Below are 133,826 nucleotides of genomic sequence, written 5' to 3'. Positions count from 1 at the left end.
AAAAAAAAAAAAAAAAAAAAAAAAAAAAAAAAAAAAAAAAAAAAAAAAAAAAAAAAAAAAAAAAAAAAAGGAAAAAAACTCAATATAAAACAAAACAAAGAGAGCAAAGAAAGTATAATTAGATGAGATATTAGGGAGAAAATCTTCCCTGTGAGAGTGGTGAGGCCCTGGCACAGGTTTTCCAGAGAAGCTGTGGCTGCCCCATCCCTGAAAGTGTCTGGGAGCTTGGAGTGGGCTTGGAGCAGCCTAGGATAATGGAAGGTGTCCCTGTCTGTGGCAGGAGGTGGAACTGGATGATCTTTCAGGTCCCTTCCAACCCAAACCACTTTGTGATTCTATGACTTTTGTATAGTACATATTCAAGAACCCTACTGGTAATCCCATGTACCAGTGTGCATTATTCTGGTAAACAGCATTACAGGAATATTCCACTTTCCAATAGCATTTTAAATGAAAAATTAACTTGAATAGCATTTCATTTTATCCTGAAGATACCACTCTGGAAAAAAAGAAACAGTAAACCCTAAATGCAAATGAATAAATGTGAGTACTTAACTATTTTTACTGATATAGTAATATTTTTGATCAGGAAGAATAGAAAACATGATCTGAGGGGATCCAATTCTGCCTCCTCTTTAGTCACTGAGGGAAATACATTTGCTGTGTACCTCCTCAAACAGGTAGAGGCCATAAACAAAGAAAATGTTGGGGTTTAGAGCAGAGCTGGATGTTGTGGAAAAAACCTGCTGAGGGCTAATGCTCATCAGTGTCTGCAGGTGGGGTACAGGAATATAGTGAGAGAGGCTGTGGGCACCTGCTGAAGTTTTCTGTGACTGAAAATCATTTTTTATCACCAAAGAGCTCATGGGGGAGGAAGATGGCTTTGGAGCAGAGAAAAGGGCCTGGCAGAGTGGGGGGGTGTGAGGTTGATACACTTTATGCATGGGAGAAATATTGAGAAATAAATAACAGGGAGTTAAGATAAAATAATGCCATAAAAACCTGGAAATTGGAAACAAGGAGTTTATGTTTTTCCATGAACTTTTGCATTTTTCATGCATATTTTCCCCCTAAGCCCTCGCAAGCACTCTCAAAAATCTGCCAAGACAGAAGAAAATGAAACCAACCCCATTTTCTCACCTCACACGCCTGTGAGGGGTATTTTTTTTGTCCCTTCTGGTTTTCCTCCAGGCTTTCCTAATGACTTCTTTTTCTCATTCATCATGTACGCCCTTCTGCTGCCTCTTGTTCCTTTCTGCCCTCGCTGCCTGCACACCTTCCACCACACAGAGGTTGCCAGAGTGACGACAAAAGAAGTCATTCATTTAAATAACACAAAAAAAACTTGTGCTAAATATTCCCAAACAGTGCTCGGCAGATGATCGTTCTCCTCCACAGTCTCTTTGTAAGGATGTACCAAGCGAAAATGATTCCAAACAGGCTGTAAATGCAAACCGTGTTTGAAAACCAGCAAAGTCGAGGCAGCCTGACAACGTATAGTTCGGAGCTCCTCTGGTTATAAGACCCCGTGGATCAATTTTTGGAATCCCTGGTCCCATTATAAATTCCACAAACAATATTCTGCTCCTGGATGTTAACATGCTGAGTGCAGCAAGGAATCAGTTTACACAGGTCCCTGTGGAGAGGGCAGTGATATTACAAGCATCTGTTGTACTTTGAGAAGCTTTACGCTGCCTTTTCTTTTAGGGGGTTATTACTGTGAGCAGCCACTGCACGCGAAAAAGCCAAAAGCCACTGGAAATAAAGCAGGACAAATTAAAAGGAAGGTGCACAGTGCCTAGAAATTCCCTGAAAATCTCTGCCCCTACGCAGAAACTTTCCTCAGAAAAGCCCCAAAGCTACAAGGGAAATTCTGCATATTCTGTAGATGGTGTTACTCAGCCTTTGAGCTACAGCTTTTTATTTCTCTGTAGGCACTAGAGGAACTCAAGCCTTTGGCTTCTCTGTGGTAGGATCTTCACAAACACAGAACAGAAGGAAACTAGATCCCAAAAAACCTATAATCTAAAAAACATGCAGAAATCAAGCAGCAAGGCTTGAGTTAGTTTATCTTACTAGAAGGTCTTCCAGAGAGCACAGGCCAAGTACCATCTTCTGCCTCATCCTACCAAAAATCTCCAATTAATATAATTATTGTCAAACAACTTATGAAAAGCTTTTTGGCCTAAAGGAAAGCCTATCTGTGTGCCATATCTTAATATTCCTTATCTTGTATGTGTGCCTGCCTTTAAGTATATGATCTCAGTTTATTTATTTTTTTTTTTTTTTAGGGTTGATTCTAGCAATAAAGATAGCTGGAGTTCCCAGGAAAGATAGCTGGAGTTTGCAATAAAAGATAGCTGGAGTTGCCAGGGATAGCAGATAACAACAAATAGCTTTCCTGGTAGTTGAATAATACATCTGATGAAGATCTCTGCACAGAAGACAAAGGATTTTGCAAATCTGCTTACTGAGACTAGAGGTAGTTTTAGAACCCCTTACACAGTGTCTTTGAAAGCTGTAAGTTAGATAAATTCCTCTGGTACCCAGGAATAAAGGCCAGAACAGAAATCAAGACTTCAAAATTGTGCAAATAAACCTTTCACTTGGCACTAATGTCTCTAAGCTAATCAAGCACTGTACGGTGAATTTCAATTAGTTTTTTCATTCAAGATTTGCCTTGTAGGCTTTGATATTTTTCCTTGTGTTACTTTACATGCGATCTATCCTTGCCAAAGAGGGAGGGGAACTTTTGTGCCTGGTGTATAGTTGTACATTTCCCTGTAAACCCATCAATCAGTACCTATTGTGTCTGCTGCTAATTGGGTATTACTGCTAAATATGCACATTAAAGCCTCCACTTGGGAAAGTCATTAAATGCGAGATGGCCAAAAATCTCCAGATCTGCAGCTGCTACTGCCCACGAGCTTCATCAATGGGAGACAATCAATACATTGGATATCTTGCCATCTCGAGGTGCTGAAGGGCCGGTGCTGCATGTGCTTCCACAGAGAGCAGCTCAAACCTTTACAGCAGTAATTGGTAGCTCATCACTTGAAAGCTCAGGTCAAAATCAATGGCTCTGCCAGCTTTCGAGGAATTGCTGCTCCCGACGCTGTAAATTACCATCGGTCACCTTGAGAAAAGCACTGAGAGCTGAAGAACAGACCAAAAGCCCACTTAAGTAGTTCATCATCAATTATGTTTAGACAGAGCTCCCTGTGCTGAGTTCACCCATCTTTCAAGTAATTTAAATAACTATGAACAGCAAAGGGTCTGTAATTATTTAAAGCTGAAGTGCACCCATCCCTCACACACTACACAGGTTCTTGTGAGACACTGGGTTTGTCCCATTCATTTATGCTAACACTTTGTCTCTCATTAATGCTTTAAAAGGACCACACTTCATGTCTCTGAATCTCCTTTTCCATATTTGAGATGAAATGCGATTTGCTGAGGACTCTGTAGCTTGTGGGAGAGGGCACAGAGGGCTGGAAAAGAGCATTTGGCAAGTGAAGAGGGTGCCATCATTTCCCTACTTACCACTTCCATTTAGCTATGTTATTTTTTGGCAAGACATGGGCAGAGTTGAAATGACTTGTCCCACTATGTAAAACATTAATCTCCTGTTCACATATTGCTGTTCTAGGGATATTTGTTGTGCAGAGTAATCTCTAAAAACAGCCAAGTGAGTATTGTGAAAAGCAGCATTATTCTGAAGCCTATTTAGGAAAAGCAAATGTCTTTGCTGGAACTCAGTGTTCATAGGGATCAAAAGCTGGCTGTTGGTGATGTTGCAAATGCCTCGGGCAGGTGTGGAGGTTGTACAAAGGTGTTGCTTGAAGTGTTGTTACAAACAGAGTGATTCTTAAACACTGGAGACAGTCGATTGCCCTCATGTCAAGTGAGGCCCAGTTACACCAACCAGTGCTAATAACACCATCCTCAGCTGGCATAAAGTTTTCAGTGAACACTAGGATATAGCTGTGTCTAACAAGCACTGAGACAGATCCTCACCTTGCAAAGTGCTCAGCGGGACACATTTATAACCCAAGGAACCTGTGGGCTAAACAGGCCAGGTGATGATAATCATCAACTGGATGATTATTATTACATGGGTTTACTCCGGAGGTGAAGTGTCAGTTTGAACTCAAAGCAAAAAAAGGAGGGGAACTTTGAAGAAATAAGCCTGAAGGGATTAGGAGACAGGGCTTGAGGAACTGCCAGGTAGCACAAAAAGAGAGAAAGCTAAGCAAGAGCTGTGGGCTGCTGCTTTTTGTCTGGAGAAGGTTGTATGGAGACCTCACAGCACCTTCCAGGATCTGAAGGGGCTACAATGAAGCTGGAGAGGGACTGTTCATCAGGAACTATCATGACTGGACAAGGGAGAATGGCTTCAAACTGACAGAGGATAGGTTTAGATTGGATATTGGGAAGAAATTCTTCCCTGTGAGGGTGGGGAGGCCCTGGCACAGGTTGCACAGAGAAGCTGTGGCTGCCCCATCCCTGGAAGTGTCCAAGGCCAGGTTGGACAGGACTTGGAGCAACCTGGGCTAGTGGAAGGTGTCCCTGCCCATGGCAGGGGGTGGGACTGGATAGGCTTTAAGGTCCCTCTCAACCCAAACCAGTCTGGGGTTCTGATTCTGTGATTCTTTTCCTGTTTCTGCAGGCACTGCTTGGCTCTTTCACAGAGGGGCTGCAGAAGACAGAAATAGTGGGACTGCTGTAATGCTGCTGAAGTTTTAACCCCACACTGGTGTAACAACCTCTGGAAAGGTGTCCCACTGTGTCACCCTGACTGTCCACATTTCATTTTAGCATGGACAGGTGGCCTCAGCATTGCCAGGTAGAAAGTATCACCCAAATTAAACAGCTTTCACTGGATGGCCAGAATTGAAGAGCCTTCCCTGGCACCTCGCAGGACTGAGCTCAATTTTGTTTTATACCAGATGAAAATAGAAGTCAAGGAGCTCTTGGCTTCCAGAGTAATCAAATAAAATAGACTACACACAACTCACGCTACAATGGGCCAGGGAAAACAAGTGTCAATCAGCTGTTGAGGTAGTACAGGAGGAAGCAATCTCCAGAACGGAATTAGGAAGCTAATGCCTGCATTTCCAGGAATGGAAATAAAAGGTCTTGAACTTCCAGGTAAGCCCTAGAATTCAACTGGATGTCCATGTTCTAACTACATTCACCATAACACCTTACAGTGCCAATACAAAATAAAGAAGGAATAACAACATCTGCACTGCAACTTCCATCTCAAGATCCAAACCCCACCATCTAGAATCCTCCAATTCTAATAGCTTTTCATGCCTCGAAAGTGCAGTTTGTTTCATGTCATCACTACTTCAGAATCAAAATTTATACCTTAACTGACGATCCTTTTCGTTTGGCTCATATGGCATTATCAAATCAGGTTTGGTGGGGTTCGAAACACAGCGTTTTGAGACAGATTTTTTTTGCCTTCAGTAAAACTGCTCCTGTGCAAGATTCACCACCAGGTGAATGTAAAGTGGGCTGCTAACAACCAACAGCACGCAGAGCATCGGTGTGGCTGGGAATGTTGCACAGAGCCCTCGATACGAATTAAAAACCTCCGCACGATCCTGTCCGTGTCGGGGGGCAGAGCAGCAAGCTGGAAATCCGGCATCTGACATGCACTAAGAGTCAGTACTCTGGGTTTTTTTTTCTGGGAGCGTGTGCATGAACTGTAATCACAGCCGCGGTGCTTGGAGAAGAGCAAAACATCATCTGCAGCTCCCGGCGCTGCAGCTCATTGAATTCCCTCTCACGCACGTGCCTGCACATCCCCCAGCCTGACAAAGCAGAGTTAACACTGGGTGTTTATTAAACAAAAAGATAAGGACAGTTGAGCTGATCTCAGTGTTTAAATACACTGTAACATTTCAATGCCTATAAATGTTGTAAAACAAAGCTGACAAAACTTAACAGCGCTGAGTTTGAGCTATTTACACTGAGGCTAAAAAAGGCTCAGCTGGTATTTCCTGAATGCAAGGCCACTGGCACTGTGGCTTTGGGGGAGGAAAAACAACTTGCAGGAGAGGGAAGGAAGCATCGTTGCAAGACAAGAATATATGGGAGACTCTAGTGGGAAAAAAATAATTTAAATTAAACTATTATTATCTATCTAGTTCATAAATATGTAACCCCAGATCCTTCTGCCTTAATTTTCTTCCCCTTTTTGGCTCTTGCATTTTCAGCTTTCCAGTGTGTAATCAGGCCCCAATGAAATCCAGAGCCTACCTTAAACTCGGGAATTTCCCTCTCAAGTATCTCATTTAAACCAGGTCTGCCCCTGACTTCAAACAGATTCAGTCAAACCAGTGCAAAAAGCTGTCTGCCTCTAGTTCTGGGAAGGTGCTTTTGGATTCGCCAGCACTTTCCTGTGGCTGGATTCTTTCATTCTTTCTTTCAGTGGCAGAATAAAATAATACAAAAGTTGTGAAGAGAATCTTTGCTACTTTCCTATCTCGAGAGATTCCCTGCTTTGAGGGTTACAAGCTCTGCCCTGCAGTTGATACATGGTGAAGGCCAATATTGCAGAGCATATATTTATCCTTGTGCTTCCCATAAACTGAGCACAGATATTTTATCTCAACCCTTTCAAATTAGGGGACTTACCCATTTCCTTTCAGGAGACAGGGAGATTACTAAAGGCAACGAATTGCCCAGTAAAGTTCCGACCGTGGTTGGACTCGATGATCTCAAAGGTCCTTTCCAACCTAAACAATTCTGTGATTTGAAATGAGGATTTTTTTTTCTTTCCTTTTTTAAAGATGAAGTGAGAGGGGTATGACTACAGATGGAAGGTGAAAGCAACTTTCCTGCTCTGGTGGTGACAGGGAGATAAAGCTTAAGAAGTTTTTTGGAGAGGAAGAAGCATATTAGAATAGATAAATATTTCTTCACAAAAAAACCCCAAACAATTGCAATCCAAAACTTCACTGTGCTTTGATGCAGAGATCAAAACCAATCCTGCCATTTAGAAAATGACAGAAAGGTGCCCATGCAGGCAGGGAGCACTGGGGCCTTGGCCTTTGAGTGGATTTCTTCATGTTCATGTAAGTGATGGCATGTTACTAGTGGAACTAGGTGAAATGAATCAATGGACTAAGGGACAAAGTATTCCAAGTTTCATCTCTGGCCTGAGCTTCTTTGCACATTTCTTCATCAAAATGCTTGGTAAAAGCATCAAAGAATGTGATTTTCTTCGTCTCTGCAGTTTCTGTTTAAATCTTGCTGGTTTCAAAAGAATTAGCACAGGATAAAAACCAAACTGTTTTGAAACTTCCATCATTCTATGCTCTGGGTCTTGACTGAAGAATTGCATAAAATATTCTTTTTTCTTATATATTTTGTACTGTTCATTTAGAATCAAGACAGGAACTTCTTTCTGTAGTTTTTGTGAAAATTCCTCCCAACATAACATGTTGATTTACTTTTTATTTTTAACAGAGCAACACAGCTCAACACTGGTGAAAATTATGTTTTGAACCCATTTCTGTTTCTCCTTGTGGTTTCTCAAAGGCTAACCTTAGCCCAGAAATGCCACATTTGCTGCATTTATGATGATTCATCTGCCCATCTGGGGGAGCCTAACAGCGCTGAATAGAAAGCTCTTTTGGCTGGTAAATCAATTTATTGTTTCCATGCACAACAGTCACTTGCCTCACCTCCAGAAGTCAAGTCAGATGTGGCATCTGACAGCTTTGCCTCCGGGGCTGTGTCAGCAATCAGTACAACATCAACTGGATAATTAAAACACACCTAATACAATCTCTTTTGGCACCAATCCAGCTCTGGGTGGCTGTGATCTGTACCAGAGGAATGACAACCATCGGCTGCTGGAGCCACCTCAGCAGTGAGGTCAAAGGAAATGCAGGTCCCTTGCACCATGTTAGACTGGTAACAGTCTGGGTTCTGGAGATGAGATTGCCACTCTGCTCCTTTCTGTGCATCACAGCCAGGAACAGCAACACAGAGCTTTTATCAACAACAAGCTGTTAAACCTTCTTGCAAGCCTAATTGAATCATCCAAAGCATCCCTGAAAATGACTGCACAGTTATATCAAATAGCCTCAGACAATCCCAAATATTTGGCAACTTGCAAAGCTGGGTTACTTCCTACCTACTCTGAGGATGTAATTTTTAGATACAGATTCCTTTTGAACTCAGCGTTTCCTAAGGGCACCTTAAATTACAACTCTACAATGACTGCAAAGCTTAACTGTCATGTTTGCACAATATATCTGGTTTTCTGTGAAATAAACACACATTCTACCATTATTTCTTAAAATAACAGTGCTGGAGTATATTGTAGAGATCCTCACAGTCTCTGCACACACAACTAATCCCAGTGACTTTGATTGCAGGGAAGTTTTTTAATTTAGCCAAGGTCAGGGGGCACAGTGATAAAGCCATGAATATGTCTTGCTGGACATGAGTTAAGCACCTCAGTCTGAGCTTGTTTTGTAGCCTGTCTTGCCTTAAGCCCAGCTATACATGATGGAACAACTGGATGCAATGCCAGTGACTACCCTTCTCCTGTGCTCTGGGAATGATGTCCCTGAGCTGAGCTGGACCATTGCACCTCCTGAAGTGAAGCCAGGCAAAGCTCTTCTCCTGTTTTCAGTGCCAGCTCTTCCCCCACTCCCACAGCTGTGCTGATTCTGCACAAGTAGCTTTATATCCTCCTTGTCTCTCAGAAAAGCCAACAAGGTGGCCCATCAATCATAGAATTTTTAGGGTTGGAAAAGACCTTTAAGATGATCCAGCTGTTCCCTCAGCACTGCCAAGCCCACCACTAAAACCATGTCTCCAAGTGCCACATCCACAAGGCTTTGAAATCCCTCCAGTGATGGGGACTTAACCACTTCCTTGGGCTTAACCACCCTTTCTGTGAAGAAATTCTGCCTACAATGCTCAGCTTTTCCTCATCATTAAGGTTTTGCTCAGCATAGCAAGAGTCTCATTGTCAAAAAGGTTCACAGAGTTAATGTCATAGGTTTTAGAGACAAGCAATCAAGTTAACACCTGTGAGAGGAGCAGTGTCACCAGAGGAAACAGAAATACCTGACCTGTGGCTTTAAGGTGATGGGCTAAATATGAAATGAATTGTAATTGCAGGGCAGCCAATCCAAAGTCACCGTAGAGAATCAGGAACCTCTGGAAGCATCTGACAACTGAATGGCACCAAGACAACACAAAGAAGAATCTGACTGACTGAGGAGAGACCTCCAACACAAGCACAAGCTGCGGAAGGTCAGGTTTGGGGAAGCTCCTCCAAAAACCCTCCCTGCCTTGCACAAGGCCTGAGGCAGAGCATCTATATGTGGTAACCCTCGCCCAAATTTGTAGGAGGGTCAGCTGACCCCTCTGTAGAAATGCATCTGTCACCGAGCTCCAGCAGGCCTGCAGCAGCCCATGCCTCAGGCTGCTGGATCCTGGAATGGGGGATAGAGAACACAGCAACAGCTCCAGGCACACCTGGCCCTAGAGAGGTGATGTGTGGGGTGGAAGCAAGACAGCTATTGCAAGAGCCATTTGCTCCGGTTCATTAAAAGGCCTTTCCACGTGCCAGTTCTCCACATCTCAGAAGGTGGCCCTGCTGTGATGGATCTGTTGTGCAGCCTGGACTCTGCCTGTCTGTGCTGGTGTTTCTTCCTCTCACCAGAGTCTTTCAAAAAAAGCAGTTAGTTCTCTAAGCTGCTCAGTCTTCTCACCTTCAGCACGAAATGAGAGATCACAGGATGTTCTTCTGAAGCTCCAGGCAGCAGCTCTCGCCCAGCTCTTCACCAGACCGTGCGTGGCCGAGTACACCCCATGACCATGGCCTGAGGGAATCAAAGGTGGTTGTGTTCTTCATCCCTACCAGCCCACAAATGAAGACATAAGCTTGACTAGAGGCTGATTTGCTTGTATGTTGTTGCTGTTCTCTCAGAGGGACCTTGGGAAGCAAGAACACAAAAGGTGTTTCACACACAGCGCTGGTTCTGCTCTCAGGTGCTGCGTTGCTTTCAGATGCATTATTTGGAGCAATGGTGCAATCCAGTGGCCACTTCGGATAGTAACACAGAGATACTGCACAAACTCATCCACTGCAAACCCAGGAAGCACCTGAAAGGAGCTGCAATACCCCTGAGCTTGCAGAGCAGCAGTGATATCTACAAGATTATTGTGGTGTCTTTCTTTGTAGAGTCAACAAGCTTGGTCAGAAATGCAACAGCAGCAGGATTAATAAGGGGAAAGAGGAATCCCAGCAGAAAGAGCAAACAACAAAGCCATTCTGAGTCAATCCTGTGTCTCACTTAAACATGCATCTTAAAGCTTGGCCACTGGCACACTGCTGAGGGAGCACCTCCTTACCTGAAGCCAGTGGTCTGCTTTTGCCACACTGTCCCAGTGAAGTAGCTGGCAGGGTTACTGTACAGCAGAAGAAATAATGACACTATAGCTATCTGTACTAGAAAAGACAGAGGGATAATCAGACTGTGTACCAAGAGAAGAGAAGGAGGACTATAGGTCTGATTTAAAGAATCCTCTTGGAAAAAAACAAACAAGTAAAAAAAAAAAAAAACCACACCCCACACATATAAATCTCTGAACTCTGCTAAACAAGAGGAAAATATATGACAGTTTCAAGAATAAGGAGAAAAACAACCTTATCTTCCTATGTATGGGACTGTTTAGCAGTGACTTGGGGCTATATTTGAACACTCCTACGACCTGAACCAAGACTGACACATCCGCTGCGAGCATTGGAAACGAAGAACTGAATTGCAGCATTACCAAGAACCCTCACCCACACACAGCATTTAAGAAACAACTTTTGGAAGATGCAAAAGGTGAAATATCGAATTTGTTCTTCACTGTGAACAAGTCTTTAGGTGATACTTGCTGACAGAAAGTTGGATTTGCCGAAGTCTGCAGAGTAACCACGTGCACGGTCCTTTGAGACTGCACATGCAAAAAGGAGGAATCCACGTGTGGCTTCTTTCTCTGCTCAGTGTGGCACAAGTTTTACTCTTCTCCTTCATCACTTGGCAATTCCAGACTGACAGGACCAGATCCTGAGCTGTGCAGATGCTGCAGTCTCCGCTTGCAGAAGGCTCCCTCATGCTCCATGGACGAGCTTAGTGGAACTATCTGGATGGATCCAGATATTGTGGATGCATCTATAGCACCTTCCAGGGCTCGACCCATGCAAGACCACTTGCAAAACACCAAAGCTGTTTGTCAGTAATCAGCAATTACTTGTTTATAGGAGGCTGAAGAAAAGGAGGCACTAGTACTGCCATGGATATGTTTGGCTGCTGACAGAGTAAAAAATCAAATGGCACCTTGGGCCTCGGCACCCAAATCCCATTTTGTGCAGCAACAGAGTCCTTGGTGTTTAGTCCAAGTAGGGGAGAAATCAATCTGGAAAATGACTAATGTCTTGAGCTTGTTTTTCTCGGCACCATTCCTCATGTCCCGGAGAGTGCAGCTGATCCCCTTCCCCCTGGCTGTGCACAGCAGCAGCCGGGGAGCTGCAGGAATGTTTGTGCAACAAAGCCCTTTCTTCCTCCTCTCAGTAAACATGCCCTGGGAATCTGGAGTTTTCTTCAGAAAGTTTTTATCCACTTGAGCCCTGCCTGGTTTGCTAGTGGTGCCATGTACTCGGCTGCCACCACTCCTCACTTTGGGAGTGGATGACACAAAAAGCCGTTAAAAATAAATTTAAAAGCCAACTTTGCCAAAGATCGAGAACACTTGTATGGCAGATCAGGGTTTAAATTGAACCAGTGAAACTTAAAATGTTTTCCACCCTTACCCTGAGAAATTCCCCCCCCCACAAACTTTAAATTTCTCCACTCAGGAGCTGTGTACAACCTTTTTCTTCAGAATAATTCCTGCTCACCCTCCTCCCCCAGGGAGGCTTGAACAAGATTTAAGAATAGAGTCATTACGAAGCTGCTGGCAAAGATGTGGGGTGAGATATTAGAATTATAGAATCACAGACCAGCCTGGGTTGGAAGGGATCTTGAAGATCATCTCATTTCACCCCCTGTCATGGGCAGGGACACCTCCCACTAGCCAAGCCCCGTCCAACCTGGCCTTGGACACTCCCAGGGATGGGGCAGCCACAGCTTCTCTGGGCAACCTGTGCCAGGGCCTCCCCACCCTCATAGGGAAGAATCCTTTATTCTAATATCGAATCTAAACTGCATTTGAAGTCAGTTAAGTTTTGCCTCAAATGATTTGCATCTTTTGTCTGCTCTGGCACCCTCATCCCATTCTGCTTCCAATTTTTAGGTGCAGCATTTCCATTTCTACTTTTCCTTCTCTATCTTATCATGTAAAGGGATAGCCTGTGGACACCCCAAGGGTTGCCAGCTTTCTCCAGCTTCCTGTAGTGTGTTGCCATCCCAGATGATTCCATACCCACAAGGTTTAAGAATGAAGTGGTTTAATAATTCCCAGCCAAGGGAGCATTTCTGACAGAGAGATTTTACTGTAGAGAACTGGAGAGCACAAATACCATATCTGTATTTTAACGTATGCCTGAGGGTATGATCCAAAAGCTCACAAACTAGCAACCTTTACATCTTTATCTGGGAAAAAAAACCAGTTTGAGTGATCATGAAGAATAGAATATTATGAGCTCAATTTTCCACAAAACTACTGTAAGTGGGAAGATAAATTTTCCTCATTGGAAATCAATCTTAATGCCTTCCAGTTTTTTTGATTGGGAGAGATGAATGAAGCATGAAGCAGAGATATTTGATCCTGGGGGATTACTGACTATATTCAGGCCAGAACATGAGAAATTGTAGAGGAAACTATTTAGAGTAATGGGCAAGAGAAAGCTCAAAGCTTGTAGGAAGAAAGTAACATGCACTGGAGGGGGAAAAAAAAAGCCATGGAAGTGCTCATATCTCACAAAGTATTAAAAAGGTAACATCAGCTAAAGAAAGAGAGCTTAGTGACACTGCAAATGTAACAGTGAAGATCACAATTGGGAGGAAAGACAAAGACATGTAGATAGATAGGGAATGGATGATAAATAAGAATTAATTAGCACGTATAAATTAGGGATGCAGTTAAACTAAAAGAATATGATGGCACCACAATTAAACACAGAAATGTTAGGGGTGCATTGCTAATTTACAATTCCCCAATCCACAGCCTCCTCTCCTCACTGTGGACGCTTTATCAAGAAACCTTTAAGCAACAGACAATCCACTAAATAACTTGAAGTGAAGAAAGACAGGTAAGAACATTATCCCCACATTCTGAAGAGGTATAGAGCTATTAAGTGACTTAAATCTATGCAAAAAGCCCATGGAGGACACGGAATTAAGGCATCTCAGCCTCTGAGTCCCAGCCCAGCAATCTGATCCCGACTAATCTGCATTGTTAAGACAACAGTGCTCTAAGAATTCTCTTCAAATCCTGGTTTCCAAACCCAGAGTTCAGAGGGTGAGGATTTAGAAAGCTAAAACTGCCTAAGAGTATTTGCTTTTGCAAGGGAGAAAAATATTTCGTCCTAAAATAATTAGGAAATAAACATATTCTGGAAAAGTTCGCAATCTTTAGGCAAAAATGCTGATGCAGACCCTCAGAAATACAAGCTTAGCCTGCGGTACCTCGTTTCACAAAGACAGCTAACTCACAGTAAACTTCTGGCAGGTTTACTAGCCCAGCAGTTCCATGGCTGTTCACACCCCCAGCTTTCCCTTCCCTCTCTCCTGTGGCTTTGGCAGAGCACCCTGGCAGCTCCTCTCCCAGGCAGGCAATCCTGCTGCCAGGCAGGAGAGCTGGCAGCTCCTAATCCAAGGATGCAACACAAGACCCGGGGTGGGGGGGGGCACCATTTGTGGAAGAATAGGCTGTGCTCATTATTTAATTACCAGTCAACTTACCTGACTGGAGAACATTGAAACGCCAGAGTAATTATGACATTGAGACTCAGTCAGAGCCAGCTCCTTTCTGCTGATCACCCCAAGAGGTGCCTTCTGAGGGTGCTACAGAGAAGCAGCAGCTTTAAGAGAGGCAGGAGATTGCAGGGAGATGACTCATTAACCTAATTGATGAAGCCAATCAAGTTCAACCCCTGGTTTTGATAGAGCAACTAGGCCAACACACAGCATCTGGGGGAGTTCATGTCTGCTTTTCTGCAGTGTCCTGGGACCACACAAAACATTTGAACACTTTCAGGGATTTCTCTCACTAGCTCGGGGAGTTCACTCATTCGGTGTAATCTCCACCCCCCAGAGATCCCTCACCTATCAGTAACATCAGAGAACAGCCCTGAGGTCCTCCAGGCCATATGGAGTGACCACCCTGGATGCCTCCAGCTGCACTTCTCCAGTGGGCTGGAAGCTGAGCCAGTGCAGCCTGAGGAACAGCCTTTAAGGCAAACGGCCTCAAGCAGTTCTGGGTTGGATTTTAGGGGACACAGTGGCCCAGCTGCTTTCCTGGCACCCATCACCCTGCACCCAGCTCGAGGTGCTGGTCAGCTCCTCCAGTCCCACGCACCACCTCCTCCCTTCTCACAGAAAGAAGAGACTGGCACCTCTCAAAGCACTGAGCACAGCAAGCTGCTGCTGCTACCATACCACATGAAGAGAAAGGGATGTTAAAAGGCTCTCTGACACAAAATACATTTATTCTCCTGTAAAAAGTGTATTTTTTTCCTTTAGGGAAAGCTGCAAGGAAGACTTCAGCTGCAAACCAAGCATTTTGTTCTCTTGGAGAGCACAGTAGCACTGATTTATGCATTATTAAAATGGCTACGTATGTTCTTTGCAGCACTGCTGGCTCAACTGGTATCTGGGTTTCTGCTCCCTGCCTCCAGATTTTGGTGCTTTTCTCAAAGTTCTGGCATGACAGTCACACCTCTGTAGACTAGAGTTCAAAAGTAACACTAAAGGCTTTCTGATATCATCATTTCCAAGATGTTCTTTGAGCATATTATCCTAATAAAGGGGCAATCCATACATGTCCAGCAGAACTGTAGAGAGATCAGTTATTTTCACACTCTCTCATGTCAGTATGGTGGCCCTAGAAGGTGGCCCATAGCTCTTCTGTCATCACAGCTCAGTTGTTCAGGTGTTTGTTTTAGTCAAAAGCCCCATCCAAACTCGCATGCCAGGAGATAACTGAATACTGGAAAAGTAATTTTTCCCCATTTCTCTGACACAAAAGGCCTCTATTTGGGCAGCATTATTTGCAGCCAATTATTCTGCTGTTTCCAGCAGTGCTCCAGGGAGCTGTAGCACTTCTCCACAGGACTCAGCAGCTGTTCATTAGGTTAGTCTCCCAGTTCCCCTTGCTTGCTTAATGCTCACCCTGCAGTGCCAGATGACAGGAGCTGTAAGTGCTATCTGTTGCTCTGTGTTATCCTCAGTAGGGCTTTGGAACCTGTCCCAGCCAGGGAAAGAGCAGAGAGCTTTTGATCCTCGGATTAGGATACAAAATGCCACAATTTACCACAACAAAGGAAAGGTGGAGAGGAGTAACTGGCACACTGCATTTGGAAGCTCAAAGGCATCACTTCATAAACACATTTTGGCAAGAACCTGCACTATTCTCTGTGCTACACATCTTGCTTTTGTAATGACTCCCTGGTTTGTCCCTAAAACCACCATATCCCTGACCTGCCTGCATTGGGATTACCAGTAGGAGCATCACAAATTCGGGTAGTCTTTCTCATCTGTGCAACATTTCAAGTCAAGGAACACTCCTCAGAGGAGGATTTTGACTGTGCAAGGTGGGAGAAGTCAGTTCATTGCCAGCACACTCTTCTACCAGAGGGGAGGGCACTTACCATGCAAAAGCTCGGGTGGGAAGGATCCCAGTAGTCCTTTCTCCCTTGAAACTCTGCTTAAATATTCCCCAATTATTAAATAAGCTTATGACTATTAATAAATTTGTAGTTCCTTAAAGGAAAAAGGTGTTTAGAGGCCTTGATCCACTAGATTTTTTTTTATATTTTCCTGTAGAGGTTTGAATCTTATCTTTGGATATTCCTCAGAACACGGCTGTGGATATCCTTTTGCTCCAAGTTAAGTAATAATTCAGAGGGATAGTTTGGTGTCTGCTTCCTAAACCACTTCATCGATTGGACCCCAAAGATCCTCCCAGACACCAGAGCTGCTCCCACTGAGGGCATGTTCTGCTGCCAGTCGGTGTTAAGCCCCTCTCTCCTCCCTGATTCTGCCCCACATCGCGTGTTCCCTGGCTGAGGTTTGAGACTGTTGGGACGCAGAAGCCATTATTTATCAATTCTTTTTCTCTGCCTAAGAGAAACTTTAAAGTATGACTTGAGGATTTTCCAGGATTTCTACTTCACCTCAGTATCCTGTGTATCGACCCTCTGACACAGATCTTAGGAGGACGAGGGTTGCAAGGTTCACACTCCCCAAGTATCTACCCGTAAAAGACAGCGTGGGCATTATGGCATTTCTTTAAGAACATAAATATACAATTAGGATTTCCCCAGAGAGGCCACATTTTCGTTTATTAAGGAAACAAGCAGGTCGAATTGTCATGGAATCTCTCCGTACAACGGGTGCTCCAGGAGTTGACAGCGCAGATTTCTTGGAAGTGTCACATTCCAAGCAAATTCACACACAATTAAAAGCCAGTTGCCAGACAACTCTCTCACAGACACCAAGTACTGGCTGTGAAACAGAACATGAGACACGAGGCGTGGCGTGACATCAGGAAGCACATTTCTGTTTATTTGCCTTTCTCCGAGAACCCTCATTCACCATTAGGCAAACGAGTGCATACAAGATGTACAAGAAAACGATTAAAAGAGACTTCTTTATCGCTGTATTCTGTGGTATAAAGGCCCACAGCCTCTGGGGTTGGTTTGGTTGGTTTTCTTTTTTTTAAAGGATACGTTTTTACCCTGGCTGAGGTGTTACAGAGAACAACAACCTGTCGTCTGCAGGAAATCTCTTTAGAAAATTAAAAGTGAGCACAGCTATTTGCTGGGCTGTTCTACTGAACAAACACTGCCGGCTGCACCGAGAGCTTTTTACCAGACACTTGTCAGCTTGTGAACCCCCAAGTTCATAAAGACAGTAGGAAATCCGACTGCAGAGTGACAGGGAGAAGTGGCTGGAGTTTCTCCCCCCTCGCAGCAGATTCCTGCCTGCTGCAAACTTGTTTTTCTTTACTTCAGCAGAGCTGTGGTGACCTACAGCAGAGGTTCTGCCCTGGAATAAACAGCTGGCCCACAGTCTGGCTCCTTGTGTTAGTAACTTCCATATATAATACTAAAACCCAAGGTTTGTCTCCCAGTCTCCTTCACATGATGCTCTGCCTGTTCACGTCCACGTTGTACGCTGAGGAATTGGCACAGCCCCGGCCAAAATCAATAAAAATGCCTTCGGAATCCGAGTCGATCGACTCCAAAATCTGATCCACTATGTTCTCGGGGCTGGAAGAGGGAACTGGAATCAAGGAAGGGTCTCTGTCCAGTTCAAAAGACCTGTGTGGGTCGTCCACGGGGTGGAAGAGTCCTTTCTGCTGCTCGGCTGCGCTGAGCTTGCCGGAGCACTGCACCGACCCGGTGCTGGGCCTCTCCTGCTCTCCCGACACGGAGCTCTTCGTGGTCGTCACGGAGCTCTTGGAGCCGTTGTCCATGATGGTGGTGAGGTTGGAGTAGCCCTGGAGCTCGAGGCAGGAGGTCATTTCGGACACGGAGTGCCTGCGGATGCCGGTCCCGTTGGAGGCCATGCCCTCCGTCTCGTACTCGGCCACGGGCGTCAGCAGAGGGTTGTTGTAGCTCTTGGACCTCACCACGGGGTTCTTGGCCAGGATATCACCAGACTTGGAGCGCCTGAAGAACCTCTTCTCTGTGAACACAGAAGCACCCAGAGTCATACCCACAAACTCTATTTTTATGGCACTAATAACTACGAGTGTTCAAAATTCACGGGCCCTCTCCTGAATGACATAAACTTTTATCAAAGAACATGTTTCACTGGTTTTGTAGGTCCACAGCCTTCAGATTTACTGCTTTTCTTAATCATACCGAAGACCCCAAACCTATATTAGGAAATAACAGCTGCAATTCACTTATATTTATACAACTTCGGCAGCTGGAGCAAAACAGTAAATATTGTGGGAGAGGTGATATAAAATTGTAAATATTTTCTTTATACAAGAGCAGAAAGTGTAGCTGTGCTCTTGTTCAGGCTATCATCACTCATTTCTAGCAGGTGAACTTTTAAGTTTTCCACCTACCCTGGAAAAATCAAGTCTCTTTAAATTAGGGGATTAAGGCAGGCAGTCTTTCTATTAACTCTGTTAAAATTAGATTCAAAGCATCATTCATGGACCATATGTGGGGAGAGCACCAGGAGTGTTTGGAAATGGTAACTGGAGGGCAGTGCCCACAGGAACCTATTTTTGGGGAACAAACTTGCACTCGAGCCACTGATTGCCCAAACGCAGCTGTTAAGCAAGTGGGATTTTTCCAAAAAATAGGCAGCAGGTGGCAGCACGGGAGCACAGAGCATTTTCTCCAGCAGAGGTTTAAGGCTGGAGTGCTCTAAAAATTACCACCATGCAAACTGTTTGCTCAGACTCACTGGTGCTAACAAAAGAGAAAGTGATGTGAATAATAGGTCTCACTTTGGAAGCTTTCTTCCTGCTCCTCTCATTTTGCCATCCCATGAAAGGGGCATGGCTGGAGCAAGGGATCAAAACACCCTCTGGAAGTCAGCCACAGGCACTGAAAATAAATTGTCTGCTTTAAATCAGGATGCTGGTATATGTTCCCTGCAAACCATGCAATTTCCTTTACAAGTGCCAGTCACTCAAAATTATACTTATATACTTATATGTAATTATGTGCTTACCTGGTCATATGCTGTACTACTAAAAAAGCCAGTTTCTGTACTTAAATTGTATTTGGCAGTTGTGCCTGTGACAGCAGACAGTGAAATCAACTGAGCCAAGTTCACTTTTGGACTTTCTCTTTGTTAGGAGTTTGACCTGGCAAACAGAGGTTTCCTGGGGCTGCCTTGCTGGCTTTTGGTCACAACATGTCAAGTGTTACCAAAGCAGCTGGACAGAAGTGGATGCATCAGTTTAAAAGCAGCAGAGACTTGAGCACTCAGCTTCCCTGGGTCCAGGCTCAGTGATTACAGTCAGACCTGTTCAGGGGTTCTGCTACAGCTCCAACCCCCAGACCACAGCAAGAGGCCCACCAGAACCTTCCTGTCTTCTGCAGTCATGTAATACAACATTTATTTTCTAACAATTCATTTCACTGGTGCTTAATTCTCTTTGGGTGAATTTTTTCTGTCCTGACATACAAAAGCTTGTATTCAGAAAACTGTCAGTTTGGTGCTCCATTTAAATGCTTGTGGCATTTTAATGGCAAGCATTGAATACAAAGTGGTAATTCTGAACCATTTTCCATAAATAACTGGCCTCTATTTATTCACCTAAAACTGATTTGTTTCTTAAATGCCTACTGCAACACAACCACTCTTCCTTCAGCTTCAAGGGAAAATCAACTTCCTTACTGACCATTTCTGACAAGCAAACAGATTAAATTGACTGCACAGAAAACACACAATTGAACTGATTTTCCCCTCTGTTTGCTCTATTCAAGCAGGCCATCACAGTATTTACATTAAAATACTCAGGTACTACCACATTTCCTTTTTCATTTACACTGGTTGTATCCCCCTTGCATTTTCAACAGACTGAACTGCTATGGGGGATATTCAAAAGGCCTTAACCTGGCCAAATCTTGCCTTTCACAGAAGTCACAGGATGCTTCAGAGCTCAAAGTATCACAGAAAATAAGCTGCAGGGGACTCAAGAAGGTACTACCTCACCCTCTGCCACCAGGCTGGGCCACGTTTACCCCCCCTGCTCCTTATGGATGTTGATGTACGTGACATGTATAAAGTGCCTCACAGCAAAGACTTAACAGCCTCCAGAGGCAGTTCATGTGACATTAGAGATTTTTTCCTTCCATGTAACCTGAATTTCACCTGCAATGCGTGGCTCACTCTATTTTTCTTACCTCCACTGGGATGGAGAACACCTCATTACCTTCTACTCTGCAGAAAGCTTTTACATGTTTAAAGGCTTATGCATTAGTCTGCTCTAAGACAAATTCCTGCTCTCTTCCCTAATTTTAACAGCCTTGTAGGATCTTTGTGTGCCAATGAACTCTAATGAACTACCGAGCACTTCAGAAGTGGCTTCTTGCTTCTTCCTCTCCCTGTCCATAAAACACCCTGTGTTAAAGCTGACTTGTTAAAAGGCAGAATGGCAGTGCTAAACACACTCTAGACTAATTTTTACTGATTTTTATTACTGAGCACTGTTATGATGATCTGTTTTCATCTTCTGCCAGTGGCAAGTTTCACTGTGACTCTGCACACTGCGAAGAGCAGGGGCGTAGAAAAGGAGCCTGACTGCCTCATGTGAGTACTGCAAGTTGTCTCTTGTGAGGATCCTGGCATTGTACAGAGCAAGGTTTTGTGCTGTGCCAGATGGAGCCCATATTCTTACCCAGGATGCAGGAAGAGTGGGTGAAGGGTCCGTCACTGGAGTACAGACCGTAGGTGCCCAAGTAAGGAGACACGACCTTCTGGATCAGGGATTCCAGCTTCAAGTAATCTTCAGTCACACCTTTGGACTCGTGGACCCCCTGAAAAAGAGAAAATACCCAAAATGAGCCCCCCCCCAAGCTTTCCTGGCTCACCAGGGCAAGCACTTTCACAGAGCCATGGCAAAGGTGCACTGTGATGCGATCCGGGTTTGTTCCTGCGGCTGAGTCCTCTCGCTGTAAAGCCAAGAGATATGAGTCAGGCCAGAGCTACTTCCAGGGCATTTAAATCCAGGAACGTGCATCCTTCTTAGTGCAAGGGCACTCTGGGAGGACGGAAAGTCTGGTCCACTGAAGAGGAATTAGAAACATCCCTGGACTTTTTGCTCTTGGAGTCTTACAGTGAACTCCTGAACGACAGCGCCTGGTACCACAGGGTGTCACTGCCAGCTCAGCCATACCAGCAGCATTAAGGCCAAGGTGAAACGAGACTCTCAGAAGTATTTCTTCCAGGGTATTTTCAACAATAAATATTTACAGTGAAGGAGCTTGTTCTCTTTCCTCACCCCTTCCCTGGCACTTGCCATTATTATTCAGGCAAAAGTCACATTATAATTAGCATGGCAAGTGTCACCTACAGGGAAAATCTTTGGCCTTTAGCTGTTAACTCTGCACTTTCACTCACAAGCAGGCTTGTAAGGCTGCAGAAAAGCCCTGCAGAGTTGTATTCTCCCCTTGACTTACAGCTGCAGTGTGTGTGCTCCTGCACTGTCTGAGCAGAGCCCTCCATGGTCACGTGCAGGATTCCTCCTGCAACACGGAGCAAATTCACATTTTAGTGTGTTGCTATGTGGCCATATGCTTGACACATCATGGTGCAGAATTTAAGATCCTAAATGTCATGCTCAGCAAGAGCTCTGCTCGAATTTTGCGGAATCCCAGATTTCATAACGTGCCCCTGAATTATTGTAAGAAGAAACACATTGGGATGGAAGCCTCCAGAGAGTAATATGCAGATCAAGTGAGTAAAATTGCAACACTTCCTTCAGCATGTGAAAGGATCCTGACGTTCAGGATGTATTCACGGCTCAGTATGACTCATTAACCAGAGTCTGGGGTGACTATCAGAAGTGTTTGTGAATGGCTGACTTCACCCCTCGGCTGCTCGCCACTTCAGTAAAGTTTATGAATGGAAAATGAATAATGGCCAGCAGAGAATTTGAATTTGGAGAGAACTGGAATTTGGGCAGAATTTGAATACCATGTAGGTCACAGATTCACCTTATCCCCACCACTGCTGTCCTACAGCTGCTGTGCCTGGAGAGCCCATGGGCTCCTTGCTCATGAGAAACACCCTCTTCTCTCAAAATCCTGACTCCAAAATCAACTGAATCAGCTTCTTCTTTAGTCTTGCCCTCAACTTTCACCCCGGCTCTCCCCATAGCAGTGCTAATACCCATTCCCTTTTCACTTCACCCCCTTTTAGTTTACACTTCTGCAGTGAAGAGGCCACAGAATAAATACCAGCTTTACAGTGTAAACCCACCCAGTACTGACACAGCCTGACTTTCTCCTCAGCTCTGCATCCATGGGATGCTTTTAAAAACATACTGAAAAGTCCCAAAATAACAGCTGGTGCCTGCTGGAGCCGTGCTGACTTCTCTTCAGCTCTGCACCTTGACACAAATGTGCTGTATCCACCTGCAACATCCTTCCTGCACTGGCCATTGTTCCAGGCTTTCCTGCAGTTGCCTTAAATCATTTAATTGCTGAGGAGCTTCTGGGAGAGCAGGAGCGTAACACGCTCCTGAATTTGTAAAAGAGTGCTTTTCCTGCATTTCTTTCTGCTGTGCTATTCAATGACCAACATCCCCTGGGACTCTATTTAGCCACATACAAGTACATCCTAAAGTTCAGCAGGGACTATTTCAACTTTCCAAACCTGAGCTCTCCACATGATCTGAAGGACACCATCACTTATTTATGAACCAGCCCAGCCCAAGTAGAAAGTTTAGGTTTGGAAAGCTGAAATAGTCCTTGCTGGCACCATATGGGGCCAGGGAGCTCCATAGGGAAGGATGGACAACCCTTAAAGCAGATCAGCGTTAGGAAGTCACGGAAAGCTGCTGTTTCGCTTTATCTGCCAGCCCTGAGGGTGCATTTAAACCCTTATCTCTCCACCACGGGTTTCTACCCCATCCACTGGGCCACAGGCTTGCGTGACACCAAATTCAGTAGGAAGTCACTTCTGGTGGAAGTTTAGGATAGAGGAAAGCATGGTTATAATACTTTATATATAAGAATATAAATATTTCATATATCTGTATGTAAAGATAGATACATCTAAACATTTATACACCTATCTACATCAATATCTATATATATTTAAAGTTATATGAAGTCCTTTTTAGACCCTTCACCAAACTTGTAAGTGATTATGCTTATAAAGGCAAAATTAGCTTCAGAGTTAAGCCAGCTTGGGATAGCTATTCCTGCCAAAATAGTTTATGAAAAACTGATGACAGGACTTAAAAGTCACCAATACAATAATAAATAAAAAGTTTTTTGCTGTTATTTTGGCAGCTCATGGTTCTTCTTTGTATTTACTTGATGCCGTGCTGGTTTGTCACAACGGACCAACAAAGCAAAAGTCATATCTAGCAGGCTGGCTGCTCAGCTTGCAGGAAGCTCTACCACAGTTTGGAGGAAAAAAAGAAAATTCAGAGCATTATCAGTAAAACAGTGACTCTCCCCTTATCTTTAATGCAATATTTGCTCTGCAGACATGCAAAAACTTGCTTTAAAAGATAACTGTGACCTTTCATGAACCCAATTTCATTTTAGCAGGAGAGTTTCATGCTTCTCTGCGAGTGTGAGATGTATCTATTAAATTCCTTTCAAAGGCCTTGCCTGACCTATTTATTTCTCAGTTGAGGGCCAAAATAGCTCAATACCAAATATTTGCAAGTACCTTTGTACTTTCAGAAGAGTGGAGCTGCTGGATCAAATCCTCATCTCAGTCACACTGTTTTGAAATGCAACAAGTCACATCATTATCTCTGGAAGGATGACAATGTTATATTATGACAAGAGCCTGCCCTGCTCTCAGGGCATGGAAAATGAGGATTTGAGTCCTGAATACCATTGCAAATGGAGAAGGTCTATCAAGAACAAAGGCATGTATTTCTGCATGTAACACAGTGTCCATGTCCCAAACTTCCTTAACCTGTAATTAAATCATTTAGGAACAAAAAAATTATATATAGTAATTCAAAAGCATTAAAAGGGCCCTATGCATGATTATTTTTGATGTGTAAATACATAAGTACTCCCCAAAGGGCCATATATCATTAAGACTACAGGTTATTGATGTATCTTCTTTATGAAGATGCTGCCCCACCTGCTGAACTGCTAGAACAAAACTTCTCTTGTGCTTGGGAACAAAACCCCATGAGTCAAACCCATAAGTCATTCGAGGAGAATGGACGCTCTGAACTGCTCAGGTTTCTGTCTCTGTTAGTTCTGTACATTACCCACAAACTCCTACTGTGCTTTTAAAGGGCACAAGGGCCTCTTGCAAAAGCAGAGAGGAAAGAATAAACAGATCTGTTCAGAAGAATAGCTGGGGGGTTTTGCAACCCCACATGAGGTCACAGTCTCCTTTCTCCATGTGTAGAATCAGAGAAATGGTTGGGTTGAAAGGGACCTTAAAGATCATCCAGTTCCCTGCCCTGCCACGGGCAGGGACAACTTCCACTAGCTCAGGTTGCTCCAAGCCATGTCCAACCTGGCCTTGGGCAGTTCCAGGGATCCAGGGGCAGCCACAGCTTCTTTGGGAAACCTGAGCCAGGGCCTCACCACCCTCACAGGGAACAATTTCTTCCTAAAATAGGACTTCTCTACAGAATGTCTCATGTAAGGCAAGAGATTAGAAACCAACCTCTGCTGGCTGTTCTCCTTGCTACCTGGCTGCTTTTCCTTGATGCCTGGCTCATGTAACTCCAGTTCTGTGTCTGAGCTGGATCTCCACCTGGCCATCACTCCCTCATGCCTGATTCCTTATGGTTTAACCCTCTGCTTTGTCCCCTTCACATCTGCTGTTTCAAAACTAACCACATTCATCCTGAGCTCCTCTTTCAGGCCCTGGGCAAGTACCCTGTCATCTGCTGATCTCCTCTGCCACATGAGCCTCTCTGCATTCATCTCCACTGCAGCTGCTTCAGCTCTGGCTGGACAACTGCACATTGTCCAGGTAACTCCTCACTCATCTGTGTCTGAAAACAATCACTGAGAACTGTTAAACACAAAACTGCTTTTAACTGACCAGCAGTAACTCAGTGTTTTGCTGAGTGCTTATAAAAGGTCACAGGTCCTCTGTGGTTTCCAGTTCTGACTAAAAGCACCCACCACCAGTAACATCTAGAAATGGTGGTACTGCTCAGCTGCTCTTCACTTCCCTCTTCAGCACAGAATATTACAAGACCATTTACCTAATAAATCAGACATTAAAAAGCATCACCAGTGTCTAAGTGTGCCCTAAAAACTGAATACAATGGAGGAACTACTTAATGCCCACCTGCAGCTCGTGGATGTTTCGAAGTGTACACTGGCCATGGATTAAATGATGTAGCACTCAGCTTGAGCTTTAACACCTCAGCTGAGCAGCACCTGTACAGCAACAAGTACTGGTGCAGAAGGCTACTGGGGGAGGCACAGCATGTCTTGGTCCTTGATGTAGGAGCAGCTTTACCACAGGGACACCAGGCAGGAACAGCCACGAGCCAATGCCTGGGTTACCGACCTCTGGACTCGCGGAAGAAAGGAGAAAAGGGCAGACTTCTGGATTATTTAATGATCATTTCAGCAATGATCACTTCTGGTAACCTGGCTGACCGGAAGGGCAAAGCCCTCTGCCCATGTGTACAGCTCAGCTCATGGCCAAATAACACCCCCTGACCCTTAGTCTGTGCGGCACCTGAGTGTGGGTCCACCCTTGGTGGTTGGACTCACCCTGCAGGAATCCTGACCTGGCGCTGTGTGACAGGAAACACATTGCCAGAAGCATTTACAGGGTCAGGCCCCAAAGCAAAGTGAGGTCCTGGCCTCATGTACTGCCCTGCCTTAACCACACAGGAAAAGAGCTAAAGAAATGTTACTGCTTTCTGCTTGAAAGCAGCAGATTCCTCGGAGAGAAGGAAAACGCATCAAGAATGACATTTCTTTCTGTAACTGACTGAAACAGATCAATATGACTGAAAGAAACACTCATGCAGTGGTGATAATCTGACACATACGGGATAATAATAGTTGCCCAGCCACTCCCAGGGAAAACTGAACTTAGAAGTCACAAGACACACTGCAAGGCAGACACGGAGTAATATCTGGAGTGAAAACACACGTTATTCAGCCAACACTGCTGGAGAATTGATAAGGGTGTGCAGGCTGCAGTGCACACTCTGCTGACCACAGAAACAGCGAGAGCTGCTGCTTGGTTGTGTCAAAGAGACAAGCCTTGCTTGTAAGAGCTTTGGAAAGCAGCGCTCTTAGAGGCCGTGACTGCTTGTTAACCCACTTCGGTGCAAGTAAAACCTTTCACTGCATCACATCTGGAACCTGAGCAACACAGACCAGCCTCACCTCAGGGCAGGCAAGAAATCAGCACGGGCATAAATGGGGCCCCAGTCCTTGCCACTTGCACCACTGGTGGCACAGCATAAGCCCCCAGTTATGCTTTGGGTCACATTCTGGACTGAGATCTGCAGCCCTCCCTCTTTCTTTGAACAGACACACGCACGCACTTAAAGGCTAATCATCCAACTTTTACTGATCTTGCAATGCTCTCAGACAAACCTACGGCAGCAAAGTTATGTTTTGGTTTACCTGGTTCAGAAGAGGCTTCAGGAGTCCTCCCCAGGTGTGTACAATTGCTGTTTTCTCTACAGCACTGTGGCACTTTTATTGACTAAGCCCACACAGCCTCATTTTCAGTGGACATGCACAGCACTCTACTGAAAAACTCAAAGACCTTGCTCTTATACCCCCTGGGCTTCAACACAAATCAGAAGGCCCAAGCAGAAGCAGGTATCAGGCTCCTTCACCTCCAGCTGCCCACCGTGTTCCCTGGAAGTCAGCCCTGCAGAGCAAACCCCCCAGTACTGCACAAATGGAATCACTTTTGCAGAGCAGCATCTCCATTTACATATGGAGTAAACTCATGGAGGTATCAGATATGATAATGGATTCTTCTCAGCCTTTGCAACCTTGGCACCAAGGGCAACACAGTGCACAGAATCAGCCTTGCAGTGTCAGACCAGAAGGTAACTAAATTCAACATTTCCTTGCTAACAGTGGTAGCAGGACAGATGCACAAGCAGAGAAAGGAAATAAGTCATGCTCAGTGCAGGCTTTCTTGCAGAGTCTGTTGATGCTTCTGGCAAACAGGGATGTAAAAACTTGCCACACGGGACTTTGTGGCAGCCCTTAAGCATAAACAATCTGTGCTAGGAATTATTTAACCATCAAGATGAAGATGGTCAATAATTGATAGAGTAACTAGTTTCCAGAAATAAAGAACTACCTTAACTACTGAGTCCTCTGAACATGGGAGAGGATGGATTGCTTTGGTACTTTTGCCAAGTGCTTTTCTTGACCCCTTCTGCTCAATCACCTTCACAGTAACCCAGTGTTCCCTGACGTCCAGAGGGACCCTCTCCTGTTTCAGTTTGTGCCCATTGCCTCTGGTCCTTTCACTGAGCATCACAAAAAGAGCTTGGCTTCATCTTCTTTACATTCCCCCTTCAGGTGTTTGCAACAATTGGTAAGATGCCCCCAAGCCATCTCTTCTCCAGGCTGAACAGCCCCAGCTCTCTCACTCTGTCCTCACATGACAGATGTTCCTGTCCCTTTATCATCTTCATGGTCCTTTGTTGGATTGTCTCCATTGTGTCCATGACTCTGTTGTGCTGAGAAGTCCAGAACTGGACACTCCAGGAGTGCAGAGCAGAGGGGAAGAATCACCTCCTTCAACCTTCTTCTCTCCCACTTGCCTGTGTTTGCCAGGCTAGAAAATGTCAGGTACTTCCTCCTGGGTTTCCCTGATGACTCAGGCCACTTTCATCCCAAGCAGACAACTCTGACATTTTTTAGCCTTTAGGAAACAGATTCAAAACAGGAGCAAAGCTGCTTCAAGCAAGGACTAAATTTTGCTTTGTCAAAGCCTGTGTTGACTAAGCTGAACCTGATCTGCTTGAACTATGCGTGCCCTCTTCCCCGTGGGGGTTTCTCTGCTGCAGTCCAAAAGCAGAACAGGGAAATGTGCCTGGGCTGGGAGGAAAGAGAGGTCACACCTTTGCAGACTGGAACAAGCTGGAAGAAAGCAGTTTGCTCTCTGAGAGGGCTCTCTGAGCCCAGTGCAGGGGGCTGAGAATTTCCAAGGAATCCATTTTCAGTAAACCTCTATTTTGTGTTCACAAAGAGCAAAGAACACGGCCAAGAACAAAGTGGGAAAGGTTAAGACTTATACATCAAATTCTCAAATGCTCTAAAGTCAGAATAACCCCTGTTGGGTGAATAATTTAATAGCAGTTTACAAGTGCCCTGTGCATTACATACCCATTCCTGGGCACTGGTGTCCTTTCTGCACATGCTGGGTAGATACAGCTGCACAATTCATGGCTGAATTGTTATGAACCCACGAGAGTGTTGCCTCACAATATTTTTTCCTATCTCCATTTTATCCTAAGTCACTGGCAGACTGGTAAAGGCTCTGCCTCTTGCTTTTCTCATAGCAACAGCAGTCAGGGGAGGGAGAGAAGCTTGCCACTGCCATATTGACAGGAGTCAGCACTTCAGGGCCCTGTGCCTGCCTCAGAAATAAAGATCTTGTCATATTCACTTGACTCTCCAGCACGTGCCAAGTTGTGTCAACGTCAGTGTGGGAAGCTGCTCTGTCTCTCCCTTCCTTTCACTGGTGGCACTGAGACACAGACAAAAGATAAGGGACACTAAACACCCAGACATGGTTTATGTGCAGCTGGTGAGAGTTCTTCAAGTGGCTTGGCTGCAGGGGGAGAGCCAGCACCAGCATTCTGCTTTCCAGAAAGCATCAAACACTAATAACAGGCCAGTCTTCCCCTGACCCCCAGAATGCCAATGTGTTAATTTTCTTAACCTGTCCCTAAACATTTCTTATGAGACTGTGAAAGACAAAGCAGAGGATGAAGATTAATAAAAGACATGAAATGACTGGAAGTAAGGAAGTTACTTTGAGGCTTTAAATACAGTGCTTAGAGTCCTGAAGCAGAAGCTGAACAGCCAGTTTGCTGATAAAGTTCCAGCAAAAATAATGGTATGAATTTCTGCCTTTTATAGGTTTAGGGTTAGAGGTTTCTGATTCCCAGCTGAGTGACTCCCCTGGGCACAGACCAGAGCACTCAAATAAGCTCATTTGACTTTGAAACAACTCACCAAAGGAATCTGTAGGAAGGTGTCTCGGAACAGCTCTTTATGGAATAATGTCGAGCTGGAGTCAGTTTATGTGCATTTACAAGTGCTTTAGGACTGTCACATTACACTCCCAGGTAAATACACAAGTGCACAGAAATGCATGTGCAGCCCCTGCAGAGACCAGCCTGTGAGTTACCAAATAATGAGATGTGATGTTTAATGTCCAAGAGGATAAATCTCTTTCTTTTTAAGGCTTCCTCCTGAGGTTCTTGCTGATCTATACATGTTAAGCTCATCTAACCTTGCTGGGGAATTGCTGACTTTGAGCACTCAAGGCCTTTACCTACTCTTGGCTCTGAGTGTTTCCTCATTTATTACAAGAAAATCCATCCTGCATTTATTTTCAGGTGGATACTCAAAGACAAAAAGGATGGCAGAGCCCTCCCTCAGTGCATCCAGGCTGCTTTGAAGGGATCCACAAAATGCTTTTGCGGAGCCCCAAACATTAACTTCCCTGCTTTGACCTGCTTGTGAGGATTTCTGACACTTCCTTTCAGAGTCACACTCCCTTTTTAAACCATTAATGAGCATTCCTCCCTCAGCATCATCCAAGCTGCTTCACCCTTCACAGGTGACTGAATCTACTCCAGGAATCATCTTCTTTTCTGAAACATACTTGAACAGACTGAGCAGATGAGCTCTGCCTTCTGGATTTTTAAAATTTTTTCTATTTCTGGTAGCAACACCGTTTTCATCACCAGCACTCATCCCTGTCAGCCAGGAAGTAGCAGATCACCTGTTTATCCTGGCACTCTATGATTATTCTCCTGCCCAAGGAGGCTGAGCTTCCATCAATCCCACAAGGCATAAATTTAGGAGCCCAGGTACCCAGGCCTGAAAAGCTTTGTTGAAAGCAACACCTTTCTACATAACAGTTTAATTTCAATAAAAATGTCATGACAAATTCAAAATACTTGGAAAGCAACTGATTGGCTCTAGAATGGATACCCTCTCTCAGCAACCCAGTGTGCAGAGAATAAGAGGAAACACAGGAATACAAGCACACAAAATCTGAGTTCACAGCACTGAGCAGTGTACTCCCCAGATGCGTTAAGGATGCAACTGCAGGAGTGGCTCTAAAGGGTTGACTTTCCCTCCTCCATCACCTGCCAGAGACTGGCAACTCCATACTCTGGCAAAATCCAGCAGCACTCAGAACTCCTGCAGCAACCAGAGTAATGGAAACCTGTGTGGTTGAAACCACCAGATGCCTCTTGGCAATATGACCCTACTAGTGAAACAAGAGTCTTTTTGCCCTCAGCCCTGGCTTTGATTTAATCCACACAATATCACACAGCCACCTGCAGGGAGCAAGCCTTCTCCCTGCTTCTGTTTCAAATGTTAACAACACAGCTCTGTGTATCACCACATTCTACACCTTTTCAGGCAACCCAGTTCCCCCTCTGCTATCCAGGGGCTTTAGCAGAGCTGCATCAGCTTCATGCTGCCTAAACATTTGTCCCCATGTCATTCAGACATTTTGACAAACAAAAGAAATATCCCACAGCTTCTTCCAAGGTTTTGTTCTTTTCAACCAAAGGAAACCCCAAGAAAGGCTCTTGAGTGACACAGGAGGAATGAGGGTTGTGTTTTTTTCCTTGGAGCCCAACAAGCAACCTACAGCAAGGGGACAAGTCCACAGTCTCTGGGGGACATCAAGATAACTAAGGCCACGATGTGGCTCACTGGAAACAGGAGGAGGCTCCCAAGAGATAATGGTTTAAATCAAATAATTTAATCTGAGTCCTGCTCTATCACATGAAGAACTGTTTACCTTTTAATTGCTTGCAGTAATTGGGTAGTGGCAAGTTAATGAATTTCACAGTTCGTGTTGCACATCACCCTGTCTCATAGTTGTTTCTTCTGCAGCTGCAGCAAAACTAAGGGTGAGACTGTGAAATTACTGATGGAAGACAATTAACCCTGTCTGCTCAGCAAGGGAGAAAGGATGCCTCCAAGAGATTCATTCCATCATTCCCCCACCTTCAGCAAATTATAACTGATTAGCCTTTTTGTTTTTGGAAGAAATACACCACAAAGCTGCTGCCCTTTGCATAAGTCCCTGTGCCACCAGAATGGTACCCACTGCACCCATGGGCTGCTGGTTCTGGCACCTCCAACCACAGAGCAGGAGAGGAAAAGCCTGAGGATGGGGCTCGGGTGGTGTGGCAGAGCAGGAGCTTCCATACCTTTCACAACTCTTCCCCCTCTCAGTGCACCTTCTTGGAAAGAGGCAGAAGCTGAGACATTTAATATCGTTTGTTTTGATCACCCTGTCAGTTTAAATGGAAACATCTCTTCCCATAAGCATAAAAATTCCATAGCATAGACAGAGAAACAGGCAAGCAACAGGCTGCTACTGGGTCTTGACCCAATTTATGGGCATAATCCAGGGAAACTGAGATCAGAGAAGGAGATGCCTGCAGGGATGAGCTTCCAAGCTGTGCTCTGTGTGACTGATGTGCTGCCAGTTACTCCCCTCTCTGCCTTCCTCCCTTCTGCCCTGTGGGAAAGCAAGATGGGGCTGGGAAGAAAAGAGTCAGAAGGCAACGTACGGAAGGTAAAAGGTGATGAAGCAGCCAGGAAGATGAAGGGAGAAGAAGCTGTTATCAGCCAAGTGCCTGTGCTCAAAATGCAGAGAGCACGTGTAGCCCCAGGAAAGGCTCAAGGAGCAGGAGAACGGGCACATGGGCTGGCTCTGGAATCCCCTGGCAGGAAGCTTCTCTGCCAGGCCTGTGCTCAGACAGAGAGCATTAGGCAGTGAGAAGGCAGGGGCACAATGGCACCTGCACAGGGGACCAGCCAAGCTGCCCTCTGCCCAGCAGCAGCTCGGCACAGGTCTGACTGGAACCCATGGTCACTCTGAAAACCACAGGAAAGCTCATGCTGGAGACACTGCAAAACAACCCTGCACAGCCTTTCTGTTGGAAACTCCTCCTGCTGTTCTTCTCACGAGCAGGACAGACCAGGAGAGGCTGCACCAGTGACCCCAAACAGCATCAGCTGACCCTGTTACCTCCACAGACACAGCTCAGCCGTGGAGAGCAAAGTTCCCCCATTCTGTGCCTGGTGCCACCACTGCCATAGCTGGGAAACACCACTCATGGTGCTGGTGGCACCTGGGATGGCTCCCATGTCTATGGTTGATCCTAAAAGTGAAGAAGTGAGAGCCACCTCCTGAGGACCTCACCTATAGTGACCTGTGCAATTCAAAAGCCGCTATTCCCTATCCCAATTTGTCTATATGGAATTAAATTAAATTAAAATGGAATTACACTAACTGAATTAAGAACAGAAAGCTGTTAAGATAAACTGTGCTTAAAGCCTCTGATGTAGAACTGAAGTGCCATTAATTAAACTTCCCTCCCTTCCCACTTCCTTTAATTCTCAGAATGAGTGTCCATACAGAGTTCTAATGAGGTTTAATTAATCTTTTTTAAAAGGTAGCTTAGATTAACTTTCTTATGTTCCCCCTGTAGACAACCCATGAATTACAGTATTAAAGCACCCTGACTCAAAGGATTCTTGCACCGTGGGAACATTCCCTGCTCAGAGCTTTTCAATAGTCAAAATTTCTATGCTTTTATGCCAGTTTTAATCTACTGGCCCAAATGGGTCCACAAAAGTAATTTGTACAGATTAATGCAATTAGTTAAAACCTTCTCCCTCTTACTCAACAAAATTATAGGGTCTGCAAGGACCAATTCAAGTTACAAATAATTTTACTGGTTTTGCTGCATTTTAAGGATTAAGGCTTTGCCTACCAATGAACTTGCACTGGTTTAAATAGGCCAGGTTTATTAACAGAGGCAAATTCTAGGAGACATTTTATATTATTCTGACCAACTCCACCTGAAGCCATGCCCTTGATTACCTAACTGGTATCCTGCACAGAACTGACACTTTACTTATTACAAGGTACTCTTAAAATGCACTATGACCACACACCCAAAGGGAATCTGCACAATGCAAACTGCCTTGGAAAACAACCGTATTTAACTGGTATGGACAAGGTTATAGTCCTATTCCCAAGAACTGTCCTTCTGCTAAAGATGAGGGACAAGATGCACACTTAAATCACCGTGCCATGGTGTTCATGAGGCAGGTTCACATATAACAAAGGAGAAGTACACCATTTTATGCTGTTTCCCTGTTTCCCCACTGCTTAAGGTTACCGAAGGGTTAACACATGGTGGTGTCAAGTATATTGAGAGCTCGTTTTGGAGAGTACTCGATTTCAAAATGAAATCTGTTATTTTCACGTGCCAATGGCCCTCCACTGGCCTTAGTTACAAGGAAGGGCCCCATGAGTGCAGGTCTATCAGTGTCTGTGGTGGTGAAGGCCAGGTCAGGTCACTGCTGCTGTCACTGCTCTGAGCCCTCTGGTCAGTTCCCAGCTTCTTGTCTCGTTAACACAGCACATCCCAACCTGCCCGAGGCAAGATGCAGATGAAACAGTTCTAGCATTTTTGCTGCTTCCCTGCAGACATGATTCCCAGCACCAGAAAACTGGCACAGTAATAAAGACCACATGAAGGAACTCAAAATCAAATATGACAAGTACTCCTCACTGGCAAAAAGGTCAATATTTTGTTTTAAAAATATCTTTTTCCTCCAACAAATAAATACTGTGTCTTGCTAAAAATCCCAGTAATACAAATTCACTCCAGGATAACAAACCTCTGTCAATTTAATTACTGCAAACCACACTTGCTGATAGAGACAATAAATAAGACACAGTAAGAGAGAATATTGCACAGAAGCAAATGTATCTACAAAATGCTCTAAAGTGTAAAACCTGAGGGCCAGATTCTCAGTTTTGCATATGTCAACACAAAGCAGCAAAGGATTCTTCCCTTTGTGACAGGCAGTGTCCTAGCTGCAAGATTTCTTCCCTTGTGTGCCTGTGGAGCTGCTGGAAACACAGACAAGTCACCCCTTCACCAGGAAGGAAGGAAGGAGACAAATTTATGCGCAACCCAGGGGAAGCACAGGTTTTTGATATGGTGATTTGTATTTAAATAAGGTCTGCAATACCTTGGTTTCTTCTTTTTGTGTCTTCTAAACCACGGGAACATAAAAAAGGGAAAGAGAAACTAAAAGCATGTGGAAACCTCACATCCAGACCACTTTGTTCAAACTATGCCTTCAGGTCAAAGAGACCTTAGTAGGACAAGCCCTCAAAAGCAATCACCAAATTTGAAAACCTATGGCCATGAACAACTGACTCCAGTTGACAAACACTGCAGTGCTACAGCAAATCTGTGGCTGCAGCTTTGTGATAGCAAAGGCTATTTTGTTTTTAACCACTATGCTGCCTTTGGATTGCTGTGTGGCTGCTGAGATGAAAAAAACAGCACTCTTTGCATCTTGCTTTCAGATCTTGCAACGTACTTTTTCTACCCCCTTTAAAGTGCAAGGAACTTTCCAGAGATAACAAATAGGTCCCACTGGGCACTTTTATGTATTTATTTTGTCTTCCTTTACAGACAAAGACAACGGGCAAGGGAGTTCAAATGAAGCTCAGAGAGCCAAAAAGGAAACCACAGGTTTTATTTTTCTCTTCAGAGCTTATGTTTAGTGAGGCCTCATCCCTCAGCATGAGATACTCTTTTTTCATCCCTCAGCACAAGAGATACTGTGTTGTGTTCTTCTCGGCTTTTTGAATACCCCAGGTCACCCAGAGAGATCCTATAAACTCAGATAATCCTGATGCTAACTGGAAGATGCAGATAAACACTTTTTAGTTCCTCTCTTCCAAATTTCTCAGACCTCAGGAGAGATACCTGGAGATAGGATGTTCCAGTTTCAGTGGCAAAGGTAACCTCTGACAACACGCCTTGGGAATAAGTCAGATTGTTTATCCTCTGGTGGTAGTTTTGCTCTCTTTGGTTCACAGAGCACAAAGGAGAAAGTTCTCTTCTAAACTTTTCTCCTGTTTGTCCCTCTCCCTCCAGCTCCCTAATTTCACCCGAAGTGCAAGGTCATCAGGGTGAGACTGACAACTCACTGCAGTCTCGTGAGCTCTTGTGCATCGCTCAGTGCTCAAAAGCAGTTTTAGTTCTTTTACTTCCCTCCGTCACGACTCTGCTCTTGAAGGCCCGGCAACTGCAAGAGGAGCATCCTGGAGGCACTTCAGCTTATGCTGCCTGTGAGCAGCCACAAAGGATTAACATTTCAGTTTGTGCTTCGTAACTGGGTCACGCTGTGCAGGCAACTCACAGTTTGAGTGGTATAAGGCCCTTCTTCCAAACTGTGATAAAACTGCCACTGACCTTAATAGCACAGGAATCTCCCTCCTCTCCCCAGTTCTGGTGACTGCCTCTTTCCTGACAGATTGCTGGTTTGTCATTAGACCAGGTTATAGCACTGGTGAGACTGAAGAACCCAAGTATAATAATTAACCCAAGGTCTGATTTCTGCTCTGCTCAAAGGAGAGTATCTTCCAACAAAGCTTCAGATGTACAAGCTGCTATTATAATACTCATAACAGCTTTATCCCAGAGATGAAGGTTCTTCTGTCCTTCAGAAAGAGAGATAGGAAGATACAATTTCCTTCTGTGAGGCTTTTTTTTTTTTTTTTTTAAGAAGTCTGATGTCTTAAACACAAAGAAATTGAGGTGTTTGTCTCCCTGGACAAACTGTGAGACCTGTGTCAGGTTGATGACCCCATCTGTCTCAAAGTACATCCTCTCTCATGTGTGCCAGAGGTCTGGTCTGGGTGCCAGCAAGGTGTTCCATACATGGTTGGCATGGAACTCCAGCAAATTGCTCACTGTGGACAGGAAAAAAGATTTGATGCAAAGAAGGCAAAACAGTCCCTCAAACAACAGAGTAAGGGGTGCGACTTAATTTCAGGCCCTTTTATTCAGAAGGTCTTTGGCAGGGATTATTTTATTCTCCCTGCCAGAGCCCAGAGAACCTTGCAATAAGTCAGTCAGGAACTTCCCAGAGGTCACTGAAATCCCTCACCTCTTTTCCTGACAAACTGACAGAGCTCTTCCCCTACACCATGACCAGCTAAAACATAATGCCAGATGCATCATTTACTAAATCTGTGCCACTTTAATCCAGTCTAACATGGCAGAGTGGGCCTTTGCCAGCCTGGGACATCACAACTGCTGCCCCAAAGAACTTGACCTACTCCTTCATTACAGAGCTGCACAGGGACAGGAACAGGGAATCTTGGCACTAATTCAACACTTGGTCCATCACTAGCCTCATCTTCTAGCCATGGGAGTCCACTCCAGCGTCACCAAGCTTGTTAGGGAAGAGATATTCATGGTGGACACAAACAGGGATTAGACAACATCCACATCAAGGCATCATCTCTCAGTCTGCGAAATACAAGCACACAAGGCCACCATATGCTCACTGGACAGCTGAACTGTTATGTCCCTTCCAGCCCTATTAACGCATGGAATTAAACTAAATCAAGAAAATTCCATTATTATGTCACAAATGTATAAAATTTGCTTTTGTTTGATGTGGTATTTGAGTCTGGAAAAAAGCCTTTGTTCTGAAATCCGATTACTGACTAACACTGCTAAGCATGTAAACAGCTAATTCCCAGATCTTCTTCTGACCTTTTCCCACAATTTCCATTAGATTTTAAACCACCAGTTTGGCAGAGCTATTTCCAAGAAAGGACTTTCACCAACCCCACCACACAAGCAGAGGTAACATATGCAGAAATAAACAGCCAGGGGCAAACTCCCTCTCACTTGGTTATTGATTTCCATCAACAGCTTTGCAATGAAAATAGATTTGGCCTTTACCCTCAACAGGCAAAATGGGAAAACCAGGTTGAACACACCATTATACACTCCAACAAATGGACACTGAGATAACAGGGGTGAAATCCCATTTCTTGACCCAGCAGAGAGAATCTTACTCCTTGCCTCCATTTTCATCACTGGCCTGATTAGATTATCCTGCACTTCAAAACAACTTCAACACAGAACTAATCCATACTGTGAGCAGCAAAGAAACATATTTATAAAAAAAAGAAAAAAAAATCACAAGCCAGGAAAATTCCAGTTTCCTCAACCCCTAAGAATCCACTCTTGGTTCTCTGCCTCCCTTCTGCCTCATCCCCCTTCTCTTCATCACACGCTCGTGCTTTACTTGAGTTAAGCAAGTAAAAAAATCTTTGCCTGGAATTCCTCATTTTGTTTCTCCTCATTACTACTAAAAAAAATAACCTAACACTGAAGGCAAATAGCAGTATCTGGTCTTAAAGTCTTTGTATCGCCAGCTTTTATAGAATTTGGTTCCAGTGACCAAATATGACCATGACTAAATTGCATATTCACTTTGCTGCCTGCTCCAGATGTGAAGCTTCATATCCTGAACTGCCGATGCAGCAAAACACAGCATTTAATGGAAATCCTGTCATTACCACACACACTGATTCTGTTTGCAAAACTTGATGTTTCAAGGCCCACGGTATCAAAACAAGTCTGTGCTCTCAGACCCTCTGGATCTCAAGGCTTTTGGATAGTAGGACCACAGTTAATTGCTCTGGAATTCTGGGTCAGGAGTTTTCAATGAATGAGCAAAGACTGCAGCAACACAGCACAAAAAGAGAGAGAAAAAAAAAAAAACCAACCTGAGAAAAGTAACCAATTTACCTGGAGTATTAACAGCATCTGAATAATAGAGGGTGGAACTCTGGCTCTGGACCGGGATAATGCATCTTCCAGCTTTATGTTGAGGGTAATGATATTCCTGAAGTGCAGCAGAGCCAGCTGCCGGACCGAGGGCTCCTTCCCCTGGGAAACACAAACAGAGCAAGACCCATCACGGGCAGTGTGAAAACAAGTTTCAAAATCCACTGTCAAAACTCCTTCCTCCACTTCTGAGGGATTACAGGAATGGCAAACCTAAATGGAAAGCCAAAGAAACATAAAAAAGGCCAGGGAGCAGCCCACGAGTCTGCACAGTCAATTTGATTTGGCAGCAGTGAAGGCTACGGACAATGACTGAGTCTGACTGTGTGTGCAGATGAAGGGCTGGGGTGAGCACTGAATTTTATATATATTCATGTATACATTAATATTTTGTACTTAACAGTATGTCATTTATGGAATGTATTATATGTTTAAAAAAAAAAAAATTAAAAGGGTGGCATATTGGTTGAATTTCCATTATTTCGTAAGATTTTGAGTATTGGCTGGTTACTGTCTTCAACTTATGGTTGGAATCCTGACTCAGTCCCCACCTGTGGGTCCCCTTTTCTCTCCAGTTTGAGAGACTTCACTACAAGGCAGGAGCAGAGCTGAAGTTCCATAGTGCATTTTCAAAGACATCTTTTTGCAGTTCAACATCGCCATGTCATTGAAGAAACTCCCAGCTGAAGAACACAAAAGAATGCAACACCACCTCTGCCTGCAGAGATTAACAGCTCCTGCCTTATGGGGAGTTGTAACACTGTTCCTCCTGCTGGCATTAGGGGTTTTTCCTTGGGTATGTATGGCTGTACACGTATTTTTGCCTGCTGTTATGAGACCTGTGAGACAAATATTAACACTTCTGGAAGGTCTGGTATTCAGATAGTGTTGACTCGCCTAAGTCTGGACTAAAGAAGCCTAACTAAACCCCACCCATTTCTTTTCACTTTGTTAATATTTATAGTGAAGTAGAGAAGACCCCAAACCTGCTTCAGTTGCTCATGAACAGGATTTAGAAGAGCACATAAGCACCACTTGGGCTTTGGGAAGTAACCTCAGGACATCAGCAACTAGATCTACTTGAATTTACATGGGACTTAGGGCTCTTAAACCCCTCAAGGTTCCTTTCAAAATTCAAGCAATTATTTCCATCTGATAGGGGAGGAGACTCATCTTACTAAAATATTTTCAAAGGCCTCAGAAACACATCATAGAAAAGGGGTGTTTGGTGCAGTTTTCAAAAACCGAGTTCTAATTTAGTCAAGTGCTTTGGAAAACCAGGCTGAGAGCCTACTTATATCTCCAGGTGTCCAAATAACTTGGATTTAAATTATGGGGCACTTAGAAAAACCTCCCTTTGTGTTTTACTATGCTTTTAATAAAACCATCTTATTTCTATTGTTTTGAAGTTTCTACTGGTAAGCCACAAGTCTATGAGTGAAGCAGCCCCTCTATGTTTTTTGAGCTCTTCCCTTTCAGAATCAAATTCTGTGTGAAGTTGCAGCTTTTCCACTGAATTTAGATGTCACATATGTCACTACCTGCAGATGCAAATGGTAATATTGTTAATATTTGGGCAATCATTTTAGGCACAAAGTTCACTTGGAAAAATGGGAGAAGGTTTCTGAAGTTTCCCCAAATATGTTCAGGCACCAACCTCCCACTAAAATCTGAAGGCATCTGTGAGCAGCCCCAGAAGGTCTCTTGTACCTCTCTGGTACAGATTTCCTTGGGACCTCAGTGATAAAAAACACTTTGTGGCCACCACTAAATTAGAATATATAATATATAATTACTTTTCAAAAATGGAAACAAATTCACTACAGGAGGAAATGCATATATTTAAGTCAACACCGCTCCACTTACTTCACTGTGTGCGTATTTCAGTTTATCAGTCACAACCTTTTTTTCACTTCTGGTGTGAATTGGCAGAAGGACTAACCAGCCTCCCTGCACTCCACTTTTGTTTGTGAAGTTCCCCTTCATGTTTTCCACCCAAGCACTTCAAACCCATTTGCATAAGGAACTTATTTGCATGACATGACTACACAGAACAGCTGCACTGGGACGTTGGCCCAAGGAGAGAGAATGAAGGATTGCATCAATCTGCCGATGAACCAGTAAAGTTGCTTTTTCCAGTTTTTCAAGATTCTATAGTAACAGAGTAATTTTTCACCTGCACAGGATAGAAAATAGCCTGAAGCATGGGCAGGACATCGCTGAAGAAAAAATCCCAGGTTTCAGCTAAGGTATCCAATAGTTTCTGCCCTGCAAAAACACAAAACAAACTTGTGAAGTGTTTAGGTTGTAACCAGCTCACTGCAAAGAGTAAAACATGTAGGAAACAATGTGAATCTCCTATTAAACACTGAGATGAATCACGTAGCAGCTATTAGCAGCAGTATGAAATTAGTACCCCTTTTGGTGTATCAGATTCTTCAGTATTTGTGTCTTTTTAAGGTGACACATAAAATGCTCTTAATAAACTCGGAGACTATGAGACTAGTCAGGAAAACCCTGAGAAGAACAAAGAGTAAAAGCCCAGGCTACCTCCTCCTCTTGTAGTAGTATCCACTGGACAAGCCAGTGCAGGAGAGTAGGAGGAGAAGGACAGAGCAGATTAAACAGGGAAGGTTTTCTGCAGAAGAATCTATCCCAGCACGCTCCCTCTGCCCTTCAAGCTGCAAGGCAGCAGAGCAAACCACACTCTGTGGAGATGCCCCACAAAGTGTCCCCTCAAACTGATCCCTTTGCTTCCCCATATCTCCACTTACACAGAAAACCTCACCTGGGTTCTATGGGTAAAGACAGTGGTGTTTTAGGGCTCTAATTTTTGCTCTAACTCTCAAAGGACACTGCCAGAACCCTGAGCTCCCCAAGGAACTCACAGCCAGGCCACCCTTTTGTCCATTCCTCCCCCAGCTGCAGCCACTTGGCATCCCAGGGGAGGCTGGAGAAGCTCTGGCCAGGTTGTACAACCAGTCTGGACAGTGGGTTCCTCACAGAGTATTTTGTAAAACACAGAGGCAAATGCAGGAGCCCAGATCCACAGAGAGGAAACCTGGCTCGACAGCTGGATGCTGGCTTCAAATCCCTGCTCCCCAAAATGGCTTTGTGACTTTGGACAAGCTCTTTAGTCATCCCTGTGCCTCAAAACCAACGGTGAAGGGAGAGCAATGCCCCTGCACCTCCATCAGCACCACGGAGATGAACACACCAATGATTATGAGGCTTTCAGATGAGACAATATGACTTATCAGGAAAGCAAATTCAATAGCAATCAGTCAATATTACTATTGGTGTCAGAATCAGATACTATTCTTAAGTTTTGTATTAGAGCATTACTCTGGGCCTCAGCCAGGGAACATTTTGCCCAGAATTACACACATATCACAAAGCAACTATGCATGAAAGCACCTCCAGTGCTAACTGCAAAGTTAGCCAAGTGCCAATCTTGATTATGGGATACTTGATCCCCCTGCATTTTTAAGCACATGACGAACAGCATCAGCTCTGGCCCATCTGCAACTCCTGAATTATTCCTGGGCTGCTGACTTTAAGTGCTTTCAGTGACAAATGTGGATCACCATGCTGTACAGCAGCTGCTGGTTTGTGCAGCACGCCAAGGTCCTCAATTTCTGCACCACCAGGCAGGAGTTCTCTCTGTCCAACACACTCATGTGCAGCACTGAAGGGGGTGTTCTCTGTTTCAGGTTTTTAAAACTTTCAGAAAACTTCTCTTCCAATAGTTCTAATGAAACACAGCATGGAACCAAGTCCAAAATTTCCTGGGAGCTGTAGCAGTAATAATAATAATAATAATAATAACTACCTGTGCTGGTTTTGGCTGGGCTAAGGCAATTTTCTTCCCAGTAGCTGGTAGGGGCTGTGCTTTGGATTTGTGCTGGAGCAGTGCTGCCAGCACAGGGATGTTTTAGTTATTGCTGAGCAGGGCCTGCACAGAGCCAAGGTCCTTTCTGCTCCCCACCCACCCCACCAGCGAGGGGCTGGGGGGCACGAGGAGCTGGGAGGGGACACAGCCAGGACAGCTGATCCCAGCTGGCCACAGGAACATCCCAGACCATGTGGGGTCATGCTCATCACATGGAGCTGGGGGAGAAGGAGGAAGGGGAATGTTTGGAGTGATGGTATTTGTCTTCCCAAGTCAGTGCTGTGCGTGATGGGGCCCTGCTCTCCCAGAGATGCTGAACCGCTGACCAACCATGGGAAGTGGGGAAGGAATTCCTTGTTTTGCTTTGCTTGCATGCATAATATTTGCTTTCTCTATTCAACTCTCTTTACTTCAACCCATAAACTTTCTCACTTTTACTCTTCCATCTCCTCCATCCCATCAGGGGGAGTGGGAGAGCATCCATGTGGGGCTGAGCTGTTGGTTGGGATTAAACCACGACAAAACCTTTGCATTTTAACACCCAAATGCCAGTGCCTGAAACACTGAAGTGTTTCCAAGATACAAATCTGATCGTGAAGGAGAAGCCCGACCACTCCACGCCTCCAGGGCAGAGTTTTAAAGAGTTAAACATGTTAGTTGCCCACAAGTTGAGCTGAAGTAGAAACCAAGCCCTTACAAATCTGGTCCTTTTCAAATCTTGCTGCTAGAACTGTAGGAAGTCAAATCACCCAGGTGAGGAAAACATGCCTTTACTGTCACACACTTATCCCACCTTGTGGGCAGCTTGTTTTGTGAAGTGATGGATTTCTGTACAGCAGCTCAGCAGGGCTGCACAGTTAAATGCCTTAGGCAGGGCAGGCCTTTTACTGAGGACTGTGGAAGAATTCCTATGGTTTGTCGATGATTTCACATGAAGGAACAGGACTTACATGTCCCTTCAAGGATACATCTTTTTTTTACTATCAGGCAAAGATCCCTACATTTACGATAAGCATTTGCTGGATTCCAGGAAACTGGGTTACTCTAAATGCTCATTTTAATGAAGCACAATATAATCAATATTGTATGACATAAAAAATGCGTGCAGTGCTTTTCACAGGGCTTCTTAAAGTTAACTGAAGCTCCTAAAAGAAATGTAAGAATAAATAATTAGGTATTAGGAAGAAATCCTTCCCTGTGAGCGTGGGGAGACCCTGGCACAGGTTGCCCAGAGAAGCTGTGGCTGCCCCATCACTGGAAGTGTCCAAGGCCAGGTTGGACAGGGCTAGTGGAAGATGTCCCTGTGTAATCCCCACCTTACCAGAATTTCTGACCATATTTTAAGGGGGCAACCACAAAACGACGCACTAAATCAAGAAAACAAAATAAGCTTAAAGCCAACAGTTTGCTAAAATTTTGTATTTCCTAAACATGCTCCTATATTTGCAGGCCCTTAAGTCCTCTCGCATTTCAGGTTTTCATCTCAGCTTTGATCTCAAACATCAGGTACAGTATTTTTGATTTTCAAGCTGGTAAAATCAGAAAAAAATAGTGTTGGACCTTGCTAGGTCTCTCATTTACTGATTTGATACTTAAAACCCAACTTTCTTTGTGATTTACAAAGCAGCTGTGAAGGCCTCGAGCTCCTTACGGCTCCCTTTGTGCTCTCCAAGCTGTTATTTTACACAACTGAGGAATCTGGTGTTCAGCTTAAAGAGTTTCAGTACTCTTTTTGTGGGTTCTGGGGTTTTTAATGTGAAATTGGTTCTCTTTTAGTGGTGCTCGGGGCTATTGTCTTTTCATCAGGAAAGCTGGGTCCCATAGCACCATCTTAATCTGATCAGTGGCACTGTTGGTAATGAAAGGTCACAGCCAGGATTTACAGACAGCTGAGACTAATGGAAATGGTTGTCTCCAAGCTCCTGCTTGAACAGTTAATTTAAACTAAGTGATATTATGACTGCAGCTTTGAAAAAGGAAAGATGCATTTATTTAAAATTGAACTTAACTTCCCAAAGATCTTACGACTGTTTACATGGGCAATAATTCCTGAAGATACTCCCAAACCATTTCACACCTGATGATGCGCAAAATCAGAGAATCACTGAGGTTGGAAAAGGCCTTTAAGATCATTAAGTCCAGCTATTCCCCCAGCACTGCCAAGGCCACCAGGAAACCATCCCAAGTGCCACATCCACAGCTTTTAAATCCCTCCAGCTCCAGGGCTGGTGACTCAACCACTTCCCTGGGCAGCCTGTTCCAGTGCCTGAACAACCCTTTTGGTGAAGAGATTTTTCCTGATATCAGATCTAAGCCTCCCCTGGCACACCCTGCATGCCCACACCTGGGACAAAATGGCATATTTAACAGCACATCTAAATGCCATTTCATAGCACAGGACACACAATACAGGTGACTGTAAAACAACACGTCAGGTGGAGGTTTATCCTTCCATAAGGTGACACCTCCAGAAGGTGTAGACCTCTGGGATCTTCCTGCTCATTTTTTGGTTTCCTAAGAGATCTCAGTCTATTTTTCCCCTTTTCCTGAATGTTCAGCAGGCTATAACTGAAGGAGGTGTCCATGCTGGAGGCAATCCTTCCTTTACCCCCTGGGTGCTGCTCTAGGCAATCACCTCCCTTGATGAAAGCTCAAGAACAAAGAACAATGAGGCAGGACACAACAGGCTGCAGGAATGGAGTGGTAAAGGCTAATCCATAGTCCCAGGAAGATAATGGAAAGCATCCCACTGCCTCCAGAATTCATTTGCTAACGCTTCCATGACAGACACAGCTCAAAATCCAAGTTACCTTCATAAAACCGGATCTTGTCCCTTAGGATCACCATTCCTTTTGTGAGCAGCTGATTCTGTAAATGAAATACAGACTACCTTTACTCAATGCTGCACTTCCCTACAGCCATCACATTTCACATTTTGTTCATTCCTAACTTTTGACAATAAGGGGGATCTTTTATTTTAATGATCAATCATCAAAGGGCTCCTCCTGTGTCCATCTTTCCTAAATAATTTGGGACACTTGTCAAATAGTGATGTTTTCAGGACAAAGCTTGTATTTTGTGCAGTACAAAGTGCTTCTCAAACTTCAAATGGCTGACCCACAAAACATGGACTCTGTCTTAGAGAGGCAAATAGAATACTGCTTCAACAGACAGTGGTACTTACTGCTAAATGTCTTTCCTAGCAACTATACTACAATGAACTTCACTGATTTACTCAGGAACTTGAAATTTAAGTTAAAAAAGAAAATGTGTGAAATCTACTGAAAGACAGCAAATGTCATACCGAAACACAGGGACAGGTCAGGCTTTCACTATCTAATTATATAAATATATATAAAATCCAAACCTTATTAAGCCATAAATGACAAAAACTCAGAGAAGCCAGTGCACATCTCTGAATGGTTTCAAGGGTCTCCAGATCAGCATTTAGAGTGACATGATTTTGCTCAGTAGCATGTAAATAAAATGGATTTAAATAAAGAAAGCACGTGCCTACCTGCAGATATTCAGTGAAAAAGGATCCCAGTTCTGTTTTCAGTAATTGCCTGTATTGAAAAAGAGTAAGAAAAGAATCTGTGATCAGCTGTGCAGTGCACGAGAGAGGGGAAGTCATTAACGGCAAAATATTTTTGTATGAGCACAGAGCCTGTCAATAATGACTAACTACAAAAAGGGTAAAACAGGGTCAGCAAATACCAAGACTCCCAACCAGCCTTTCTGGGTGTTGAAAAATATCTGCTGCAGTTTTGGATGGCTCAGTTGCATAGATATCTATGAAAAGAAACTTAAGATTTGATGAAAAGAGGATGCTTTCCATCCTACATCCAATCCTTTTAAAAATGCTCAAATTGTTCCCCTGCAGTGCCAGGGCTTCAGTGGTGGCTGGTGACACGGGAGAACTCCTGGTGATCTCTGACCATCTGTGGGGCTGAGCCAAAAACTGAGCATGTGACTTGCCTGTCACCTTAAAACTGCCAAATCATCCCTGCCCTGCATAGGGGTAAAAAATGGAGCTGTGAAAAAATATTTGGAGAGAAACCCCAAGCAGGATGATACTCTGTGTGTTCTGTTGCTGGTGTGAAACTTGGCCAGTTTTCATTGAAAGGGCCACAATTTTCCACTCAGGAGACTCAACAGTTTAAGTTTTACATGGTTTCAGGGAAAAAGTAGGTAGGAACTGAATGTTTAGCTCTGCCTTTCATGATTCCTCCACATTCAAACCTACAAATCAACTTTGGAGAGCAAACAAAACTCACATGCTGAAAAAAAAATCCCATAAACAACCCTCAAATCCAGAAACTGAATTTAATCCAGTCCAACTCACTACATTGCTAAAAAGCTGTATGTTATTTAAGTCTCACATGTTAGTTCTCTGCAGCCAGGTCACTACTTAAATACATAAATGACAGCTCAGACCTTACAGAAATGCAGCCCCAGCTGAGATTTCTGAATATGTGCAAATCTGGCCTGGAACACTTTTGAAAACCACCTCAGGTCCCATGAAGAAATGAGGTCAAATTTGATTTAAAAGCTGAACACCCACTGGAATTAGGGTAGTAATGAAATTCTATCATCAGTAGCTTGTCATCTATCTCTTCATGTTATGTCTTTAACTGGCAAATAACTCATTAATCAAATTATTTTACTAGTAAGCAAAGAGACATCCTGTTCCTGTATTCCACAAAAGTTTACAGGAGTTGGTTCTGATGTTTTTACAACAGATGCTTTGGCATAGCCTCTCGAGAACTCCTGAAAGTTCAGGGCAAAGAGGAGCAGCTCAGACTTTAAGGAAGCTGAAATAGAGTATCTGATTTATTTATCCTTAAGCACATGTCCACACTGACCTCACAGCACCCTCTGGAAACACTCCAGGCAGAAATGAAAGAAAAAAATAAACATAAGGAAGAGGGGTTTTGAGATGCTTAAGAGGCATCAAAATCCTTTTCAGCTAGAAACTTGATTAATTCAGACAAACTATCTACAGACAAGAATTCTAAAACCCCGCTCAGGCTTTACCCACAGGTCTCTCATTGCCATGAAGAGCCATTGGACTGCCAAACCCCTTGGCATGGGAAGTTGCAGTTTTGAGTTCTCCTGTAAGAGAGAATTTATTCCCAGGCCTCTCTTCATGCCACTGTTTCAAAAAAACACTGATACTCGATTCTGACATTTGCTTAACTTCCTACCCTCTCCTCAAGCTGGCAGCTCCACCTGGATTCCTCACTGTCTTGAACACAGTCTTGCAAATACCTTCCCTTTTCATATTTTAGGGTCTACTGATAATTCCTGGCATTTAGGGCAGGAAATAATAAAAAAAAAAAAAGTTCCACTTAACCAGCAATAAGTAGACATAAACCAAATAGATATACAGATAAAACAAAACCCCACCACATTTCCACTTTTTCAGCTGTGAATGGACTAAACAACCCATTTAATTACATGCACTGGACACACCAAGCAGCACCATGGCCACACAACATCTCTGTCTACAGGGCAGGAGAACTGAAAGCACAATTAATGCATCTTGCTTTTTGAATCCCTAATAATACAGGTACTTCAAGCTACTTAATTAATTCCTAGTGAAGCAGCGAGGCCAGATCAGAACACTGGTGTTTGACGTTCTTTGTACATCTTCATTTAAAAGGGATCCACAACAAAACTGGATTCAAGACATTGCTTGTGATTTCTTTTTCACCCTTGCTTCGTTTCCTTTAACAGGAATCAGCCAGACTGTCAGATCCTGGATAATTCCAGTTACTGACCAACCTTAGACATGTGGACATCATGGTGAAATCCAGGTGAAAATATGACTAAACCTGAAAGAGGTCCCTGACCAGACTGCAGGTCTCATTTCAAGTACATCTAATTTTTAAGCCACTCTTATGAAACTTGTCTGTCATTGGCATCAGGTCTTCATTGCCTATCTAATGACTTAATAAATTAAGATGAAAATCTAATGACTTGATAAATTAGGATGAAAATATAAATTCATATAAAACATGCTAAAATAGCTCATGACTATTTTTCTTCCTGCTGCTGCTTAGTTTCATTTTGAAATTAACTCCTGCAACATTACTGAGAGTGGACAGCGTAACACTGTACAGTAACTATTAAATAAAGTTAAATGAAGCACATGGAAACAAGTGATTTGACTGGGTTTGAACTCTTGCTGCTAAAGAGGAAATGCCACTAAAATGTGCTTTGTTTGCATCAAATCAGTATCCTGAAACTCAGAAAAGAGGCAGCTATAAATATGTATTAGCTTTAATACAGGACATCCTGCTTCCACTGCATTTCCCTTTCCTTCCTTTTCTTCCTTGCTTTACAAGTGGTCAAAATAAACACTTTGAAATGGTACATGATATAAAAAAGGACCACTATTGGTTTACAAGTATCACACACTTGCACCAAGGGAAAACTAAACAGTACATATATGAATGTAGATATTTACTGCCTGACTTTTGGATCAAAAGTTACAGCAGTGTGAGAGAGACTCAAATCCCACACTGGTTTTATTGGCAATAGGGATTCTGAGTGCTCTGAAACTCCACATTTAAGGCCACTTTCTACCACCAGAGGAATGCAAGAATACTGTCAAAAGGTATAAACAAGTGGCAGCTCCTATGAGCCAAATCTAGAAGAGAAGTAAGTGGTACTGTACAGATCTGTACCCACTGATGTTTTCTTAAATCATCAGGGTTCAAAGCCTTGAGATGTGTGCTCAGAAAAGGAAGTTTTATGTATTTATTTGCACCTATGCCATAACTGAATATATGTGACTTTCTTAGTCAAAACAATGGTGAGCCAATGTTGTTCAAATATTTACACTCAGGCTGTGAGTCCACTTGGACATTCAGGCGTTTATTATGAAAAGTATTCCAGAATCTGCCATATTACAGTGGCAAAATAAAATAACATTTTTTACTAGCCTGTAACTGTCAGAAAAAGTAACTAGCTAATATTAACCATTTACCTGAATGCTGCCCAGTGGAAAATAATGGCTGTGTGTTTTTTTCATTAGGTAGTTGTAGGGAAAATGCACCTAAAGCTATCATAAGGCAGGTATACACTTGTTCCACTTCTGAGGTCTTATTAATGAATCAGATATTTTTGCACTCAATAATACCATGAACCCAAAGAAAGCTATTTTGAAATAAGTAACAGTAGGACAGGTATTTTTTGCATGTGTCAGATATGAAATTTCTTAACTCGGTTTTGAGCTGAACTTAAAGAGAGGCAAAAGGGCTTTGGTTGCAACCAGTCAGGAGATCCTAAAACACTTTAGGTTGTGGTCAGCAGTAAAATGAAGTGCACAGCACAAGTGCAGCAGCTTCTGGAAAGAGGCTGTGGCTGGATATGTGAAAAAAACCCTAAAAATCAGTCTATTTGTAGTCAGCTACCTCTTCAGCTGCATGGGGTATTGCAATAAATTCAACACCAGTGTTTTGTATGGTGCAGGGTTTATATCCAGGTAAATTCAAGCAAAATTTGGGCCCAGTTCTATCTATCTTCTATTTGTTGTTTCATACAAGATGTCTCTGTCACAGCAGCAGACAATTCTTCCTCTTTGTCCCCCACCAGCAGATGAGCACATTAAGGCAAATGCACTGGGCCAGGAAATCTCAGCCCTGAACCACCGGTTTTTTTGTCATTCAGATGAAGCTGAGGAATCCTAACTGCACTTACAATAATGATGATTAACCATTATTCCAATAACTACCTCAGCATGATTGATGGATCAGGCTAACTGACAGCCATCCTAGAGAAGCTATTCTTCGGATGTCATTTTCTCCCCAGAGAAGTAAGAAATAACTGAGCAAGTTTCTTTTAGACAAAGAGAGGGAAAAAGAGCAAACACAGGCCCAGTGCCATTTGTTTGGACTTCTCTGAAGGTATTCCCACAATTAAAGGCCAGCTACCCCAGACTGGGACAGATAAACCCAGAATATCTGGATATTTTGGAGATTTTGTCAGACTCCAGTGCCCAGATTGAGCAGTAAGGGAAAGGGAATAACTGAGGCTCTTATCTGAAGACACTCAGGGAATGCAATAAGCTGTCTGTCTTTTGTAAGTGCAGATTCTTCTCCACCATTTATTTTACAAAGCACTGGGACAAATTTCTAAAAGAAAATCTGCTGCCTTGCCAGTGAGAGAGGGTTTGGGGAGCAATAAGAAGTGCTAAAAAAGCAGTAAAAAGGAAAGTGCTGTAAATCCAGATATCACCTTATCTCTTGGTAAACTTTTCAACTATAACTGAAGTAACTTGAATGGTAGGATTTTTGCACCTTTTTTTTTTTCTTTAAAAAAGGGAAAAATTTCCCATTGTACATCTCTCGGTGTACATTTACTCAGTTGCAAACAGTGCCATCACAGTATGAGAAGGAAACAGGAACCTTAACCAATGTTGACAAGACACCTTTGTAACTTCTACACATATTCAGGCTATGAGGAAGGAGCAGCTAAATCCAAGGGACCACCAGCCAGCACATTTTTCCTTGCCATGTCCCACTGAGTGCTTGGAGGCTTTCCCTCCTCCAGGGATGGAAGGGAAGCACCTCAGAGCCAGGCCTGGCCTATGGAAACGGCAGCATCACTGCAGTGGAACAGGGCTGCATCGCTAAAGGGGTCCAGCTTTTCCCTTCCTCAGTTTTAAACCAAGTACACCAAGACAAAAATAAACCCTCCTCCTCAGGGCTGGATCCCTCCCTGCAGGAGGAACCCAGCTCTCAGAGCACGGCGAGGTGTTGACGCACGTCAGCAACAGCGATTCACTGAGGCAAAACTGACTCAAACTAACGCTGGGGGAAAAAAAACCCACAAAAACACCTTAATAATGCTGCAGGAGCTTTGCAGTGCAAGTGCTGCCAGTAGCAACCCGCCAGAGTAGAGTCTCTTACCTGACTCCTTCGTTGAGGTTGTAGAGTTCATGGTCTGGGAGACCCTTACGCTGGAACACCGCTATTACTCCATTGTGGATGCTGAAAGAGGACACAAGGAGACATCAGTACCCAAAAACATTTCAAAAGGCTGTCACCTGATGACTTCTGGTACCCCCTGCATGCCCTAAAGGGAATTATTGCCTAGAAAATAGATGACACCTTTGAAAATCAGCTCTTTTTGTTCTGCTCCAACTTCGTAGTTTCAACAGTTTGACATCTGAAATCAGAGATTTCAGAAAACTTAGGCCTATATATTTTAGGTACTTTAGAAATCTTAAGTGTAACTTTTAATATATTTGCATGTTAAGTATATTTGAAGTATTTTAAAGCATAGATTTTTTCCTCTCAGGCTCACTACAGAGACAATTAACAGCTTTGCTCTGAGATCAATGGTGATATTCCCAGCATTGTTGGCATATATTTGTCTGAGTTGTGGTTATTTCATTTCATTATCAACAAATCATCATTTATACAGGCTAGACACTCTACCTGGACTTTTATCCCTAAATATAGCATCCCTTTTCTAGAATGTAATCTCAGAAATTTTTAGCTTTTAACCCTCCCCAAGCTCTATGAATTTTAAGTCCATTTAACCCACCTCTCATTCATTTTTGAAAATGTAACAATAGAAATGGGGCAACTGGTTACAAAGACTGTTTCCTGTTATCCCTCAGTCATTTCTCAAAGATTTACACTTCAGCTAAAGGAAAGGCAAGGCTGTGCTGAAAGAACTACAGGTTTAAGAGTTTCTAAGGGGGACAGCAGGAGAGGGTTAGCAGGATGTGCTCAGCACAGGCCAACCATCTGTCCTACAAAAATGCTCCATTTTTGCTGTCAGTGCCATTTGTAGCTGTTCAGGAGGCAGATGTTGCTTAGAGGTGATGACTTTCTGCTGCAGTCAGGTGCAACCAATGACAGGATTGAGACCAGAGAACTCTCTAGCTCAACACAAAGCCACACACCCAACGCTGTCTCTGGCCACCCGCCCTATGAATTCCAGGATGCTGAGAGACAAAAACCAGCCAGGTACTGCAGGTCCCTGGCAATTCACATGCTGAAGCAGAGACAATGAATGGTGCCATGACCTCAACAAGACTGTACCTCAAAGGATTACTGAAATGACTGTGTGCTTCAAAATGAAGCTCTGAAATGCTCCTGAAATACACTGAAAACAATTAGTGTGGTGACTCATCACCCTAATTCACTGATCTTAGGTCTGAGGACAAAGGTGAAGAAATGCCAGAGGAAAGTAAGACTAAACCTGTTCCAGCACTAGGAGAATTGTCCTTCCTCAAACTAGTGCCACCTTTTTTAGCCTCACAGTTTTGACTCCAGAAGGAAAGAAGACTCACACAGTCCCTCCATCTGTCAGCTCACCCCCTTTTCTCAAACACTCCTCCACTCTTGTAACTGCTTAGCAACTTCTACCACATTTAACTATGGAATGGAAGTCCCCAGAAGATTAAGGTCTTTTAGGTTTCAGCTGGGGTAGAAGGAGCATCTTTCAGTGACTAAGAACATTCTGCAGGGTGAGCTCAGCCTTTATTTGACATGCACACAAATGCTTTTATAGCTTCCTGACACTAACACACAAAAAAAGCAGCTTTTATCTGCTCCACTGCCCGTGGTACTGCTACAGGAATTCCAACATGACTGCTCTTAGTGAAGTGACCCAGTCAGTGCCAGTGGTGGGAATGAAGTTATTTCTGTCTGTGTGTAATGTAAAGATGATGCCACAGCTTCTCTGGGCAGCCTGTGCCAGGGCCTCACCGCCCTCACAGGGAAGAATTTCTTCTTAACTTCTAATCTAACCCTACTCTCTGTCAGTTTGAAGCCATTCCCCCTTGTCCTGCCACCACATGTCCTTGTAAATAGTCTCTCTCCATTTTTCCCATAGGGCTTCCTTCAGGCACTGGAAGGCTGGGTCAGCTCCAGGGCCAGATCCAGCCACAGGGGGATGATCCCCCTGCAAGGGGATGTCATTGCAGGAGCTGTGCCAGGAGGTAGCAGAGTGTGCCTGGCTGGGGCCCTCAAGCACCCACACTAAACCTTCCCAGGTAAAAGAGTCCCTTTCGGTGCCTGCTGGGAGCACAGGACTGGGGTGGGAGGTAAGCCTGGCACTATTCACCCAGAGATTCAAAATGCAGGTACACACTGTTAGAAAAGCTCTGCCACGCTCAGCTGCGGAAAAAGGAAATTAAAAGTGGCAGGTGAAGGGTATGATACACTGTGGAGAAATCCAGAAGCAGATAAAAATAAGAACCATTATCCTCTTCTCTCTCTTGAAGATGTTTCCCTTACACACTCCCCCCACCACAGCAGCCCCTCTTTTCCCCCTCCACCCACGGGCACAGACACACACTCGTGATCTCACCCAGCTTATTTTGGCTGGCTCGAACAGACACACTCAATTTACGATTATTTGAAAATTGGCAGCTAAATGTCTCTGGTACACAGTGAAGTGACTTGGGTGTTTTAATATTATGAGTAATATGGGAAGAACGATTAATGTAGTGAATAAAACAAGCAGTCTTTACACGCTCCTCTGATTCGGAAATGAACTTTGCAATGTTCCCTGCCAGCCTTCTGCAGAGAACAATGACTAAATATCTCTCCCAAAAGCCAACGTGCTCTCTCTCTTTCTCTCTGGCACTACTTTCTGAGCAAGGGGGAGGTTTTCTCTCTCCAGCTTAACAGGTCCATTATTATTCCTCAAAAAAAAAAATAAGAGAGAGCAAGCTTTTTAAACAAGAACTAAGGGGGACACATTGTGAGGATTCAATTTATTGCCTGCATAAAACATCCCAGCAGTGATCTTTTAACCTGCCTGGGATCTCCCTTACAGTGTCTGGAAAACAAGTCTTGGCCTCACTATGTTGACTCTTCCTTTCCATTGCAGACAGCAGCGCTTGTGTGGAGGGTGCAGGATTACAGTCCCTGGCTGCAGGTGACATGGGAATGCCACCATGGTCTGGCCTTCCACTTCCCCAAGAGGCAACAAAAAGGAACTGGAATAACCAGGATGCTGTTGGTGGCCTCGGTGGCAAGATATTAAAAAGTTGGCTCAAATCTTCTTAGTTACCTTAAGCTAATAAAAACCCCAGCCCTTGCTTGAATCAAAGCAATTCTATGGTTTCTGTGAGTGATTGTTTAAAAGGGTTTGGTCACAATAGTACAACCTTTCGGTGTAAAGAAAATCTGAGCTGCTGCTTACAAACAGAAGTCCTGCAGGATGCTTGAGGTGGGTGGATCGCCTTTACTGTGTCTGTGACCACTCTTCACTGAGACTTAAGTCAATAATGAATGCAATTAAACTTACATTGTAATAGTTAACCTGAAGTGAAAATGCCTTGTAAACTCCCTTCTGTAACTCTTTTACAGTGTGAAAGTTAATAATGGGTGCGCTGGTATCACTCTGAACGCCTTCCCTGTAGTTGCTGTGTGTGTAAATACGTGCACAAGAACACACGAAACAAAACAGGGCCCAAAGAGCTGTACAGAGCAGGCTGGCTCTAGGAGGAGAAAACAGGATCAGAAAACCGAAAAGACCATTTTTTTCTGGTGGGGAAACAAAATGTCAGATGGCTCCAGCAATGTATTGTACTTATCTATCCCACAACAGGTACAGATTGCCAAAAGAAAACTATGTACAACCAAGGCAGCACTCACAGCCACAAAAATCAAGCCAGCAGCCTAAGAAACTTCACCTCTCTGGAAAGACTACTTATTCTAGATTTGCCTGATCCTCCAGAGAAGGAGGCAGCTCCAGGACTCGTTATTCAGCTGTGCAGGATGTGGGGAATGGCAGCTCCAGCACTCTCAGCACAGACCTTCCCCACCTTTTGCTTCAGCACAAAGGGATCTGGAAGGTGTAAATTCCCAAAGCACAGAGCTGGATCCTCACTGATGTTCTTTTGCTGACATTTGGAAGCCAAGAAGTGATTAAAATACACTTTTCCACCAGGTGAGAATCAGTTTGGTCACAGAGATGAGGAACAACTCCAAAGCCAGACTCATAAGTCTCTAAATCCTGACCTGTGTGCTTCAGCTGTGGCCACGGCCCTCCCAGCTCAACATTTCCTGGGAAAAGCATCTGGATTGCCCTGTGTTGACATTCATGCACAGCACACAGGTAATTTTAGCTCTCTAAAGCAGCCACTGCCTTTGTATGCAAACAGCATGGGCGAAAATACCACGGTGATTTTTATGTAGTGTTTGCAAATTCTCCCCTTCCCAGAGCTCCAGGTGAAATCCAGGAGCAAAAACAATGCTGTGTGAATGATCACACCCTGTGACTACCAGGCAGTTAAAGACAATATTTTCATTTTCAAAAGGGACTGAATGACTTGGGGCTCATTTCCTCTGGACAGTTACAGGAGCAGCTAATTTACAATAATTAACCTGATACACTTGCATCAAAACCTTCCTGAAGACACCCTTGCTACAGAAGAAAACCTAATTTCTCTGAACTAGCCTAATCCAATTGGGAAGAGTCCATTTTCAGCACAGCTTTAGTCCAGCTGCAACTGCACAGGCTTTCCATGAGGCTTTGACCCTTTCCAAATAAGCTTCCAGCTGATAGTTATTATGTTCCTGGAATTTCTACCAAGGTAAAGCAGCCTGCAAAGAGGGATAGGCTTCAGTTTTGCACTGGATCATGCAACTGGAAATAAGCTGGTCTGCAAAACTCCCTTTCCAAAGAGTTTGGGAGGCATTAGTTCACTAACTCACCAACTATGAACACTTGTCTTACACATGAAGAAGCTGAGACAGACAGGTGAAGGGACTTCCCAGAGGTGTTACTGAGACTCAGTATTTCTAGAGATTGTAGGACAAAGGAAAATTTGGCATCCAGTTATAACTGCACTGAAGGAAAGATAAATAATTATGGAGGGCTATGGGGAGCAGCAATTCTCCATCATCACCCCCATTCTTACTGCAGTCAAGGCTGGAACATGCTCTGTGGTGCTGTGGTGCTTTGACCAGTGGGAAGTCCCTTCACCAGCCCTGTTCCTCCTCCCCATCCCAGTTAAGCCCTGTCTGCCCCCCATGCGCACACTGTGTCAAACATTCCAAATAAAGGGGTCATGAAAAAAAAAGGGTGATCCTCAGACAGGCAGTAAAATTTCAAAATATTTCTAAATAACCACTAAATATTGGAAAAAAAGAAAATTTCCTAGTAGTAGAAATCATAGATAAATATGCTGGTCTGGAATATTTTCTCTACTAGAAAAGCCTCCCTATGATCTGAAAAAAAAATAATTTTTAATTAGAAGATGAAATATGGTTTGCATAACTATAAAAATTACTTTACTGCAAGTTATTGTGCATATTACAACCCCATAAAAAATTATCCCTAACCATAAAACCCTCTGTGATTCCATATGTCTCCTTGGATTTACTGCTGATCTCACTAACGTCTCAGGCATCTCATCTGCGTTTTCTTCGCCTTCTTTTTGCTGTCTCCCACTCCTTCATGTTTCCGTGGATTTTCCCCATTTTCTTACACCAGAAAGGATCTAAGTGCCTTTGACCAGAGGCTTTCCCACAGCCCAACTGAGACAGTATCAGCTCCTGATTAGGCAGTCTGTGTGAGCTCAGCCAGAACGAAAACCTCGCGACGGATTTTATTTGCCCTGAGAGGGCCCCCCTTGGCTTTGCAAGCTCAAGATTAAAACCCCGGGTTTTCTCAGTCCAATTGGTTTAGTCAGCATTCAGCCCTCATTTTTTTTGCCTGAAGCAGAAGCAGGGGGGAAGAACAGAAGACAATGCTAGTGAAAAAAAATCTGAACTATCTTAATACGATGCAAATTCTGTGAGCTGTAAGGAAACCGTACTGTTCCGCTATGTTGCTGTTGGTTGCTAGTTAACGTGCACTGGCGATGCTCTGCTGCACAGATCTTTTGGGGTTCATGGGAAAGCAGGCTCAGAGAAAGCCATGATATAAAGCCTCATTTGCATAACAGCAGACAGCAGCTCGGCCACCAATTTTCCTCTGATCTCAGCGAAGAGAAGTTTTAGTTTGGAGGTGAAGGGAAGTTATCAGGGAGGAAGAGACCTTCCTTGCTTCCACGGTGCTGCGTGACCTCTGCACGCTGAGCATGGCATCAGGCTCCTTCAGCCTGTCCTCCCCTGGTGTCAGAGAGGAGCAGGAACCCTCTGGTATAAACAGTCTGAGGCTGAGACTGGTCTGAACAGAGCGGAGGTGGCGGAGGGGACATCACTGGGCAGCCAGACCACAGCCACACACCAGGGCACTGCAGAAGGGCAGCTGCACTTCCTCCTCAGAAGGACCCCACAGTGACAGAGCTGCTAACAGACCCCACCAGGATGACTCCAGCTTGAAGCTTTTCAGCTTTCCCCTGGCATGGCTAGAGCAGCATCCTTGGTCTGCCTCAAGAAATCCTCTTTTCAGCTCGGAGTCCCTCACACAAGCAGACTTGTGTAGGGCCAGGCCCAAGCGGGGTTCTGCTCTAACTCTCCCCACCTCGGTTTTGATGAGCTTGGTTCAAAGCCTCTTTCAAAAGCAGATACACACATGCCACACCCAGGTAAAGGCTGCTAACATTAGGCAAGAAACCAGCAGACATTTAAATATAGAACAGCCAGGCTTGGTGAGAGGGAAGCGCTCTGCCAGTGCACCTCGACTTCTTGATCAGCAAGCTCTTATGCTCAATATTGCACAGAATGAAACAGCACAGGCAATCCTTTTGTTTGGAAGCAAAAATATCCCTGTAAACCGAAGGATGGTATGCCAGTTCTCTGTTGGGTTGTTCTAAATTTGCAGCAGAAAAATAAAAAGAAATCTTCCCCAGAGCCCAAGATTTTAAAAACCTGGACGAGATTTCTGGTGAGTCCAAGTTCAGATGCCCACTGACATCTCCAGGAGAGATGAACATCCACTCCCTCAAGACCACACCCTCCTCAGTGGAGCACACACTGGTGATAGGCAGAAGATACAATGGATAACTTCTTAATGCAACTAATCCAAGCACATTTAAGCCCTGGCTTTTCTGAGGAAAAAGCCGCAGTTTTACAGCCTGTAGACTACCCTGAGTTTCTTAAAACCAACAGGGGATACAAGCCTTTCTGCACCTGAAAGAAGCATTACCCTCACTCTCAATCAAGAGAAAGCCTTGCACTGTTAAATAAGAAATAAGGTGTCTTCCTTTTGCCTGTGGCTTGTAATCTGCAGTACTTGCCACAGCTTTAGGCAGCTCTTAGCGCAGGCACACGGTGCCCACTTGACCTGACACCACACAACAGCCCTGCCAGTGCTCCCAGGGCGTTTTGGAGGCACGTGCCACCAAACAGGCCAGCAATCAGGGAAAAGGCAACCCAGGGCAGGAAAACATGGTCTGAATCCACGCAAAGCAGGGACAGGATGACTGGCAGACACCTATTCCAGGAACAGGTGGTGGGACAGTTGTTTAATTGTTTGGACAAAGCATGCACATGTCTAGTTCAATGACACTTCTGGCTAGAGTTATACCTGTCCTGTCCAAATTAGAAGTAACAAACTCTTGCTCCATCTCAGTTAGGAAAATCCTCTGGGTTTGAGTATCAGCAGCCCCTGTGCCTGCAAGTCTCCCCCTCCCAGCCAGCCTGGTGCCTGACCTGCTCCCCATTCACATCTGCCTCCACAGCTCCCTCCCCAGAAGCAGGACCTGGAAAAGCTAATCCCTGCCAACAAAAGCTGTCAGCACACCATCAGAAAAGGGCTGTGGGGACTGTCACCTTGATTCACACCAAGGAGTATATTACTCCCTGCTGCTTCCTGTGAGGCTGCTGGCCAAATAAAGTCCAACTGGCACAAAGGTTGCCCAGTCTACCCTTTAATTACCACCACTATCCATCCAGATCTTGGGTGCAACCCAGGGTCACACAAACAGCATGATCTTTGAGCAGAAGCTCAGTCTCCTTTGTGACCAGCACAGTTTCAGCGCTCAGTGCTCTGCTGCCATTCAACAACTAATTCTTGATGCTGACATAAAACCACAAATGAAGAGGTGAGAAGGACAGAAGATGTGGTATTTTATATAGTTCATTTCTCTCAAAACTGAACTACCTTTAACAAATGTGTTTATAGTCCACTGGTATTTTTCTTCCTACACTTGTACCGCCATACAATTATAAAACATTACAAATGACACTTTCCAAGCTGTGACCCAGGAGATGACATTTCATTTCCAAAAGTGACTTGAGAATTAAATTCCTACCAACTTAGAGACTCATGTTTGTCTTCTAGGACTGTCACTAAGACAGTCATTAAGATGCTTTCTGAATAATTCCCATTCACTACAAAATGTTTGTATGGGTTTTCTTGTAAAACAGTCATAGAATGTATAAACACAATAAAGGAAACAAGCAGGGTTTACTTTTCCCTGTCCAAAGTGCGGGTGCTTGCGTGTGCACATACACACATACAGAGTAAGTATTATTATTTGTAATAATGGGAGTAAATTGAGTAGACTTTGTCATATCTGTATCAACAACCGGCAATATAGTTACACATATAGATAACAACAACGTATTTTAATAGCTGTGTGTAATTTTCAAAAAGACCAAACTAAAATAAAACTAAAATAAAGCTTGAATGAGAGTATCTAGATAGACACAAAGTCATATTTGCAGCCGGGCCCCGTGAAACAAGTCTCTGTGTGTCAGGAGGAAGGCTGAGCCATCTGCAGGGAAGGCTCTTTGCTGTCAGCCTTCAGAGAAAGGTCGGCAGCGACGGGGGAAAGCGCCGCTCCCGCTTCCACCTGCACGGGAACGGCGCTCCACGCCGAGGCTGGGATGGGAGCCAGGCATTCCAGCCTGGGAGCCAGCAGAGCGGACACCCGAGCGGACACCGGCACGTTAATCCCGGCGGGAGCGCGGGGAGGGCTGCGGGGAGCCGGCACGTGGAGCGAGCCCTTACCTGTTCCAGGTAGCGTTGGAGCAGGCCCGGCGCTGCTGGGTCCCCCGCTCATCCAAGGCTGCCTGCTCTCTCTTGCCCAGATCACTGAGGCTGGGCGAACTCATGAACTTCAACCTGCGAAGAGTCCTCATGGTCAAATGTGTGTTTGCGCGTGGCGGCTACAGATACACCATCCTGTTTACACACACACACGCGCGGTGGGGCAGCGGCAGCAGCGGCAGTGCGGGCAGCTCCCTCCGTCTGCTGTTCAAAAAAGAAACTTAAAAAAAAAAGAAGAGAGAACCGGTCTCTACGGAGCACACCTCTGCCAGCAAGAAAACAAACCTTTAATCAGATCAACTCTGACGTCATCAACTGTGGTTAATAATTTTCTCCAGTCCTTTCAAAAAAATAAAAGTCAAACTTCTGGCGGCTGCTGCTGCAGCACTTGGAAGGGGCCCCTTGCTGCCCCGAGTGTGAGGGCTTCCCCTCCCCCTGAGCCCGGGCACCACTTCCCGGGAATCTCGCTCAGTGCCGCGGTGCCGTGCTCCACCTGTCATGGGAACCGCTCGGCTCCTCCAGCGGCTTCGGGGGCTCTCAGGGCATTTCCCAGTCTCTCCCCCTCTCTCTGTCTCTGCACTCATAAATGGAAATGAAACTGGAGGGCAATGGACAGGAAAAAAAAAAAAAACGAAAAAAAAAAACCCAAACAAAAGAAAAAAGCAAAGCAACTAAACCCCAAGCAACCAATACTGACGCACTGAGACTATTGGAAAGTTTCATAACTGGCTGTGCCCTGGCCACGTTACGACACTACACACACGCTCACACAGACACATCCACGCCCTCCCTTCATCGTACACACTCAGCTGCCTCCCAGGCTGCTCCTCCTCACGGTGCCACAAAGCCACAGGACGGCAAAGGGTTCACAAGCAGCACGACTATGGAGTGAAAAGGGCTGGTTTGGGAATATTTGGTGGTGCACAGGAGAGCCAAATGCTTTGTCTTTCTCTGCCTTTTTTTTTTTTTTTTTTTTTTTTTAATTGAGATAACAGCTGCACGACTCGGGGCATACTTCGTTTCTACAAAAGCCCCAGGTGTCTTATCTTCAAAGGAAAAATCTCCTTTCTCTCCCTGACTGCAGCAGTCAGCTGAAGGATATGCTGCTACAAGACTCCAGCCCATGCTTAGCTCGCTGTCACTCACTGGCAGTTCTGTTTTAAATTCAGGAGTGCCTGGCTCATCTGCTGGGAAGTAATGTAACAAAATAGTGATTAGCTTTCTCAGAAAAGGTATTGTTTGCAATAGACTGAGCCAGAGTGTAAGAACTGCTTTCTGTTGCTACGGCATTGGTCTGCAAATAGTCTGGTAAAAGCCACGAAGGCTCCTTGCAGAGTAACCTCCCACTCACTGCAAAGGGGCTGCAATATAGAACTTATTCTTTCTTTTTCTTTTTTCTTCCTACTTTCTACTTACTCTTTTCATCTGTGATAACCTATTGTCCAGATTCAGGCTATAATTCCACTTGCTGGTGTCCAAATAATATGGCAAACCTGAATTTCTCACAGAGAGCTGTGCCTTATGTGCATCATTTACTGACATATTTTAGTAAAAAGCAATTTATCTCACTGTTCACCCAAACTCAGGTAACATTACTGCATATAAATATTCACTTCCAAAGTTTGTATTTGATATTACCTCCACGTGAACCAGCTGCAGAACTACCTAGGGAAATAAATCCATTTTTACCTCATGCTGGTTTTAGCAGTAGCGGTTTTATCCAGCTGCTTGGATTAGCGTTATATTGACTGCCCTTCCCACACCCAAATCCTCACGTATAACTCTCAAGTTCACAAACAACCATCACTCTAGATGCCACATAACATCTCACTTTGTAAGGGACCTGCAGCTCCATGTCTAACCCATGTACAAAGACATTTCTATCTGTGGTCTCTTCCAGATGTTTAAATCCTTCAAACAAACAAACACGCAAACAATCCACTCTGCACACAGCAGCAGAAGGAAAACAAACACAACAATATATGGCTGTATTCTAAGGAATGAGATGGCTCCTACAGCATACAAATCAGGGCCCAAGCACAGCCCCAGCAAAACACTGCCCTGTTCAAATCCAGTGAAGGGCACTCCATTTCTGTGGATAACACTGCCAGGGAGCACAACTTGGGCTGAGCTCCTGCTGAGGGCTCAGATAAAATTGGTGTCTGCCCTCCTAAGTGAAATAACCAGTTAGATAAACCCGTGGCAATATAATGCCACCTAATTTCATTTTCTACCTAGCTCGGTTGCTTTTCTGCTTCTCGCTTTCCATGAATTTGATAGGCCTTGCAAAATGTCACTATACTGGATTAAACCCTGGGAATTTTTAACTCTTTGATTCCTTGGCAGCACCAGATACTTTACAAACTGTATCCTGATGGTGCCAGTATGTCAGCATCCACCTACTAATGTTTCATCTGCTTTTTCCCCTAAAATCCTCAACTAGCTAATTGACTAAATGCAAGGAGCTGCTGTGTCAGCCTTGGATACGCCAGACAACGCTGCAAAAAGCAGTTCTTTGCTTTCTTCATAAAATGCTGAACCCAAGAGAAGAGGAGGGGAAAAAAAAAGATCTCTTTCCTTCTGTATGGTGAAATATTACACCTATAGAAGTCAGTCTATTTTTATGCCACCCATCCATCTCAGTAACCAGGACTAGATTCAGAGCCTATGCATGCAAATACATGGGAGAGCCAACATTCCAGCAGCTTGAAAAATTCCTGCTTGAGGTAACAGGCTTTCTCTGCACTTCGTTCTCCTTTCGGCGATTTCACCTGATCAAATGTTGATTTATGATAAAATAAATCATTTTCAACACGTGTTGCCTCCACCCATAATTGCAGGGTAATACTTCACGTTTTCCTTGAGCTGTGCGTCCAAGGCCACCCTTGACTGCCCGGCATTACCTCTGCCTGAGCAGCCCTTGGGAATGAAGGGAAAAAGAGGTGATCTGCACTTCAGCTTTAAGATTGAAGAAGAGGAAGGAGCTGTGACTTGCCCAGGCCACCCCACGATGTCCCAGGGCCTCTGCCTCCTGTGCCAGCACAATACACCAAGTGGATGCTGCCGGGAGGAAAGGGAGTAATGGGAAGCCTTCCTGTAGGCTCAACACGAGCTTCTTAAATAGAACAACTGCACTCAGCTCAGTCACAGAGCTGAGACTGGAGAGCAGCGTTACCTCAGTTCACTTGAACCCAGCAAGCCGTACCCACTGCTAATTCTACCACTTCCCTCAGCTCCACGGTTAAGGGACTGAACCAGAGCCACACAACCACCTCGGTGGGGAAGACACATCCTAACTCCTGCTCCCTCCCTTCCCCTCCAACATCTCTCCTCATAAAACCAAACCTGTCTCTACTAGACACCCTTCTTTCGTCTGTGGGGACCGCACGGCAAGTCCCGGAGCCGCCACGATGCCGGGAATTTCTGCTCACCTGGGCTTTCTACCTCGAGGCCTGAAACAACATGTAGGCTGGGAGTCCAAGAGGATTTATGCTGTTTTTAGAAGACAATGTTAGCCTACAACTCCAGGACTTCGCAGCAAACACGGCTTTTAAAACAAGGCTAACTCCGCAGTCACCTTCTGGTCCGCCTGCAACGTCTGCAGTATTCTCTCTCCCTGGGAGCTGTGGTTTTAAGATCATATTGCTGTCCCTAGCAAATGTTAAAAAAGAACCAGGCACACCTCTCCAAGTACACACATGGTTTAAAAGAATGAGATTTGCTAAAAAAAAAACATCAACACCAACAAACAAACAAAAAGGAAAATAAAGAGAACCCCCCCTACATTTTATTTATGTAATGATAAGCTAATTTTTACAGTATAATTGTATTGTCTTCTTACAAGTTTCTTTTTGACCATGATGGGAGGGGGAAAGACCATTAAGAAATTCACAACATAAGAAATTTATAATAAAGCTACCAGTGCTGTGACTGCTGTGGGCCAACGTGTTTTAGGCCACACCACTCTGCTGCTGCAACTGCAGGTGAGCACTGCAGCGATATCAGTGCCAGGGAGACAGTATAAACAGCAAGAGAGTTTGCCATCTTGGCTTGCCATGTAAAAGAACTTGCCATGCAGAAGAACAACTCAATAAATAAAAATTTTAATTGGAAAAAAAAAAAAAAGAAAAAAAAGCCCCCTATTTCACTTTGTCTCCCCATCTCTCTTGGAGAAGAGAGCAGAACTCCCCTGGTGAGGCTGAGTGGTGTCTGCTCTGTGAGCAAAGAACAGAAAGGTTAAGCCCATCTATGGCAGAAAGGAGTTAAAACCCTCCCTAGACAAACGCATTTTAGTTTTTCATAAAACACACCACAAAACTGAGGGCATGCCTCGACATATGCCAAAGCTCAGGAATTAGTTCTCTGACAAAACACTTCTTAAAGGCACCGCACGTCCTGCTGCGCCAGCAGAGGAGAGGAAAGGTAGAAAGGAAGGAGATGGGACCATCAGGAAAAAATAGAGCCAGGGGGAAATGCAGTTGTAAACCTTATGACTCATCAATTCCTTTCCTGCAACATCCACATAAAGCTCCTTTATCATCAGAAAACAAAGAATAAAGAGAGTAAAGAAAGTATGAAACCAAGCAGGCTCTCCATCCCACTGACTCTGTGCAACCTCTGGAGATAAAGGCGCTCTCAAGGGCAGCTTCTGGCTGCTGTTTTTTGAGGCTGGTCATAGGACAGCCTTGGGTTTGCCTGATTTTTGCCCTCTCCACAGCCAAGCACTGATTTGATTTATAAGAGGGGACTTCTTGGGTTTACTTACACTTCTTCCCAATCTTTGGAACACCTCCTGCGTACTCCTGTACCTCACATCCTGTGACCAACCTGCCAACACGACCACAGCTGCCTCCAGCCCTTTGGACAGAGCTGGGCTCTCTGCCCCTTCACCTGCATGTGGGACACACATGGGGTTTGTCTTTTATGTTGTGAAAAGGAACACCCAAGAAAGCATCTCCTTCCTGAGCACGCAGAAGGTGACACCTAAGAAGAGCCCTTTGGCTACAGTAGAAAGGCAGTTTTTACATATAAAAGAAGAGGAGACCAAAATGTTGGTACTAACGCAGTGTTTGCAAATAACTCCTTAGCTGGCTCTGGGTGAATCAAGGCTTTATGTTTGAATTATGAGTTCTTCTTTACCCTTTTGCCTTGCTGTTTGTACTTCAGGCAGCAAAACAGAGCCCTGAGCTCAGACTGAGTCTCCAGTCCCCAGCCTAATCTAACACAGGTCATGAATCGAATAATACCTGCTCAAAGCATCCATGAAATCCCACCCCTTTGTCAGCAGCAGTTTTGGTTTACAGAGCACAAAAATACAAGCAGTTCTTAAAATACAGTAGACAGCTAAATCTTATTTCCTTCCCCTTCAGGAGAAAGGCATTAGGAGAGAATTAGGATAGCAATAGGCCTGTTACACCACCATGTCAAAACATCAAGCTTTCCATCATACAGCAATTCCCCTGGCTTGCACTATCAGTCCTTATTACCTCTTTAGGGGTTCTGGGGATTAAAGATAGTGCAGGGATCTGAATAAACATAATGGAGGAGGTGAGGATCAACGCTCTGGATTACAGGACCTGTGGCATTACCACCTTCCACTCACATCCCCTCCAGAGAAGGAAGGAGACGGATTTCTGAGCACCAAATGTGCCTGTTCCAGCTTTCACTGCTGCCCACTCACTGAATTCACAACCCCACTGTAACCAGTGTATATCCAAGGCAAGCTCGCAACTCTGCTATTAAATGGAAGTCAAACCTTTAATTTTGATTTAGGAAATAAAGTCTCAAGAGTTCTGATCAATACGTAAATCAAACGTTTAAAATACTTTATGCTCTTATTACAAGATCATGAGATAGTGGAAAATTAATCTTGCAAAGTAACTGAGCTCATAACGCACATGACTTTTCTCCCTTCCTGAGCTCTATGTGAATTCTTTCCTAAATTGCCTATCTTGCATAATTTTAATTGGATCCTGGAACACCATGACCTTGATGCAGCCGCTACAGTATCTCAGTGCTGTCTTCTACAGTTATATATGGTACAGTGCCTTCCAAATCCGTGAACCCTGAGAGATCACAAGTGTATGCTGTGAAGGGCTGTTTTTCTTCTACCCAAACATTTTTGATTCAAGGTCTTCCAAGAAGGCTCTGATTGCCTTGGAAGGTCACCAAGATAAAGAACCCACTTCAGTAACTAGCCGAGTTTCTAATAAGCTGCACTGGTGGTAGTTCTGAGTGATAATCCCGGCTTTACTCTCAAAGATGGGATATCACTTGTGTGACGTTCTCTCTCAGAATCTGAGCATGGCTGGAAACATAAACCATGCCTTGAGACTACTGCCACCTCCTGTGCCTAAGTCAGGGAGGTCACTTCAGACCTGAGCAAGAGACAGCTCTGCACACTTGGGGGATCTTTGGTGGTACTACACTGCTGGTACTCTAAGGGTACTACAACTCTCTGGAGCAGATCCTGCAGTCCTACAAGAATCACAAAAGCCCGGCCTTCAGTACAAATGGATTCTTACAGAAAGTTTATCCTTCTCTCTTTGCATCACAAGGAATACAAAATTCACCAGAAAGACTTAAAAGATAATCCAAAATTGCAACAAGATGTGTACTTGGGCTCTGCAGCATTCAGCACAGTGGAGCCTTTCATTAGGAACATAAAAATGGGAACCTTTTGCCACCTTTCATCCACACATGCCAAGACAGTCCCTGCAGTCTGAGACATGGGGCAGTGGGAACAACAAGAGTGAAAAAAGGCTTCATTGCACACATTATTTTCCACTTGTACCTACAAATCTCCACTTCACCAGGTCAGCAGGTCTAGTACTATGACCTCTCAGTATGTATCACATCCTCAGTGTTTTCTCAAGGTGCTCTGCAAAATAATTTATCTCAAAAGGCAGAGCGATGGAATTTTTTTAACTCCTCACCAAGGTTTGGAAAAACTCCTTCCACTCTGACTCCAGCTCTTAAACCTGCCTCAGTCTTCAATCAAACATCAAAATGACATCACCATTTGAGTTATCACCTCAAAGGAATGCCTCATTATTAAGGAGGTAAGACAAATTCCATTAAGTTTCCTTCTGGAAAACACTCATTTCCCCACAAGGCAGCAACAACTAGATACCAAGTCAAGGTACTCCTAAAACCAGCATTAACACGAGCCTCCTCAAGCTACTGAGGGATGCAGGGCAAGAACAAAGCATCATTCAGAAGGTTCATGCACCTTCACCAGTTTTATGGTGCCTTCCCTACCTCTCCTTCCCGACGAGTACTGCTGCTCCAGCTTTTGTGTCCACCAGGCTTCATTTAATAATTTCAGATGATCTGTTCTCCAAACTCAGGCTGTAAAGATTTTCCACTGCAAAACAGTTCAAGCTCTCTAAATCTACAGAAAACTTAAAACTTTTTTTTTTTTTGGTCCCCCTCAGAAAAGTGCTGAAGGGAGGACCATAAAGCTTTTTGTGAGCCTTGCAGGGTCTTTCAGGCTGGCTGCTCCAGTGCCAGACTGAGCTCCCACACTCCAAAACACAAAGGCTGAAGGTCTTAAATCCTGAGCAGGGCTCCCAGATGCTCTGCTGAGATCCTGGTACCAAAAGCCATGTTTCTAGGATGCACAGCTCCTTCACACAGAAAGCTGTAGGCCAGGTAGTCACCGCCAGGCTTGCAGCCAGCACTTGTGTGAACTGCTTCCTTCCTTCCATATTCCATTTTGGGAACGTCATCGGAAGAATAAATAAATTGCAAGCCTCTCACGAGTGGAGAAGTGGTGAGCTCCACACTCAAATCTGTCTCTAAAGTCCTTTTGAGATAATTTGGTCTTTATAAATAGGTTCACACCCAACTCCACAACTCAACATTTTCACAGTGACTGGGGGACCACAGGAGGACGGACAAAGCTCGGCCCCAGGAGAAACTGCAGCCTTTGCTCACCCTGACTCTTAAAATCTGCCAAACCCACTTGTGTCAGCCTACTTTTTTTACATTTCATTTCAGGCCCATCTGAGCCACGTGCCGGGTTTGGGTGTGATGATACCTGAGGTGATGAGGCACTCGGGAGGGCTGGGCTGGGGCTGTGTTCCCTCAGCAGCACAGGGGCTGGGAATCCCCATCCATCAGATGCTTGGGGAGGGAGCCCTGGAAAACAGCCACGTACAACACAAAAAACCCCACAACAAAACCTGAACCTTAACATCTGTGAGCATGTGCTCCCTGGCCCATTGCTTTTAACGAGATTTTAACTTTCTAACTGAGCACCCCCTCAGGGTGAAACACCGTAACTCCCACAAACATTTATAAATCGGCCTCTGCTCTGTCATGTGTGGGGTTTTTTTTAATAAAAGGGGTCTGCTTTTGGGTCTTCCAGATAGTATGAAAGGGGCAGTGGCTGCAGGGCAAACACGACAGGCAGGACCCACCTCTGGCACCCTCCTCCCTCAGGGAGCTTTGTGGAGCCATCCCTGATTTAGAGGGGACAAACCTGAGGCCAGTACCCTTCCTTGGTGGGAGATGCTTCCCACCAGGCACTCTGTGACCCTGGAAAACAATTAGAACCTCCTCACCTCACACTTTTGCTCTGTTCTCCACTGGGCTACCCCACCACGCCCCAGAACAGTGGCACTTCGAGTCTTCCAGCTTTGCTGCATCCTTAAAGCTTGAGTCCCTGCTGTGATATTTTAGTGCTTGCAAATTAAAGGGGCATCAGTCAAAAGATAGAAAAGAAAAAAAAAAAAAAAAAGGATATCTCTTTTCTCCCCCCCGCTCCGTCTCAGAAAGGTCAGATTTGGAATTAATTTTATCCTGTGTAATGTTTTGGCTTGGTTCGTATTTATTCCAAGTGAGTTCACCCATTTCTACTGCAGCAATAAAAGGTCATGAAACCACTGAATTCTCTTTCTCCTAAAAGGGGTGAATCCCTTCTAGGGAGTGAATCACCAGTGAAGTGTAAGGAAAGAAAAGAAAATGCAAAAATATCTTCTGTGAGACTGTAATCACAGCTGGGTGCAATTACAAAATGCAAAGGGGGACTTTGGATGCCATTTGTTTGCATCAATTTTTAAGCCATCTGTTTAATTTGATTGATGAACACAGGGAAAAAAGTAAACCAAACCTTTTATCTTCTTGCTAAAACAAAACAAAAAAAAATAAATAAAGCAGTTCCTTTCTGCAATATTTGTCTATGCAGCAATAGGAGCCAGCACAAACATTTGACCAGACTGGGAGAAGGGAGGAGGACAGGGAAGGGCCTTGAATCACTTTTTCAGAAGATAAATCTAAAATGATCCTGGCCCTCAGCTAATACTCCACATGTTAAAAAGGAGATATGTGTGTGCACATATGTGAAAGTAATTATGTTGGTTTTATTAGTCATCTGTTACAGAGATTGGTTCCAACAGAAAGTTTGGGCTCCAGATCAGAACTCTCTGAGGAAGGACAGTATCCAGAACTGAACTTTTGACTCAGGCTGGCATAAAGATAAATGGCTTTTGAATCCAGGTTTTTGGTTCATTGACTCCATTTGGTTTTCCTTGGTTTGTTTAGTGCAAGAATTCAGCGTGTCAGATGAAACGTAAACGCATCTAAACTTATCCTGCTGGAACAAAATAAAAAGTTTCAGTGTGTGTTTGTAGTGCATTGTTTTCAATCAAATGCTTTCAACAAAAAAAAAATCTTCTTGGTTCACATGTTTTGAAACATTCTTTTTAAAGGCTTCCCAACTCTACTGTTGGTATCCAATAGTACTACAAAAAAAACCCCCAAAACAAAACAACAAACTAACAAAGTATAGGAGGCTTAATTTTTAAAGGCTGAATCCTTAATAGTGTATAACTGTGCCTCCCTATAAGAGAGACTAAACTTTTGTAGTCAAAACCAAAGGCATCCAAAATTATTAGATACTTTGTTAAGTCTTAGTTAAGAGGTCTAATGAAAATACGAAAATATGATCAGGAGCCACTTGCATTTCACACTTTTCTTATACCTTTTTTAAAAAAGGCTACCTGGTTGTCATTGTTAGGTGTTGAAACAAGGTTGTCAATGTATGTTTTAGGGAGAAAAAGATACTGTAGAAATTTTCAATCCTTGGCATTTTTGTAGACCCAACTTTTATTTTAAAACAGGTAATTTGGTGCATAAACTGAATGCCCCATTTCAGTTCAAATGCAGAACACAAGTTCTAAAGACATTTAAAAAAAACCCAACCAATTTTTAAGCCCACATTATGATTTTTTTTTTTTTTTTTTTTTTTTTTTTTTTTGGTGCCAGGCACATGACCTTTCAAGGCCTTATTCTGGTAATCCTCATTATTTAACTTTTGGGAGATTATTCAGCCCTCATTGAGGTGACCTGTTCTCCTTTGCTCAGTCATGAGAGTTATTTGGGTTGCACTTGTGTGGAGTTGGGGAAGCAACAGGAATGAAAGGTCCTACTTTCACCTTCACTTAGCAAAATTAAATGTAATAAATGTAAGTCTTCAGTTGTTATACTGAGTTATTTTAGATAACATTAGATAAGTACATCTACAGAAAAAATATTTACACTTTTATCTACACTTTACTCCTGCCTGTATTTTAGTGAGATAGCAAATAAGTAACTGGAATAATAGTGGAAATAATACTTGAAATAATTCCTTCCTTTTGATTAAATTCTCTGCAAAGAGCTGTGAAGAGAGACAATCACTGCAGTGACAGCAGTGCAGTGACCTGGGAGGTCAGAACTCAAAGGTGCAATTAAGACACTCTTGTGCTAAAGTTCTGCCACTCCAGTCTGCTCTTCTATTTTTTTTAAGCTCATTTAGCACTGACTACTGGGAAATGCAGTGATGGACATCAGAAGTGGGTCTCAAAAAGTACAGATGTACAGGCAAACCCATTTCTCGCTGCTGGAGAAAACTGGGCACGTTCAGGGTGCACTTCATCACATCCTGTAAAGGGTATTTCAGCCTGGTCAAGGAGTGTCATGCTGGGGATGTGCCTGTTCTCTCCACTGACTATAAAGAGAATATAATATAAGCAGCTCAGATATGGATATGGTATCCCAAGCTGTAAATATCTAAAATTAGCTAAGAAGAATGTCATCCCCAGTCTCTTATTGCCTGATTGATCATTATACAAGTGTAAATAATCTGGCATCCAACTAATGAATGTTTCATTTCCTCGAGCACATGCTCTGACCCTCAATGAAGAAATCTTTGAGAGCTATCTTTGGTTTACAAGCTGAGCTGGTATTTCAAGCTGGGAGGTATTAAATTAGTATTTCCAGAAGAATCTGCTGCTGACCAAAGGCATTGAGGGATTGAGATAAAAGGACAAAGTTTGCAGCCTTCATGGGGCAGCCTGGTTAGGGAGTCAGCTGGAATTTTAGGGGAGAGGTAAACTGAGAGTTAACACCCTCCAACAGTGAACAAGAAGAAATAAACATAAATAAAAATACTGCCAGGTTCTCCTCTTTGTATTTGGAGGGGGAGAAAAAAAGGGAGCAAACAAAGGGTTACAACTTTGACAGGAACTTCTCAAAATACTAATTATGAAAAACATGAGTGCTTATCCCCTGTGACCAGTAAACACTGCTAACCTCTATTATTATCTCAACACTCTCCTGCTGACTTCTGTCCCCTTGTGAGGACAGCAAACCTATTACTTTGCTGCTTCTGATTAGGCCCTTGCCATTCAAACTATCCTGTATGTGCTTCATTTGAAACCCGTGACATTTCCATGGAATAATACAGAACCCAGAGCACATCCAGAAAGTGAAACCTCTGTACACCTGTTTACAGAGGCCATGGCCTGCAGGTGTAAATTAATGGGGGCCTGACACCTTCAATACCTGTTTTCTATGGTCTCTGTTAAGGTAGGGCCAGACTCCTCAGACCTTTAAATTACACCACACCACAATAAAGAGCAAATAATACTTGTGAGTTTATGCACGTTGTTGGAAAGTAAAATTTTAATACAATAAAGTTGTAAGCATCACTTAAAGTTTGCCATATTGGCAGCAAGTTATGGCTTTAGCAATGAAAAAAACCCAAGTGTTTACGAAATGCTGGGTTTGCAGCAGGCAGGCAGGGTTTTTTTTCAGAAGGAATTGGTATTTCCAGGCAGCAAACTCTCTGTCAGGGTGGTGGTAAACTGCTCAAGGCACGATGTTTAATAACGACTCCTTGCATGGTGGGAAGTCTGACTGTCCATCACAATACAGTTACAGATTACACAATAATCTATAAACAGTTTACAGTGGGATGGTTTGCAAACGCTCTGCTAAATACAGAAGGTTTGCATCTGTGTCTCTGTTTACTCTGAGGGGCAGTTATTTAGAAAACCAAGAATGAAAAGTTTAATAGCGAACAAAACAAAGATGGATTGTTCACAGTGAGCTTTCCGAAATATTTCAGTGAAGCATTAAAGCAGCTTTTAGCTCTGCTGGCAGGGGCTGAACCCTCCCAGGAGCTGTATTTGGAGTTGTTGCTGACAAAACTCATGTTTGGGAACAGATTAGTTGGTAGACTGGTAACTTAGTTAACAGGAGATGTGGATATTTGTTTTAGAGAGGGTTGTTAAGTTCAGGAGTAGAAATTTTCTGGGTACTCTTGAAATAATACGGGAAGGGAGAGCGGGAAGGGATTTCCTGCCTGAGTTATTCTTCCCTCACCTTTCCCAGAGGAATAAAGAGAAAAGCCATGCCCATAATCACGATCTTGATGACCTGGGACTATCAAGTTCCCACTGTACAATGCCCCCTCTCTGCTACTGATATCCTTAACTCACCTCTCAGGGAATGCAGAGCAGCAGTAACTGAACAACAGTCTGGAAATCCTCAGGGAAAAAAGGTGCAGCACAAGTCAAAATGAGTTCTCGCATTTTTCTCTCACTTTGAAACATCTATGCCCAGCTTACAGAACAAGCTCAATTCTGCTGTAGCTCCCAGCCTTGCTCACATCCCTGGAAGTGTCCAAGGCCAGGCTGGACAGAGTTTGAGAAGCCTGGTCTAGTGGAAGGTGACCCTGCCCATGGCAGGGGGTTGGAACAAGATGATCTTTAAGGTCTCTTCTACCCCCAAACTGTGACTCTGTGAGTACCATACAAGGCCCTGGCAAACTGCAGGTTATAGGGGACCATTCACTCTTGAAGCCTGGGATGAGACCAAGTAATGCTGTGGGAAAATCCAGCTACCATTGCAATAAAATAGCATAGAACAGGAATTCCCACCATTTACCACTGGATATAGATTGGGCAGAAAGCATCCATTACCACCAAGTAAATCAAACCAGAAGTTTTCAAGAGCCAACCCTTTAGAAAAGACCTCTTTCCTTAAAAAACACGGGAAAAAAGCTGAAGCCATGGCAGAGATTAGAGATTAGTAAATAAGTGTTTCACAGCCTCTCAATACATTCAGAAAGAAAATTCTTTTGGAGGAGGAAATTGGCGATTGTTTTCTGAGATTTCTAAGTTGCTTTAAAAAAAATAACTACATGCAACGATGATGTTAGAAGAAAAACAGAACAACATCAAAGACAGATTAAGCACATTTTCTTTCCTTTCACATAAATGCACTCACACACCCCCATGCACACTCTTTGATGACTGGCATTTACTGGAAGCGATTTCAAGCAATCTTTAAAAATTTCCTCCTTCCCCAAAACCTCCAATCTCAAACTCTGGAGGGCCATTCCAAGCCCCTCCGCACGAACAGCTGCAGCTGGGGAAGACATTTCTCCTGCTCAGCTGTTCAGTGCCCCTTCTTGCCACACCCATGTATCCATCAATCATACACAGGTCATTAGAGAATCCCTCCCGTGCTCCAGTGCACAGTCAGCCTTAATCTGCTCCTGCAGCGCTGACTGGGATCGTGGTGAACAGCATCTGAACCCTCTCTCCAGCTCGAGGTCCCCGTGCTGGGTGACACCCGAGCTCTCCCATCACCCATCCTGGCCCTCCCCCTTCAGGGCTTTTTTTCCCCCAAGGACATGAAAGTTATTTAGAGGCTCCTCTCAGACAGCAGAAATTCGAGCAATTTTCTGTGTGGCTTGCTCACCATCCTGATTCAGCTGTAAATAGACTCCCAGCTGAAAGTCCATGTGTACTGTCTTTTTAAGCTGTACCAGAGCTAGAGGGATGCAGGCTGACATACACTGATGCTAAAAACCCCAGAGTGCTGCAGTGGGATTCAAATATTTCCCTTTGTCAGAAAACACAGTGAGTTTGGGGAAAATTCTGGAGGAGAGACATTAACCCTACTGAGTCCAACAAAACTCTGCAGGTGTCTGCAACTGGAAATGTCTTCCAGCTGCAAATAACTTTGCTGAAACATGTGCTTACCTGCTAAAGGGAGAAGAAAACGGGGTTGGATAGCAAATAGGGAAGACTTTGCAGCAGGTTTCCGAGAGTCACGTGAAAATTCTTGACAGGCGACACACATGGGTTGAAAAAATTCAGCCCCTTGCAAAAAAGGCAGCTCTGCAACAACAGATGAACAGAAAAGCAGCATTGCAAATATTGCTATTCTGGAATATGTTTCAAGAGTGCACTAATAACCCCCTAATGGCATACAAAGAAGTAAAATAAGCATGGTAATCAGTGCTGTTCTACCTCATCACTGACACAAATATTTCTTCTTGTACTTTCCCCCTTTCTGTTTTATTCTCTTAAGGGGGAGCAACTAATTGGCAACAACACTGAGAGCTACACCTATCCCTAAAGAGGGTAAGGGAGTTTCCAAGAGCACACACGGTTCTGTGGTGGTTCTGTGTTCCAGCGCTAAGGAGGTGACATGAAGAGGTTTGAGATATGCTGCACGATCTGCTGTGATCAGCTTTGGAGAGCAGCTGTCCTGGAAGGCCCACACAAGACTTAAATGCATCATCTGGAAATACTGGAAATTCTTTCTTTAGGGCTTCAAATGATGGCTACAGTATCACTGCCTGCCCTGCTCTGGTCTTGAAGTGCCTCTCTAAGATGACTATTAACGCAATAAAAACACCAGAGTGGGTAACTTGGTACAGCACAGAATTTAGAATTACGTGACTTCTAACCCCAATACAAACATCATCATAATTTAAATATTTTTTTTTAAAATCACTGATCAATAAATATCAAACGCTTTTAGAAAAAAACCTCATATATATACACACAAATATACATACATATACACAGTGGTATTCACATGCATCCACATTCTGAGTACAGCTCTTCATGCCTTGCACTTTGCACAGTCATTAGTAACACACTGCTAAATTTAACTAGAAATGCAGAGCTGTCCTGTTTGGCTCAGTTCACCCTGGGCATAAACCACTCTTGCTTTTGTTTCGTGGCGTTTCACATCCACTTCCCAAGGATTTTGCTGCTTGAGTTCAAAAATATGTATTTTAAGGTTAATCTTTGCTGTGCTTGAGAGAACTAAATAATCCCCTTATACTCCCACCTTTTGTGTGAGCTTCACTCTGTTACCACTTATTTTAGGGTGCTGGTTTGAAGCAGAGCTGTGTGGAGTTGGTTTTTTTGCCTGCAGTGTGTTCAGGAGCTCAGACACACAGCCTTGCAGAAACGGAGACATCACCCCCAGCCTGCAGGACAAAGAGCCACAAAACTGCTGCTTTGAGCTCCTGGGAGCAAGGCAGGGAAACCAACCTCTCAGTGGCACCTGGGAGATGACACACAAATGGATTTGAAGCGAGGGATGTGAACAAAACCACAAGATGTGAGCTTGGTACACTGGATGTGGACACACCGGACCAACAAAAAACTCCTGGGGACACAGCTGGATGTTGCACCAGTACATGGAAAACTGCTTTAAGCAAACAAGTTGTATCAGGGTAGAGCTTTCTTAATATATCTGGGTTTTTACTGCGAGTGCCTGGCAGCTGCCAGAGTGCTCAGGACACTGAGGGCTTCCAAAATCTTCCAAAAGATCAACTGATCTCAGCTGGAAGTGGATACTACCAAAGCACACCCCTCATATAACAGGTTTCCCTCTCTGGAGACTTTCCAAACCCACCTGGACGAGTTCCTGTGCCACCTGCTCCAGGTGACTCTGCATTGGATGAATGATCTCCAGAGGTCTCTTCCAACCCCAACAAGTCTGTGATTCTTATAATCAATTTTGGACTTTTTTTCCCCTCCCTGCTTAAAAGGCAAACTGAAGAAGATTCATCATCTTCTCTTCTAAAGTATATGAGAAATCTCACTGATTTTATGGACAGAAAGTGCAATAATAGTTAATCAGTTCCCAGAAGACTGAATGCTTACAGATACAGAAATAGTGTTTTGCTTGGAGATCATGCTTTGACATTCCTATGCCAGCAGATTAAAAAAAAAAAAAGGCCTCCATTTTGCCTATAACCTGTGATAATTTGATTAGTCAGGATAATAAACTTTCATCACAGTGCTATTCTTCAGGATTTGAGGGGTCATTTCAGAATAAAATTCCACTGCCTTTTTTACTTAAACCGACCTAACCTTGAAGATCAAAGCTCAGCTGGTCCACCAATGCAAGCACGAAGTATAAATTATTATTTTTTTAAAAACTTGTGAATTACATTTATCTGGCTTTCATCTAATATCCTGTATATCTTAAACTATTTATAGGTTCAGGGGAAAAAAAAAAAAAAAAAAGAAAATGCCTGAAAAAAACCCCAACCCGTGATGCTGCTGTATACTGTAATTAAACATATTCCTCACTCCTGCTGAGCAATCAGTGGGTTACTTTGGCAGATAAAGCAAATGAAGAATTCATTTGTTATCAAGTACTGATACCATGCCTTAAATCAGGCATCTCCCAGAGGCAGAATTCCAGAACTGCTTTACAGTTTCCTCAGGCACACAGTGCTTACCCAACCCCTCCACCTGAACACAGGGAAAGCAGCAACTCCCTCAGGACAATCACTGTGAAAGACCCAACCTACTTCTGCAGGCACAACCATCAGATTGTAGCTTTAGAGACTCCTGTCCAGCACGGAAAAAAAAAACTGACTCCAGAGGGTTTTGGACCCTAAAGCTGCAACAAAATCCAGATTCATCTCAAGCTGCTCTGAGCCACAGGGCAGTGTCATTTCCAGGTATGTTCTGAGACGTGAGGCAGAGGAGGAAAACATGCAGCAGATAATTATTGGTTAATGATGCCACTTGAAAAAAAACCAGCTGTTTGGGAATTTGTTCAAAACCAAAGTGCTACTCCTGGCAGAGAGTCTAGATGTCCAAATGTTCGAGAGTATTCAAAAATAAAGGGTAAAACACAGGATCATTCCTCACAAGTGCATTACAAATACAACAACTGCCCCCCTTATTCTAAGTGACTGCATTTTAAAACTAATTTATTTGTGACTGTGGGTGAAATTGATTTCTCCTACAGCATGAGCTTGCTCAGTGAAGGGAATGTCAGCTCCTCCTCAGGACTGACAACGAGAGCTGCTGTAAATCAGTCTTTCAATGGAGCTGACAGAGTTGCCCCACTTATCACCTACTGCTCAGGCAGCTCCAGCCCGAGAAATCGGTCACACAGGCTCTAATTTCGGGTATTACTGTGCATGTCTTTCAATCCAGCCCCGAGTGGCCAGCAAATAAGCTCTATAATTTCAATGACTGCAGCCTACAAAGGCTCAAGCCAAGAATCAAAGCACCGGTGATTGCAATTATAATACAATCAGCCTGGCGGGCTGACGTGATCCAGGTCTGGCTGTTAAAACCCACAGCAGGACCATTAAGGACCTTTTCCTACTGGAAGATTTTACTTTGGGGCTGCAGTGACAGGGAAGCTCGGCCATGGCTGGGAATCGCAAAGGCTCGCTCACCTCTTTCAGGATTTTACCAGCTCAGCTCAATCGACCAGAAGTGTGGGAAAAAAAAAGTGCATGGGAAGAATGAAGTGCAAAGACATGAATGTAAAACGCACCATCTGTGCTCTTGGCTTCGTTCCTCAAGTTGCATACATGCAGATTTTCCTTTGGGCTTGCTGAGCTTTATTTCAGCCTATGAAGCAAGAGGCCTTTTGTGCTCTTGGCCTTCCCCTCCCCAGCCATTGAACTGGTCAGTCCTCAACTGGTCCCACCAAGCAGAACCAGAGGGTTCACCCTGTGCTGTCCCTGGCTTCCCAAAATCTTCCGACCTCTGAAAGACCTTTCCTTCCCTTTTTGCCCAATATAAAAAGATGACACTACATCTTCTGGACTTTCCTTCCTTGATCTTTCTCCTTTAAAAAAAAAAAAAAAATTTCCCTGTAATGGAATTAAAGCTCATACTATAGCTTCAAATTATAACTAAAGGATGGATTCTGATGAATTCTGGCTACAGAAGAGCTCCTGTTGACTTTCCCTGGGGCAACATTGTACCTCAGACAAATAATTAGATTGTTTTTAAGGCTGACTTCTCATTGCTGATTTTTTTTTTTTTTTTTTTTTTTTTTGCTGACAGCCCATTTCTGCTGCATGTATTGCTGAGTTTCTTTTCTGCTGCAATAGTGGCACTTAATCTGCTTATATCTCCGAGGACATAAACTAATGAAGATCAAAACCTAAAGGCAACAATTTTCCCTGAAAACCCTTGATGTTACTCTTAAAAGAAGCCAGATGAAAAAGTTGCAGAAAGCTCTGTGTCGACTTTAACTCTGTGGTGACAAGGAAAAAGCTAAAAGATACCAAAACCAAAAATGAAAATGTAAAGCCAGTCTCTCTTGAACAGTTCCAGGGATGGCTCTGCCTTAATGAAAATCACAGAAAAATAATCAACAATTTCAGCAGGAAAAGACTAGAAAAATCCTATTCACAGCGTGTATCATTTGAAACTAAATTCACATCAATGCCCTGTTTAACAGGCTGCCCATTTACAGGGCTCACGTGAAAGTCAACATCCCACAGTGATCTCAATAAAACATGAAAGCTTCAGGTTAACTCAGGGAGAAGAGTTCCTGGATGGGTGAGTGCAGCATAACTAAACACTAAAAGTTCCCTTTGAACTTTACACAGGCTTTTTCAGGATGAGACAGAAAAATCTCTCCTTTGCTTCCATTAAAGCACTCAAACTCATGAATTTTTGAAGCAGCATTTGAAGGGTTTTACTGGAAAAGGATGCAGTGAGTGTAAACGAGAGCATTTTGGAAGAATTTCACTTGAGCCCCTGCTGGGTCTCCTTTGCTGGCTCAGTCACTTCAGGCAATCTCAGGCACAGGAACTGTCAACTGCTTTACCCCTGAATCTGAAAACTGAACAAATCCAGGCAGGATTTTCTGCACAGCAGCTTTGCAGTATCTCTGCAGCAGCATTTCTCTCCCCACCAACCCCTCACCCCAAAAATAAAAAAAAAAAGGGGGGGGGGGAAATAAAGCAGCAAGCATTCCACTTCAGCTGCCTTTGCTTCTGACTGAAATGCCAACATTTCTTAGTGGCCTCCTTCCTCATTCCCAAGAACTGTGGGAGGTGGGAGAACAAAAAAAGGGAACATTTCGATGTGTCCCCCCCTATTTATCAGCAATTCCTGCACCTCGGGGAGGTCCTGCCCACGGCCACCCTGCCCCAGCCCCCTGCTCAGCCTCTGCCTGCAGAGCTGCCAGACCACACAAAGCAGCCGCTGCTGGAGCCAACCTGCAAAACATCTGCCACAGACAGGAGCTTCCTATTAAGAACAATGGAGAGATTAAGAGACGGGTGGATCCTGGGCAATCCAGAGTCCCAGCCAGTTTAGAGACACAAATCTCACCCTTCTCATCCGACCCCTTCACTCCTGGCACAGCCAGTTTTGGATGGAGCATCAGGAGAGTTGGGGGGGAGAGGCACCTGACAGCAGAGCAGAGCCAAAAGTGACTTCCAAGGCAGCAAGAATTTAAAGCCTGCGTGGCAAAAACAGGAATGACAAAGTCCCAACCCACAACCCCCCCGACAGCTTTATCTGCCTCTTTTCACATATCTGCAGACTCTGCTGAACATGCTCTAAGGCTCACCAGCGTTATCGTGGGCATCTCTACCCAAACCACCAAGCTTCTGGCTCAGCACCTTTCAGGCACACACCTCTCACAGGTCTATTTTTAGGGCAGAGTTGGGGTCACTTATGGCCACTGTAGGGATTACAGAGCCAGCACTGGCACCAGACTAGAGACATATGCAGAACCTGCAGTGGAGTTTTACAAGAGATGCTCACAAGGCCCTGGCTGCAACGAAAAACTGTGGCTGGGTGGCATGGATTGGACAAAAAAAAAAAAAGGGAAATATTGTAATCCTCCATTCCTGTGGTCGCTAGGACTTCAGGGAAAGAAAAGAAAAAAAAAAGGATAGCACTCCAGAGTCAGGAATCCTGAAAGCAGAAGTAATTGTCACCTGCATTTAATAACGTGAGGGAAACAGGAAAAAAATGAATAAGAATAATAAGTAGGTAGCTCATCCTAAGCTCATCACAAATGGTTTCCCAGCCTGCAAAGAGAAATTTAAGAAACGATGACACTGCTACCCCTCCTGCCCCTCCCTGCTCTACCAAAGCAAGGATGGATGGCCAGGGGCTCTGTTTTACTGTCCCTGTGCAAACCCAGTGGTGCCAAGGGGGGTGAGGATCCGGTGAAGCTGCCAGATGCAATACTGAGATACTTTCTGCTCCACCAGCCCTGCAGATTTGGAAGAAAGGTAGCAAATAGCTGCAGGCAGCAACTTCTTATATTTCCTCTGACGTTTCTACTACACTCTCAGACTCAGACTGTGACTATGCACGAGGCGGCAGCTGCTTAGTCAAAAGCTTCCTGAGGAAACCCAGAAACATGAGAATACAGCTCCACAGCCTGCATCTGCTGCCATTCTCAAAGCACACACTGCTGCCTGAACCCCTGGAGAATAACAGGAGAAAAGGATATAAAAGCAGCATTTGACTCCTCTCTAGTGAGGATGATCTGCCTGGATATCAGAGGATAAATTACTGTGGGAGGAGACAGACCAGGTCCCTCACCTCTTAGCTGACAAAGTTTGTGGAGATGTGAGTATTGGGCTTGGACTTACACAAAAGCTGGCAAGTTCATGGCTCCATCAATGCTCCATCACTGGATAAACTGTGCAGCAAAGTGGGGAGTTTTGGTGTGCTGGAGGCAGCATGGAGGGAAAGGTTTTGTGGGAAATAAAACTGACTTTAAAAACAAGAGGTAAAGCGAAGTAGCAGCCATTACAGGACAAAAAGGACCTGAATTCAACTCATTTTTTTGTGTCCGGCCATCACTAATTTACAGTCCTACAGTGCAAACACTGGGGATGTAAAAACTGTCACCTCATCATCACCTCTGAGCAGTCATGAGAGACTCCTTGAGCCTCCAAACAACGTCCAATTTTTCATCAATAACTCAGTTGCAGAGCTAATCTCAGGGATTAACAACAGCCCAAATGGTCCTTCAGACTCAGGAAGGGGTGTTTGGCACTGACTAAACTCTGGAAAATCTCTATCATCGTTAGTAACACCAAGACAGGAGTATCAAAAGTAGTGTGTTGTGTGGCTTTTTTTTATCTTGGGTACACAAGGTATCCTTCTATTGCTGTCAACAGATGCTGGGTCAGGACCCAGGCTGTTATGAGACCACCTCGAAGAGCCTGTGGCTCTGGGAGAGGAAAGGTGGACTCCACACACCCTGTGCTGGGGGTACCCCCTCAGACACCTCTTGCCAGCCCAATCGAAATTTCCACAAAGGCACCAAAACCATTCACAAAAGCACGCTACACCCTTGGTGGTTTTGTTTAGTTTGGGCTCTGTTACCCCGCACACCGTGTTTGCCTGTTCTCCACAGCACTTGATGCAAAGTACCTTTTCCTCACAAATAAACGGAGGGCATTGACCACATGGCCCCCGGAGCTGGGACTGCCACAAACTGTGCAGCCCCAGGCAGCAGATGGAGGCCCTGAGCTAATGAAGCATTTAGACACTTCTTTAACTAATTTTAAGCACCGAAGTAGTCCCACTTACAGGTCCAACTGGCCATTCCCCTTTGCTTCTAGATAACCTTTTAATGTTCCAAAAGTGATTGTGCTGCATTCAGAGCTATGGGATTCGATCCAGAAAAACCATGTGCGTTGAAATTCTGCTTGGCTCCCGAATTCTGAGAAAATCTTTGATGAAAAGAAGCGAGGAAGGAGATAAAAGGGAGAGGATCCTTAAAGGTTTCAAGCCGCTCCAGGCTCTGCCTTCGGGGTAGTATTTTGCGACCAGGCTATTTACCAGCATTAATCTTCAGTGATTTGTGTTCACAATACAAGTCACTTGCCTGCCTGTGCTGGGTTCAGAGACAGCAGCGTGTCAATGGCAGAGCAGCTGCACCAGTCCAAGTGCACAGATGGTGAGGACGCAGCTCGATTCTTTCCTCCCTCTGTTTCCCTCCTATAATTTTCTTCTCTCCACCTCCCCCCTCACCCTCCAATTCTTTGGTCGGTGGGGGGGGGGGGGGGAAGGAGAGCTACTTAGACCCCAACGTGCCTGAAGAGCAAATTAAATTCTTCTTCTAATCACTTCCTGAGTCTCTGTACTGGCAATCTGTCCTCACCCCAGACGGAAGGCAACTGCTGCTGCACAGCTGGCCTGGCACTGGCAGGGATGGTGGGTGAATGGCAGGCAGGTGTGATGTTGGTTTGGCTCACCAGCTGCAAAGAAATCAAGGGAGGAAACCCTGCCCATGGGCCGAGCAGAGTGGGATTTGAAAGCTCTTCCTGCAGGATGGCCAGTGGTTTAATCAGAGCAAAGCCCAATATGTATTTGTCCATTGATTCCTGCATCAGGCCAGTCGACACATTTACACTTTTGCTACAGCTAAAAACTCAGTGCTAAGTAACAGATACCTCTGGCTACTGTAAATGCATGGGCATCACTTGACTTCACAGGTGTTCACATAAACCCTGCACTCATAATTCCTTCCAGAATTTGCCCAGCTCTGCAGCACCACAGTCCAAGCCCTGGCTCACCACCTGCAAAGCAAGACATGAGCACTCAGATTTGTCTGCAACGCCAGAGTCACCATTCCCAGACACCTCCTGCCACCACCCAAAGCACCACAACCCATTTAACCACCTCTCAGTAAGTAAAAAACACAATAAATTAAGAGCTAAACTGAGTGTTGGTCTGAGAGGGATCTGCAGCACCAGCATGCTAAAGGTTTTGTTCCCAAGGCAGGAAGATGGGGGCTTTGCTGCAGTCAGCAAAACAAGGTGGTTTTAAAACATAGGCAAGTATCTCTTAACTTCAAACATCCCTTGTGACTTTGCTCACCCTGACCAAGGGCATCACCTTCCAGCACTTTATTCCAGCACACCGTGCCGTGCTGCTCAGTAGCCTGAACTGTCTTCAAATTCCACTAAATCCACTGTTTCTTCCTGTTCTTTATCAGCTTAAAAAATCTGCTCTGTTTCTGTCTCATTTGTAGGGGCAGGCAGGACACTGTCAAGGCAGCAGATGTGGGAGTTTGAAAAAAAACCAAACAAAAATCAGTTGGGGGGGGGGGGAACCAAAGCAAATGGATTTTGTTTGCTCCTGCCTGGGATCTCTGAATGTGTGCACAGAGCTCTGGGGCAGCCCAAGCAGTAGCAACGGCTGCCTAAGCTCCCTCATGCCCCTCCAGGAATTCTCCTAATCACTGTGGCCACCCCAAACCACAACCCACCTCTGGGCTTCATATGGGATCATATAGTGCTGAAAAGTTGGGTCATACAGGGCTCCTGGACAAAAAGCCAGTCTGTGGTCTTTGGGAGTCAGAATGTATCTGATAAATCAGAATGTATCAGATAAATCTTGCCAGGCCTTGGAAAGCTCAGGCTGAGAGGGCAGGAACCCCAAAAAGATGTGCCTGTCAGCTGTTCCACCGGGCTTCATGACCATTCTCCACATTCCCTGCAAGAGCACGAAGGAAGAAGCATTCATGGATATGTCCCAGCTGTTTAAAGCCACATTCAACCCTCCCAGCAGCTGATGCTGATGGGATCACCCCACAGGGGCCATCCAGGGTCCGTCTGGACATGCCTTCCACCAGCTGTGTCAGCACGAGAAAGACATCATCCAGACACCCAAAGTGTCTTTCCAGGAGTCATATTCCATTTAATTCCCTCAACAAGGCTGCACCAGGCTCTAGGGAGGACATGTGAAACCTGCAGAGGGGTGGTCACTGTTTCAAGAGCAGAGGCTTAGCCATCTGTTACCCATCATCTGTCTGCACGTTCACCCACATATATCTGTGTACAGATGGGCACCTGCATGGAAAGCCACAGGAAAAACAAGGAATGCTTAGGAAAGAGCCTAGTTCAGTTAATTCTGAACCTTTGCTGCCTACAAAACCCACTCCAGGCTGGGGATTCCAGAGGGTTCAGAGCTACACGCACAGGAGTCTGTGCTCAGCAACCCAATGATTCGCAAATTCAATGTGCTTTTCTCGTTCTTCTTGCCATCATAGATTTTAGGGCCTGCAAGGAACTTTTCTGCTTTGCCCATCTGTGGGGGAAGCAGAACATCCTTCTTTCACAGGATGAGGCCGATAATAGAATATCTTTATTTTTAAAGTGTTTTTCTTCTGTTGTTTAACACTGGATGGGGAAGCTGTCGAAAGAAGGCAAGGAAAGAAGACAGATAATAGGAGGGGCACATTCCTCCCAAGCATTCATCATCCCCCTCGCTTGAATGAGAGGAAAAGCAAAGAAGGAGGAGAGGAAAGAGCATCACATTTTTACCTAAACACGCAGATCATGGGTAGTCTCTACAAACTTAAACTCTTTCAGCTTCCAACAGCACAAGGATTGTTTTGGCAAGAGTGGTGCTCAGTCTTAATTCTTTCCCCCAACTAAACTGGAGATTTACTTTCTAAATGCTGCTAAAGTGGCAACTGAGTGCCTGGAGAGGTCTGAGTACAAGGCAGTGAAGAGGAATTTCCCTCATTTAGTTATAAAAAGGAAGTGTTAATGTGCAGGGCAGGGTCTGCACTTGGTTTGGGGTTTGTACTCTGCCTAACAGGGTGGTTTTAGTGCCTCAACCCAGGGGCTTAAAGGCAGAAAAACAAATCACCAATAAACAACTAAGGCAGATAAATAAGGGACTGGAACTACTTGTTAAATAAGCATGACAAAGGCTACCAGAATTAGCATCTATTAGCATCCACAACTTCCCATATGCTACAAAATAATTATGAGAGCCGGGATTAAAATGAGAACGATCAAGAAACCTTCATGGGAGTTTAGGAAAGACCTGGAAGTATTCAGAGGGAGATAACAGATCTGCAATTCAGTAGCATCTCTCATTAAACATTGTTAAAAGCTCCATGAAAGGGAAATGAAGTTAACTGAATTTAAATCAGCTAATAAATATTCTTTTCCCAGCAAAAAAAAGTCAAAAGGGATGATGCCAGGAGTGTATTACCAATGTTAAAAACTTGACCCTAAAACCAGCAGAATTTATTGTATATGAAGATGCTAAGCATAAACCTTGCATCTTCTTCCTGGCTTCAAATCAAATATTCAGGTAAACTGAGAAGTCTCTGATGACTCTAACAAGGTACAGACAGTGCTGTAGATGGGAAAAATTCACCTTTTAACCTGGATTAGTATTTTCTCTCCTGTCTGTGTAACTGTAGACAATTCTGGTAGTCATACAAAACACACACTTAAGCCTGAGTATCTCCAGGAAATTGTTTAATAATGATAAATGAACAAAAGTCATGCAGAATAAAATGGAAAATCGACTCGTGCTGGAATTATACATTACAGAATTAATTTAGGAAGCATGCTATAATGCCAAATTTGATCCATGCAAGCAAATCTCACTAGCTGGGGCCAACATCTGGCTTCTTATCTGAACCTTCCAAGCTGCTTCTCAGTTATACAAAACTGGCTTGGACATTTTATGAGACTCTCAAATTTTCCAATACTTTCTGTCTTCAGGGATGCCAGAGTTACTACAAGAATGTCTTTTTCCTGGCACTTTGGAGTGATTCAGACCTCCCTGATGGGACACACTACAGGATAATTCATACCAGGAACTTTATTTAGGAGGAGTGGTTTTGTCATGCCAAGCCAAACCAATCATCTGTTAAGCCTGATAACCCACTGACAGCAGCCTTTGCCTAGTCCTCCCGAGCAAAAATGGAAATGAACTTAAAAAAACCAACCACAAACCCCAGCAAAACAAACAAACAAAACCACGAACACAAAGTCATGATCACCACCACGGAGCAGTCAGGGGTGCACCAAGACTCTGTACAGGATCCACAGGGCCCGTATTTTAAAAACTAACTGATACTACAAACCCAAGTCATACCTGTGCAGACAGCAGTGGATGCTTCCTCTTACAGGGAAAATTGGATGTGAAATTAATTTACTCATTGTAATCAGTGAAAATCACCAAATGCAGTTTGCTGGTGTTTCCCAGATCAGGATATAAGTAGATAATCAAAGGAATAAGAAGTGGTCCTCTGTTCTTCCTGGAGAGAACCTCACCAGAATATTTTACAGAGAGAAAAATTAATAGAGTGGTGAAAGGAAAACCAGCAGTACTGGATTACAGAGGGGCTGGATGAGCACATCCAAGCTGGGCTAACACACTTTCTGGAAGATCACTTAACTTCTCTCAGCTTTCTCGTCTCCTTTGCAACCAAGACAACAAAATTTCACAGTTCCTTTTCTTGTAAATCTCCACATCAAATGGACAACACAGGGAGTGAAAACCTTGTACCAAGTTACCAGATGAGGAAATTTTGAGACTCAAGTTACACTTAATTAAAAGAGGCTCATCCTTAAGCCAGCTTTGTAAACTCTTTTCAGTGTTTTCCATGCCTACCCTCCAATAAACCATTCATGCTGAAGACAAACAGTCTCCAGTTTTTAAAGCAGCCACTGTGAATCAGAATAAAAATACTCCTCCCTATCTAGCAACAACACACCATCTTGGAGCCCTTATAACTCCACCTGTTCTGCAGGATAAGCATGTCTAATTTATATAACTCTGGTTTATTTTGGGATACAACGAGAAATGTATAGGAGGAATGATGGCATGTTATAACACCAAACCTCAGGGGTCTGATCAAGCAAGCTTTTCATAAGCTGACCCACCTTGAATCTGAAGAGAGAAGTTACAGTACACAGTAACACCATAACAAACAATTAAGTTCAAAATTGCAACATCTTCATATTCTTGGAACCGCATTCTAAAAAACAACCCCGAAGAAAGTGATTAAATCCAAACACAAGCAAAGACAAGATCTTGGACTGAAGACCTGCTGGGGCTGACCCAAAGCTGCAGCATCTCCCACATTTTGGATCATGGCCCTCAGCCCTTCCAATCCATTTATGCATCACCTACAACTTCAGCAGAGCTGCACAACCCTTAGAAGTGGCTCTTCACACTTAGGCAAGAACTCAGTGTTGTGTCTAGTCTCAGCAAAGGAAGATGCAAGAATATCCAAGAATATCCATTAATTTTTTTTTTCCCCCACCAATAACGGCTGGAACATATCGAGCCTGCTGCTTTCCAGCTCTTCCTCAAGAGGAGAATCCCACAGGAGTCCAAAGACACAAATGAACAGAGTCAATGCAAACCCAGCAATATTTCCAGCCTGGCCCGCTGAGATTCCTACAGGAGTGTCTTCCATCACTTCCCTACTCCCATATTCCCTCTCCGCATGATCAGAACAGCATTTGTTTTATAGAATAATGGCCTAAGTGTCAGCTGCCAGCAAGATAAGTGATCAAATATTTCCTGGATCAGCGGTTAAGGATGGAATAATATTTATTCATTCATCCAGTCCATCTCCTTCCATACAGGAGGCAGCAGGGAATGACTGTCCCTTCCAGCAGACCACACAGGGTAGCTGAGCAGTCAAATCCCAGCAGAAGAGCTGCCCTGATGACTTCAAAACCTCCACCCTGGCCCCCAGGCACAGCCAGGAGAGATGTGACCCTGAGCCACCAGCCCAGCAGAACACCTTCCAGGGCTATCTGTGAACTTTACACAACCCCGACCGACAACCCAACCAGCATTTTTGGGGAAGATTATTTAGCTTCATTCCAAATAGCTTTCCTTGATGTTCAAGTTACCCCAAGTTAAATCTAGTTGCTCTTGCAAAGGCTAAGAGATTATCTTTTGAGTACCCATACCTGAAAGTGCAGGTGTCTTTTCTTCTTGGATTATCTATATTAAGCATTTTTAATCACTCCCTAGAAATGTCCCTTTGGTCTCTCAACCAGCTCTTTCCCTTCCCTCGAAACTTTCGAAGGGCAGGTGCCCTATATTTGAGCCAGGGAGCCAGATGCACCCACACTGCACATGAAAAGCTTGTTATTCTCCCATTCATAGCTGGAATATCACGGCCAACTGAGCTGTCTTGTGTCACTGCTTCCCTGCAGCCCTGTCCGACCAGGGGCCCTCGATTTGTTCCAGCTCTGTGACTGCGGGTGCTCGTTCACACCCAGTTCACACGTTAACCCATCAATCATTTTCTTTTCCCGTTCCCAACCCTCAGTCTCCTCAGATCGTTCTGCACCAGCGCTCTGTCTGCACAGGGACAGGTTATTGCCGATAACTGCAGACACGCGAGTTTTACACTTGAAAAGGTAAAACCCACTGAGTTTTGTTCCCTCCTCAGTTGGCATCATCCCAGCTTCTCTATCACACTACCCCTGAGCAGAACTGTTTTACTCTGGTACAGGACAACCATCACCACATTCCCCAGAAGAGCTGCTGCTTTGTCTGCTCACACCATCAATATAAAGGTACCTCTGTGGTGATATCCAATATCTTTGGGATCACCACTGTGCCCCAAACCACTCCTCAGCCTCCCAAGCAGATTGAATTTCAGCCTGAGCGACACAAAGGAGTATATTGTGGCTATCTGATGGGCAGAAAGGGATTTGGGGTTTACAGTTCCCGGGAGTTTTCAAACAGTCACAGGGAAATGCGACAGAAAGTAAACATTTTTCCACTGAAAACAGCTCAGAAGAAAACTGACATCCCATTTTTGTAAGAATCTTTGTTTCGGATCCATAATCATTAAAAGAAACAGATCTCCAACTCAATTGTCCAAGCAAAGGAATGCCCAGCCCATTTATGTGGTGTTTTCAGAGTTCGCTGTCAGGTTTTGTTTAGCATTCTGCACCGGTCCTACGCTTTGGCTCGCCTGGAAATTTTAAATGCAAATGTATTTGCAGGGTGGCATGTGAGAACAATATCAGAATTTTACCTCACACAACAGCTCCTCACTCGGTTCCATTCAGCTCCCTTTTCCTCCTTCCCTAATACAGAGATTTTGCAACTACTAAAAAAAAGAAAGGCTAAAGCAAGAAAATCTTTGCCTATTATTTTTTCCTACTGAAAGACTTTCCCAGGCCCCTCTGCTAAAACAAGTCTAAACCACAGTTCAAATAATGCTTTAAAATCGCCTACGACTCCAACCTGAGATGTAGAACAGGCAAGCAAATTCTTTAATTAGCAGAGAATAACAGCATTTGATTCAAATCATCCCCACGTAGTATTTTCCATCTTCCAAGGGCTAAATAAGCACTAGGTAATTAAACGCTGCTTTATCCACACCCCAAACTTGTCAGTCTTATCCTAAGGAACCAGGGGAGAAGAAAACACCTCCGAGAGGATGTGCTGCTGGCCAAGTATTTGTCATTTGCTCCTCCTCTTTGTGCTCAGTGTCAATGAGTCCCGGGCCTCAGATGAAGGCAGATAATTACCAGCTCTCATAACAGTTCCTCAAGAGGCTGTGACAGGGCTACTGGAGAGGCAAATTTTTCACTGACCTTATTATGAAGGCATTTCTCGAGCAGTGACGTTGGGCCACTTTAAACAGCGCTGAACGATCAGAACCAGCGCTAATCATTTTCCTTCTGGTGGAAGGATGTTTGTTGTTGCCCACACGTGGGGCGTGCAAACCCAGGCACAACCTGAGCAGTTTGTGCTGAGCTACAGGAGATCAGAACACATTCTAGAAATTATCGTGCCTCTGTGGTGCAGCAGCAGAACCTCCAACTCTCCCTTTAAAGAACAGCTTTTTGGTTTGCATTTGTGGTCTATTATCAAAATACACGTGCAAGAGTGATACTTCAAAGGAAAATGAAGAAGTAGGCCAAAAGGTCAGCAGGCACAAGTGATCAAGCCTCCAGCTCTGGACCAATCCACCTTGTTGCAGTTTACATCCATCGCAATATTTAACTCTATTGTTGAAAGAGGAAATACTATTTTTAGCCACTACCTATTACTTTTGTTCTCAGATAAAGTGCCACATACAGTTCTATTACTGATCTTGCATTTTTTCATAGGCATTTACAGAGCTGTTCATTAATCCCGATGGCTTCTATATTGAAAAAAAATTAATTAAAGTAATTTTAATACCGTGCTTTATTGCACCTAGAATTTACAGCTATAAGTCTATCTGCTGGAAAAATTAAAAGGAAATGTCTCCAGAATGTAAGTGGTAGGAGGTCTGACTACAACCCAAGGCTCAGATTTTTTGAAGTGCTCAGGGCTTGATTTTCTTAAGCACTGAAGATTCAGAACTTGGGTTACACAGACACGTTTCCCTCACTAAACCCCCACAGCACTCTGGATACAAGACTTTGAAAACTGAAAAGAAAGACCTGAAAATCCAGAAATTTTCTCTGGAGCCTAAGCCTAGGAGCGTTTGAAACCTGGCTCTGTCTTGGGTGATGAGTAAGTAGTTCTGGAAATTCCTTTTACGCTGCCTGCTCCGCAATGTCTTTTTTACTGCGTATCCACTGGGAACGTTTCTCAATTCCATATTCCTTCCAGTCTTCCCCTAATTAGATTATTAATGAGAAAGAGAAGGATGAAGCACTAAGTCATTCAATCAATGGTCTATGATATAAATATGAAACCCCTGTCAATTCATGTTCCATAGCAAGTCCCATGTTGTTCATCTACCCCAGAGGAACCAGAGCATTCACCTGACTCCCAGAACAAAGTTTTAGCTCCACTTTGGCTACAGAAGTTACAAAGAACAGTTTTGCCAGGCAGCACCACAGCTCCACATCCAACCATGCACTAGATACCACATGAGTTCATTATCCTACAGCTCTCCTATACTGAACTACTTATTCTATCCAAGTTGTAAGAAAGCTCCCTAATCACCCCCTAATAGTCGTCTTTTCCCTAAAAGCTAATAGGTGCGTGAAACAGAATAAATTACAAGTTATTTATTTTAAATGAAGCGTCAACGTTTAGCTTTAGACCCGTCTTTTCATTATTCATCAATGTGCTGGTAAACACATTGTTTCCTGCAATTCACCCTGAGATGCCTACAAGTACACTGCCTGGAAACGAGGAACATCAGAAGAGCTAAATCATTTCCTCGAACCTTTTTCTAAGGCTCTTCTCTCTTGTTGCTTTTACAATATCAAAACACTGGCACGCATCCACTGTAATGTATTCCTGAAGAGCACGAAGACACCGGACCTTTACCAACGATCACATACGAACTGCCAAAATTAACAGGGACCGCACATGCACACAGACAGAAAGGGACAAGCCCATCTCCTGCAGGAGCTGTCGGAGAATGTGCACTCCAGGGTGGAAACATGCAAAATCATCCTGCAAAAACCATCTTACTCGGGCACAGAGGTCTTACTTGCGTGAACAAGGCTTACAGCTCCCAGCCCCCAGGAACCACATCAGGAGCCAACTCCAGCTACCTGAGATCGCTATTTCAGACTGGAAGAGAAGGAGAGCAGCGTCTGCACAAACACTGATTGAATATTCACGCAGGGAGCAGAACCTGCGAGCCCGAGCTCCGGCATCCACAGGGACCACCCGAGCGCTGCCGGGGCTGTGCTCCACCGCACTCCGCAGCCACAAACAAAGCCGGGAGCCCCCCGAGCCCACCCTTCTCACCAGGAGGTCCCCGGGGCCGCTCCCCGAGCCCTGTGTCCGGCGCGGAAGGGCGCAGGGTCAGACCCTCTTTGCCTTCCCCCAATTCTGCGGGGCTCGCAGAGCCGGCGGCGGCATCGCCCGGTTCCCCCCGAGCCCCACTCACCGCGCACGACCGCGGACAGCGCCGCCGGGGGCAGGAGCCGGAGCGCCCTCCTTACAGCGCGGGAGGGTGCGGGGGGCGCCGGGGGGGGCCCTGCCCTGCCGAGCCGTGTCCCCGGGGCTCGGAGCGCTGCTCCGGGCTCCGAGCGATGCTGAACGCGCGGCCGCGGCAGCCGCGCCGCCGGGGCGGGGACGGGCGGGCCGGGGACGCCCCCGCGCCGCCGGGAGGGGCACGGGGAGGGACCCGCGGAGACAGCAGGACCGCAGAAAATCCCAAATCTGCCCAGCCCCGCCCCGGCAGGGCACGCCCGGACACCCGCGGCCGGGAGCGGGGCACGGCGGGGATGCGCCCGCACCGACCGGGCATTGTCGGGGCAGCCCCGGGGATGTCACAGAATCACGGAATATGCCCAGTTGGAAGGGACCCACAAGGATCATCGAGTCCAACTTCCTAGCCCTGCACAGGACCACCCTCTGCCCCAGAGGATCACGCAAACCCTCCTGGAGCTCTGGCAGCCTTGGTGCTGTGCCCACTACTGCCCTGGGGAGCCTGTTCAGTGCCCAACCACCCTCTGGGGGAAGAACCTTTCCCTGAGATCCAACCCGACCCTGCCCTGACACAGCTCCAGGCCATTCCCTGGGGTCCTGTCCCTGGTCCCCGCAAAGCAGAGACCAGTACCTGCCCCTTCTCTTCCCCTCAGGAGGATGCTGAAGACCACAATGATGTCTCCCCTCAGACTCCTCTCCTCCAGCTGAACACACCATACAGCTCCTCACACGGCTTCCCTTCACCATCTTCATTGCCCTCCTTTGCACGCTCTCTAATAGCTCAGTATCTTTCTTATAGCCCAGCCGAGGGGCCCCTTCCCTTCTCCAGACAGGGAAACACAAGGGAGGAGGGGGCAGGCAGCCACACACACGCTTTGTGCCTACCAGGAAGGTGCAGATGGAGCAGGAGCACATCCACGTATGTCCAGCAAAGGTGTTGTTTCTCAAGGAGTCACAATGCTGCTCCTGCTGCTCCAGTGCTGGAGGAGCTGCAAGGCCGCTGGGAAGCATCAGCCAGTCCTTCTTCTGTCAGCACATGGACCTGTGTGTGGAGAGATCCACAGCAAAAACCCGTAGTTTGTAGATTTGCTCTGAGTTACAGGATTTTAGGGACACCCTGCAGGGATTCAAGCCAAAGGAAGTTTTACACAAACCAATTCCACCTCGAGTTTCAGCCACATCAAATCATAGCCCAGTTGGGCTGCCTGGCAGACACGTTGCTTTGGTTTCCTACCTGCCTGAGGGAGCGACAGTGCCAAGAAGGTTCAAATGGTGGCTTTGTTTGGGTGTTAATGACACAATTTCATGTCGCAGTACCATAGGCTTCAACACATGTAGTCTGATCTCAGAAGGGGCTGCTTGTGCTTCACAGTCTTCCCCTCCCAGAGGAAGCTGGACATCAGTGACTTACTATAACGATTTGATCTAGTTTATGTTCAAACTATAATGACTTTGAATGGTGGCGTTGGTGAAGGAATGAAGAGGAGATGAAGAGAAGTAAAGATGGTACAAAGAAACCCTCCTTGGCAGCCTTTGGGTGCAGTAATTGCTTTTGAAGTGCAGTGATGTTGTGGTGTCTTATTATTTTCTAACTGCAAAGAAAACAGCAGCCCTGTGTGAGTTGGCACTGGGTCATTAGCATACCTGCCGAATTCATGGTGCCTTTTGTGATTAAATGGTGAAACCACCAACTTCGTGACAAAGTAGGCCAAGAGTCAAGTAGCCTATAAAGCTGTAATCCTGCATTAAAAAAAAAAAAAGAAAAAAAAAGAAAAAAAAAAAGTGCAAGCCATGATTTTCCATCAGCTTAACTGACCCAGAAATCTGGGGAAGACAAGTTTGCCCTTCTAGTCTTTGTGGAGGAATGAAAGGAATGTCCCTGAGTGCCCTTGTCCCTGAATGCAAAGAAGAGTTAATCTTAGAATCAGGGAGCAGTTTCTTCTCCAGATCTGGCTTTTTTTTCGACAGTAGGTCCAGAGGACAAACTAAAGCCCATGGAAGAGACATTTTCATCACTGTCTGTTTTCTTTTAAGCTGTGTCTGTTTTAAAAATCCAAACCAAATGATTAAAACACAATTATGTAACATGCAAAGGAACCTGAGTTGAGTCTTTGATCCACAAGTGTTACAGAATCACTATTGAGAGATGCTTTTTTTAGTAGGAACTGGTATCTGAATTTGTCATCAGAAGCCTCAAATACATTCATTTGTTTATTCAACAAAGCAAAGATGTGCAGGTTACATTCTCTCTGGAAAGCTTCCAAAAGCTTTGCTTTAAAAACTACAAACAAGCATAAAAATGAGAGAAATTAGTACTTACAATTAATTCTAATGCTGACTACCAGGATCATAGCTACAGCTGAATGAGCAACCTCTCTGCACCTCTCCACAGCCCAACTGGCTTCCATCAGAACTAGCATGGAACACAAAACTTCTCTTAGGAACCTCTTACAGGATCAGACCCTCATTTCCAGGATTAATTTGTATATTATGCTGGGTAAGTGAAATGCCACCCCACTACGGTATCTCGCTGGGAGAAATATTTAGTTAAGCTAAGTTTTCACAACAGCAAAAAACTCCACAGGATTCAAATTAATCTTGGTGCCAGATGGAGTCACATCAGTCAGAACAATTTGCTAAGAGCCAGAGGAATCCAGTTGCATCAGAAAAAGACTCACATCTCCTCCTCGGATCTGATCCTGAGTGGCACAGTGAAGGCTGAGGGGAGCAGTGAGAACACCTCTCCAAGTCGTGCTGAGCCAGGCTGCCAAGCCCCGAGGCAGCTCTGCGAGAAACCTGGTCCTCCACGTGTTGTTGGAGACCCCGGTGCTCATATTCTCAGCCTGCCAAAGCAATAGGAGATTGGTAAAATCAGTTTTCAGCAAATATTTCCTGGTGCCCGATAAGCTGAACTGGCACATTTTTCAGATGTCTCACCTACGACAGCAGAAAAAATATGTAAGGCTTTGGGAAATGCAGGCTGATAGATATTAGTGATTTTTTTTTTTGTGTGTTCTCAGCAGTTCACAGTTACCAAATCAAGGCAAACCTCTTGCCTCCTGAAGTAAAAGCTGCCCAACAAAGTTGTGGATGGAAGGAAATTCACACCAGAACAAGCACAGGAAACCACAGAGCGGCAGAAAGGATGAGTTAATGGAAAAAGGTTGATGTCCCGATACCGGGTAAAGGCTGTGGAAAACTACCAGCACTCCCTGCCAGTGTCCTCTGCTGAGCCATAGCATGCCCACTCCAGGCAGCCTCATTCCACAGATATTACTGGAGGCAGACATTTCCCTCCATCTGCAAGAACAATAACTCACAACCAGTCCTTTTTCTAAACAATGAAGTAAGAGCAGAGACAGCTCAGTTTTCACCAGCTGGTTAAAATTAATAGGAGGCTGGATTTACTTTGTTGCACGCAGTTACTGGGCTTGTGTGCACACTTGTTTTACACGTCCCTGCTGTCCCATCTCCCCAAGTGGCACAAGGGGTTTTTTGGCAGAGGAGCTGAGGATGGGAAGCTCAGGGGAAGTGAAGAGGAACCGTAATCACACAATTTTAAATAGGGTTAGTACCACAAAGGCACAGTTGCAGACAGTGGAAAAGGAAAACCACTTGGGAAACCAACTGATTAAATAACTTTCTCAACTGTAGCACAGGTGAGATAAAGACCTCTAACTTCTGGTTCTTAATGGAGCTGTAGGTCTTTGGCTTCCTTTATAACCTGAATGGCTTAGAAGTGGGATGCTTGTCTCAGGCTTCTTCCCTTCTCTATCCACAAACTAATTACCTCTTATTTAACTTATCATGGGAAGCCTTTTCCTTATTTTTTTCTTGGCTAGTGAAATTGTTCACTCTAGATGTCTTTTCATCTGAAAAGGAAAGAGCTTCTCTAATTAAAGATGCCCTCAGGCAACCGCATCTTACTTTTTATTTTTATTTTTATGAGCTGTTGGTTTTAGCTATCAGCCTTAGATAATACAAGTGTTTAGGAACAGAGTGGAAATCTTGAATTGCAACATAAGGGGCAGCAATTTGTTTTCCTGTAATGTCTTTTATCCAAGAATACCAAATGCTTCACTAATGTTAATTAATTGGCTCTCTCAAAGCATCCAGTTGAGATGCTGATAACTGTTTGGCAAAATGGGTAAAGCACCAAAATACACCTGAGGGTACTTACAACAGGAGAGATGTTAAAGCAGATATGAGCTGATGAAGAGCATTTAGCAAATCAGTGAAGTACCATCTCATATTGCTTCTCAGAGGTCCTAAAACTTTCCAGCCTCAAGATACCTCAGAGTGTTCTGATGAGTTAAATATAAGTACAGCAGTAGATGATCCTTCCTCCTGTGTTCATCTTCTCTTGTAAACTAACCAGGGTTGGGTAATTTTCAAATATCAGAAATCCAGACTGAAACGTTTCACCCAAATCAAGGAACTAGGTTATAGGACTTCTCTGGCCATCCTTTCCTAGAGTTTAGGTGATGAATAAAGTGGGAGTGCTGTTTGCCTTGTTACTAAGGGGTTGCCACGCTCCATAGCAGGGCTGGTTGCATTTCCCTGTTTGCAAAAGGTATTCTTGCACCTCATATCACTAAAAGTTCAAGTGCTATCGATCTTTGTCAAGATGAGATGTCTCTGGCTAAAGAGCCCACAGATATAATTTGCAGGGATTTCAGGTTTTTACAAAAATATTTTCATTTCAGTGTTTTTCAGTGTCTATTTTCTGATTTGTTTCTTGACACAATTTGTTTATTGCACTGCTGAGTTTATTACACACTCTCTTCCTTAAGAGAGTCTCTTTCTTTTTAAAGTACAGTTTTAAATACCCTGAAGATCAAACTCACAGCAGCCCTATGTAATAGATTTTAAGTGTTAATGGCAGCATATTAGTAATGCTGTAGGGAATAATATCTTCCTTAATATCCTTACATAGAAATTACTTTAATAAATAACATTATGACTGATGCCGGACTAAAAGTAATGAAACTATAAATTCACACATATTTGCTGCCTTATACCCACTGTTGCAGCAGTTCTTCCAAAAAAATTACCATAAAGAGATTTGAAATTTCTGTAAGATTCCACCTATTTGTCCTTGCACAGCCACTACTATTTCCAAATAATAATAATAAAAAAAAACAACCCACAGTGTTTGATCTCTCTTCGTGTATCCAGATACTTTACTTGCCTGATGACTGGCTGCCCAGGACTGTTCAGACCACTCCACCTCATTTATCCTTTGGCTTACAGTTGTTTGCAGCAGTATCTGCACTGCAGCTGACCTTTCTCCAACAGCAAGTGCAGATCAACTCAAATCTTATATATTCAAGGGTTAGAAGTTTTCTGAGTTAAAGCTGCTGGCCTCTACTGGCTACAAAAAGCAGTGAGGCATCAGTACAGACACCTTTGTACAGTTCACTGCAAGGGAGAGGAGCAGTGAAGGTAGACTGAAAAAGTTCCAGCTGTTGATGAGCATTTACCTCTTTCAGGGAATGACTGAAGAGCTTGGGATTTGTACAAAACAACATCAGTCAGTACCTTAACATTCAGTCAAGATCCACTGCTGCAAGTTTTCTATTTTCAAGAGGCCAAGTGGTGTATCCATGTGGATAAGTACATATATAGATAGTTATGTAGCATTCCTGCCTAAAGGACAACTTTGCTGTCCTGAGCAACTCGGCTCCAGGGTCAAAACATCAGGACATTGGCAAAGAACAGCTCTGTGTGAGAGAAATAACCTTGCTCACGGAGCAACGCGCAGTCATTAAGGAGTTTTTCTTGCTTATACCTTCAAGGGAGTCAGTTCAAGGACATTTAAAAGAGGAAAACATTTATCAGCACAGAAAAATGACCAGCCTCTGCAAACAACTGGAGGAAAGGCCTGTGAGCCTCAGAAACGCTGCCTGTGCCATTCGGTTCCTGTGGAGAAGTCCTGTGCTCCAGCATGGCCATTATCAGGCACCCAAAGCATACCAGCCTACAGGTATAATAACCCTTCCTGCTTTCAGCCAAACCAAGTTTTTCAAACTCCTTTTGCTGCTGAACAAAAACTCGGACTGCAACATGCCGAAAAATGAAGTGGAAATGCATGCTGAGAGCATCAGCCGAGGATGGATTGGGTGAGTGGAAGCAGTTGTAGGGTGTTTGCTGGCTCCTAACTCCTCCAACAGTGGAAAACCTGCATATTCTCCGCAGGAATATGCTGTCCCTGCCACTGAAGGAGCACTACCTGCCCTTCACACCAAATCAAGGTGTGTTCTAAGGAATAATCTGAGCTTTCCCCCCTGCTCTGTGCTAGAGATGTTATCTATGCCATGTTCTGCTCTAATAAATACCTTTGCTTAATGAATAATATGTAGGGGAAGATTCCATGATGTAGAAGACTGGTTAGACCAGCTGCAAACCCACTGAAGAGTTTCAAAGTGATATTGTATAACATTTTTCAAGTTCAGCTGTGTACTGTTAATGCCTTTTTTTTTTTTTTTTTTTCTCAGTAGGAAGTACCTACTTTCCTTTTACTGTGCTTCTTTCTCACATGGGCAGTGGGGATTTAACGTACACCAGCGTGTTTGTGAATCCTGGGTAGAAAACACTTTCCCTCCTTCTTCCCAAGGAATTTTCCCCTGCCTTTGCCAAAGTCTGAAGCCAGAGAGGGAGATGGAGCACCAGAGGCAAATCTTGTTGCTCTGCTGCCTCCTAAAGAAGCCGTGGAGGATGTGCTTTTGCCTTGGTCAGGCAGGTCCAGTCCTTACAGTTTTCTTCTTCAGAGCATCTTCCAGCAGCCTCAAGCTAGAGCAAGACCATCAAGGAACATCTACAGTCACACAGTGCAGGACAGTTCCTGCCCCAAGAGGTGCCAGTGGAGCAGAGATGGACAGAACAGCCACACAAGGGAAGGTTTTACTTTCCATCCCACACTTCATCTGACCGCTTCTGCCAGTGCAGAGATCAAGCCCCTCCACCCAGGCAGAGGCAGCTCAGCCGTGCAGCTCAGAGCAGATCTGCAGAGACTGGGCACAGAGGAGGGAAAAGCACCTTATCTTCGTGGTGATCTAATGATTTTAATCTCCCAGGATTTTCTGTGGCGCCTGGTAAGGTGAGAACGAGGTGTCATTTAGTACTACAACTGATTCTCTGGGCTCAGAGTGCTAATTCATTTTATGAAGATCACAGGACTGTGTGATGGGATCCCAGACTAGCCTAGGCTTGGATACAGATCTATTGACTTTTACTTTCACAGGGAGCTCCTCAAAGACAACCCGGAAGGCATTCAAATTTAGGAAAAGCCAGTCTTTATTACACCACAAGCCTGACTTGCTGCCTTTTTAGCTCAGAAGGTGCCAGGTGACCAGGAGTCACTTGGACAGAGGACTCATTTCAGAGGTTTATAAACAAATCTCCCCCTGCACATTGCATCCAAGGAAAGCAGACTCTCAAGCTTTATTTGGGAGGGTTTTTGGTGGGTTGCAACCATGCACACTCAGCTCTAAGACATTTTCTCTTACATCAGCAGAGCCCTGTGCTCACTGCTTCGCTCAGCAGCCTTCGGTGTCATCACTGTGCTCAAAGTGCTGCCTCTAATCCACCCCATAATCCAAATCTCTCTTTCCCTTGGGCACATTCAATTGCTGCCTAAGGGAAGGAGCATCCCTTCTCCTTCCAGAGAGCTCTTCACCAGCTACTCTCTCCTTACAGGGAGAGAATCTACACAGCTACAACAAGCAAAACAGATACCGTGTCACAGAGAGCTGTCACTGTTAGTCAGCAGATGCCAATTATTATCTGTCACTCTCTGATCACCAGGTGTCACAGCCTGACTTCCCAGCCTTTGCAGGTGCCCCAGCACAAGGTCTTGCTGCCAAGACCAGCCCCAAGAAATTCCCTTTCCAATCTCATTAACACACACAGGCAGGCAGGAGGGGGTGCAGGGCAGGAACAACTGATATGCTGCAGATGAAGAAAAAGAGAGAGGACATCACCAGATCCTCCCACAAGCTAGACTTTGTCAATCTGAAGAGGAACTTTCAGCATCCCAAACTTGGAAAGAGGACATTTCTAAAGAAAGCCACTTGCTCTGACAGTATTTTGGGGGTGGTGGGTGTGAGATTCACAGTGTTGAGACATTGAATTTGTCAAAAGATTGGGAAGACGCTCTAGCCAAGAAGCCCCAACAAATATCTGTTGGGAACAGACTCCTTGTCAGGTCTGATGGAAGCTTTCAAAGGAGTCAGATTTAAAAGGGTATCACCATATCTGCTGCCAGCAAATGTCCTGGGAGAGTGATAGAAAACTAAAATACATGTATTTGGAAGTAAAGGAACACAAAAATTACTCTATTAGATCTTATTTTCTGTCACACTGGGCATCAGAGAAGGCTGCAGGATCACACAGGAGGCTGCATAAATGTATGGTCAGTCGCTGTGTGTGTGCTGTGCATGCCAAAACCATTGTCAGCAAAAGCCTGATGACTGAAGGAGTAAAGAACAGGCTCTTCCTTGTTCTGCTAACAGTTCAAGATTTTAGTACTTCAGAGCACATTTTTTTCCCCCAAAAATCCCTTGTATTTAACCTGTGCTGTACTTGTGCCTGAGGAAATAATTCCCACCCAAGGCATCTACATCTCAGCCACACTGTGGAGATCTCTGGAGCACCACCAGGACAACTGCAAAGTGGGTAGAAGCTGCTCCCCAGCCCCAAATGGCCACTGCAAGGTAAAGGCTGTGGATTCTTGCAAGGAAAACTCTTCACACCATAGGACCACCCCCACACAATTTATTTCTCCTGCACTAGCACAGTTTTAATGCAGGCAATAAACTCCTAATCCTGCCAAAGTGCTGTCACCTTCTGCCTCTGGGCCCATTTAATCCATTGTTCCTCCTGGGGCTGTGCAGCTTTCCCATCGTGGTCATATTTTCAAGGATGCATTTAACTGTGTGCAGGCCCAGAGCAAAAAAAATCCTATGACTAAAAGAAGACCACCCATGCCAGGAATTGGGCACACCCAGAACTCAGGGGGGGGGGCTGAAATCAGGGGCTTTTTGTGAGTTCCACCCACCTTGCTCCTCCAGCATTTTCACCCAACAACACTAAATGAATTAAGAAAGCATCTGGGAAAAAACCCAACTCAGCAGTGCACAACCTCACTGCAGAAAATTATTCCTCACTCAGCAGAAAAGAAAAGGAAAGTGAGTAAAACAATGCGAATGATTTATATCATTCCACTTAAACAGCTTTGTGAAGGGCGGTGTGTGGGCACGCCACAATTATTCATTTTTCAGCTGGATCTCACTACTGGTATGAAGTGGATTTGGTGAACTGGCTGGCTTAGGCACTGCAGGGCTGAATCTGCTGGCCCTGACACCCTCCCCAGCCCAGCCTGGCAGAGACCCTCCCCAAACTTCTCTAAACATCTCCTCATTAAAACATGTGGCATTTGCACAATAGAAGTTACCACCACCTTGCCCACAGTGGCATCACAGATCAGCTGGAACAACGAGCTGTGGGAATCCTGTGTGCAGAACCGCTCAGAACACCCAAATTCAGCTTTTTATACCAGGTGGCCATAAAACAGGTGAAGTCTGTGCTTTCAGAACTCCCTCAACCTGCCACACACCTACAAAGGGGACAACACTGAGGAAGAACAAAAGACCACGGCCTTGAGAAGCTCTTTTTCTTAATCTTGCCATGTATTTGTTAAATCACACTGCTATGATTAAGCACACACACGTGCAAGCACGTGGACCCAGAGGGCTCAGTTCTCAGTGCAAACAGCAGTGGAGAACACACACACCATTTTTAGCCCATTTTCGCTCCAAAAACCACATAAAACCCTTTCTGACACAGTGTTTTATGGCCCCAGTGTAAACAAAAATTCTCTTTTCCTGAACTACTTGGGCAGCAGATCACAACATGTGTTATGTGAAGGGTGCTGAATATTTAATTTCCCTCCATCCAATCCTGCACATCACTCCTGGGTGTCTCTGCTCCATCATCTGGACTGTGTGCGAATACCCTCTTAATGAGCCCCTCTGCTAACACTGAGCAGTTTTTAAAGCCTACATGAAAGAACTAATCAGAATCTGAGATTTTTGCTTGAGTTTTAACTGATGTTTTTCTTAATTAGAGGATTCTTTCGGTTTTGAATTTATTTTTTTTTCCAAACGTCAAAGCTGTGTTGCTTCAAAGGTTCATTTCAGTCGCCCCTGCAGGAAGAGAGAAAATTGCTCAGAGAGATTAAAGAGAGCGTGAGAGAGGGAGGTGCAGACAGACAGACAGAGCACAGAGCAAAATATCTGACTGATCCTACTCCCACCACAGTGACTCTGCACAGAAAACAGAGATCAAATACAATTTCTGCATCTAGGACACATTCATGACAACATACCAGAATAGGAAATGCGACTTCTGTGACATTTTCAAGAGGTTTTGGGTGAAGCTTCTCTACTTGAATAAGATCATGGCAATTCTGTACTCCAGGTATCATATTGCTGATACCCATTCCAGCTCAGAAGAGCTCCAGAAGAGCCAATTTTAATTCTTCATTCTCAGTTCCTTCCTTCTTTCTCCCAGCAGTTAAACAAGCCTTAAGTCACAACGCTTCATTTTTCAAATACGCACCACATGATGTGTTAAAGCTTTAGGACAGAAATTTATTATTTGACATGTTTCTAATATTCTCATGCTCTGCAGTTGCTCCAGTGGGTTTCTGCTGTAGGTTATACTGACAGACAGAGAAACATGTACACGTAGAAGAATTCAGAAGAATGAAGTCCAGCTGCATCACTCTGAACGTGCCTAAAAATCAGTCTTGCTTCAGCCTAGGCTGCTGTGAGATCTCTATATTTTAGCAGCCAAAGCTGTGGACTTAATGCCTCAGTCTATAAACACAGAATCACTGACTTCAGTGGGCCTCTGCATGGAAAGAAGAATATCTTTACTCAGCACTGCACCATGCCATGCACACGTATCCAGAAGGGAAAATTCACACCAGCTTCTTCAGGCGTTCAGCTTAAGCTGCTTTCCTATTTGGAGTAATGCTCATGCTGCCTATGCAGCTACTGAATAACAGAGGCTGCATTTCCTGCTGGGGGAAGGGATGATTCAAAGCACTGAGCTTTAGTGCCAAAAGCAGCTGATTTGATTAGCCTTTCCCAAAAATATTCAGCTGAAGTGCTGTGAAGGACCATTTTAAGGCACTACATAGAGACAGCTCCTAGTTCTTGGTGGAAAAGCCTACCCAGTTCTAAAACTGTTCTTAGAAAAGCATACCTGCATTGTAGGACACAAGTAAGTGTAAGAACCATGGATATCTCTAACCTAAGTCTGGTGTTTTCCAGATACCCAGCCTCCAGGCAAAGACAAATTCAATGGCAGAAATGAAAAGGTTCAAAGATCGTGGTGGTCTCCCAACTTTCCTTTTTCCCAATTACAAGGCAGCAGTTTATCCCAGGCTGCGTTTCGAAGAAGCCAAAATAAGGGATAAGGATAAAATGGATGACTTGAGGACTGGAAAGCCTGCCCTCATTCCATCACACTGGAGGAGACCTGATAATGATCTCTTACCAAGCTCCATAAAGAAAAGACTTGAGAGACTAGATGGATAATTAAACTAATCACAGAATATTCTGTGTTGGAAGAGATCAGCAAGGATCCAGTCCTAGTAGCAAATAATTCTAAAGGATGCAGTGACTGGAAGTTGAAAAAGCTCAGAGCTAGACAACAGGCTTCTCTTTTTGAGGTGTCACACCACCAAAATGGTGATCCATGAGGGATCTACTGCACTGGCATCGCTTGCCAGATCCCAGCTCCGCAGTGACCTAAACACACTCCAGCTTCAGGCACGAGTGAGCTGGGTTTTGTTTGGCTTTTGTTTGGTTTGCAGTTACTTTTGGGATGGATTATAGATGTAAACCCATGCATGCAGACACACAGGCACATACCCAGAAGTGCCACATGAATCTTGCAGGACTCTTGCTTTTCCTGGCTCTAGCCAAGAAATACATGCTCTAGACAAAGTAATAATGCCCATAACCATCCCTGCCTCACTTCCTTGCTCTCTTGTAGTCTTTAGTTTGGACCCAAGGCTCCTACTGAAATCTTTTCTTTTGACCTTTTATTCTTCATTTCACCTGAGTATTCCTGGTCCTTTTGCAAGATCACAGGCAAAAACCTTGACCCAGGGAATTTTTATTTCATTCAATTTATTGCCTATTAACATGCACTTCTGATCATTACTTGAGGTCATTAATTTAAAGGGAAAAAGGAGTGCAAACAATTGAGACCTTGTCTTCTTTCTAGGGGTGGGCACTGTAGCAGTGTGAACATAAACCCATTGCACACTTCACCCCTTTCTCCTGTCAGCTGGATCCCTCGTATTAACATTATCACAATACTTACTGCCAACTTTGCACCTTGGCCCTGTAAAAGACACCAGCAAGATCATCATACCAGTATAAACTGCTCACTAAACCTTAGCTTAAAAATATAAACTTTATTCAAAGATTAACGTAACTACCAGAGATACTGATAAGTCTAGGTCCGATGGGATTTTGTCCAGGCCCCGAAGGGATGGTGAGCACTGGCCATTTGATAAACATGAGCCTTTCCCCCTCTGGGGTAGAAAATGATGCACTCAGGGGTGCAGCTCCCCTGGGGCTTGCTCCATGTCCTGTAGCATTAACTGAGCTCTCACCTTGGTCCAGTACTTGCAGTCCCATAACCCTCACCTCAAGCTGTGGGACTTTTAGCCCCTCACTTTATCATACCCTTCCCCTTCAGGAACCTACACAAGTTCTACAAAAGCACTAAAATTCCAGAATATTTGTTTGTATTTACAGTTCCAAGCAGAGGAGGAGTTCCAGAGAGGAGCTACCGTGTTCTCATTTTATTCCTTGTTCCCCACTACTGAGCTGAACATTTGAGTTAAACCGAACAGGTTGTTGCAGACAAAGTTCTACGAGGCTACCCAGGCACCCCAGTTAGGTTTAATTAGGCTTAGAACAAAATAAAAAGCTACATAGGCACCTCACACACATGCAGAAATAGAACAATAACTGTTGGGGAGGGAGGAAAAAAAAGAAAGAGAAGACACAGAATGGGAAGGAAGGCTGGGCAGGCAGCCTTGCCCAGCTGAACAGAGCAGGGAGGCACAGCCCCACTGAGAAATATTCTTAGGGCAAGCAAGAGCCTAACCTTCCCAAGAAGCAACATCTTTAGCTCTTCAGGCAATTCTGGGCAGAAGATGAAGACAGATTCCTGGATGGGATCCCTAACGCTAATCTTTACATCTTTTTGGCCTCAGAAAGAATTGTGTTGAATGTACAGGATAGGTTTGTTAGTTTTTTTTTTTTTTCCCCTCAGCCAGTCTGAGGATGTTGTGCTTGTCACAAACTGAAAAAAAAAAAAATACGTGGGAGAAGCTGCTTAGATTATCTAATAGCTGTGAGTTTGAAAAGAGAGGCCTTTTGATCCATTTTGTTGCTGCAAAAACTTAAGCTATTTTGCTTGGCCACAAGACCTGAAGCCATCTGCAGCCAGGGTGGAAATTCTAATGATATTCCTGTGAAATGACCATTGTTTGCTCCGTAGTTACCTGCATTTGTGTCTGCTAAGGAAGGAGACAAGTAAACAGTGAGGGCAATGGGCTTCATAACTAATTTTCTAAAACAAGAATAATAAAAACTCCGCATGGTTGAAAACACAAATGCACCAGAAGAAAGACAATAAAGAGACTTGTCCTAAAAAAACCCCCGTGGCTAACAAGGCAGAAACACTTCGCTGCGTTTCTTTACTTGGCAGGCACATATGGCAAGTGACATTCCCAAATCTTCGCCACACTTCCTAGTTCTTTACATGTGCCAGGTTTTGCTTTTCCCCTCTACTCACAGGCATTCTGAGGCAGCTCTTTTAGGAAGAGGCATGCCTCTTTGAGGAAGACTTGCAGATGAAAGAAGCAGGATGTATTTTTAGGAGACCTACATCACTTGGTGCAGGGCTCCTCCAAACCCTCCTCAGTCAGTGCTTTCTTCATCTGAGCTGTTTGCCATTAGAATAAAGGCCAAAAAACCCAGACTGGGAAAAGCAAAGAAATGTGATGATGAACAGGAACACTACCACTGACCTGCTTGCAGAGTTGCACTGGTCATCCCTTGGGATACAGAGATGGCCTGAGGGAATGGTGACTTATCTACAGAGAGGCAAATTTGAGATAAATGAAATCCAGATAGCAACAAAATTACTCACTGAGACAAAACTCTCAAGAATTCCAAAAGAAAAGACTGCTTTTTACAACACAGAGAAAGTTATGTTCCCTCTTTGGAATGAAATCCTAAACAAAATACATATTTCATACAATGAGCTCTCCAAAAAGAAATTACATACACTTTATACAACCTTTCCTTTTTTTGTCTGCTTGTAGCTTGGACCTAAGGTGGTGGTTTTCAGAACACAATTATAAGGAATTAAATACTTAATTACATTACCATCTTGTTAATTTTTTTCCAATTCCCAGTCTCCTATTCAAGGGTTTAGGAGTAACTCATCTGAGCAACTGCCTTTAAACCTACCAATAATGTTAATTTTACCAGTGGGACTTAGTGGTGTGGTTTAATTGTATTCCTCACCTTGTCTCTCCTCTCTTGGCTGTGTCCTCCCACTATTCTCATTGCATGCAATACAGATTTTTGCAGCCATGGGCCCCGAATCAGATCAGTTTGCAGAAACAAGAAAAGAAACTTGTTGTCTTGTCCTATTTACAACAGAGCAGTGATCATGCTATTAGCTTTCAACAGCACCTAAAATGATGAGCATGAAGTTAAAGCAATGAGCAAACTAGGCTGGAATAACAACTGCAACCACAAAGAAATAAAAGATGAAATAATTGCAGGTAAATTGTCAGGGACAACTCAGAGACAGGCATGTCCCCCATGTGAAATGCCAACATGTTTTAAAAGGGAGGAGCCACAACACACTGTGAAGTTGAAAAGATGAAAAATATTGAATAAACTGCCCATTTTATTCACAGTAATATTTAACTGTTGAGGAATAGCAACCTGATAGGCCTTGGTTTGGCAGGGTGAAAGGGGTACCTTTATGCATATACTGACCAATACACATGTTCTGAAGGTTTTTGAACTGCAATCTGTGATCAAAACGTGCATTCAGCAAGCTGCCACTCTGAGCTACGACACACCCAGAAAATACACTAATAAAGACCACGACTTGTAATAAAAAGTATTAAATGCCTTGTTTTGGGTCACAGAAATAATGGTTTTAACAAATTCATGTTATTGATGATAGAGTCCTGTCTCATTTATCTATAAATTAAAATATAGAATTATAGACCCACTGCATTTCAGAAGAATTGCATTAAAAGTGAATTGTTACACCTATTTTATGAGTGAGCTGCATGTAGTATATGAAGTGAAATATTTTTCTTTTATTAGAGTCTCCCCAACTTTCTAGAAATGCCTTTTTCTTTTCAGACTGATTTTTCCATTCATTATTGCTGTATCAGAACAGTCTGGAAACTCAGTGAAAATCACAAAGGCACCTTAACAATAGGCACCCATATGTACCTGATAAATCCCACATGATTGTCTAGTCTGGGACTTGCATTAATTCACTTCTTTGCATGGATTATTGTTGATTTGCTCTGGAAGGTTCCCAGCAGCCCAAAGTTAGAGCGCTGAAGAAAGAAAAGAGATTTTATCTACTTTTCTTCCAGGAAAAGATAAAAAAAAAAAAAAAAAAAAAAAAAAAAAAAAAAAAAAAAAAAAAAAAAAAAAAAAAAAAGAAGAAAGTGAGCAAAAGGCAAGGCTTGTGACAAGCATTCATGAATAATTCAATTTTACTGCCTTGGCTGAAATTCAGATGGATTTTTGAATGGGTGGTCTGCCTGCATCCCACAGAATGAGTATTCCCAAGACATAGCAAGGTAGGAATAGCAAGCCAGTATGGGTGTGATTGCATCAACTTATCAGATTATCACTGACATCCTTCCTGTATCTGCACCCATGAAAAGGAGCGAATACCAGCACTGCTCACCATGAAAACCCCGTAAACTATCTACAAAATGCACACTCTAAGAGTAAACCTACTGCACTGCATTTGGACTAGTGACAGGTACCTGTGAGACCTCAAATTCTCATTTTTCCCCTCAAACACTGTCCAGTTTCTGGGTGCTCTCTGAAGGTGGTCAGGCTGTGGATGAAAATTTTGGAGCTCTCTGTTGAAGCTGTGAATGTTATTTTGTACTCTGTGACTGGAAAATCATTTAGTCCACCTTTCAAAGGCAGAGAGCAAAGATATTTAAGGGGAAGGTTTGGTCGTAGGGTCAGTAAAACAGAAAGCCAAAACATTTGGCTCCCTGAAACAAAAGCCAAGTGAGATTCGACCTGTGGATAATGAAAGGGCTGTAAGTGAGGAGCAAACTGCTTAACTAAGTGGGGAGAGCGAGGAACAGAGAGATGTCAGAAGGCAAAAATGTTTGCAGTTACAGACCTACTGAGTGAAAGCAGAACTCAGATGAGGGGAGAAGAAAATCTGGACTTTACTGGCACCAGATTTAGAGTCCTGCAGCCCAGCACAAGTGCGGTTCTGCCTCACCCTTTTGCTCATTTCGGCACCGCTTTACACGTCTCTCTAACGCTCCCTTTGCTCAGACATTCACAGCAAGTGGTGAAAAGCTCCCAGCATTCAGCTGGATGGAGCATCCTGCCTTTCTGACAGCGTCTCCAACAGTCACTGGCACTTCCTCCCCCCAAAAAAATGTCTGGAACAGGCATTTGGCTAAACATCAAATGTGATGTCTGCCATCAGTGAGACAGCGCAGAGGCTGCTGTTTTCACTGCTCATCTTCACTCCCATGGTTTCACAGAATGCCTGCAGCTGACCTCCACCACACACATGGTCCCGTTCCTCGCAAAACACAGATGGATTCACTTCGTCTTCCGAAGTGTAAACAGTTATTTGGAAGGTAAAAGTGAACAGCAGTGGCACGAGAAAGCAGCCGCGTTTGTAGGACTTGGTACAGGAGTGTCATTTGAAGCAGTAACATTTGTTCTGACAGAACAGATGGAGAATGGGGGGGATGTTTTTGCGTTGCACCAACATTATTAACAACGTTGGTACCCTATAATTACACAGGAAAATACTGAACCAGAGTGATTTCTTCTGAGTCACCCATGTAAGAGTTAGTCAGCAATACTCAGCAGAGCTGGTTTGGAGTACAAGTAGGTGTGGGAAGGGAGCTATCACAGTGAAAACACCTGACAGATTCATCACTCAGGCATTCATCCCATCTTTTTTCTAAGATGAGAACTTGAGAGCATCCTACATTTCCTATCATCTGGCCATGAGTTAACATTTATAGGAGCTGTTGGATCTCACAGTCAAGCCTCACCATGACGTAACAACTGCACATAAAGATCAGGAGTATCACATGAATTGGCTCCTCAGAGCCTTTCTCTATAAAAGTAGGAGCTGGTTACAGAAAGGGAATGCAGGCTGGTTAGGGTTATCAGGTGGACGATTTATAGGGGAAAAGTAGGAGCTGCATGCCCAGTTTGCACTTGCTTATTGCATATAAGGTGCCTGGCACTTAATCACCCTTAACATCTGTGACCTTTCTTTTCTGGGTAAACTGCTTAAAAACTTGCCACAGTCACTGTTGAAAGGCTTCCCCTGAAGGAAGGTCAGCTGACGAAGCAGCTTTGTGAGCTGTGCTCTTAGCACACTTAACACAAGGGTTTTCCCAGTGCTTCATTAGGTGCAACAGCTGCAGATTGAGTTTTAAAGCATCAAGAATGCAACAGTGGTTCAGGTCCCACCCAGAGGTCTGGGGAAGCTTAACTAAACATTCCAGTTCTAACGATTGCAAGTTTTACTCAAGAGCCAGTCCTAGACCCTATGCCCCCAGGGGGACCAAACAGCTTAATATATAACACCTAATTCCTCAAGTACAGCTGTAAACATCCCAGAGCTCTCTCCTCTGGGCTGCTGTGATCGAGCTGTGTCCTTTTTGCAGCCTTACCTGTAGGTACTAATTGGTCTGCAGTCTGTGTGAAGCGTTTGGTGTCCAAGACACTACTGATGTGGTGGCGTGAGCCGTTCCTCTTGTGCCACTCCTTATTCTGCAAGTCCATCTCTCCCAGGAGCAACTGCAGATCCACAGAGACTAAAGCAGGTCCCAGGTCAAGCCAGTAAGTCAGTCCCTGTGTTGAGATCCAGACCAAAGGTGGTTGTTGCTGTAGGTCAGAACTTCTCCAGCATAACTCAGAGAGGAACAAAGCCCTCAGGGCTGAGTTTAAATTGCACCCATGGGTGTGGGTGGAGGCCCCAGGTGAGGCTGGTCAGGGTCATTGAGGTTTATTACTGACCCCAGGGCCCTTAGAGAAAATCCTCTCCAGGACAGTGCTACCTTCCTGTCTTCCTCCAGCTGGAGCTGTGCTCACTTTTGGGCACATGGAGAGGACAAAACTTCTCTTTTAGGCTTCTGCTGAGGAATATTCCATCCTATCATCCATAGATACACACACAGCTGTGCTCATGTGTTTTAGAAATGATTGGTACTGCTTAGCAATGGAGTAGTACCTATAACAAAGAGAAAATGAAATTAAAAACATTCCCTATGTGCTGACGCATAATTCCAAATCAACTGACTCTCAGATGTGTTTCTTTTTCCTCTGAAATGCTGCAGACTGCTTGCTGCTGGACTTGGAGTACAGGAGCAGCTGGACTATGCTCATGATGCCCAGTGGACACATCTTCCAGTTCCAGTACAATTCCCTGGCTGAGGAGTATCCATCCCCTTTCCCTGGAGGCTGGGGCTCTGTTTCAGATTTAGACCCGCCTCTGCTACCAGAGAGAACAGCACCACTCAAAACATGAGTGAAGCATTTGCATTTGGAGCATGAATGCCTGTGTCCTTGTCACAGCTGCCTTCCTAACGCAGCAGGACAGCCCCTGTCCTTGGTGCATCCCTGTGGGAATGCCTTGATGGTTCCCACCATCAGCTCCAACTCCAGGCTGGCCCTTGACGTGGGAGTTCCCTCTCCTGTGACTCTCTTTGTACCTCACAAAGCTTTTTGTACCTAACTAATTCAGCCAGAAATCCCCCTGCCCACAAAACCGCCGGCGCTGTCACCAGTGGGAAAACAGGACTGCAGGTGAGGGACTGTGTGGATTTACAAGTCCCTCAGGGAAATGTGCCACCAACCCCTAATCTGCCTTCCCAACCTTTGTGAAAGAGGGAAAAGAGCTCAACTCTAATGCTGAGATCCCCCAGGGAGGCTTTTTTCTCCCCACACTCATACTCTCCCCCCCATCTTGCCTCTAGAGAGGACAGAATGAAAGCGTGCCCACAAGGCAGTGGTGATGGTGGGAGGAACTGATGCCATTAATTAATTACTATTAATGTGCAAATTATTGGCTAAAGACCTTTTTAAGAGAAAAGTGTTTTATCTCTTCTTCATCTCAATTTTCTGCCTCTTCTTAGCAGGAGAGAAGAAAACATGCAGAAAACCTTGTTTTCTACACCTTTTTTGTTTTTCTCCCCTTATTTCTTTCCTTTGTTTAGTGCAAAGATTGGGAAAGGATACACAAAGAGACAAAACGGATGTGAAAGGAGGAATATTAGAAGACAAAAGAGCATTTTGCATGAAAATGTTTGCAAACTGTGACAGACACACAAAATTACTTCCTTTCAAAACCTTTAGACTGAAAAGGACTTAAAAATCAGCCCATTTTTTAAATCTTGATTTCCCCCCCACACACACACACTGAGATTTTGTTATCAGTGTTTCCAGGGACACATTTGTGTAATAATGACTTTTCAAATGATAAAATCCTTCAAGAAGCAGCCTCGCCTGAAGCAGAACTTCCCAGAGCACAAGCCAGAAAGGTAGATAAGGTCTTCATTGTGCTCAGGTTCTTATGCTCCCAGCTGTCACTTTTAATAAACACGTCTCAGATCAAGCCTTACAGGGTGTGAAATACAGGAATAGTAAAGGAGGAGAAATAATCACTTGGATACTTTTTGAATATAATCAATACACATGAAATATTGCCTTGTGACAGGTAGAGAAGGGATAAAATGTAGGCAGCTATATTTTTTTAATAAATTGGTATTAGGGGACATGAAAGCAATATGAGTTATATTATCATGCAGAGTTGCAGCATGAATCCCAAATCTCTATTTCTCCTTATTGCATCAAGGTATCCTCCGAGAATCTTTGACATGTGAAGCTTGTTTAAAAGGCCCAGAGCCTCAAGCAGCATAAATAGAGCTGCCTCCTTGCAATTATTGGGGTTGTGTCAGATTCTACCACAGACTATAAGACCTTGATTTTTTATGAGCTAGTAAAACAGGAAATGGGATTTAAAATAAGTCCAAATGAACAAAAACATGGCTGTGTCTCTTGTTCTGATATATTAAGACGAGCTCATAAAACTGGATTTCTTTTGATAAACCACAGTGTTCCCTCCTGGGTTTGATGGTGGAAGTGTTAAGACATTTGTGGCTGATTCCTCACTGTCTCTCCAGGGATCTTGGCAGTAGTGGAGCTGCTGGACATGAAGACTAATATGCAGCTTGTTTTCCAGCTGCCAGTAGAGAGAAGAGGCCATCAGGAATCTGCTGTCTCTGTGTCTTTCTCCTCCCTACCTGGATACAAAAAAAAAAAAATACACACTCCAAAATGTTGCCATATTTCCAAGCAAGGGTATCAACTACTTGCATGTCCAATGCAAAAATAATCAGGAAAGGTTGTATAGAAGTGGAAGAAAACCAGAGAGCTGTCGAGCAGGTCCTACAGCAGACAGGGTGCAAAAGTGTTCTCCCTGTGCTGTTAAACAGTGCTGCATTTGCATCGAGGCCCTCAGGAGTGAATAAACTGAAATATTCATTCTGCAGAATGTGTTGTCTTATTCCTGCCTGATGAAGAGCTGCTTTGTGGTTCAGGAGATCCAAACCTTCTGAAGAGACACAAATTAAAGTTCCCTGTGGTTTGTGCCCCCTAAAGGATCCTCAGGACATTCATGAAGGAGGCAGATGTGAACCAAACCACTGTAGCCCCTGGCGCTTTGCACTGGATCTCCTCCTGTACCTAAACTCTATTAAAGGTGTATCTGACAATATTAATTGAAGTTATTAACAACATTTCTGCTGCACATGTGTCATAGTCCTGCTGCTTTTCAGGAGAGGCTGAAGGACTCTGCACAGATGCACTTTTGACTGTATTTTTAGCCCAGCTGACTTGTCCCAGTTGACACGGGACTATCCATGTACCTGAGCTCCATGGTCAGCTGTGACATTCCTGCCTCAGGACCTTTCAAAATGAAAGATGTTAAATGGTCTAAAGGAGAGCATAAAGCAGTCCCAAAATTACTATGGGTTGCTGAGCAGGGAGTCTTCCAGGGATGAAGAAATGGAAGCTGCGCTCTCCTGAGCTTTGCAAACGATCAAGAAGCCATCTCAAGTGTAGGCAAGTCCAGGCTGACCTGCTGAGGAACTGCAGAGTGAGCTTGCCTGACACTGGCAGTGCTGCTGGAAGTGAACTGAACCCCTGAAATTTTATGGGAGTGGAAGGAGAAGCCTGAGACCTTTTAATAGGGATGATTGCCATTCACACAGAATTGCATAAAATGCTTTGGAATGAAAGCTAATGGAAGCTAAAGGCAGCAGCAGAACTAGTAAACAAAAGTATTCAACTCCTTACCAAAAGGATTGCCCCTTTTTTTTTTTTTTTTTCCTTTTTGGCCTCAAATGAGTTCTAATTCAAAGTTTTGTTTAATTACAATTGCTATTCTTAACTCAAATTTCAGACAACAGTTTAACAGTCATTGAAATGCTGGGTGTATTGTTTGTACAGGCACAAGCCACGAGAGGCACCAAATGAATTCCTACTGGCATTGAGAAGCAACTCAGATGCAAAGCAGCCAGAGACTCTTGGCTGTGACAAAAACTGATGCATGTCATTAGAGAGCTCTGGATTCCATATGTTTTTTCCCAGCTGAAGGTGTGCAATCCCCTCTCCCTTTTCCCACAGCAGCTCAGTGCTGATTCCACAGATTTGATTTGTGTGGTGTGGCTTTTCCAAAGTTTGGCTGAAACTTCTTAACTACTGCTCTGGGTCCCAAAGATCCAGAGGGAAGGCCCCTCATTCAAGATCTGGGTCTGCTCATCTTCAGCCTTCAGGTGTGATCCTGGTGCATTCAGTGGGGATGCTCAGGTCTTTATCCTCATCATTCTTCTCTGGCCCTGGCTTCATGGTTCTGTCCTAAACTATACATTTCTCCCGTGTAGCCTTTCATTCCTGCAGCCTTGATTTTACATGCTGCTAGTTCAGACCAGGTGACACATAAGAAAGGCACTTCAACTCCATTAAATTGGCCCAGTGTAATTAATTTCAGGGTATTTTTATTTACTGGACATCGGAAGTAAATGTGTATTTGTGTTATTCAGACTGGAAATACATTAAAGAGTTGGGAAAAAGAAAAGATCATAGCTCTGACAGGAAAAGATTGAGGTTTTGTCACTACTAACACAAAGACAAAATATTCTTTTTGATGGTAAAGAACATTCCCTTTTAGTAACAGAGCAGTCTACAATAAAACCCATTCTTGTGCTTGCAAACATCTGAACAACTCTTCCTCAAATGCAAAAAGTGCTCCCAGTGCATGCAGTGCCAATCTTCTCTGCCCTCCCACGTGTGCCTTGTGATCTGGACAAAGTTTCACACCACTGCTCAGTCATTCTGATTTCAAAGAGAACCAAACGGTATTTGCAGACTTACTTGTTCCATATGTTTTCTGTTTTCCTTTAATTCCAATGCTCTTCACTCTTCCTCAGGGGAAGGTCTGTCCTTGCACAGCACTGAAGTCAGGTGCATCTTGTGCATAACAGGTTCCAGGACACAGGTCTGGCTTGCTGGTACCCAAACAAACTTGCCCTCAGAACACAATAACTAACTGTAAGCTAAGGAATCCAAACCCAGTTTTGTTTTCTTGTAAAAGTCAAGTACCTGAACAAAGCAGATCCTTTTAGTATTTGCTTCCCTGAAATCTAAAAGTATTTTTCTAGCCAATCAAAGTGACATTTATTTCATACAAAATATTGACTTCGCTACTCCTACTCCAATTGATGATAATGTCTTTTCAGAGGCATTTACCTAATCATAGCTCTTTTAAGTGAATCAACAATGCAGTTGGGTAATTACAGTGTAGCAGAGCCAGTTAAATCAGAGCATCTAAAAACAGCACTGCTGAAATCAGAAAACAGCTAGTTTGGAAATAGCTCCTATTTCCTAGTAAAAAAAACAACCAAAAAAACCCCAACAGGTGAGAAACCCACATTTGTTCTGGGTTCAGTGAAAAACCATCAAACACACTGAAGAAATTAAGGGATTGTATCAGGCAAAACTTCCCACTATCAACAAATACAAGAGAGCATCATTCTCTGCCAAAGGAGATGCTGAAATCTCAAAATGAACTGGACTAACCCTTGGAAAACATGCTGTCTTGGTCAATCCTTCCACAGCAAAAGATTGGCTTAGGAGATTGAATTATTCCTTTACATCTCTAAATTAGTTTAACAAACATAAAAGAAAAGGGTTCCTCAGATTGGCTCCTGTAGAGGCTCCAAAATAAATGGTGGTGTAGTTTTCATCTGCTATTTCAGTCGTAGTACTGGGCCCACTACAAAGCAAGCACTCGCTTGGGGTTGCACTGTGAGTCACAAGGAATTTTTAGTTTGGCTTTCAAATTCCGACTTGTCCAGGTCAAAAAAGTGCTGCAAAAAGTGCTGCTGCTAAGCCAAGCAGCGTTTGAGGCTTCAATCCATCTGAAATGGAGAGAAAAATGTAGAGACAAGTGGTGCATCCTACGTGTTGAGGACACAGGGATCAGATGGAAAAACTAGGGATAGATAAGTACTGTTGGAATAAACTCTTTCAGAATGGTTTTCTGGAGTAGTCAGCGTGACTTCCTCCTTCCTCTCTCCTCTAGATGCATCAGGACACCCCCCAAAATTACAGGACAATCACAAAGCCATCTGACTGCTCTTTGGGAAGTTATGTTTCCTTGAGCCAGACAGATGAATCTCATTACAAGCTGCTCATCTCGTCTCGTGCTCCTTTCCACATTTCAAGTACTTGCAGCCAAAATGTCCATTAATCAAATTAGGGGTAAAAAAAAAAAAAAATGCTGCCCTGCAAATGTTCATTGTAGTCCTCAGGCTTCTGAGCTCTCCCAAATCTCTCTTTTGCTGAGTCTGACTAGAATAATATTTCCTTGTACTCCTTGCTTCATGCAGGACTGCATGTAGTAAAAAAGGAATATATTTTTAAGCTAAGAAGAAAACTCCCTGCTCAGAAAAGAAAGGAATTCCAAGTCTTCTCAAGGGGTGTTTTTTCTTTTTTCCCTCTGACAGCACTGAGCATTTGATCAGCTCTTTAATTCCTCTGCTGTATTAACTCTGAAAGAATAGAGGTAGAGCTGCATTTCCCTCCAGGCCTGCTGTGGATTCATTAACTTTTGCTGCTTGGATCCAGGATCACAGAATTAAGAGAATGCACTGAAACAGTGTAAACCCCTCACACCTGCAAACCTGGTTATGTCAGGTGTTAAAGGAGAGCTGACATAACATTTTATCCTTTCGACATCATATATTCATAAAGAAGAGCTTGAAACGGTTCCTTTTTAAGATTAGTGACAAATTGGCTACTAGTGCTTTCTAAGTATTAAACACACACTTGCAAAACCTGTCTTTGAATCTGTAAACTTTAGCAGTGTCTCGAGCGTGGCTCACACCCAGGAGGCAGTTCCTTCAGCCCCAGGAATGGGGTGTACCTGAAAACCTGAAGCGCTCTGGAAGTTCTTAGTGCTGTCCAAACTCTTGTTTAAGTGAAACCCAGAACTCCTGATTATCGTAATGATTGATTCACCTCAGCACGTTCAGGATGCTACACAAATCCAAAAATACCCCTTCCTTCCTATGTTGCATGGAAACAGAAAATGCAAACTCAGTTCCTGGAGATAAGTGGGTTTGAACATGACAGGCTGGAGCATTGGAACCCAGCAAACAGCAGCTTGCACAAGGAATAGTGTTCTTTATGCCACGGTGCTGAAATATAGCACATTTTTAACTTGTGGGAAGTTCTCCCCTCGCTACATGCTGAGGAGAAAGCTCTCAGTTCCTCTTCTTACATAAAGGCATTCATTGCAATGGAACTGAAATTTTAACAACCACAGTAAAATTTGAAGCAAATCACAGGGTCCCTCAGTTCATGAGATTTGGAAAGGCACCCCCCAGCTTTTACAAACAAATGCCATTTATTACTCTTGCTACCAGCAAACAACACATGGTAGTGAATATTACAAAAATACTCTGTAACCTCCTGCTTTCAGTTCCCTAAAACTGCCTTCAAAGGATCAATGTCACATAAAAGTTTTCAAGTTCAAGGAATATTTTATCACTTGTATTTGAACTTGTATTTTAGCACATTATACCTTACAACAAGAGTATTTTCCAAAGTGAAACCATGGCGGGAGAGCAAGTGACAGAATGAACTCTTGGATGTGTTAAACATTAAAAAGAGATTCTGCAACTAGCCTTCACTGTAAAGCACTGGCACCAAGTTAGAAAATAGCCAGAAGGACTCTTCAGTACATGTATGGGATTCAGAAATGGCATCACAGAGCACTGCTGAAAGAGAAGAACTCTAAATACATGAAGGATATGAAAGAAATGTTCCAAAAATAGTTGTACGTGGCAGAGAAGGCAAAGATGTTTGTTCCTTGAGCCAGTTGTGATGATGCACAGGGGACACACAGCAGCTGAAACAAGGCAAGCCAGCAGGATGCTGGAAGTTCAAATGCAGTCACAACAAGCTACAGACCTCCCCAGGGCAATGCAAAAGAAGAAATCAAGTAAGAACCAAGCTAAAATGATGAGACTGCACATCCCCAGTATTTCCACAGCAGTTTACGTTGTGAATGGGATACCTGCAAAAGAGCCTGGATTTCACTCAGTGCTTCCAACACAGGAGTTAGTGGTGACAGCTGAAATAAGTGAATTAACCTGGTGGCACTAAAACTGGCACAAATGGGGCATAGAATGGGTGCAAAAGGGAATCCAAAACACGTGCCCACAGCAGACAATGCACTATCACAGCCGTGCTGAAAGGTTATGCAGAAAGAAGATCATTCCCAAATAAGTTTCTGCAAGGATAAAATGACTCAGATGGTTAAACAGCTGCTGCTGAAAACAACAATTACATGCAAAGAAGTAAGTAATGGGAGTAATAAAGGCAATGGAATAATCAGAAATCTTTCCTAAAGTGCTACAGCCCCTGTTAACAGAACATTGGATACTGAGGAGTCCGGCAGCTTCACCTTTGCCAAGATCAAGCAACTCTGTGCCCTAAAAAGACCTCCCTCCCAAAAATCAAGAGTATTCTGCAACTTAGCCTAACCTAGCACACTGACAGGATTTCACACCAAAGAGTTACTGAAGAAAAAACTATCATGATATCATCAGGTTTGGACAGTGCTCAGTAGACAGATGGGCAAGAGTGTTGTTTAGAAATCAAACTGCCAGCAGAAGACTATCAGGGTTGCCAGGAAGATATGTTAATGGGTCTCAGAGGGATCAGCATCGTCATTTATCTCATTCTTGCATAAAAACGTTTGGAAAAAGAGGAGCAGAAGCTACAGAAGGGCCTCAATCATAATACCACCTCTATCACAAAAGAGCATGGGGAATTCATCCAAAACTGAAGAAAGAAAGACGTGGCACTCTGTGCTCTGGTCTAGAGGAAAAGGTGGTGATCAGTCACAGGTTGGACTCAATCTCAGAGGTCTTTTCCAACTTAACTGATTCTGCAAAAGAAGAGGTAAAATTGTAATAAAGTAATAAACCCATTCTGGTTCACTTTTACAGGTTCTATTTTAGCCCCCCCAAAATTTAAGATCTGCACGACAGTTCTCTCTACCTAATCAGTATCAGGATACAAAGAGGTATCTGTAAAAAAAGCTTTACACCCAAGGTCTGACTATTCTGTCCAAAGATATGATTTGAAGAAAGGAAAAACTATTGTGAATTAGTCCAGGGATTTTACAGAACTATCTCTCACCAGATGCCTTTAACTCATGCTCTTGAGCTCCACTGAAGAGCACTGTCCCTTCCATCCCATCACAGAAATGCACAGGCATCAGAAAAGTTTTATCTGATACCCTTAAATACGCCAGTTAAGTGCCATTTTAGTAGGAGGAGGACTCAGAATGAATCATTTATAGTGCAGATTTTCCTGAGTTCACACCCAGGATAACATTCACGGGGCAAGATGCCTATTTGTCCTTCATGAATACTTGAACAGTTAGAAACAAATGGAGCAAAGAAGATGAAAGTGATATAAAAGAGCTGTCAAAGTCAGACCACTGATAACTCTTGACACACTCCAGCATTTCCAGAGTGGAAGAATTTATCTTGATAAGCAAATCGTGATTTGAGGCCCCAGAGTCAAAGCCAAGTTGGGAAATGCAGGCCAACTGCAGACCTTCAGGGAAAGCAGGAATGGTCTTTTCCACTGAAAACTGTCCAGGTGTTTGCATTACTTTTGCTCTCAGATGCCTGGGAAGCAGGACTTGCAGTGCTCGGCTAATGTTATCACCAAGCAGGACAGTTTTGCAGGCTTGGATGGGGAGAGCCCTAAAGCCCATCTTGTTCCACCTCCTGCCGTGGGTAGGGACACCTCCCACTAGCCCAGACTGCTCCAAGCCCCATCCAACCTGGCCTTGGACACTTCCAGGGATGGGGCAGCCACAGCTTCTCTGGGCAACCTGTGCCAGGGCCTCCCCACCCTCACAGGGAATAATTACTTCCTAATATCCAATCTAAACCTTCTCTCTGTCATTTTGAAGCCATTCCCCCTTGTCCTGTCGCTCCAGGCCCTTGGAAATAGTCTCTCATCATTTCATTCATTGCTGCTGTGAACTTAATAGCCCACACAAAGCCAGGATTGCATTTCTTGCCCTTTTCCTGACACTTTAATGTACAAGATGCTGCCTGTTTACAGGTTGGAGGAATCATAGCTCCAGGAAGATGCTGTAAGACACAGATACATTTCACATGCTCACTCTCTTCAGTCATATCTTATTTTTATACTGTGTTAGAATGAAATCTGTCCTAGAAATCACTGATGTGCAGTTGCCATTGCAAATGTGGTAGTTTGCTGACAGCATGCTTTGAAATATCCCTGAAAAGGAGCAGGATGGAGTAAAAAAGAGGAAGTTAGAAGGATGCAGAAGGCACAGGAAAGTGGTAGGTGACCCAAGAAAGTGCTGAGAGCCTTCTTATGTGCTGTAATTTCTTTCATTGCAATGAAGAATAAACTCACAGGATGTGATCTGTGTTGTCTTTCTGAGATCTCAGCTGCAATTGCAGCCAGCATTAAAACTTCCACTGACTTCAGCAAGATGAAAATTCCACGCCAAGCCAAGTTACAAGACTTGTTTGGAGTGAAGTGAAACTAAGGACAACACAAAATGACATGTCCCTGGCATGCAGCAGCTGGAAGGGATCCCCAACCACCTCAGAGGAGCTGAGGAATAACCATCTCTCCATTGCATCACTGCACTTACTTTACATGTGTCTTAATTTGAAATGATGGCAAAAACTCTCGGGGGAAAATAAATTCCAAGGGGCAAACAGAGACACAAGTATAACTTTTCCAGTTAAAACCTTCTGAATATTTCGTTCTCACTGGTTTCAGAACCTCATCGATACAGCCTGCCAAACTTCCAGAAATTATTTTGTGCCCTGATGAAAAACTTGGTTGGTTTTTCTCTTGTGTATATGTCGGTATTTAAATTAGGTTGGTGCAAAGTTAGGATGAGAAAAACACCAAGTTTTTTCATCATTAATAAATAGAAGATGGAAAGTAACCACAACAGCCTTTCAAAAAAAAAAAAAAAATAGAAAGCAGAAAAAGAAATATATGGAGAGAATAACACTGGATAGAATTGGTAGAAATAAAAAGAGAGAAGGTACTTGCTTCCCTAAAAATAGAAACTATTTTGCTCAGAAAACTACGATTTCTCAGTTTTTTTCTGGCTTTTTGTCTTGCTTTAATATCAGGTGTTAAATACTGCACACTCCAAATGCCACCCAGCGTTTAACACTGCATTGCTTCTTGCATCTTCTGTATTTGTCTCATATAAAACAATTCAGAAACAACTGAGACAAAAATCCAGAAGACAATACAGGGAGAATTATCACCTTACCCAGTTGAAATATGAGCCATCAGAGAAAGAAAATTTAGATTTGCTAAAATTCAGTAAAAATGGCAGGTTCTGTGAAATAACTTGAATACCTGCTGAGATCTTTGTCTCCTTGTTATTATTTTGTTTTCTTTCTATTCCTTGCTTGAATAGGGCTTTCGTGTCTCGTGAGTTATGGTTAATGAAAGATATAAGACGTCCCAGATATAGAATAAAATGCATATCAGATTATTTGGATTACAAAAAGTAATATTTAGGAAAGTTCATGGGAGAGATTTTTGGAGAAGGAACCTTCTGAAATCTTGTCCAAGGAGTGAGTCCACTAATCCCACACCTGCTTGTAGGTTAAATACACATTACTAAGAAACTTGAGGGTTAAAAAGCTGTTTATCTTCACCAAGGCACTGGGAAGGTCACGTGTTTATAATACAAAAGGATATTGGGAAGACTTAAAAATTGGGTGGCATGAAAAGGGTGAGGAAAGATTTACTGTTTTACATCTTGTTTCAAGTACATTTAGAAAGAGAAAGGGAGAAGAATGTGAGAACATAAATTCACAAACAATTCTTTTGCTACAGAAAATGAAGGGTTTTTTGAGGATTTTTTTTTTCTCTGCTACTCAACCATTCTGCTATAAACAGAAAACAGACCTGTGGGGAGCAGGGGTGGGATTGTGTGGGTTCTTTTAGAGAGGGGGCAAATATACTAATATTTTGATAGAAGTGCTGCCACTTCTTCCATATATCAATCTTTCTCTGGCACAGACTCGAGAAAATAGTGTTTCTTCCAAGCTGTTCCAAGGTATTCCCCAAAAAGAATAATGCCTGCACTAGGTTTCAGTTCATAAATAAATGAACTAATAGCACCACATTTTGAACTGTTCACATAAAACAGAAAAGAAAAATAATTAGTAGGAATTACTACACATTGCCAAGTCTAAGGGCTGAAAGTATCACTTCCTGTAAATAATGGAACCAAACAGGTTTCTACTTATGGTCATGATTCTGAGCTTTTCAGAATCATATTAGCAAGTGCTTCTCTATGACCATGCAAATTAAAACATCTTGTTTTTAAAGGGAAGTTCGTGTTGCCACATTACCTGAGACCCTACAAAAATATCCCACTTGTAAGATGTAATGTATTATCTAGACAGGGATATGCCATATATGTAGAATCTCTCATTAGGAACCTTATACATCAAAAGATCTCCTTTATGTAATTGGAAAGAATTTCCCCCAAATTTATAGAATCCCAGAATGGTTTGGGTTGGAAGGGACCTTAAATCCATCCAGTGCCAATCCCTGCCATGGGCAGGGACCTGTTCCACTAGCCCAGGTTGCTCCAAGCCCTGTCCAACCTGGCCTTGGACACTTCCAGGGAGGGATGGGACAGCCACAGCTTCTCTGTGCCAGGGCCTCATCTGGGAAGAATCGCTTCCCAATATCCAGTTTAAACTCTCTGCCAGTTTGGAGCCATTCCCCCTTGTCCTGTCACTCCAGCCCTTTGTAAATAGTCTCTCTCTCCATCTTTCTTGTAGCTCCTTCAGGCACTGAAAAGCCACAGTTAGGTCACCCCGAAGCTTCTCTTTCCAGGCTGAACAATCCCAACTGCCCCAGCCTTTCCTCCCAGCAGAGCTGCTCCATCCCTCTGCTCATCTTGGTGCCTGCTCTGGACTCTCTCCAGCAGCTCCATGTCCCTCCTGTGCTGTTCCCCAGGGCTGGAGCAGCTCTGTGGGGGGGTCTCACCTGAGGGGGCAGAGGGGCAGAATCACCTCCCTCACCTGCTGCCCACGCTGTGGGATCAAGCCCAGGACGTGTTTGGCTTTTTGGGCTGCGATTTATACTTCGATATCCATGGGTCCCAAAAAGTTCTCTAATGTGAGCACCCGAAAACGTGGAAGCAATTAGGAGGAATTCAGTCCTTCCACAAACATATTTACCTCGGCTGCCGTCCAGGGGTGTCAGGAGTCAGACACAGTCCCTGCGCGGGTGGAAGGCTGAGCGGGAGGGGGATGAGGAATTTGAGACACCTGGAATGGGGTTCATCCTACAGACAGCAGTGCAATACATGTCCTCCATCTGCTGAAGTCTCCCAGCACGGCAGAGCCTTGGCTGGTCCCTGGCTGCCACAGCTCAGCTGGAGCGTCACCGAAGGCCCCTCCAAGTGACAGCAGCACCTGCTCCTGCTGCTGGACTTGGCCACTGGAAAGTGGTGCTGAGGTGCCTCGAGCGCTTTTCCCAGGTGTAACTCCCACAGGGAATTCATTCTCTGCACCCCTCTCAGCCTCAGGCCAAAATTCAGGTGAGCAGAGGAAACTGGGGCACCCGTGAGCGGCTGCTGGTTCTGTAGCTGACAGTGCAGGAGGGATCGCTCTGGAAAAACCAGCCCTCTGCAAAAATCTCCTTAACAACACAGTCGTAAAGGCTGAACTAAAAGCTGGGGTTGAATTTTCATGGGTTTAAACTGATCATCTTTTGGTTCACCACAGGAATTGTCACGATGAGTTTGCTCCTTATAATTGGTTCTTGATTTTAATGCTTAGCAGGGAATTTGGTGATGCTGTGGAAACCTGAGAACCTCAATTAGGAGCAGAATAACTTCTACTAAACCTTTTCGTCCTTTTTTTTTTTTTTCCCTAGAAGTTGCATATGGAATATGACTGAAATGAGGCAGCCACTAGGGTATGCAAAACATTACACAGGCATAATTCATATTTCATGAGATCCTTCACAGAGAATGGAATGGTTAAAGGGAAGAGTAAGTTATATTAAATATTTAAGAATCTGCTGCTACACTCCATACAAGCCTTAGCAATGCAGTAGGCAGCTAATAGATGCTTATCATTGTTCTTGTCCTCTTAAATTACTCTTAAATATTTATATTAGGATAAAAATAATGCAGATGGCAGAAAGCAAGCAGTGGAATGTAACGATGGAGAAGAATGAGGTTATACCTTCTGAGGAAAAAAAAGTTATTATTGAGCAAACAGTTGCTACTCTTACATAAAAAGCTACATAAGATTATTTTTTACTTTAATAACGAGATCCTTGACTGAGAATCAAGGCAAAGGATCCCACAGAGATCAAACACTCTACCAAAAGTCATTGACACTTTTGCTTCTGTTTCACTTGGGCTTTTTGCAAAATGGAGATGTGACAGATGCTGTGATGTTTTGAAAACATCCTCATTTGAACTGGAACCTTTACACTATCAAAGATTAAAATGAAGAGTTTAAGTTTTAGGAACAGTTCCATCATCTTTTCCTCAAAAGATCAAACTCGGTACTGAATAAGTTTAAATGATTTGTTCATTGCTTTTTCATTCCTGAGAACTGACCCCTGCTGACCAGCTCTCCAAGGGGCTGCAAAGATGGACCACAATGGTCTCCACCAGCTCCAGTGTTTCCACGTGCCCATCCCTTGTTCACATCACTTGGCAGGACAGACTTTGGGCTTAGTAAAAGCTGAATGTCTGGACCACTATCTCCTCTGAGCCTGAGCTTACAGACAGCAATATTTACATAGACAACAGGAAAAATTCTGTGATTTGGACACCCACGTGGTAGATGAGGAACAAAGACTTCAGAAAACTCAAATAATTGCCCAGGATATCAGCAACAAAGAGTATGGGCAAACAAAAGCAGGCAGAGATGAGAAAGAGGGGTGGTAAAATCTTCAAGACAGCAGAATTCCTCAGCCAAGTTTTCACTTCAGAAGAAAACCAGGGGATGGGGTAGAAAGTTATCTCCTTGCTTTGTTCCTTCTCCCTTCCCTCTATCCCTCCCTTTCTACTTAGGTTATCACTCACCTATCCCTCCACTTTTCCTGCTTCCCCAAATCTCACCAGCATGAAAACATGTAAATTTGCAAGTGTTTTAACAGCATATCGATGCAGGTAAAGCAATCCAGGGTTCTGGGACCATCGCTGAGGTGACTTTGAGAACATTTAAACACAGATTTAGTTTGATTAATCCCTACTTCTAGACTCCTGTTGGTAAAAATAACATCTGCACCACGGTTCTGTCATATCACAAGGTTAGTAATACGCTTATACCAAATGTTCCTTTTGGATTTCTAGAGGCACAAATTGTAATGATACAGAAAAAACCCACAAAAACTTAACAGCTTTCATGCCCAATCTGTCGTTTCTATTGTAGCTGTGGAACCTGAGAGTTAATGGAAAGAGGACAACTAGAAAAATGGGAATAGGCTAATATGCATTTATTACTGGGATACTGTAAGGAATTGAAAAATAAGGATTTTTACATATTTTTTCCCCTATAAGAATTTGACATTTTCTAAATAATTTAAATTGTTTTGACAGTTTACAAACTGATAGCTATAAATATTCAGCAGTAGAGGTGCAATGTTTCACAATATTTAGGCTGAGAGTGAAAAAATAAATATTCTGTACTGTGAATTTCCTGACTTACAACGTGCAATCATTCCCAGAGTGGAAAAGCCAGCTATTATGGGATGGGGGCACTCTTGCTGACAGGGGGAACTGAAAACCAAGGCGTTTGTAGGGAAATATTTTTCCCCATAAAGGTGACTTTTCTTTCTGATGTCAAGAGGCATAACTTTTCTACTAACCCTCATCAGAAAAAGGCAACACGCAAGATAAATCACACAAGTAACAAATGATTAGGCTTCTCTGACCTAATTTATGTAGAAATTTCAAATTTCTCCAGGTCTGCTTTACAAACAGACAGTAAAATTCGAAATATTTATCTTAAAAGGGTGAGGCAAATACATCTTATACTTCAGTTTTTGTGGAAAAGGAAGAATTGTTGACCAGGAAGAAAAAGAGATGATCCTAAAAATGATGTCATCTTTCTTAGTAGTTTAGAGATAGAAATTTTTGGCCTCTGGTGAATGACAGCTAGAATATTTTTATGGATGAAAGTAGTTTAAGAGTTTTGGAAAATGCATCCTAACTCTGTAACTAGAATAATAAGTGGTGGATACTTTAGGAAAAAATACTCCAGTAGAAAATCTAGGCACGTTCTATTTAACCACACAATAAGGTAAGAACAACAGTTCCTTATTGTCAATTTAGAAAAATCCAGATTTCGGGAGCAGTGTACATCTTTCAGAGGAGAGGGGGGTAAAAAAACCAAAATGACACGATCTTCATTGCTGCCAGTTTGCAGCTCATCTTTGCTGGCAGCTCGGGGAGAGCTTTACTCACAGCGGCAGCTAGTGGCTGCGGGGGAAGCTGAATAAAGATGGAAATGCAGGAATTGATTGGTCTGGAGTACTTGTAAGCTGACGCCATGGATTTGCATGGGCAAGGAGCTTCTGATAAATCCGACCTCCCGTTTGTAGCAGAATGTCACAACTTCCTTCAGCCTCAGTCGTCCCTGTGCAAGAGTTGTTTTTGAGAGTCACTTTCTGGTCTTACACAGGTCGTGTAGTGTCATCATAGAATGGCTCAGGTTGGAAGGGACCTTAAATCCCATCCAGTGCCAATCCCTGCCATGGGCAGGGACACCTTCCACTAGCCCAGGTTGCTCCAAGCCCTGTCCAGCCTGGCCTTGGATGCTTCCAGGGAGGGATGGGACAGCCACAGCTTCTCTGGGCAGCCTGTATACCAGGGCCTCCTCATCCACACAGGGAGGAATTTCTTCCTAACATCTAATCTAAACCTACTCTCCGTCAGTTTGAATCACAGAATCCATTATATTTGTAAAGGACCCCTGAGATCATCAACTGCAACCTGTGACTGATCAGAGGGAAGGAGAACATTCTCCTACTCTGGAGAGATTCAAACCCCTCCTGGTCACAATCTTGTGCAACTTGCTGCAGGTGACCCTGCCTGAGCAGGGGGTTGAACCGGATGATCTCCCGAGAGCCCTGCCAGTCCCATTCACCCCGTGTGATCCTGACAGCCCCCGTGCTACTGCCGGGGCATCTGTCCCTGCTGCGGAGCCAAGCGCTGACCCTGCTGTGGCCACTCTCACACACACCCGCTCTTGGCTCCCGCAGAACGCTGTTCCGTGATGTCTCTGGGTTGGGTTCGGCACGTTCTGTCCCTTCTGTCCGTTTTACCCCAAAAAAGAGGGGTTTGGTGGGGCCGGGCCGGGCGGTCCCGAGCGCGGCCACCAGAGGGCAGCGCAGACCCGCCAGCGACCCCCAAGGTGCGGGGTGGGGGGACCGCGGGTCCCTCCCTCCATCACTCCCTCCATCCCTTCATCGCTCCCTCCACTTCATTCCTGCCTCCTCCCCTCTGTCCCTCCTTCATTCTATCCCCCCCTCATCCCTTTCTTCCCTCCATCCATCCATCCATTCATCCATCCATCCCTCCCCTCTATCTATCCTTCCTTCCATTCCTCCTCTCCATCCCTCCCTCCCTCCCCTCCATCTCCCCTTCCTTCTATCCCTCCTTCCCTCCCCTCATTCCTCCCTGGGAGGGGCTGGCTCTCACCCCAGGGAGCGAGGTCAGCGTTCTGAATTACTGACACACGCGTGCACCCCCCCTTCTCCTCCCCCAGCACTGTGAGTGCATAAGGCACCCGGGAACAGGGCCACAGCACTGGGATTTGTGATGGAGAGCCAGGAGAGGCAGGTGCTGACTCACCATTCACACCCCACCTCCATCTCCGAGTCCTGGAGAGCTGGGCACTCCCTGTGGGGCCACCCAGGAAATGCAGTCCCTGAAGCCATCTGGGTCAAGTGATTCTTCCTGATAAATTGATTTGCTGTTCCAGGCTGGGTCATTTAATGAGTACGATTTGCCTTTAAAAATGTGTTTTCCTCCAGCTCTGGGGTTTTACTCCTACAATATCCTGAGCTGGAAAGGATCCACAAAGATCATCCAGTCCATCTCCTGGCCCTGCACAGGTGCCCCAACAATCCCACCCTGTCCCTCAGAGCATTGTCCAAACACTCGTGGAGCTCTGGGAGCCTTGTTGGCCATGCCTTGGGGAGCCTGTTCAGTGCCTGACCATCATCTGGGGAAAGAACCTTCTCCTGATATCCAGCCTAAACCTCCCCTGACACAACTTCAGACCATTCCCTCAGGTCCTGTCACTGGTCACACAGAGTAGAGATCAGAAGTGCCCCTTAGGAGGAGCTGCAGATTCCTATCAGCTCTGACCTCGGTCTCCTTTTCTCCAACTGAACACTCCGAGTGCCCTCAGCCTCTCCTCATGTGGCTTTCCCCCACAGGCTCTCATGCTATTTAACAACTGAAATCATTTGGGTGCTCATTAAAAACCAACAAATTGTCCTGCTTATTTATGTTTAAGGACCATACACAGCCAGACCAGAAGGAATTCAAGTGATTCCTCAAGCCTTTCTACCACCTCTAAATTCAGAGGCATCATGTGCTGAGAAACAAAGGCACGCGATTTGTTTTCCGTCTGTCTCTGTCTAAACCTTGCCTCTCTTTCATCCACTTTCTCCTAAGAAAATGTCACAGGGACAATAATGCTGATCTAAGTGCACCTGCTGATGGTGCTGTGTATGCACAAGGGCCAAGGCACAGTCCAGCCTCTCCCCTGCTCCTCTTGCTCCAGAACTGACACACCTCCAGACCGGGAAGTACAGGGGGAATCAGATACAGGGATTTATTTGATTAACTGTGCCTAACACAGCACTCATGAGGATGTTCTGAAAGACACTAACATAATTATGTGCAAACATATTGCTCGTTGACATTTCCTTCCTGCGTGAGCAAATTATCCCAGCAAGCTGATTGTCAGCAATCTGTTGTTTAGCAGAACCTGCTTTGCTGCTGGCAGCCCAAACACAACCCTGTAACTTTGGGCAGTGAGGTAATATTAACAACAGTCCAGTCTTTACTACACAGAAGAAAAACTGCTCTGAAAGAACACTGAAGTTACAAGATGGAGCACTCATATTGTAAGAAATAATAGAATTAAGCTTTTCTAGGCAAGCTTGGCTTGGAACACTGTTCACATGTTCTAGTATAGCTTTAGTCAAGTGATTATAAGGCATTTCTCTGAAGTTCTCCCCATCATTTCTCTGCTCATACAAGGAAAACTATTGCTAAAAAGTAATAAATTACACTGGCTTATTTTAAAGCCCAAGCCCTCTGATTTGCTTTAGCAGCCTGCAGGCTCACAAGGAGTTAATTTTAGCCATTCGACTTCCCTCTAATGCCACCAGATACTGAGGAAAGCAAAGCACCTGGAGGAGATCAGGACTTAAACCAATTATAGATAGAATTTGAAAGCACCATTTGTTTAATTTCAGCCAAGGTCACAAGAGAAATTTGTGCTAAAAATAGCCATTTTACTATTCTGGAGAAAAGCAAAAAGATTAATTTTTAATTATAGAAAAAGTATTTAACTTTAGAAGCTCACTGAGGAGTGCAGCCAAGAAACAAGGCAAAGAGAAGCACAGCAGTAGAAAATCTGAAACCTGACTTCAGGTCTTGAGAAAATGCTGTGCTCTGTGTAAAATGGTTTGCAGGATAGGGAAAGAAGAAAGCAGGGTTATCAATATTTCTGAAATAAAAGACATGGGAGAAATGAACCCTATAGAGACGAAGTTATTTGAAGGCTTTTAAAATGGAAATGGATTGAATTTGAGTTCTTCTGCTTTAATACTGATTTGAAATGGAGAAGATGTGAATTGCTCTGAACCTGTTTTAGTTCTGCAATACCAATACAGATTTTAACCAGTTTCTGATACGGGATTTTTCCTAATTTTTTTTTTTTTCTATCAGCATAGCTTTTGCCAGTCCTATCCACAGCAGAGAGTGTGCACATGGGCTTACACCTAATGGTTTATATTGCTGGTGGATGTGCTGGGCAACATCTGCTGAGATTATAAAACCTTTTTATCATTCAAAGTCTCCCAGCAATGCTGGAAAACCAGCAGTGACCAGGAGGATTAGTGAAGAACAGAAATCAACATACAGTGGTTACATTCCAAAGAATTAACCGTGTTGTTTAGGGACTATTAACAGAATTCTTCAAAGAAAGGTGAACTTATGAGTCATATCATGTAATTTGTTGAACTTTTGGTATTTGATGAAATACTATGTGTATTCCAAAGCAATTGCACATTTTCCTTTGAGACCACAGAATATTTTACCTTCTGTGTTTTGTGTCTACACTGTGTTTATACACTGAAACATTTTCCAGAAGTACAAATTAACTGGGGATTAGGATCACTTGCATGAACAATTTGATTGATATGAAATCTGAAGAGAATACCTCCAGTTCAAATTCTTAAATACCATCTGATACTGAGAGTTTATTCTGGGGAGGGAATAAAAGAAGTGGAACAGCAAGAGACATTTCAGAGAAATACTGGAGAGCTGGTAACTAATGCTTAGTGCTACTCTGCTAATTAGATTGCAGCTTAGAGAGGGGAATTAAGCAATTAATTTCCTCCACAATAACAGTTAGTGTTTCCACTGGACAGTGATGTATCGTGCAATCTGCTTAGTTCAGGAAGGGATAAAACAATAACATTCCACCATCAAATATTTGTATTTATATTGTAGCTTAAGGCAGTTAATGAGACGGGGAATTGGGTTTGTACAACAACTATCTTAAAAAGATAGAAAAAGCCTTCCCTCACTAATTATCATCCTTTCAATTAAAGCCTGATCCAGTGACAACAACCCCCCTGCAGCTCCAGGCTGGGGCAGAGGGGCTGGAAAACTGGGAGAGACCCTGGGGATGCTGGTGGCAGCAGCTGGACACAAGCCCCAGGTGTGCCCAGGAGGGCAAGGAGGCCAAGGGCACCTGGGCTGGGTCAGCGTTAGTGTGCCAGCAGGACCAGGGCAGGGATTGCTGGGGTCAAAACTCAAATCCTGGGGGCAGTTCTGGGCCCCTCAGGACGAAAAAAAGACATTGAGGGGCTGGAGCATGTCCAGGGAAGGGACTGGAGCTGGGGAAGGGGCTGGAGCAGCAGGAGCGGCTGAGGGAGCTGGGGGGGCTCAGCCTGGAGAAAAAGAGGTTCAGGGGGGACCTTCTGGCTCTGCAACTCCCTGACAGGATGGAGGAGCCGGGAGGGGTCAGACTTTGCTCCAGGGAACCAGGGACAGGAGGAGAGGGAACAGCCTCAAGCTGTGCCAGGAGAGGCTCAGGTTGGACATCAGGAGGAATTTTGTGCTGGAAAGGGTGGTCAGGCCTTGGAAGGGGCTGCCCAGGGAGGTGATGGAATCCCCACCCCTGGAGGTGTCCCAGGAGGGACTGGACATGGCACTCAGTGCTCTGGGCTGGGAAAGAAGGTGGGGGATCAGTCATGGGTTGGACTCCATGACCTCAAAGGTCTTTTCCAACCTCAGGGACTCTCTGATGTCCTTGAAGGCAATGAGGCTTGGTAAAATGCAGTGCATTTCATTAAAGTGCTAAAAGCGTTGCAAGAGTCAGAATGCCTGATGACCCAGAACATGCCAAGTTAACTTAATTCACGTTTGTGACAGCATTAAGAGGAAAGTAAGACTCTTGCAATTTTAAAGCTTGACAGCAAAAAGGCTTGATAGCTGCATAGTTCTGTCAGATTCTTTCATTTCAGCATTTTCCTTAGAGTTATTAGAATTGCCCCAAATCGAGGCCATTAAAAGCTCCCCCATAAAACACTTGATTTTCTTCTGCTAAACCCCTTTAGAACAAACGGATTTATGTGCATTCACCACCTATTGTGACACCCACTAGAGCCCTATAAGCTCCAAGAATGGGAAGCTTAGCAGTTATAAATTACTATGCACAGGTATTTTGATGGATAGGAAGAAAATGGGAGAGGCAGTTTTGCTTTCAGCCTGATGAAGCTTAGCTAGAAACAATTAGTTTCACGATTTGGAATAAGTGTGGGAAGCAAAACAACATTGATCTTGTTCAGTTGCTCAATCTTCCATTTTATGGCAAACAGAATTTAAAAGCCCGTTTAGTGGTCCTGTTAGAAGATCAAACTTCTATGTTCCACTGTGCAGTGCATTTTCAAAATTAGATTCTTATCTTCCAGTAAAAAAAATTTGTTGCATGAGAATTGAAAACCAGACTAAGTTATTTATAGATGAAGACTAAAATGTTTCTTCTATCAAAATAAATATTTTCTAGAATCATCTTCTTATGAGGTAACCAGAGTTTTTGTGCTGCCAAAACTCAGTGGTGTCTTAGGTAATGCCTGTGTTGAAAGACTTTTAGGATTGAGTTATTTTTCTTATAATCTTCTTAATATTTCCTTCATCTGGACTTGAAAATAGTATCTCAGTTATTAAATATATCTCAAGAATTTCCCCTTAAAAACAAACCAACCCAGGCTGCATTCACTTCTTGCTCACACTAGTGCTGTGAGAAGGCTTCAGTAGCAAGGTTTCAGTTCATTCTAAGTTAAATTCCATTGAAGTGGAAATAAATACACCTTTTCAGCGAGTTAATTCACTCTCCTGCTAAAATCATCTGAGTTAACAGCTCTGTGAATGGTTAGGCAGTGTTAAGATTTGTACTTAATGAAGAGGAAAATCATAAAATTATGATAATGGTGAACTTCTCTTCTTAATCCAGCATTTCCTTACCTTTCAATTTGTCTATTTTGTTTTTCAAAACCATCCTTAGAGCACTATTAGAGTAGTAACCCAATTCTTAGCTCTGTGGAGGAATTGCAGAGTGCACATACCAGCCCTCCAATTACCTCCAGGGATGGCTGTTCAATTTTAATAATTGCAGACTTACCATTTTGATTTTCAGGAGGTGTTACAACAGTACAACACTGAGCACTGGGCATGAACTCCTGAAACAGCAGGTTACCAGGCTTTCAGAGTGTGGTAAATTATTTGGAAACAATTGCCATATCTCAGGGGTGAATTTGTGAAATAGCCTTATGAATACTTAGAATCCTTTCTATTTCTTGTTCTAAGATTTTACTGTATTGTACCACAAATCCTTTTATACCCTGTGACTTAGGCAGCTATTAAATAATTTATATATATATATATACACACACACATAAAAGTACTTTACAGGGCACTCTTTCTTACCTATTCCTCAAAAATGGTGTCACCTGGACATCATACCCTTTGAAAAATAAATTCTGGTATGTTTTCCCCATAATCAAGGTTGATAGGAAGCACAGTGAATAAAACAATGTTAAGACAGCAGCTTGTAGGTAGGAATTCTCTACATTTAAAACTGGCTTAACTGTAATGTTGCTACACTGTAGGTCACATGACAGATTTTTCTGTCCTAAGCCAAGTTGTGCAAGAAATTCTATTACAGTCCAGTCTCCCTTAGGATAAAGTTGAACCATAAGACCTTGGTCTGTCAGAAGGGAAGTGTCCACGGTTCTATTTGTTTCCTGTGCTGTGTTTTCTCTATAAATAATGTCATGTCCATGTGAAATTATCCTTTTACTTCTCGTATGAGCGCATGCTTTGCGATATGAGATGCATCACCAGCAAAATCTGAGTTCAGATCTGGTCTGAAGATACAGCAGCACTCAGGTGCCCCTCAGGTGACTTAAAATCTAAATAAGAAGGAGAGATGGAAGAAAATTAAGGATAGAAGAAAAGAGATTTCAGTGGGTGGCATAACCAACCAAGGCTATGATATTTAATCATATTTTCTAAGGTAACTTCACTATTTCCCCCCAGGGTGCTCTCTGACTTTGATATCACTTGCAACTTACTATGAAACTTTTTTTTTTACTCTTATTTTTCAGCCATTAATTAACTTAATTGATTCTTCTCTCTCTCCATCTCTCATCCACTTTCATCTCATTCACTTTAATATCACTTTGAAGTAGTGTTGATGTGAGTGGTCAAAAGAACATGGGAAATGATCACCAAATAAGCAACAAAATATGCAATACTTTGCTCCTTTGTTGTTTTTTGACCTGTCAGTGTGCTGAAAGGCTGAAATCAACTGCTGTGGCCTCATTTTTATTAAGATTTTGAGCACTCCAAAGCATCAGCTGCCACCATGATGGGGTGGAGCCAAACTGAACCCCTCCAAAAGCCCCAAATAAAAA

The 133,826-nt window shown here is 44.0% G+C and overlaps 1 protein-coding gene across 3 annotated transcripts; it reads right to left on the bottom strand.

Annotated features, from left to right (window-relative positions):
* Positions 1 to 16,730: 16,730 nt before the first annotated feature.
* Positions 16,731 to 91,660, bottom strand: PRR5 (proline rich 5). 3 transcript variants are annotated; one of them, XM_027897729.1, is made up of 10 exons: positions 91,553 to 91,660; positions 73,906 to 74,043; positions 59,549 to 59,662; positions 50,587 to 50,667; positions 45,186 to 45,234; positions 44,479 to 44,536; positions 39,953 to 40,044; positions 37,738 to 37,878; positions 20,563 to 20,701; positions 16,731 to 17,879 (listed from the first exon to the last, which is right to left on the bottom strand). In XM_027897729.1, exons 3-10 carry the CDS (start codon positions 59,650 to 59,652, stop codon positions 17,329 to 17,331), a joined length of 1,215 nt encoding a protein of 404 aa, XP_027753530.1. In that variant the 5' UTR covers positions 59,653 to 59,662; positions 73,906 to 74,043; positions 91,553 to 91,660; the 3' UTR covers positions 16,731 to 17,328. The 3 variants fall into 3 exon arrangements, with proteins under 3 accessions (XP_027753530.1, XP_027753531.1, XP_027753529.1); XM_027897730.1 differs by lacking the exons at positions 73,906 to 74,043; positions 91,553 to 91,660 and adding an exon at positions 59,873 to 59,937; XM_027897728.1 differs by lacking the exons at positions 73,906 to 74,043; positions 91,553 to 91,660 and having other exon boundaries at positions 59,549 to 59,807.
* Positions 91,661 to 133,826: the final 42,166 nt, after the last annotated feature.

This window comes from Empidonax traillii, unplaced genomic scaffold (assembly GCF_003031625.1).
Source record: "Empidonax traillii isolate 1590-97213 ecotype Southwest subspecies unplaced genomic scaffold, ASM303162v1 scaffold557:size1000685, whole genome shotgun sequence".
Taxonomy (NCBI): Eukaryota; Metazoa; Chordata; class Aves; order Passeriformes; family Tyrannidae; genus Empidonax; species Empidonax traillii.
Note: the sequence above shows the minus strand (reverse complement) of the source record. Positions and strands in the feature narration are given on the sequence as shown.

What these genes read in the sequence shown, in the direction of transcription:
- PRR5 (XM_027897728.1), bottom strand. Translation starts at nt 59,679, where the DNA reads ATGAGGACTCTTCGCAGGTTGAAGTTCATGAGTTCGCCCAGCCTCAGT. An exon ending in TTTTCACTGAATATCTGCAG is followed by an intron (nt 44,537 to 45,185) that starts GTAGGCACGTGC and finishes TTTCATTTACAG; the next exon opens with AATCAGCTGCTCACAAAAGG. An exon ending in CCACTCTTCCTGCATCCTGG is followed by an intron (nt 17,880 to 20,562) that starts GTAAGAATATGG and finishes CTGTGTTCACAG; the next exon opens with AGAAGAGGTTCTTCAGGCGC.